Genomic DNA, 135,753 nt, shown 5'->3' with positions numbered 1-135,753 from the left:
ATGCACTCTTTACGATTCTAGTTGGTTCTTAATTTTTTAGCTCAAAATTGAATAAAACTATAGCCCGATTTTTTTTAGGTCCGGCTCTTATATTATCTAGCCACAAAAAATTATGGCCCTTTACCACTCCTAAGCAGGCCCCGTGCTCCCAATTAGCAAATTGTGTCGAACCGTCTCCATAGTATGCTCCCGTAGCAGGAGGTGATGGCGGTGCTGGCGGATTGTTGTTGTGACATGGGCAGTTGCAATATGGAATAGTGCATAGATACTTCGATGGCCTGGGACCTTTGTTCTCATCTTCCTCCTTTTCGTTGTTGCCACTGCTTACTTCCATTTCTAAATCGAAGATACGATTCTGCAGGTACTCAATATATTCCTGATGTGGATGAATAGACGCTGGATCGACCCATCTAACAAACCCGCACCCGTCCGTATCTGCAGAAGACTAAAACATGTAACTGGGGTAAAGAATAGGAACGGAGTGCGATACATGTAACAAATGAAGATTAGTTAGACGTACCCATGCTCGTGGACATTTGAAGAAACGACGGTCTCCATCCTCTCCCTCGGTCATCATCTGCACTACACAATCCTCACCATGCATACATTTTGGCCAATCCTCTTTGCGGTTATCGTATCCTCTCAGAGGTTTTGTGGTACTGAAGTCACTTTTGCTCTCTACTGGAAACTCATACACTGGTTCTGGATAAATTTCGGGACCAACAGAACCCTCCCACACAAATCGGCGGTCCCTTTCGTACCCCCTTTCCTCTCTCAGCACCAAAACCCTTTCTACTTGACGACCCCCAGACATTACTACTCAAGCAAGGCGGTCCTACGGAAGCGAGTATCAAAGCATCCGCCACTGGGGATATATATAGGCGGTCATGACACCGCGACCTTGACTTAACGGGTACCCGTCACAGTGCTAGTGCACCCACGATCAAAGGGTACATGTAGTTAGCTATGAAACCAGCACTGAGGTTGTGGTGCTGTGGTTCTAATTGCTTAAGTAGGCATGTGTGCTCCACAATTTTTCTGACCTCCCAGAAATCCTGCCACTTTCCCTTAGAAGCATACACCCTGAATGAGCATTCGCTTCGCACACAACGCACGTCATATGCTCTCGAACTGCTCTTGACTACTTTGAACTGTCTTTGCAAAGATAGGGTGGACCACCGTTTTACAGCTTTCTTCATATTGTCACTGTTGCCATACACTGAACCGATATATACCTCATTTTTCTTGTACTCCTAAGGGACTGCTTCACCTTCATTTACACTTAATTTTGAAAAATTATATCCGGACCAGTTCTGTGGGACATGATAATCATCTTCATCATCATCCGAGGAGTCGTCATCCATTGCATGGTTATGTTGTTCACCCTCTCTTTGAAACTCTTCAACTATCTCGGGAATGTGTTCCCCCTCATCAGCCTCACCAGTTGCTTGGCGAGGATCGTGTGAAGCATTTATACAATCTTCAACAATCTCGAGTTCAGCACCTTCTTCATGAGGTCCATGCATCGTCTCCGGATCTTCCGATACTATATTTCCCTAGCCTCCATGTTCTCCACCCGCTTCAATACTAAACCTAACTTTCTCGAAAGCTTGAACAAACAATGCAAGCGGTAACTCTCGGCTAGTACTTATATTAACATAGTTTCTCCAATTTTGCGTCCCTTCAAGCGGCAATAGCTCCCAAAAGACTGGTTCCCTTCGACTGACCATTGCCATGACCGAGATCTCATGTTCATCTCGATTAAGCCCGAAAGCTTTAAATAGCCAATTGGATATTGAAATCCAAGTCCTTTATCTTGCTCTGGGTAATTTTTTTGTGATCGAGCTAAACTCTATCAAATCTACCCCTTTATGACCATATCTAACTTCTCCTGACCCATAGAATACTTGAAAATACAAATCATCTGACATGCCTGCCAAAATTTGCGCCAGTGAATCTTTCTATTATTTTGTAAAGTCAAATTCAGACCACAGTATAAATATTAACAATATTTTCTACCCACATTTCAATTAAATAAGTAATGTATGTGAGCCGCTGATATTACTGTGCTGACCATTCAAATCCAAAATCAATATAATTTTAAAACAGGTATCTCAATTTTTAAAACATGTACCATTCAAATAAGTAATGTGTGTAATTAATTTTTAATATGTACCTTAAGTTTTTTCTTTGAATTTTTGTAACAGACTAATAGTCCTACTATTTGTACCTAAAATAATATAACTTACTAATAGTTCTAGCAAACTAATATTCTAAGTTCAACTCATTAATATTTAAACTAATAATCATATTTAAATTAATAATATCTAAACTAATAATTCAGCTCACTAATATTTAAACTAATAATCCTATTTCAACTAATAATCGTATTTAAACTACTTATATCTAAACTAATAATTCAACTCACTAATATTTAAACTAATAATCGTACCGGAGGGGGCAAGCGGCGGCGTGCGGGCAGCGGCCCACACCTACCGCGCAGCGGCCGGGGGCGGGGGCGGGGACGAGCGGCGGCACGCGGGCGGCGGCGCACGGGGGAAGGGCTAGCGCCGTCGAGGCAGCTGAGCGCGCGGGGGAGGGGGCTCTGGCCGGACCGCGACCGGTTTTTAAGGGGGGCACTTACCGCCGGATGGTCCGGCGGTAAGTGACCCGCTATCGCCATTTGAACCGGCGGGGCGCTTACCGCCGGACCATTCGGCGGTAGGCCTCACCTACCGCCGCTTCATCCGGCGGTAAGTCACAGGCCCATGTCGGCCCATTTACCGCCGGCGATACGGTGTCCGACAGTGGGCCCAAGCACCTACTGCCGGTTCATCCGGTGGTAACTTCATTCCGTTAGATCAACCGGCAGCAAGATGACAAATTTGCAAAAAAAAATAATCAGCATATATTTTTGAAAATTCGAAAAAATTAAAAAAACAACCGACAACACGTGACACACCTGGGCCGGCTCTTCTGCTGCCGCACGCACGTTGACGTGCGGTTTTTTCTTTTTTATATTAAAAAAATTAAAATTTCAAAAATATATGTCTGTTTTGGAAAATTTCAAAAATATACCCCGGTCGCCCTATGGGGGGCGACAGGGCTCAAATGTAATTTTTTTCTTCTTCAAATTTACAACAAAGTCCCTGGAGAAAAAAAAAAGAGGGGGCTGTCGCCCCCCCAACGGGCGACAGGCCCCTGTCGCCCACCCCAGGGGCGACCGACGAGTGGGCCCAGCCTACAGGCGCCAGGGGGCCTGTCGCCCCTCCCGCGGGCGACTGGGGGGCCTGTCGCCCCCCCCCCCCCCCCCCCCCCCCGAGGGCGACCGGGTCAGCCCTCCCTATATAAGGCCTCCCCCTCATTCCCTCCTCATTTGACCTCAAAAAATCCACCAAAAATCCGGAAAAAAGAGAGGGGTAAGGAGAAGGGAAGCGGCGAAGCTCTGCCGAATTCCGCACTTGTGGTCTACCGGTAACTTCCGTATAAATTCATTGATATTGTATAACAATTTAATATAATTAGTGGATTAGCTGAATTAGATTTAGTGCTTTAGAACACTAGTTTAGTATTACAATTTGAGTACTATTACAGACTTTTTCAAATAAAATAATTATACATTAGAATAGAATTATGACAGTACCTTATTGATATTGCAGTATAAGACAATACAATTATGACAGTACCTATATTTTCACGCATCGGTTTGGTATACGATATGTGCATTGCTTAAATCATTGTTTTTTTATTTGACGCACCACACAATAGTGCCAATGTCTTCGTCGGGATCAACCTACATTCCGTGGAGCAAGTGTAAAGCCACTGTACCTGAAGGAATTGATGTGCCAATGTGCTTCTGCGGTTCGTTATGCAAGTTCATGCAATCTGAAGTTTTAGGAGATGACTACGGCATGAGGTTCTTTATGTGTGAGAACTACGAATATGATCCACCTAAGCGATACAGCAAAGACCGGGCCAAGGTAGCAGGAGAACATACGCTATTTTTCTCTGTGACCTAACATTGAGTTATGATTCTAACTTGTGTTGGACAAAGACTCCTCCGCCTCTTTGTGATTTTATGCAGTGGTTCGACACCGTGCAGTCGCAGCAGGCAAAGGACATTGTGGAACAAAAAGCAAGGTGGGCTGCAGAACGTTGGCGCCGAATGAAGCACGAGGAACATCAAGAGGAGAAGCGCAAGAAAGAGGAAGAAGAGATCCGCAAGAGGATGGAGGAGGTGGATCGTAAGGCGGCGGCCGAACGTGAAGCTGACAGGGAGAGAAAGCGAGAGAGGGCACGCCGTGTTAGGTTTGTTCTGTTATGCTGCAATATCAATAAGGTACTGTCATAATTCTATTCTAATATATAATTATTTTATTTGAAAAAGTCTGTAATAGTACTCAAATTGTAATACTAAACCAGTGTTCTAAAGCACCAAATCTAATTCAGCTAATCCACTAATTAAATTAAATTGTTATACAATATCAATGGATTCATACGGAAGTTACCTGTAGATCAGGAGTACGCAATTCGGCAGAGCTTCGCCGCTTTTCTTCTCCTCACCCCTCTCTTTTTTCCTGAATTTTTAGGTTCAAATGACAAAGGGAATGGCGGTCAGGGCTTAAATAGAGGGGAAGGCCCCTGTCGCCCCCCCCCCCCCCCCCAACGGGCGACAGGCCCCCTCTTTTTTTTTCTCCAGGGACTTTGTTGCAAATTTGAAGAAGAAAAAATTATATTTGAGCCCTATCGCCCCCCATAGGGCGACCGGGGTATATTTTTGAAATTTTCCAAAACGGACATATATTTTTGAGATTTTAATTTTTTTTAAATATAAAAAAGAAAAAAGCGCCGTTGACGTTGTTGCTCGCTCGCTCCATTTTGTTTTTGCCGTCCACGAGAAGAGCAAGGTTGGTGGGAGCGGGTCGGGCCGAGCAGAGCGGAGCGCGAAGCTGCGGCCCATTTTAGTGGCCGGGGCCTCCAGCTGGAACGAATGGATCTATTTGGGCCCATCAGTTAGTTTCCCCGCGACACTGTATGATATGGGCCTTTCCGGGCTTCGTTTCTCGTCCACCACACCGGCTCGCGCACTTCTGGCAGCAGTGTAGGCACGGAACATGTCCACATGCATGGGCGTGACGCAGCCGTTGCGTCTCGCCGTCTCCTCAAGGACGGTTGCACAGACCACCGCTCCGATGAATCTACAGATTCCTGCCTGCTGCCTCGGTTGGGGAATAAATAAAGGCAGCCGGGAACCGTCAACCACTTGCCCCCAGCCTACCACCTGGCCGGCGCATCACCTGCATGCACGCTGTATGGCCGGACCGGCACTAGTAAAGTGGCCCTCCTCCTAGTGGATGCGAGCATGCAGAGATCCCTGCCGGCCCGCCCGGCCGACATAGATTCTTACACCGCATTAGCAGATGGATACCCGGCCAGCCCCGGCACGACCGATGGAAGAGGAGGATCAAGGAGGGGACGCCATGGAGGGCCACTACTACAGAGCGTGAGGACACGGAGCACTGACTGATGCGACGACGATGATGACTACCGTTCGGTCGATCGAGCGTGCGCGCACTACGTGCTGGGCTGGCTGATCACTGGCTGCTCCATTCAGACCAAGCATCAGGGGCGCATCCATCTCCAGCGAGGCGATTGGGCCGGGAAGCCGGAAAGGTAGCTAGCAGGGTGTGCCCCAGCTCGATTTACACAGACAAAACTGTTGGAAATATGTCCTAGAGGCAATCATAGAGATAATCATATTTCTTTATATTCATGATTAATGAAGTGTTTCTTGAATATCCATGAAAGACAACTTGTATTGATTGACAATTATGTGAATTGTCTGTGAGAATCTTTACTTGTATGATTATTCTAAAGCTGTTTCTAGTCGGAGTTCATGTGAGGACACACATGGATATTAGACTAGCACATGTATTAGTTGATGACTATGTTTCACAAGTCATGGATATGTAGATGTCAAACTAATAATGTGGGCTCATGTGGGACATGAGTCTGAACTGACCCAACACGAGATGATAACTTCTCATTACACAATATGTACGCTGTGTTTTAAGACCTGAGATCGTCGTATGTACTCAAGATGTGAACCGACTTACTTAGGAGCCATCAAACGCTGCACCGTAACAGGGTAGTCATAAATGTGGCTTTCGGATCTGTCAAGAAGCATGCTGTGAGACATAGTCGGTCAAGATGAGATTTGCCCCTCTCTACAAGAGAGATATCTCTGGCCCCTCGAGTGATTCGGATCAGGAAATGCATGGCCATGCTGGGGTTAAGAGTTAACAAAGTATTCCGAATCACAGGATCGAGAAAAGAGTGGTCGGCTTTAAACTAGACCAAATATCGTGAGGCAAAGGAAACAGCATGTATATGATATTGTGGCGGCTCGTCTGATATGATCTTTATGTGCGTATAGGAGTTGACATGTCTTGCTAGAGGCCACTGTCTACTATTGGGCCGAGTAAGAGTACTCGGGCCATGTCTATTCGCATATGAGCCCATAGGGTCACACACTTAAGGGAAAGAAGCCTGATAAGGATGAGATCCGAATTAGACTGGGCTTAGGTGCACTAATAGGCGTTTTCGGCCCAAAAAGGGGCGGCCAAGGTGGGGCCCAAGGCAGTCCACCTAAAGGGCTATATAAACAGGGGGCGCCTAAAAACCCTAAAACTTCTACGATTCACGGGTACTGTTCACATGAACAGTACCCCTCCTTCGCGCCCAAGCCCTAAGTCGCCTTCGCGGACCTAGCAGTCCGGATCGCGACGCTTCTTCCCGTACGTGTGGATACCTTGGAGGTGCCGCATCTGCTGCACAAGGACGAGCTGCACGTGAGGAGGTTCTCGCAACTGCACTGCCGGCTTCCATCTGTTCGACTACATCGACGCGCGACAGAAGTTCCGCATCCGCGCGTCTAGTGGTAATCCCGTGATCTATAACTGCAGTAATTCTGGTTTATGCAGTAGAAAATTTTTAATTTTGCTATCCCATATTCCCACAAAACTGTGCCTGATGAATCTGCGAATCTATCTGTGTGATTAGCTAGTTCGCATTGACCTTTTTTCAAGGCTGTGAAGAATCTGTGACCGCCCACCTATGGCAATGGTCGCTTTTAGCCACATCAAAAGGCTCAGCAGATTCATCAGGCACGCAAATGGCAGCCAGCAGACCTGTAGCGCGCACTCACTCCGCTGCGTGCGTCTGCCGGCGACGAGAGGGAAGAATCTCCGGTGCATATGCCCTAACAGAAAGGGCAGCACGGCAATTGGCACCAGTGCAAGTGTTGCACAGGGAAGAGGTCATTCACCGGATCATCAGGATCAGATTCAGGAGGCCCGGCCTTGTCATTCAGGAGATACTAGGAGAAGATAGCTAGCGCGCACCCGGCCGGCTTTTCGATCGCTGCCGCCGGCCGGCCGGTCATCGAGGCGCCCCTCCGCACCGGCCGCTCACCACCATTATTATTGCCTCCAAGTAGGCAGGGGGGGACATGTATTTCTACCGCACGAGCCATGACGAGAGAGAGGCCGAGGCAACCCGGCCCCCCTACGTATTACGCTTGGAAGAAAAGGAGGCGAGGCACGGGCGGCGCCCGGGGTTGCGTTCCAAGGACCTGGGAGAGTGGGAGCAGGTGGGGAGGTGCGCGAGGCTAGCTGCCGGGTGCCGGACTGCCGGCGGCCTACAGCGCAGGCGCGGTGGGGGACGGCCGGCCGGCCGGCGATAGGACCTAGCGAAAAAGTTTGGGTTTGGATGGCCGGCCGGCCGGCGATAGGACCTCAGTGAAAAAGTTTGGGTTTGGATACTGTAGCATGTTTCGTTGTTATTTGAAAAATAATATTCAATCATAGATTAATTAATATCATTAGATTTATCTCGTATGAATCAGTTAAACTGTGTAATTAATTATTTTTTAACTATATTTAATACTCCATGCATGTATTCAAAAACTTGATTTGATAGGTACTGTGCAAATAAATTTGGGAACTAAACCCTGCCTTAGAGAGAGAGAGCGCACCGACCCATCCCGGCGGCAGATGCACGCACGCACGCGCGCATGTGCCGGGTTGTCCTTGGGTTCGGCTCGGCTAGGAGCTAGCTCGGCGGGGCGCTTTTGCAATGTGCTGGGCCGCATGTGCTGCTCTAGCTACCGCTATGGCTAGCTGCTGCATGCTCGTCGGTCGCGCCGGCAAGGCCGGGGACGGTGGTGCTCCATCGGCTGCCGCCGTCCACTCCTTTTCCGGTCGCGTCGCGGCCTGCTAGCTGCTAGGGGCCTCGGCGCGAGCCTTTTTGCTTTGTTTAGTCCAACTCGCGCCGGCTCAGCTCAAGCAGCCGGCGTGCCGTCCCGTCCGAGAAACGGGTCCGTAGTCGTCCCGCGAGCCCGATCGACGTGCCGCCGGCGTTACTGTTGGGAGCAAGTCGCCGTCCGAGCAATCATATCCTCCGCCGGCGCCGGCGCCGGCGCAGGGCATGATTGCGCGCGCCCACTGGCACCGGCGCGAGCGGTCTGGGCAGGCGAAGCGAACGCGCGGCCGCCTTTTGCCATGACGGGGCATGCAGGCCTCATGATGGCACGGCGCCCCTGGCCGCCGCCGGCCAGTAACGTCAAGGCGCCGCTGCTGCTAGTCTGATTGTGATTGTAACCGTCCATGTCCATGCCTCCGATCCATGGACTCCGCCCGGGCGCTACAACGGATGCACTCCCTTCCCCGTCCGCTTGTGCTTGGACGCGAGGCATGGACGTACATGTCGCGCGGCGCAGCCAGTGCAACCGTCCCATAACCCAGATCCCTCGATCCAGGGTAATGCTCCCGTAGCATTATTATTAAAGGTGGAATTCATCCCAATGGCAGCTTGCGTCAAAATTGTTGGCCCTCCAATTACTACTTAGCCCCCCAATGATCAAATCCTCCTGCTCCGCCCCTGCCTCGATCGATGTGCATGCACACGCCTCGAATCGCAGCGGCGAGCGGGCGGTAGATCGGCCTGCCTGCAGTGTGCAGGCAGACATTCGGGAGGATCGGAGATCGATCGAGTGGCCGAGACGACGATTGACTGACCCGGTGCCCAGGGATCGTTCGATCAATCACAGTCACGGACGGCGACCAGCTAGCTCATCGTGTCCCACGACACACCACAACGTCCAGCTGCTACTAGCTCTTGGTGGTGCTCGCATTTGAGGGGGGCGTCATCATCCACGAATCGGTACGGTCAGACGGGGCATGTGCCTGCCCCTGTGCCCCGGCGTTAAAAATCCCCGCTTCGTCAGCCTTCACGTACGCCTCCATCCGCTGCCGCTTATCCCCATTCCAGTTCAGATCCCATCTATCTACGATTGTTTATTGAGCAATCATTAGCCTTGACTGAATGCTAGAGTAGTATGCTACCCACTACAGCTCTGATGCTCGAATCGCTTGCCGCGTGGTTACCAACTCATCCACTGATCCTTAAATGTGTAGTACGCTGCCAAATTGTTTGGAAACATTGTCCGGGCAACTGGCGTGGTTGAATAGCTCCAAGAATCAAGCCGTGTGTTCCTACCAGGATGAACAGCAGAACAGGGCAAGAACGAAGAGAGAGGTTGCGTGAGCAAGCCGATGGACAGATTGTTTTTCCCCCACAGTGAAAGGGGAAATCCGCGGAATATTCCCGCCGCCTTTCCACCGCCACGAATAACCTCGTCGCCTCTCTCTCTTGCCGAGTGACTCTTCGTAGGTCCGCCTGTGCTCTGCGCCAGAGGTCGGAGCGGCGGAGCCCGTTCCCCTGGCACTGGCAGGACACGTCGACCTGTCATCTCGCCGGCGACACGCAGCGCCCAAGTTCGCATGCCGCTCGCTGCCCCCAGCAAGCCAAACTTTTGTGCACGGCCACCAAAAGCAGAACGGATTCCCAGTAGGCAGCCGATCCTGTCCTTTATTCAGGCCTAGCAGAGCTGTAGCCTGTAGGGCATGGTCCTGGAGTCGGAGTGAGTGAGGGGCCTCCAAACTCCAAAGCATCCAAAAGCTCCGTGCCGAAAGCAACTCGATGGAACAAAGCGATCGCGGTGTAGTATAACATAAGCCTGTGTTTAGTTGCGCGAAAAGTTTCCAAAATTTTTCACTGACGCACATCACATCGAATTTTACGATACATACATAGAGTATTAAATGTAGTTAAAAAATATAACTAATTGTACAGTTTGGTTGTAAATGACGAGACGAATTTTTTGAGACTAATTACTCAATGATTGGACAATAATTACCAAATAAAGCCGAAACATGCTACAGCAACTTTTTGCGAACTAAACACACTCATAGTTGCGAACTTTTCGCGAACTAAACACACTCATAGTAGGTAGGAGGCCACCGCAACCAAATCAGGGCATCATGTGCCTGTCAAGTTCCACGAAACCGTACGCAAACAAAACCAAGCAAGATTTCATTCATTACCAGCCGAGGCCAAGTTAACTGATGAGCCCGATTGTTGAAGAACACGGGCAGTTCAGTGTTTTATCCCCCTCGAGGTTGCCTATAGGATGGTTAGTCATCAAAACCAAACAACACAAAAATTGACACTACAATACCCTATACAAGCACTGAAGCAAGCAACAGAGAAGCAGATCGCATACACCCTTTGGCAACTCAAAGCGCACCCCCAAGTCGGCAAATTATCGTGTATCACTCTCACCAAACCTACCACTAAAAATATTCACACGGCTCCTGTCGTCAATGGCAAACAACAGCGACGAGGGCTAGAGGAAAACATCCGGACGCGTCCCTTTGGCCTTCCAATGCTGCTCGATGTCGTAAGCGATCCTCTTGGCATCGACCGATGTCCCCATCAGTCCACGCCGGGTGAATCCAACCGAGTATAGGCCATTCTCACCCTTCCACCCGTTTGGAAATGCTTTTCTTGGCAAGCCATCTTTTTCAGAAAATAACTCTCGGTCCTGCCCATTTTGAAAACAAAACACCATTTAGACATCAGGATCACAGTAACTTACCAACTTATTTCCTACTAGATAAATTGACAAGTGATTGCTATGGACAATCTTAAAAAGGTAGCATCGTGTCTGTCATTTTAAGAGCAATTACAGCATTTCCATTTCATGGTCAGATTTAGCTTGTACTTTCACGTGGGCAAAAAGGTGCTACTACAATGTGACATTCTCCACAATAAACTGCAAAAGTGTCATTGTAAAACAGTTAGGTACCTTCAGCCAGAAGGGGACATTGCTCTTGTAGCCAGTTGCAAGCACAATGGCATCAAAACCCTCCAACTGACCGTCTGCAAATTCTACATCTCTTCCTGATATCTGTCTTATGGCAGGTCGTACCTGCACAGTTCAATCAATGGGGGAAAAATATGTCAGGACTAAATCAAGACAGAGATTGATCGACGGATTCCACCGAACAATTGTACTTCGGTGGCGTGAAATACAGACCTTGATATCACCAGATTTGATCTTTGCAAATGTGCCGACGTCAAGGACCGGGGTCTTCCCTGAGAGTGACTTGAGCTCAAGAGGACCAGAGGCTGGCCGCTTTAGCCCGAGCCGAGCAGTATCCCCAAGGATGGTCCGTGCTATGCACAGTAGAATACGGTCCACAACGTGGACTGGGAGCCACTTGAGCAGCCACATCGACAGACCGAAGGTGGAGCGACCCAGCATCTCCCCGGGCAAGATGTGTACCTGCCAATGATGAACACAATCTTAGCAAGGGTTCACAAAAGGCAATGCAACATCTGGACTAATGATTGGATCATACAATTAATCAGAATAAATCTTATTTTTCTCCAAACGTTACTTTCTGCATGCTACAAGGAGCAACATGTCACAGGATCAAACTTTTTTTTTTGAAATAGGGACCAACTGTTTTTTTTTTGGGAACATGGACCCTGGACCAAACTTATTCCCTTATCTCCAACATAGTATAGTATATTAGTATGTAAGCCCAGCTTGCAACTATTTTAATTACACTATGCTCTTTCAAAGCTGAAAGAGCTGTGAGAAAGGAATGCACCTAGTTGTGAAAGTAAGGTTCTCAAGCTATTTTGTTAATGGTTCTTTTAAAGGGACAGACTTATGCTATGCTCTCGTGGTGCTGAAGTGGGCCCATGGCTAATGCTTGCAAATCATAGTTTTTTCATCAAGTATTGACAAGAAAGCTCTTTGCACTACACTTGGTGCAACAAAACTATTAGCAGAGACTAATCAAAGAACCAAAAGAGCATGGACGTGAAGAATGAACACATATGGTTAGAGCAGCTGCAAGTACACATGCATGGAAATGAATCCCAAGAAAGAACTAAAGGATGAACAGCAGCCACAGGAGCCTTCCGTCTCCAGAATCTCTCCCTTTCCTAAGTGACAACTACCCTGGACTACCATGACTTAATCCTAATCATTCTGGAAATGAAAGAACAAAGTTGGTCATGAAAGATCCTGCTTTTGGTGCAACCTAATGATTTTTTTAGGACATTAGGCCTTCCTTTCATGAGCTAGAGAAAAGCTCATTCAAGTCACTGACAACTTCCACAGGCTAAACCAGCACTTAAACAGCCAAAAATAGTAAGCAGCGGGCAACTCCTATTATTACAGTTCTTCCACTTTCTAGACTAAAGAGTAGGAAACAGATCTAAGTCACAAAACATAGTTTACAGTATAAGTAAGAATGCTTAACAACACAGGCAAAGAAAACAAATTGAGAAGAAGAGAAGTCACGTACAGCATCTCTTACTACAATATGGGGCTCTGCATTGTGATTGCACAGGTCTAAGCACACCTCCATGCCTGAATTTCCACAACCGACGACGAGAACACGCTTCCCTGTGAATACACTGCCACTTTTATATGCACTGGTGTGCATAACTGTTCCTGGAAACTCTTGTAGGCCATCAATATCTGGCTGCACAACTTCAGCGTTCTCACCAGTCGCAACAATAAGCCACCGGGATGCATACTCGACCTCCTCTTCCATTGTGCCAGAAGTTCGAGTGCTCACACGCCATAGCAGAAGCTGCTCATCATACTCTGCATGCACCACCGTGCGATTGTACATAGGACTTATGCCGAAACGTGCAGCATAGCTCTCCAAGTAGGCTACAAACTGCTGCTTCGAGGGATAGATAGGGTAGTCGGCAGGGAAAGGCATGAGAGGAAGCTCACAGAATTTCCGGGGAAGATGAAGGCTGAGACGATCGTATGTCTTCAGCTGCCAGAGGGAAGCTATGCAGTTGGAGCGCTCAAGAATAAGGCTACCAATCCCCTTCTCCTTGAGACATGCAGCAACGGCAAGGCCTGATGGTCCCGCACCCACGATAATTGGCCCTGAAACCCAGAAACATGTGGATCGCTCCGATCGAGCAACAACAGCTTCCACGCTCCTTTCCTTGCAGCAGTTCTCAGCGGGTTGGTGATGATTTTGGTTTTGGCTGAAACATTGGAAGATAGGATCATGGGCTCTCTTGCCCTCACTTTCGCTCCACGGGTCCATTCAAACGTAGGTACGTAGAAGGTACGCTTCAATGGAGTTTTTTTGTCGATCTAGCTAGCAAGAAATGGCTGTGTTGGCTTCAAACTTCATGGTGATACGAATAACTAGCCAATTTTGCTGTGTATGATGGCATAGACAAGAGAGAAGGATGGAAGAAGCGATATGTTGTATGTATCTTAGGAAGACTGAAGGCCAATGTGAACATTTATAAGACTCCAGGTTGTTTTGAATAGGTTGGGGCCTGGAGCAATCTAGTGGGACTCATTTTTGTTTGCGTTAGAAGATACTAAGAAAAATATTAGGAATAGACATGAGGCTCAGAAGGTGGCTGTCTTCAAGAGTTCTAGGCACAGCCTTGAATGCATGCCATAGCTAAGCTAGCTATGTGCCCTATATACCCCCCATGTAATTAGTATCATATTTTGATTTAGATCAAGTACGCCCATAAAAAATAATATAGAAAGGTGAGTCATTGAGGATCACTTAGCGACTCAGTGGACGTGTGGCAAGGAGAACATGCATAGGACATCAGACCCTAGTGACATAGGTTAATCACAGAACTGTACATGAGGTGTGTAGCCCTCAAGAAGCAGATAGATCATCATGGGATGATACTTAATTCATCACAAGAGGAGTTAAGTGCATAGTTAATATTAAACAGTAAAAGCGAAGTTTGCTAAAGTAAGATGTCTAAAAAGGATAGAAGTTAATAGATTAGTAAAAGCAACTGCCATTGATGACTTCGCGTGTGATGATTTATTCTGCCCTATCTAATGCCCAGTAATGACTGCATGAATGATTCTCAGGCACCCAAAGTTATGCAAGTTACTATGTTCTGAAATGTGAGTCCTTTTCCTGAAGGTAAGCTAACAGAATCCACAAAGCTGTTCGCCTGCAAACGATATCCTAGAAGCATCCACAAACCATAAGCATTGGTCGTCCTAATAAAAACATAAGCATTGGTCAGCATCCACAATTGTAGCTGCATCAGTGTCTAGTACCATAACAATCTCTAGCAAAGAATAATATTAAAGACGATTCTTTGAATTGAGACACTAAATGGCAGGGCCTACATAAATCAGAAATTTCAGCATTGTTGAACTTTTTGCAATGATTGTAGGCAACACCGGCGAGACCAAGGTAACCCACGAGCAGCGAAAGCACGCTCAGCCAATCCTCACTCGACAGCACCGTCCTTGCTTAGGAAAAAAGCCCTGGCCTGAACCTTTGGGTAGGCTCCGCAGGATCAACAACCATAGCTGTGACCATCATCTTGTTTCCAACACTTGCCAGCCGTCAGTAATTCATGTTGAACACACTATCGTGGCACTGCACCAGACAAATGACCCCTACAAACCACCTGACCAAGTGTTGTACCTAATTTCATTTTTGCATTCAGAAGACCCCTCAAAATAGTGCTGTTGCCACATCTCCCCTTGGTAGGGCCCAACAATTCGAAATGTCAACTCCAAACAAACAAGAATATACAGAATTGGCCCTGCCCTCAACTAGGATACCATGTTCTACTCAAACTAACCAAAATTTGTCCAGAAAAGAAAGAATCTAAATGCAATGATGCAGGGTTGAATACTTGGATAATGTTTCAAATTCAGGAGAAGTAGATTGTTCTCACTATCTTACTACCTTAACCAACTGCTAAGTTGTTTTCCACAACCTGCTGCGGAACAGCCAGGTCTGTACTTGGGGTAGAGATGTAAACAAGGAGACATATGAGGCACTATATACTTTTATTTTTTAAGTAGGGAAGTAAGGTAATATTGTCATGTGCTAACCCGGTAAGCTGCAAGGGTAAGAAAAGTATTTGCTTTAGCTAGCCATACAGGTAGATCACAGCTAAAAGGGCAAGAAGAGTTCCTACACACGGGGCCAGGTGTGCGGCAGGACTAGAACTAATGCGGCAAATCTGGTGTGGTGTGCTCTGTGCAGCAAAGTAGCAATAGAAAAATCAGTTGCCATTCACCTAACTTCCTGCATTCTCCACCGATACCATTTTCTATGGTGCTAGTGCGTTAACAAGACATGCATAGAATACATACACAATAGAGCTCGCACAAAAACCAGTTTTCTCCCTGGGAGACTAACGCCCATTTGCTGTGGGGCTGGGGCACCAAGAAATGGGAAACCCAACAAGTAGCTTCCTCAGTGGGTGCAAGCAAATTGTGGCCTTTTATGCCCTAGACAAGAGGAGCAGACTGCCCTGGCGCCAATCAGACTGAAATCACTCCTGCACACACTCAAGGCCGTCTCCAGAATTTGGAGGCCCTCGGCGATGGCGTGGCGTGGCGAGCCGGCGACGGAGCGGCGACGGCGTCGCGCCGTCGCCGGCGACGGTGCGGCCGATGATGGTGCGTCGGCAGCGCGGCGACTGGAGACGGCACCTCAACCACGGCACGGATGGGCGTCGGCCGTCGAGCAACGAGCGACGTGGTTATGGTACGGTGTCAATGTTCATGTCGGTCGGTTGAATGAAGCCAATGGAGGCGGCAACGGTGTCTTCGCGTGGAAGTAGGGGTAGTAAAGGGCCTTATTTTTTTGTCTAGATAATCTAAGTGCCGGACTTTAAAAGAGCTGGACTCCAATCTTATTCTATTTTGAGATAAAAAATTAAGGGCCAAGTAGAATTGTGAAGAGACCATTAGGGCCATAACCCATTACTACCCCTACGTGGAAGGAACCGGCAATAGACCACTATTGCTTTATTTCCCTCTAGTCCCAGCAGATATAGACTGTTGCTGCTCTAATCTGCTATCTGCTATGAACCTTGACAGAACAATTTGGGGGCCCTCTAATTCTGGAGGCCCTCTGCGATCGCTCATCTCGCACATGGCCTTCAACGGGCCTGCACACACTCACCACATGCTACAAGGATCCATCTTCCAATGATGGAGGATCCTATGACTCCTGATACATAGCTTATGCCTGCCATTCTCCAGTATACTCGCTCCAGGATTCCTACTGGATTCCTCTTCAGCCACCCCACTACCGTACATTGCGATCTCTTGCACCATCGTTTATGTGGATTCTTGCAGTAGCAGCAGTCTTAGAATGCTTTGCCTTTATATATTTATTATTCTTTTTTGAAGAGGACAACGGTGGGCAAGCTGCCAGCCTGAACAATATATTATAAGGTGCGCGGCAAACACAAATTATATCAGCAACTGCTAGCGCAACACAATATAAGAGGATCCAACGATTACACCCGAAGGTTGCAGGGTCGATGCAACAAATAAAGAAGGTACAGAAAGGGGAACACATCTCCCAAATGAAACAAAGACTAAGACTTGCACAAGCCGAAGGTAACCCACCAATCTTTATCGAGCACCGCGACCAAGCAACATACTTGCCGGCTTTGCAAAAGTCAATATGCTACCACATCGTTGCCGCCCTCCATCATCCAACGAGGGGAGGAAGCCCCGAAGGAATGAGGGACCGCCGAAACGAAAAGGGGACTAATGACGGAGGAAGAACACGGATCCAAGCTTCACTAGAAACACGGATCCAAGCTTCACCAGAAACACGGATCTAACTTCAAGCAAATAGCAGCACCTTTCATAGCACATCCGGGTCTCCCGTCTACCACCATCCAACGCCCAACAAGAGAAGGAAGCCTCGAAGGAGGGAAGGCCGGCAACAAAGAGCGCACCCAGCATAGAGGCACCTCCCGTCACCCATGATTTGATGAGACCACCAACAAGGAGAGCGGTGACGAAATAGAGGCACCAGAAGTGGGCACAAATTGAACCATAGGTGAAACCAACAATAGCACAAATCAAGGACCATGGTCAAAGGGACAAGAAGGCCCTGAAGTGCAGGATGAACCCACATGCTTGCCAGACGGCAGGCTGAGCAAAGGTCAGGACCTCCCACGCACCAGGCGTGACGCTTTCGCTGTCGAACCGTCGTAAAAGACAAGCAGTTGCAATTGCAAGGCAGCGAGCGGAGCCAAGGCCAGCAAGAAATTTACCGAATCTACAAGCAAAGGTAGGGCACCTCCCACGCACCGAGCGTGGCACTTTCGTTGTGCAACAATGATGAATCTCTAACAGATGCCAATGGCCTGAAGCAGGATCAGCAAGCTCAACACTGGAGCCCATAGAATCCGCCCCGCCCGTACCCCTGGACGACCAGGGCTACTCACCCATGGATCGTTGTAGGCCAATGCAGAGCAGTGGTAGGGTTTTGCCAACAAAGTGGACACACGCCCGGCGAGCCGACAAAGAACTAACAAGCTGCATCTAGGATAAAAGCTCCTACGATGTGTTGAGGAAGCAGCCTCAACGTCGGAGTCCACACGATCCACCCTCCGCATCCTAGGGTGACAATGGGCTACTCACCCTTGGATCACCACCAACAGATGCAGAGCAGAGACAAGACCTCGCTGACGAGGTGGAGGAATATCCGGTGAGCCGACATTGAACGAGCAGACCACATCGAGAAGGAGGCTCCGGTGAAGTGGTCATGGTCCTCGCAACACCACACCCGCTGAGGCCGAACCCGGCCGTTGTTGGCCCTAGATCCGCGGGGGGATGGGTGGCAAGGCAGGGGCATCAACCATGGTGGCGGTAAGGGGAGGCCCCACCTAGATCTAGGGGAGAAGGAAATGAGGGTCCCATTCGCCGCTAGCAAGCAGCCAGCCAAGCCATCAAAAACAGCAAGCAACTGCTAGGGGAGCAGACCTACCGCAGCCGCAGCCGCGCGGGGGAGCAAGCCCACCGCCACCCCCATCAAGTAACCTCGTGGAGGGTTGCACCAACATCAACGAGGAGCAGGGAAGGGGTAGGCGCCCGGTGGCCGTGGACCGGGGGTGGAGGGTGGATCTAGGCGCTGTCGACCACCATGGATGGCCGCAACTCCCGGGCGGAGCTCGGTGATGCTCTAGCAGTGGGGGACTGAAGGGGAGTGGTGTGGCGGGGAAGGCGGAGAGGCCCCACTGCGGCCATCCTGGCACTCGAACGAACTTCTGGTGTAGTGCTCCGACGGCGGCGAGGGGTAGGAAGGATGCGCAGGAAGGCTTGGGGCGGTGGTGGCGGCGCTACTCCACCCGAGCCGGACGCGGGGGGTCAGGGGGAAGTCAATCCTTTTTCTTTATAGTTTGGTCCAATGTACCTTTGAGGTAAGAGTGTGATGTCCTTTCACAAGCCATGAATCATCTCACATCGACAAGTATATCCATCCAATAAGAAGTCAAGGTTGAAACAACAAAAGAGTCATGGTGCAAGTAGTGGTAAGGACCAGATTGTTTTTCATTTCTTTTATATAAAGATGAGAATTTGGGAATATCCTAGTCAAGTATGAAAGCAGGATGAGAAATTTCCCATGAGCCTATCACCTTTAGCCGATTTTCCCCTTCTGTCACCGGTATTACGACCTATATATACAGTCCTTATGAATGGATGAGATACTGTTGCTAAATTTTTGGGTTTATCCATTCATCCTGCATTCACATGCACAAGTAATGAACAAGAAACGTGTCCCATGCTCATTGTTGGCCTATCCCTGCATCCATTGCATTCTGTACTTAAACATTGATTTTTTTTTTGACTGTCAACGGAGGGGGAGAGGATCCCCCACCTGATATATATTAATTTTGGTGGCCCATAACGGCCGGATGGTGAAAGTGTTTACATCAAGTCGGGTTTACATTGCCAAAGAAAACAGATTACACCATTGATCAATGACGGCGCGATCATCACGCGGCAACCGGCAAGTCCACATTTGGGCAATAGTCTTGCAGATTTGCAAGGTTTGGTGTAGATTCAGCGTCTCATTTCGGAAGACAATGCCGTTCCGTCGCTTCCACAATTGCCAGCAGCACAGCAGCGTGAAGGTATCAAAGTGTGCGGCCGGAATGCCAGGCGGCCTCGGTAGGCAATGAAGCTCCTTGGTTGCAAACTCTGATGGCAGCTGGAAGCCAATGGAGCGCCAGAACATGCTTGCAAACTGACAGTGAAAGATTAAGTGTGAAGCCGTTTCAGGTGCCTGTCCACACAGGTCGCAAATGTCATCCACCAGGACGTGGCGCCGTAGGAGGTTGGTTTTGCACTGGATTCGGTCACGCTGAAGGAGCCAGGCAAAGAATTGGACTCTTGGGGGGGCACTGCACTTCCAGAATGTGGTTACCGGCCCGGCACTTGGAGCTTGCATAGACTTGAGCAGAGCATACAGTGCAGAGGTTTGTAGTGCCCCATCGGCGTCGGCGAAAGGCGAATGGCGTGTGTCACTGGAGGCAGTTAGTGCGAGCCCAGAGGTGATGCCGCTCACAGCATTCAGTTCTGAAGCAGCCAGTGGTGTGAGTCGGGGGGCGAGAGAAGCTTGCAGGCCTCCGGTGACCGCATCGTGTACAGAGAGCTTGTCATCCTTGCAGTGACTCATCAATGCCCCCAAAATTTTCAGAGAAATTCTCATCTCCGCACCACACATCGTGCCAGAAAGATGTTGATCGGCCGTCCCCCACAGTGACCGTGGTGATAACTTGGTAAAGGGGAAGCAGCATTTTCAGAGTGTCCCAGTGTGCTCCCTGAATGCCGCCTTCAAGGTTGGCAAGGCAGACATTCCGACGGACCCACCTTGCCCAAGATGTGAGTTGACTACCGTAGAGCTTGTGGAGGAGTTTCAGCAACAGGCATGTATTCTGAGTAGCAAGATCCTTGATCCCCAACCCGCCTTGATCACACGGAAGGCAGACATTGTCCCAGGCAACAAGGCAACTCGAACCACTGGCATTGTCATCTCCCGTCCACAGGAAGCTGTGGCGGCGCTTGTCGATTTGGGCGATCACCCCTGGGGGAATGGGCATGGCGCACATGACATACGAGAGCTGCCCACCCAGGACAGTGTTGATGAGCACGGTTCTGCCCATGGGATTCAGGAGTGCGGCTTGCCATCCAGCCAGGTAACAGTCAGCCTTGCATATATATGGATCAAACGCAGATAGGCGTAGCTTGTCACATGAGAGCGGCAGTCCCAGGTAAGTTTGGGGGAAAGTCCCGCGATTGCACCCAAGAGCCGAGATGCAGGCGGGGATGTCCTCTTCATCCATGTGCATGGGTACTGCCGTACTCTTGTGATAGTTGATATGCAACCCAGTCGCTACCGAGAATTGATCCAACAGAGATCGTAGCCGCTCCACATCGATCAGATCCCCTTTCATGAGAATGAGGGTGTCATCCGCGTATTGTAACACAGGGCAGGTTGTAGAGTGGTCAAGCGGATTACGGACAGTGTTGTCATACTTGATCAGCGCTTGTAGCACATCTGCCACAAGCAGGAACAGATAGGGTGACATTGGATCGCCCTGTCGGAGGCCTCTTTTGCATGTGAACCACGGGCCCGGGCAACCATTCACCAAGACGGCTGTGTGTGAGGTATCAAGCAGTCGACGCACCCAAGAGCACCACCGAGCATCAAAACCCCGTGCTTCCATCACTGCCATGAGACAGCTCCAGTTGACCGTATCGAACGCCTTTGCAAAATCCAACTTTAAGACCAAAGTAGGAGTCTTCCGCTTGTGGCAGACTTGCAGCAACTCTGCGGCATACACAAAATTCTCAGCAATTGTGCGGCCTTTCAGGAAGCCAGTTTGATCTAAGTCAATGAGCCCAGAGATCTCCCGTTGCAGCCGTGTGGTAAGAAGTTTGGCACCAATCTTCACACTGCAATTCTGAAGACAAATAGGCCTGAACGCATCCACAGAGGTAGCACCGGGCTTCTTGGGCAGTAGCACCATGTAGGATCTGTTAATTCTTTTCAGATCTACCGAACCATCAAAGAACCCCTGCAGAAACTGCATCACCTCGCCCTTAATTGTCCCCCAGGCGGCCTTGTAGAAACTCGGCCCAAACCCGTCGGGTCCGGGCGCACTGCTGCTGTTCATCGAGCGGATTGCCTGCAGAGCTTCTGATTCAGTGAAATCCGCAGTCAGCTGCGGAGTTGCAAAGCGCCGGTCATGGTAGAGGGAGCAGAGGTCGAAGCTGAAAGTGCTGAATCCATCCTGGCCAAGCAGCTTCCTGTAGTGAGATGTGAGCGCGGCTATTTTCCCTTCATGTGCCGTGACCCGAGTGCCATCCACTTCCACAACCTTGATCTTGTTCGTGCGCATGCGTTGAGTGGCATGAGCATGAAAGAACTGAGTGTTAGAGTCACCTTCACATAGAGCTTTTTGCTTCCCCCGCTGCTTCCAATAAGCAGCACGTTCCTTCACCGCTTGGGCGAGCGCAGCATGACACCGGTCCCGTACATCGGATTCCTGCGTGGACAAGTGACGAGATTCTTCCAAGAAGTCGAATAACATGATAAGAAACTTGCAGTTTGGTATGATAGTAGGGGGCGCCCTCATACGCCGAGCCCAAACCTTTGCCGCAGCACGGGTTGTCTTGAGGCACGCAGCAAGGCGGCCGGCAGCATCAGTATGCGTGGGAGCCGTGAGCCAAGCAGGGAGCACCTCAGGGAGGAAAGCCGGGTTGCGTAACCAAGCGTTTTCAAAACGGAAAAGGGAAGCTTCTGGAACGTTGCTAGCGATGGAGAGGAGCAGGGGTGCATGATCGATGTAGGACGGACAAGGGTTGTGAGGGTTGTGTTCGGGTAGGCGTTGCATTGTGCCGGGTTGACAAAAGCACGGTCAAGGCGAGCCATGACCGGACAGGTGCGTTTGTTGCTCCAAGTGTACAGGCGATCAAGGAGTGGGAGCTCCATTACTCCGAGGCGCTCGATGGTTTCATTGAAAAGTTTGCAGAGACTGGGGTTTAAATTGCCAGTGTTTTTCTCAGAGGCACACCGAATGAGATTGAAGTCCCCGACCAAGATCCACGGGCCAGAGATGTGGGGTTGCAGCTCGAGCAGGTCCTCCAGGAAGAGCCGAGAGTCCCGATGGTTGGAAGGGGCATACACATTGGTTAAGGTGAGGTGGTGGTCGGAGGCAGTGGAGGAGAGAGTGGTTGTTAAGGTGTGGCGCCTGGAAATGAACCCTTCCAGGGAGAAGGCATTCGAGTTCCAGGCCGTGAGTATGCCCCCCTTGTGCCAGCAGCACTGATGTACTGGAGCGTGGTTGCGAAGTGCGAGGGCAGGAAACTATGTGCTTGAAACTGATCTATGTGGCGGAGCTTTGTTTCTTGGAGACAGATTAAAGCCGGCGCAGCAGAGACGAGCGCATCCTTAACAATTGCACATTTATCCGGGTCGCCTAACCCACGCACATTCCACGACACCACACAGATTTTCTTAAAGCGGTTACTCATAAGCAAAAACAGACACCGACACGGACACACGAACAGACGGTAGAACGAAGCTACCACACGGACAACACACGGACCGACCCCGAGCACCCTGGATCAGTAGCAACAGCAAAGCCAACAACGACAAAGGGTCGTGGAACAACAAAGCTAGCAGCAGAAGATAACAAGGGGAACAACCAACAACCGAGCTGCCAAGAACCCGACGAACAACAACTGGCAGACTGCAACACTCGCCGTCGGGGTTGGAGAGGATGGAGATGATCATTCCGGGATGCTCTGCACCTTCGGCTTGTCGCCAAGCCCGGCAGCAGCCACCATCTTGCGCAGATCAGCAGCGGAAATCGGGAGCTTAGAGCGCTTGAGCAGGTTCTTCTTTTCCACAGTCTGCTTCAGCTTAGTCGAGCAAGGAACCAGAGCATTCTGAAGCGCCTTGAGCTGGACGGCCTTGTCAGTGGAGTCGACAAATCTCCCCGCAGCCTTCTCGGCAAGGCGGCTACTCTGACGCGGGGCCTTGGGAGCACTGAGCAGTAGGCCAACCCGCGGACGACGGCTGCGGCGGACCGGGCGCGTGCCAGAAGCAGGCTGGGCAGTAGGGGAGGTGGGAGGAGCATCTGGGGCTTCTTCATCGGAGCGGTTGGCGACCGGGGACTGCACAGCACGCTTGCAAGCTGAGAGTATGGCGGTAAGCTGGAGGAGGTTGGCTGCGTGGGAGGCAAGGTGTGCTGGGCTGGTTGGCGGGCTAGGCGCAAGATGGGTGACCGGCGCAGGCCCAAAGGCAGGTGCATCAGCGGCGGGTGGGGGGTGTGTTTTGCGGCTGCGGCTCTGCGGCTGGGCCCAGGAACAAAGGCTCAGCAGGATGATTGGGCCCAGGAGCATTTGGTGGGGGTGGGCCGAAGAACGGAATGTGTTCCCCAGCATGGTTAAGCTGCTGTTGACGAGGCCAAATGCGGATGGGGAGGATCTGAGCAATGCTCCCACCCAGGTTGCCGCGCGCAGCATCAACATATAGCTCAGAGGGAATATCAAGGCGGTTATGGACGGCAACAACCAAGCGCAGCGGCGAGAAATCATACCCAGAGAGGCAGGCCGGATCGATCTCGACGACCTTGGCAAAGCCGCTAACGGAGCGCGTGATGTGGTCAACCACCCAATGTTCAGGCGGGTAGTCAACCACAGCCAGATAGGCAAGCCACTCCGGCTCCCGGAAGAACCGGTTGGAGGTTTCTTGCGGTCGTTCGAGCTCCAAGGTGGCGCCGGCATGGGTGAAAGGGCTGAGCTCACGAACAGCCTCCCGGTCCGCCGCCGATGTGAAGCGCAGCAGCATGGCGCCGCGCGAGGACGGCAGTAACTCCACAGGCACCGTGGGAGCCACGGAGGCCAGGGCAGCCCGGAGGAAGAGGGCAACGCTGGCGCCGGCCTCGGCAGGCGTGACATACGCAAAGGCAAGGCGAGCGGCCACATCCTCGTGCCCCTGGGGGAGCCACACATCCAGCGAGTGGATGCGTCCGTCCCAGTAGGCAGGATCCTCCGGATCAGTGTCGATGTCGCCGCACTCCACCGTCACCTCACTGTCAGAGGCAGAGTCGGACTCCGACGAGGGGGCACCAACACCGCCAGAGCTCGCAGGCGAAGTGCTGGCAGCACGAACCGGCGACGCGGAGGACGGCGGGGAGCGTCTCCCGGGGGAAGAAGGCGCCGAGGGTGTGTGGAACACCGGCTCCAACAGCTCCTTCCCACACGGGGAAACCACATGAAGATCGACAGCCCTAGGGAAGACAGCGGCCCCACAGGTCGGTGGAGTGCCATTGGCGGTGGGAGCAGGCGAAGCCGAGCCCCCCGGCACCGCCTTCCGGGGGAAGGTGGTGCCATGCTGCAGGGAGCCGACCGCAGCTGCGAGTCCCCGTGGGAGCTCGAAGTCCGGCGCCGCCGTGCTGGAGGAGGAGATCATCCTGAGCGGGTCGAAGGCCGCGGAGTCAGAGCCGGGGTGATCTGGGGTAGGTGGCGGAGGGGCCGTGGTTGGCGGGGGGGGGGGGGAGGTGGTAGGGCGTGGCGAGAAGGGCACATCGTGCACAGGGGCACGCTGCCCAGGGTTGGGGACGTTTGGGGCGGCATGGGGGCGGCGCGGCATCGGCGTCAGGACGCGGGCGATCGGCATCTTGCACTCGTGAGCGCGTTGGCCGCTCCCGCGGCAGTTGCGGTAGCGGACGGGATCCCGGCAGGCGCTCACCTGGTGGTCACGCGCAAGGCAGCGGAAGCAGGCAGAGGTGGAAGTGATGGGCGGGGGGCGCTTGGTTAGGGTTTGGGGGGGTTTTGCTGGGGAGAGGATGGCGAGCTTGTAGGGGCCGGCGGGTTGGTGGGGTGCATTGAGTGGGGACTGTGGGGGGGAGTTACTTCCACAGCTGGCGAGTCCAATCGAGGTCTTGTCGGTATGGCGCGGGCACGAATTCGGCCGGGGAGACATGACCGGTGCACAGGGTGGACAAGAAGGGGAGCCAGGTGAATCCACGGAGATCTTCGCAGTTGAAAGCGCAGCGTCTTGAGCCACGGGCCGCAAAAAGTTGTTGCTACCAGAGTGTGCCGCAGTGACTGCACTGTCCCGCAGCTGGCAGGTGGTTGAAGGCGTGTTTGCGGAAGGAGAAGCAGCGTCGTCTCGCATCAGGCGAGCAGCTCGAACAGCGCTAGCCATGGTGGCATGAAGGTAGAGAATGGAAGAACCCAGACACAGCGAACCCCGAACAGCAAGAACGTTAGCAATGTTCTGATTCGAGACAGTGAACTGGAACACTCTAGGACGCAAACGACACACACGCAGGCGACCCGGACTAACTGTGAGCAAATAGTTAAGCATGTTCGTGATGAAAGCAAGGTTGTAGTGGTTGTCTCTCGAACCAGGAGTGGCCCAGAGAGAAGCTGGAGGCGAAGAGAGCATAGGAACAATGGCACCTGGTACGACGGTTGCATGGAAGTCGCGGAGGAGGCGATCTTGGAAGGTGCACCCCGGGTGGCTTGCGGCTCCAACCTGCAGCGGTGCGCCGACGCGGTGCCGGGCTTCAAGACTAGACCGAGCTCGCGGCGCAGGTGTAGGGCTGGCGCAGCGAGGGAGAGGCGGGGCGGGTGGAGGTGGTGGGTGGCTGGCGGCGGTGTTGGTGGGTGGCGGGTGGATGGTGGCGGCGTTGCCGGAGGTGGGAGGGGGGGAATGGGCGCCGGCGGCGGGCGAGCCATGAGGGACGGCCGTATCGCCCCCGTCGCCCGCGGGGCGGTCGCGAGGAGCGTCCATGAGAGCCTCCCGTATAACATGCCGTACTTAAACATTGATAGCACAAGGCGGGGGCTAGATTAATAGAGGTGAGGCATTTCGGAGCTGACGAGCAGAATGGCTCAATCCAGATGTTGGACCCAGCCAGCCTTTATCCAACTGAGGGGCAAAACAGTATTACGGCATTGCTGGGTAAGGGTAAAAGAAGTTGAAAACAAATAAAGGACCAAAATGCCAGCATAGTCAAAGTGGCAATGTTTGGAATGGCATTTTAACATGTGACAATATTTGGATGGCAAAATTGCAAATATGAATCATTGGAGTGGTAAATTTCAAATTTTCTCATATATACATAGTTTCTCTCCAGAAAATACCACTGTACTAAACAAAAAGGATAACATAGCATTATGGCCTTATGGGTCGATGTCTCTTTGTCGTTTTCCATTTTAAAGTGTAGAGCATTGTGCTCTGTTTTGTGCTAAAAAATATGAAAAATAAAATACTGATCATTCAGTATAGGCACCTCAAGAATAAAAAGCAGGCCTATCAAAGCATGACAATCAGTGATGAGAAAGTTAGAGCTCAGAACAGTAAAGCTCAAATATATCTACAATTTTCTTCAAGAAAATAGCCAGATGAAGAAGAATCCTCATTTTAACTTGTTCTTTTATCAGGGAAGGAGTATGCAACCATATTTTATAATCCATTACAATGGTGTCAAAATAGAGCACTAGGAAAAGTGAAAGTTTTGGGGTATCCTACTGTAAACTACGTAAAAGGGGCCAGAACCACTAACAAGGCACAACGAATTTCCTATTCAATGCATTTGCTTGTTGGGTTCTGATAATTGATTATACTAATAGCAAAGGTGCATGGTCATGTAGCTTGAAATATACAACTGTACTTTTAAAGCTTGAGAATCTATCCTGTGAAGTAGTCTATTTAAAGTAAAATAACTTCAAGATGAACACGAGGCACTTTCCAGCCTTTTTTGCCACTGTTGACTTTCTTAGCAAAAAAGTGAATCCTTATTATAGAATGTTACATAAAGAAGAGGTTAACTCTTCAGATATTATTTGACTGAATCTATAGAAACAGCTACAGGGTATAATAGGAAATTAATTAAGCAAAAGAATGCAGATTTCATAATAAGTCCATCTATAATGCTTTAAACTATAGTAAAGATTAAAGACCCTCGTTTATTATGCACTGTTCATCTGACAATGATTGCATGTGGTAACAAACTAGCAAATATACTTGTTTCTTAGAACAGTAGGGGAGGAAACTCCTGATAAATACATTAAATATATACTTATTTTAAGTACTGCAATTTGATCCTCATTTTAACTCTATTGCCCAACCATGTATGGTTGACAACGAGTAATAGAATGGAGTCATTATGAGAAGTAACAGAAGGTAATCTGTATTTAACACACAGCAAAATCTACTTTGTAGAGGGGCATTTAATATGCATAGATGCGTGGTTAACACGCAAGATCCATTATGGCTATAACCTTAAATAGTTTTGGAACAACAATCACAGCTCTGCATGAATGGTTTTTTTGAAAACTTACAGCGTAACTTTCTGAAAGCAAGTTTTAAGTCGGTTACTTTTAGTTAGCTGGGCTTGTCCTTCTACATTGTAAAACTTCTTAGTGGAGCAAAACTCCCGGACATAAAGAATACAATCATAATTCACAAAGAATCCTGAAGAAAAAAAAAACTTTAGTGATACTGCCAGTGTGCATATGCCAGATATATACTAAGGTAATAGAACATAATTACTACGGAATAGCAAAGCACTTAATGTTCATTCATGGATAGTTTAGGTCATGTTGAGGGGACAATGCAAACTAACTGGACATGCAAAAAGAATAGACAGAGCAAGAAAGGCTGATGAAGTCTACCTGGTAGGAGCTAGGGTTCCCACGCGAGAGAGGTGCAGCGAGGAGGAAGGAGATGGCGCAGAACAGGAGAGGTGGCGGCTAGAGCTTCCAATGAAGCCGGCAACAAATTGATTGTTGCAGCTTAATTCCCAATGATCAAGTGTTCACAATTATATGTCTCTAGGACTCCTTCTCTAAACAATAAAGCCTGATAAAAGCCTGATAATTTCTATGGGCCCTGGGCCTTCTACTGAACGTGGCCTAGCCACTGGTGCGACGCCTGGCATAGGTAATGCCGGTCATAACACTACCTCTCTAAAAAAATAAAAATATCATGAAGCAAGTATAGAAACTAACCAAATTCCTTGTATATATATTAATCAAATTGCACTTCTGAGGGCAATATTATTGTGCATGCGTGAGCTAATACATAAGAAAAATAATATGGGCATACCTGCTGGGCCATCATTGAAAAAGTATGGCAGGAAAGGTAAAGAACCACATTCCACATTGCATACGGCTCCTCTTTTCCTTTATGGAAAAGGAGAATACGACAAATAAGCATTTCAGATTTACCAATGTGATTATGGCTCAAAATAGTGTCCTTGTAGCTATCATGTGACTAAAAAATTGCTTCAGTGCAATCTTATTATTCCAAGTGTTGAAGACTCTAGCATGCTCCATCAGTTTATCGTAATAACTGCTATTAGAAAATTGGAAGTAACTTTCCATTCAAAATTATATTCCATGGAGGGTGACAAGAAGGAATGATTGTTCAGAGTGTGTTCAAGTGTGGCGCATTTATAGATTTCAATCAATAATAGGTGCACTTTGTGGGAGGCAAAGGTAGAACTTGGCTAGTCTGGCCTTGTTGTGTTCCTCTGAATATAATTCCACTATGGTGGTATATAGATAGCATAAAGACTAAAGATAAAACGAACCACATTATAGGACAGTGTCAAACCTCAAAGCATGAAGTCATGTATCAGAAGCACAGAAACTTCATGAGCTTGAAAGCACACTCGCCAAAGATGCAAGGCATTACGTCATGTCACTTGTCACACAGCAACCTCACTTGGCAGAGTTATTTCAACATAACAAGTCCGTTTAAATCCTCGACGCGATAAGTCTGAGAGTTGGCATCAATAGCTTAGGTAAATTGTACTCTCGAAAAATAGTTACCAGAAACTATAAGATTTCAACAATCTGAATTGTTAGAATATATTAGGCAACTCCGGATATGGTTAGTTTAGGATTGATTGCAATCCCGAGATAACCTTCCTTATCTCTAGGAGAGGCTACTTGCCCTCCAAGCCATGTACTCTATATATTCGCCCTAGAGGCTCAATGCAATACATCGACCATATTATACGCATTCTACTTTTCTACATGGTATCACGAGTTAGGGTTTCGACCTAGGCTTCCGCTTCCGCAGCCGCCGCCGCCACGCGCAGCCCCCAGGGAGATCGATCTCCACCGGGGGCAGCGCCCTCCTAGGATGCCCGGCGGATCCCTCTGATCTGTTGTGCCTGTCGTCGTCAAGCAGCAGAGGGACTCACCTCCCATGGTCGCCTGGATCTCGTCGGGCTGGCTCCACCGTCCCCGTCGCCCCTCCCGCGCATCTGGCCTAGTGCCGCCCCTCTCCTCCTGTGCCGCCACAACAGCTGCCTCGGGCGCGGTCGCGCAGCAGCGGAGGAAGCCTGTGGCGGCGTTGTGCTGCCGCGCGACCGGGGGGCATGAGGTCGAGCCACGTTGTCGCGCCGTCTTCATACGTACGCCACTCACGACGAGATCCACCGGTGGACGGGTCTCTGCGGGGATTCCTCGCTACGCCCGTCCACCACGCCCTTGCGCCGCTCCATCGTCGTCGCCGGCGGGTTGCAGCGCCGTGGGGGCCTCCGCCCTCCCCTCACCGGCCCTGTGCTCGGTGCCGTCGCCGAACAGAGGCGCCGCTCGGATTGCACCTGCAGGCTCCTTCTCTCTCCGCCCATCGGATTGGGTCTCTGTAGGCTCCTCTCTCCGCCCTTTCTTTTTTTTCCGTGCACATGGCTCACCATGCTCGGGAAGAGATAAGGGAGGGGAGGAAACAGTATGTGCACCCGAGATTGTACCCGCGGTCCTCTGCTGCTGTTCTTTTTCTCCCGATCAGAGATCAGGTTTGCGTCGCCCTGCCGTTCGTCGCCGTTCATCGTTGACACTCCCGAATGACGAGGTTGACGCTGCGCCCACCAGGCTGCAGAGATGACGTTCGTGATCAAGTCACCCTACCGGTGTCGTCGCCTTTTCAGGCGGTGGCGCCACTCGCCGCCGGTCTTCGTCAAGCAGGCGCTCGATCCATCTCCGCGCCTCCAGCCGTTCTCACGCGGACATCGCTGCCGATGTTCCTGAAGGAAGACGTCATCGCCACCCCTAATCTGAGCGCGACACTTGCTGCAACCTGCGTCGTCGCCACCCCTGTCCTGAGCGTGACCTAAGTCGCAAACCGCGCCATCTACCATCGTCATCCGCCGCACCGTCCTGCTGTTGTCTTTGGCAAGAAGCTGCTGAGTTTGTGAACTCGAGCACCTCAACGACGCTTCGACCCGCGCCTCCTCCATGGCTTCGACCACGTCCACCTCGACTTCGGCTACTACGGCACTAAAGGGCTATCATCTGCATGAGTCTCCAGTCAAAGCTTTTGCACCGGCGTTCCGACTGCAGGGGGATACGTCTCCATTGTTCTCCAGTTTGACCGTTCGTGTTGCTACCGTTACGACTGCGGGGGGATGTTAGAGTATATTAGGCAACTCCGGATATGGTTAGTTTAGGATTAATTGTAATCCCGGGATAACCTTCCTTATCTCTAGGAGAGGCTACTTGACTTCCAAGCCATGTAATCTATATATTCGCCCTAGAGGCTCAATGCAATACATCGACCACATTATACGCATCCTACTTTCCTACATGAATTCTGAAGACAGCAGAGATGGCTTTCAGATAATGCATAACAGACTATTGGTAATACTGTAATTAATATACACGAACGACGATGCTCTACTGTACGAAGTGAAAATTGTTATGAAATTCTTTCCACATTTCACGCTGACTACAATCCTCCTGTACATTAGCTGAATAAGAAATACTCCCTCCGTCCCAAAAAACAAGTCATTCTGGATTTAAAATTTGTCCCAAAAAATAAGTCATCTTACCCTATTTAGAAAGTGCATATGTATGCAAGAATTAATTAATGCCAAATATGGGAAGTAAATAGGGGCAAACATGGTTATTTTACCTTTTTGTTAATTTGTCTTAGAATTTCTAGAATGACTTGTTTTATGGGACGGATGGAGTAAACGTCTAGAGTACAGTAAGCCTAATGTGAGAAAGGGGGGAAGTGCAGAAAGTGAATTTGCTTATGACTTTTCCCCGGAAATTGTAAGGTTGCGAACATATCACTAGTAGAAGTGTGGCAAGAGCATGTGGTACAACTAATCAGTATCCAGTAGCGAGAGGAACTGCAAGTGAAGAGTCAGTAAGTTTCAGCAGTCAGCAGGCTTGTGAGAGGCAGGAGTTCCTTAGTTATGTACAACTAGGGACCTTCATGTATGAGTATGGCGCATGTGGCATATCCTTGAGGAATTACAGCACCGCAAGTCCTTCCCGATTGGTAGATGCAATGGCCCAGTTTGAATATAATTCCCATCACCACACCATGCATGCACCAAGTTCCACCTTCTGGAAGCGAATCTACCACAACTACCATAAATTACTCTTGACTATTCAACATGGGGCAGCTTCCAGCGTAAGAAGGTCCCCGCACTACAATCTACCCCAATCCGATCCGGCCGCCGGCGGACCATTTCAGACCTAAATGTTCTCACGACCCCAGCAACCGGCCCGCTCGGAATTCCAGTCGAATCGTGCCCGAAAATCACCCATGGCGACAACTAACAACAGAAAAAGGCTTCAAGGTTCCAGTGCCTCACCTCTCCGCGCCAGGATTGGAGAATTCCCCGGAACCCTAGACTCGGGGGCCCGATCGCGGGCGCGCGCAACCCCACCGCGAGTGCCGGGATCCCGGGGCCCTCCGAGCGCGCGAGGCCTCCGTCGGGCTCGAGCGCCATCGCAATCGGACCCCCGAAACTCGACGGCGCCGGAGAGAGTTTCGGGGACGGTGAGCTGAGACGAGTGACGCTAGTACTGGCGAGGCGGAGGAACCGCGCGCGAATTTGCCCGACTTCGTCGCCTCCTCCCGCACAAAGTCCTGACTCCTGAGCGGCTGAGCCCGAGGGATATTGGGCCGACGGTCGTCTGATTGGGCTCTCCGAGTCAGGCTACGGCCCGTGGGCTGCATGTGCATTATACCCATACATTTTCTCATCAACGGGACAAAAACGCCTTGGTTTTCTCTGCAAGATTTTGCACGTAGGACTTGAAATTTAGACCTGTTTGGATCAAAGGATTTTCAAAGGAAAAGTGGAGGAAATCAAAACGGAGGAAAGGAAGAAGAGGAGGGCGTTTGGAGCAAAGGAAGCGAGCTATCCCTTTCCTCCGGAATACTGTAGTCACAGCACGATTTCGCAGGACTGAAAACATCCACTCCTACATCTACTACTCCGTCGCGTAAGCCCGAGGGCCGAGGCTGCTGGGCGCTTTACCCGTCTGCTTAGCGAGATTAGATGGACCTATATAAGCAGTTAAGCTTAATCCACCTTGGCATAAAGACGGAGAGCTTGGCCCGTCCTTGGCGTACGCACCTGCCTAGTATCCTAGGCTGTATGCTCCCGTTCGCTTCCAAAGCATCGTCTTCCTCTATGACCTTGAAAAGAATGCTAGCTTTAATCGTTTGTTCAAGTTAATTTGTTATCATCTAAACAAATTCTGTATTTTTATATGAGCACAATATTTCATATTCTATGATTTCCATATAATTGATTCCTGCGATCCAAACAGACTAAACTTTCTATTCCTGTATGTATTTTAGAATCCTATAGGTTTTCACTTTTGGCTCTACTTTTTTTTTTGAACGGACGGCAAGAGATTTGTCGAATTTTTATTAGAAGAGAAAAAAACTAGAGAGCAAAGAGCCCCCTCTAACAAAACAACAACCAACCACCCAAAGAAAAAAACAGACGGTGGTGCTCTGAGCAACTCTCTGCACCAAAGGACAAAACAACAGAATAAAAAACCCTGAGGGCAAACAACCAAGCAACAAACCAACTAACCAGGGATGTTGGGAAAAGGAAAAACTAAACTGAACTGCTGGAAGTCTTCTTTGGCTACAAAAGCCACTTCCTCTACTGACTTCGAGACGTGATTGAAAGTTCTTCGATCTGTTGCGTTCTTTCCAAATATTCCACAAAAAATAGATAATAATGCCATCGAACAAAGGTTTGTTATGCTTGTCGAATCTAGCTCTGCATTTTTTCGACCACCCCTTCAATGTGGTCGACGCCGTGCTTGGTGGTAAACTCTCAACTCCTAGCTATCTTATGAGTCTATCCCAGCTTGCTCTCATGAAAATGCAGTCTTTGCATAGATGTGTCCGCGTTTCTGGTTCGCTATTGCATAGCTTGCATAACGTGTCTTGCGGCCAACCCCTTTTCGCCAAATTATCAGCTGTCAAGATATTTTTCTGGAGTAGGAGCCAGGCGAAAAAACGGCATTTCGATTCGGTTTTGGCCTTCCAAATTGGGTGGAACAATGACGTTCTGGTGCGGCCAATGAACTGAATACGATATGCACTCTTTGTTGTGTATTCTCCATTAGGTGTCGATCGCCAAATGATCTCACCAAACTGAATACTTTTGGCTCTATCTTGTTCCTGCGTTTTTCTCGGTTCCTCTATTTTGAATTCCTTTGATCCAAATAGACCCTTAGCTTGCAAAGCGCCTGAGCTGGCAAAAACCGCACTGTGTTGAAGGCTTGAAGCGGCTGCGAGGGGGGACCTTTGGGCCGCGCCGCATTATGTCGTAGTACTTGGAGATGGCCACGCTGAATTCATCATTCATGGTGCGTCGCCATGTCGACCCAATAAAACTTTGAGCTAGACCGTACCCAAGCACGATCCATGGCCCATCCATCATAAATGGTCGTTGAACTGGAGTTTTATATCTCGTCGCCAGCCGTTAGTTCCTCGTACGATTTATGTGCGCATCCACAAAGTTCGTGGCAGCAACGTGTTCCATATTGCCGTGCTACATACTCAAAACATCGCGACATGCTCTCCTGACCTGTGCCACGACCGTGCGAAGATTCTAAGCACAGTTGGCTTTCTTGGTCCCGCGCTATGTTAGACGGGCCCGAGGGAAAAGATAACAGCAGCAGTAGAACGAAACTCCGAGCCGATCGAGTCCCCTCGACGGCCCGATTGATCGCCCGGTACGCGGTACGGGGGCCATCCTATATACAGTCACGGTACTTACGTGACGCCGCAACAACACACGTACACGTACGGAAGCGGCCGTGTACGATTCCCAAGTCCTGCAGCGTGGTACAGGCTACTACAGGTTACTGACCGCAGAGAGAGTACGTGCCGAGTAACGGCGGCATACGGCCGGGAGGAGCGGCGATGCTGTATGAATACGGAGGTTCCCGTTACGATGCTGCATAGACTACGAAGGATCGGAGTAGCGTACGTAGTAGGAGTACTGTGCAACGGAGTACAGACAGACGGGACCGGGCATTCACTCACACTTTACGCTCGCAGCCGTACCGGTACCGGGGGGCGGCTACTAGCTGTAGGCACGGAGGGGAGGCGGCCCCCCCGCGTGCTAACCGTACCGGATAAATCAGTGTCGTGTCCCTTAAAACCAGGTCGCTGCGATGCGCTCGTGTACTGTGCGTACTTGTGTGTCTGCTGCGGCACACCCGCAGGTCCGTAGTGCAGCATCCCCTCTCTTCTCTTTTAACCAAAGGTGGCTCGGTACATTACATCTGCTCCTCCAGCTTTTTCCCCTAGTGCAGTACATGTAGATGTACATTCTGAAATTCCAACTCAGAAATGACAAAGAGTTATAATTTTGCTGTGTCAAGCAGCATAGGCATACTGTTATCACATCTTTTTTTTTCTCGCATTCCGAAGTCCACCACGGACTTGGCAACTTTGTTTGAACTTCAGCTCTTCCGCACGCATGGCTCCGGCCGGCACAGGGTCGCCCCCCCCCCCCCCCCCCCCCCCGTACGATCTTGTACCGAAGAAAAATCAGCCGGCCGGGCAACTCAGCAGCCAGCACCACAAGAACCGTGCGCTGCGGCATCATCCATCACCAAATCCCCCCGACGAAGCTTCCTCGCTGCCTTATCACGGTCCCTCCGGCGCCAGTTCATCGCCCTCGAAGCCAACAGATGCGCGCCGGCCTGTGCCGCGGCCGGAGTCGCGAGCGGCGGGCACGAGCTGGTAGTGGTAGTAGCGCAGCAGCATCCGCAGTTGTTGCGGAGGCGCGACGAGGGAGCTAGGACACGCAGGGGGCGGTGGTTCGGGCTCGATCAGTGCGTGTCACGACGTACGCGCGCGGTACAACTCGTGCTCACGATCCATCCCAGCAGGGAAAAGACAAAGCACCCGTTCGTACAGCTAGGCTTCTAATAAATTCGACACGCGTAGCTAGCTTAGCTTAGCTTACCTAATCCGTGGATTCTTTCTAATCTCTATAGCACTCCGCTGCTTCTAGCCAGCTGCCCTGTTTTGATTTCTCTTGTTTCCCTTTCTTTTCTCTCTCATGCCAGTATGTACGGGACGACGCCGAGCCGCCGAGGCCTCGAGGGAGGGTGATGGTCTGATGGATCGGAGGACGCGAGGAGCCCCCCTCCTGCTTCTACGCATCGATCGCCATGTGTTTGTTGGGCGCTGAAGCGGAGCGAGCTCGGTGCCCGGCTTCGTCGCGCGGCCACGGGCGGATCGAGGGGGAAGTTTCGCCCGGGGCCGCCGCAGCGCCGCGGGCTCTGCACCTCTCTGCTCGATCGCGATCGGCCTGCCGCGGAGGAATCTTTGTTGGGGGCCGGGGCGTTCTCGTTGGCGCTTGCTGAAACATGCATCCGCACGCCCACAAATTCCGAGGCAGTTTTTTAAGTTAGTAACTCTATCATCAACGGAGGTCTAAAAGTGTTTAGGGCTTGTTCCCACCGCCGTAGACACGCGTGCTACTACTATAATCCCAATCACTAAACCTAACAAGGCGAAGCAGCAGTCAGCCTGTCACAGACCGTCGATGCCGCGCGTGATGCTTCCATCTAGCCCTCCAGCCGCGTGATCCATCTCACATCCCATCACGTGCGACGGTGTTGGTACGGTTACTTGTCAAGATGCATTTAAACTTTTTCTTTTGGCTGCATCGTGTTCCTAGCTTGTTGTGCGCTTGTCGCAGAGGAGGAAAAATGGTAAGGTTATGACTACAAACATTGACTATTCGTGATTTTGTCACTCAATGAATGGTACTGTGGAATCATCTGCCTGTAAAATGTGGGTCTAATGAGGAGGGATCGCCGTCGCAGCAGTGCATGGGCACTGTGCCGCGCGGGTATACTAGATCGAGCTAGCTTCCCTGTGCACGACGACGAGGCCGCATGCGGCCGCGGCGGGTTGCGCGCCTTTGGAGGCCCTGCCTCACGGCCGGAGCCGAGCGTCGACAAGACGCGACCGCGCCGCGCCGTCGGGATACCCGGGGCGCGGCCGGGGCCAAAAACATCCCGTCCGACAGGTCGCCAAAAGGGTGGTGTTGGTGCACGGGCCATGCTCCGAGACGTCACTCATGCCGCCGTCCTCCGGCGGCCTTTTCCCCCGCACGGAAACACACAGAACACACAGCACAGGACGCGTCACGTTTTCATACCCCGATCTCCCGATCTCAGCGGGGCGTGGCCGGCGAATCGCCGGCTTTGGACGGCCACCACAGGAGCCCAGAAGTTAACCACCGGCTGGCGGCTGATGATGGCGCACCTGATAATACTGCTACCCTCCCTGTGCGCTGCGACGTCGCGACATGGAGTGGAGGTGCATGGGGACGGAACCTACTACGTGGCTAGCTACGTGACGCCTGCTGCTCCGTCGTCGGCGAACGGGCGCTCGGGGTCGGAGCTGCAGGGCGCTGATTAGCGCGCGGCGGGCGGCGACAAGACGCGACGGGGTTTGGCAACATTCTGGTGCGCGTCACGTCCCCGTCGATGGATCGATCGATCGGCAGCGCCCGGACGGGACGGGCCCTGGCCGGCCGCTGGCCTCTCTCTGCTCGCTCCAGGCCGCGCCGTGGCGCCGTGCGCGCGGCGAGAATCGCGAGCGCGCCGGCGGATCGATCCGTCAGCGGGGTCGGATCAAGTGGCCCTGGCATGGCATGGCACCGGCACTAAGCGGGCGCGGACAAGCGCATGGAAGCCCATCCAATCTACAGTTCCCCGTCCGTCCGCCCCGACTGCCAGTGCCAGCGACTTTGAAAGGCTGCTAATGGCGCTGAGCTGAGTGACAGGCCGCAGCGCGGCGCGCGCCTGCCCGGCCGAATCAAGCGGGCGCGCCGGGCGCCCTGCAGGCCGCCCGCAGCCGATGGCGACGGGCAAAAATCCCAACCGCGTCGAAGCAGTCTCACGTATGATGGATTTGGATGGCTGAACATTCGAATTATCCGTATTCATATCACTTAAAATGTCAATATGGATATCCGTATTCGTATTCGATTTTATTATGAATGTCAAATGGACGCATCCGAATCCGACTTTGAGAATTTTTCTCTATCCGATTTCATATTCGTATTCGAGGAATATCCGATCACATCCATATTCGTCCGTATCCGCAAAGAAAAAGTGACTAGTGAGACAATTTTAAACTTATCTTTATACATAATTACTTAATGATGCACACTATTTAAATTATTTAGAAAGCTATATAACTAATAATATATTTATTAAAATTAGTAATGATATAAAAATTAACTTCAACTATTTAATATATTTATTTCATGATTAAAACTATTTTATACAAGTCAACTTAATTATTTATTTAATGATAAATCTTTTTATATATCTTAATTATTAAGTATTTAAAGATTTATTTATTTTACATTTAAAATTAGTATTATATATTTAATATAAAAGCTATACATAAATAATTATACTCTTTTTTATTAGCTATCTTTTAATCCTTTACTCTCTACTTACAATGATTTTGATCTATGCAAAATTGTTGACAAAATAAACTGATATTCGTGATAGCTCTATGTTTCAAATCGAGAAGGTATCCGGATCCGAACTATCCGTTTTGTATCCGGATCCGATGAGATCTACATTCGCATTCGTATTTGGATTAAAATGTAGTAAAAGGTGACATTCGAATCCGATTTCATCCGTATCCGATCCGAATCCATCCCTACCCTAGCCTCACGCCGGCGGACGGCCGCTTGGTTGTTGGTGCGTTGCGGTTCCGGTTCGCCAACCATCGCGCGCAGACGGGAGTGGTGGCCACCAACCGCGCCAACCGACGCGGGGCGGCGGGGGCGCACATGGCTGCTCCGACTCTGCTCCGAGCAGGGTCTTTGCCGAAACGAAGCGGACCAGCAGCAACGTTCGCAGAGCGAGCACGCACGCAATAGAAATCCACATACAGACTATCATATTTCCGGTAACGCCTGCGGCATACGCCCAAGGTTTTTTTTCCCGACCGGTTAACCCAAACCGCCGGCAACCGGTCCGGTAAACCGGAACCGGTTGGACCGGTAACCGGTGGAAACCGGTTGAATTCAAATACAAATTCAAAAGCTCCCGTGCAACCAGTTTACCGGCCGGTTTGACCGGTTTGAATTCAAATCCAAATTTAAAAGCTCCCGTGAAACCGGTTTACCGACCGGTTTGACTGTTTTACCGGCCGGTTTGACTGGTGGGCCTTAATGGACCGGCCCATTTTTTTTCTTTTTCTTTTTTGATTTAACTTCAAATCCCCGCAAACTATATTAAATGAATGATTTTTTGAGAAAATTTGACACCATTAGATTCGTCGCACCTTGAAGTATTTTAAGGATTTTTTTGGGATTTTTCCATTTTTTAGAATTCAAATTTAAATTTTGAATTTGGGCCGGTTTCTAACCGCCCGATACCGGAACCGGTCCGGGCCGGTAAGACCGGTAACCGCGGTAACCAGACCGGTTCCGGCCGGTTTTTTTAACCCTGCATACGCCTGGGTCTCTCTCGGGATGATGAAGTTGCCAGCTTGACACTTCTTGCTAGGTTTGGTTGTTTGTCTGCCGGCTACTCCTCCAAGTGTTTTTTTTCTATATCTGCGTTGAAGCATAGTGAGAAGAAGGTATGTTCTAAGTTGTCAAGAAATGAATTTAGTACGCTTCGTTGCCAATGATACCACATGCGTTGTGTTTGGTTAGGGCTGGAAAAAAATTCGCGAAAACTTTTTGCACCTTTGACCACTAATTTAAAGTATTAAATAAAGTTTAATTATAAAACCACCTGCAGGACCCCCGGTAAATTTGCGAGACTAATCTAATGAGGCATTTGACCGCACGATTAGAGGATGGTTACTATAGTATTACTGTAGCAAATTATGAATTAATTACCTTCATTAGATTCATTTCGAAAAGTTACACTCATCCGTAAAAAGATTTCGCAAATAAATTTCGTTTAGTACTCCCATTCATCTTTTTGTGAAAAAAATTTCGTCGTGTAAACCAAACACGCCCTTTGTTTATTCAGGAGATGGAGAAAGCGGGGGGCGGCGATGGACTAATAAAACCGAGTCAAACGCCGGAAGGATTTGTGGACCGTGGTGTTTGTCAGGAAACAGTTCTTTTTGTCAGAGCCGACCTACGATGAGATGGTACAGACCAGAGCATTGCTACATATCTAATCAAAGCAAATCCATGCTTCTCAGAACGTGATGAGCATTCACAGAATGCACCAAGCTGCAAAGTTCATCTTCTTCTTTGGCCGCGCAGTTCATCATGCACAAATGGAGAAGTATGTACATGGTAACAAGCCCAAAGCTCACAAGAACATCAACCGAACAAAGAAAGATTACCATCAAGGACAGAGACTGCAGAACAGAGCCGAATCAAGCAGTGGTTAGCAGGCCAAGGACGACAGAGCCGAATGCACGTACGCGCAGAAGAGAGCACACGCACAATTCCTGTGGCATTGCTTCGGTTTGACAAGGTTAATTCCTATCAACATCGCATCGGCGCCGGCGGCCGGCCCGATCGCTGCTGGGGGCACGACACGAGCTCACGGGAAGATCGCCTCCCGCACGTCGGCGAACGCCGCGAGGATCGCCGGGTAGTGGCGCGGCGAGTTGAGCACGAGGTACGTCTCCAGCAGCCGCTCCGCGCTGTGCTCCCCCTCGCCGCCGCCGCCGCCCGCCGGCCACTCGGCGATCATCTCCTTCATCGACTTGCGGAAGTCCTCGTACGGGTCGGCCGACCGCTTCACCACCGCGAACCCGCCGTCCGTCGCGGCCGACGCGGTCGAGCCCCGCGGCAGCTCGAAGCTGTACCGGCAGCTCTGGGACGCGCCGCGCCGCGCGGAGGCCTGGGGCGCGCGGCACGGGCCCGACACGGAGGCGCGCGCCCTGGTGCTCTTGCGCGGGCAGTTGTAGAAGTCGGACGAGTCGGAGGAGAAGCTCCGCGACGAGAAGAGGTTCCTCGAGTCCTCGTCGTACTCGTCGTCGGAGGACGAGCTGCTGACGAGCCGGCGGGACGAGTGCGTCGACAGCCGCTGCGACGAGCTGCCGGCCCGCTCCTTCCACCGCGCCACGGGCGGCAGCGGCGGCAGGTGCGCCACGAAGGGCGAGGACGGCGGGCACTTGCGGCCCTCCCACTCGCCGGCCTCGTTGTGCAGCCCCGCGGCGCGCCGCTCCGGCTTCCTGTCCGCGGCGTCGAGCGTCGGGAGCGGGAGGATGGACGGGTCGGCCGCGTCGACGGAGCGCCGCCCCGCGCAGTCGATGGTGATGTGGACCAGCGGCGCGGGGCGCGGCACGGAGAGGGACAGCCGGCGGTCGGCGATCCCGCCCCCGGGCTTCTTGCCGCCGATGCGGGAGTAGAACGGGAATGCCACCGGCGGCGGCTTCGCTTCGCCCTCGTTCTCATTCTCGCGGCGCTTCCTGCCGCCGCCGCCCGCGTGGCGGGAGAACACCGAGAGGATCGCCGCGAGGCGGTGCTTCAGCTTCTTGCGCCCGGTGCCGCCGCCCGCGCCGGAGCCCTCCTCCATCGCCTCACGAAGGTGCATGTTGCTCTGCTCGCTCGGCTGCTCACGCGCGTGCGCTCTCGCTTCGTGCCTGAGCGTGTGCGAAGAGAGGGCGGGCGCGGGAGTTGCAGTTGGTCTATCGCCTTCGTGCCGGGCTAATGCGGCCTCGCGCACGGCTTTAACCTCCCGCGGCGCGAGCTAGGAACAAAAAAACTGCCAGGTCCGGCCGCGCCCCAGGGTTGTGGACTTGTGGTGTGGCCGTGCGGTGCCGGTTGGGGGAGTGGGCTCGGGTCGTGGAAGCTGGCTCGCTCCCTCTCCCTCTCCCTCTGCACGTAACGCGGTAGTGGGAGGCGGAGACGGCCCCGTTCCGGGTCGGCCGTACGGCGGCGGCGGGGGCGACGTCGTGCGCGGGCGCGGCCGGATGCCGTATTCGCTGTATCCCAGATGCGTTCGCTTGCCTTCCATGGATCTTAGCTTGCGAACAAGGGATGCGTACAAGATTGGTTCGTGCCGTGCCGGTGTCGCCCTTGTTGGTTAGCCGTTCGGCGTCGCACGGTGTGCGGCTCACTGGCTCGTGAGCGCCGCGCTGCGTGCACGTGGAACGCCGGGTGTTCCCGCCGGGAGCCAGTGGAAAGTAACGGCTCCTTTTGTGAAAACAGCCGCAGCTTTGTGAACTGTGATCGTGGGCTGGGGACAAAACCAAACACGGTTGCGAGGCGGGCGGTGTTGGGTCGCACGCAGCAGCACAGTTCGGGGAAAGTGAACTAGGGTGGTAGAACGATCAGTTGGTTGGTCTACATGCTTTCCGTGCGATCAACTGCTCCTTTTTCCTGCAAGGCTGCAACTGCCCCCAGTTACTGTGCATGACCGCACGCACTGGAGCCGGCGAGTACCGGCCATTGACCGCGCACCGCAACTCTACACCACGGCCTCGGCACAAAACCGTCTACTTTCTAGTTTCTACAACTATACTGAAGCGTTGAACAGATCCTTGCCGAGCGTAAACAACGCCTTGTTTGCATGCAGTTCAGTTCCTCCATGGCGTCAGTACGCGCTGATTGCATTGTTTAGCGGCTGATGCGTGCTCCAGCTGTGGTTAGGCAGCTGAGCTGTTCTCTTGGATTATACAAGCACCTATCACCTAGACGGCGCACGGCTTTTTAAGACCCCGAATGAGGACAAACAGGTGTTTTCTTTAGAGGAAGACACGGGTGTCAGAACTAACAACTATAGTAGTAAAACAGAGGACAGATGGACTACTGCAGCCTATGGAATCATCACGATCAACAAAATTACAGCGAAGCTGGCCTGTGATGACATGGCCAGCATTCTGTCCCCAGGCAGACCTGTACCGGGCCACCGGCTCCCTGCTCATTTCTGTTACAGATAAACAAGTCACTGTAGGATAGAATAAGGGATCCCAATAATGTGGCGCTGTCAATACATTCTGTACACCATGAAGCCACATCGCTTAACAGGTCAAGCCCCTGCGTCTCCTGCCATTTGTACGCTGCAGGGTCCAAGGGAGCACACAAGTAACGAACAAAAAAGTGAGATTCCCGCTGATGATTAGCTGACACCAGGGTTTATTAATCCACATCATACACAAGCCTATTAATATAATCAGGAGGGAACAAAGGGAAAACGTTTGGTATTGTACGTGTACACAATAGAAAACCCAGGATCAGCCGATTTTAGCGCCTTCTCTGCATTCCCAGAGTGTTGATTGGGAAATCATGTACAGGGGCCATATTGGACAATCAACAGCTCGAAAGGCAGGGTTAGTTGGTGCCAAGGCCTGATTGAAGAGGTGCCGACTGCTGATGCATCAATGAACCACAGAGCTCTATATGCCGTTTCGGTTGCTTCGGTTCTGTTTGTTGTCATTGCATCTCAATGCTTGAGCCAATAATTCCTAAGCTGAGACATGTGCAGCAGTATCTCATCGCGGCCCTGGTTGGTCACACTGCTCGTCATGATCCAGGGAGGTGCCGCCTCAAAGTATTCACGGATCAGACTCTGGAAGGTTTCCACGTTTTCTTCCGGTCTCCTCCCGCCGTTTTTCTTCTTCTTGCGTTTATCACATTTTGTGAACACCAGTGTCATGGGGACCTGAACAGATTGAGTATAAACACATTAAAAATGAACAGTGCCAGATTTATTGCTCAACCTCCTCTAAATTCCTCACATGGAAAAACAGTAATGCTTGATTGATGCAGAAATGATGGCAAGCGCATTGCTACTTTGAGAATACATCAAAGGGAATGAATACGCGGAACAATGTTGCAATCTTGGATCTTGCCTGTTATTACATGTACACAAGTCCATTCCATTATTGTATGTCCGAAAAGGTATATGTTGGTGTCCCCAGGACCAAGGCTCATGCCAACATAGGTCATTGTCCAAGGAGGATAATTTTGCACTAAATTGGAGCAAAACAGAAATGTGGGTTGGCGAAATAATGGTTCGTGGATCAGTGGATGGAAGGCAGCAAGGACAGAAAAGCTTAAAGAGGGGGACGGGGGGGGGGGGCGCTGTAGATTGATATTGACTGGGTGGGTAGGGCATGCGGTCCAGGGTTTGAGAGTTCAGGCCTGGTTGGTGGCTCAGTGCAGGCACAGGCACAAAGAATGGAACTAGATCTATGTCCGGGACAGGGCAAGGAAAAAAAGGGCATGAATCTAATACTTTTCTGGACCTTTATAGTACAGTGTACTAGCATATATGTCGGACTTGTTGCCAAAGCCTTTTTACTGTGTACTAGCCTTATAAATTTCAAAAATGAGGCAAGGGATTCAGAGTTAAGCTGCACTCTGCAGACTTGGTTGGGTCTTGCAACAGGTAGCACAAGACAAAATACAAACAGCAGGCTACATCATAAGCCCAGTGGCAAAATGCAGAAACAGAGAGCCCGTTGCAGTTATGCCCTAAATTACTGAATAATTTCATAATAACAAAAAATCTTAGGACTTGCTACACTATACTTGTGTGACCTAACAAGTCGGTGACAAATTTTCTTTTGCTTAGTCCAGAATGGAAACATGCCTTCTGACCAACGCCTCAAGAAAAGGATTGATTGTTGCTGCGTAAAGTCTACTACAGTGTTGCAGTTTGTTCTATCAGAACATAACGAAGACTCAAGTGTACCGGCACACATCTTGAATTGTGATGGATAAATAAATCACTAAATCAAAGTAAACTTTGACTAAGAAGAACAGATAGCATCCATACACATTTGCATGTGTAAAGTTAAAATGACTGCAATTGAATCTGGTTCAGCTTATTGCTAGAAATCACCCATGCATCAGAATTTCAACTTGACAAACTGGTGTATTTTAACCAGACTAAATTTTTATCAGCAGCTTATTTTCTATTGCCGAGATCAACTAGATTATCTCCTAACAATATCAAAGAGCAGTCCCAATGCATATGGATGAAAGAATGGTGGCATAATTACTTCATGAATTGGGGGGGGGGGGGGGGGCAGTCGTTTGAGAAGTATGCTTACCTTGTTCTGACCAAGCCAACTAGCATAGTCAAGATCAATCTTCTTGGCAGGTATACTTGCATCTATAAGGAGAAAAACAGATACCAAAGTCTCCCTACTGAGAAAATAATTTCGAGTAAATTCATCCCAATTAGTACGAGCTTCCTGCGGTGCAGAAGCATATCTGTTCAATAAGAGATCTTGTTAATGTGAGAAGATGGAGAATGTCACCTAAATAAAATGCTCCAACTCATGGGGTGCATAGTTATTTTCTATAGTTATAAATTCATTTCTCGCTGTTACACATATAACAAAGGGCAGCTATTTTGATTAACTTGCACAAAGAAAAATCTAGTATCACATAGCGAATTAGTGCTTTTCACATTTCACATATAGATCAAAGTAAAGTAAAATTATTAGGCATAAACATTTTCAGTTAATACTGTGAGTCTGTAAAACAAACTTCTAAACTTGCAAACGGAATTTAGATGATTTAGTGTTTGACAGTTTTCACATATAGATTGAAGTATCAAACCATATCACCTTCATGCAAATACTAACAATTCTTTCAGGGGTAAAACCAGGCCAGGTGCTCGTTGCTGCAGCATCCCACTGGCATGTGTACCTCAAGCAAACACTCATGTGTATTTATGCCTAAAAGGAGTTAGGTGGTCAATTTAAGCACATCAGCACCTATCATGAAACAGAGGCACAAAGTACCCTATCTTACTAGATTCTTGGATGGACTGCGCATTGGCCTTCGTTGCCAGGTTCATTCCAATAATATTTGCAGTAGCAAGCCATGGAATAGTACTTGTGGATTAAACATGTAAGACCATATACTATCTATCTCATTCCTACATGAATAATATTTTCAATCGTAAGGGAATGTAAATACATTCATCTACATGATTACAGGGGGAAAAAAGAATCTACTAGTAAAACTGAAAGTGTGCCAATCAGTAGTTTACCCATAACCAGGCAAGTCAACAAGATACCAGCTGTCATTTACTATGAAATGATTGATACATTGGGTCTTCCCTGCAATTAGAGAACCAATAAAATTAATCAATCTTTTTTTTTACAGATACTGCTGTTAGCTTTATTAGAGTCCTGCTGTACAGCTGCAGTATGTCCCCAAAGTGTTAAACTGTAGGTGCCCAGATGAGAACCAGAAGACTAGGTAGTGAATTTGCAGAGATATTTTCTAGAGATAAAAGTGGTGCCAAAGCACAATTACATGGATTTTAGAGATAATTATTATCCCTAACCAGACAGTTCTATACTCTCACATGGGAAGATAGCTCTTATAAGTAAGAAGTTGGGGGAAAAGGAGTCTCTAAGTTCTAGCTTCAATGTGATAATCGCTCTTAATAGGACTTAAACGTGTGGACAACAGACTACCTGGTTGACCAGACCTTCTAATTTCCAATAGATCAACATTTTAGATTGAAAACAAAGCAAATCATATTTAGAGTTTTAGACAAAGACATGACAACACATATGAGTGTGTAACCATAGTAAACCAAAGGGAGTCCAACAGGACAAACATAGCCCATAACCAGTTCTACTCGCTAATGGTAATCAGTTGCTGACAGTTTTTTTTAAATGCTGTTCACATACAACTACAAAAATCCTGCAATTATTGAATCGCAGGGACAAAGGGTTATCTCAACTCCACACAAAAGAACTTCGTTCGAACACAACTGCGCCAATTCTCAGATTATTCCCACCTTTTACCAACTTTGACAGTAGCTACAATGCACGAAACCGACTCATTATCCGCTTCAGATTCAACTTCTCACCAAGTAGGACCTATGTTAACCACTAATTACTGAACCTTAACCACGATAACGCTACAGGAAGAACCGAACAAGGCAAATAACCCTGGCAAAGCAAAACCTACCAGGCTTCTTGGAGGTGAGCGCGAGGCGCTTGCGGCGGACGAGCGAGTTGAGCAGCGATGATTTGCCAACGTTGGACCGGCCAACGAGCGCGAACTCCGGACGCCCGTCCCGGGGGCAGTCATCGGGACGCACGCTGCTCTTCACGAAATCCGCGTTGACCACCTGCGCGTCGCCGCGCGCGTACGGGCCCAGCACGATGTTGGATCCCTTGAGGACCCGCGCGCTCACGGCCTCCTGGTTTCCCGCATCCACTGTCGCCCCGGGCGGCACGAAGAGGCGATCGAGCGGGAGCTTGACCTGCACATCCTCGTGGGGCGCCCCCTCGTTGTCTGATTGGTCGACGGTCTCGGCGGCCGCTAGGTGGGAGAGTGCTGAGAAGCGGGGCGAGAGGGAGAGGCGGCGCGGCAAACGCGAGGGACGGAGGAGGGTAGATGTGGAGGTGTGGGTGGAGGGAAGGAGTAGTAGGCGAGGGAGGAGGCGGTGGCGGAGGAGCATGGCCGCCGGCGGCGGTCGGGGTTTTTGGAGGCGGAGAGACGTGTGCGGCGGGGTTTGGGGAGAAAAGTGAAGAGTGGAGTGAATAGCTTGAGAAGTGGATTGGGTGGGACCGGGAGGGAGATGGTGGGACGCGAGCCGGTCCGATCGGATATTTTGAAGACACATGTTCTTGGTGGGTGACTGTATTTTCTTTTGAACTCCCAAATTCCAAATTATAATTTGTTTTGAGTAAAAGTCATCTGTTTAAAAAATCAAAACAATCTATAATTTAAAACGCAGAAAATATATTATTAACTACAAGTCTGCAATTTTTCCGTTGAAAACCTTGCAACTCAGCTAAAAACACTTGCACTCTAAAATATTTTGTATGCTTAGAGTTGTAACATACCCTATCAATTCCAAATTATACGTGTATAGATTTTTAAAGCTACATATATTTTATAATGTATCTACACATAGCCTATATCGAGATGCACTCAAAAGTCAAAATTTATATATCCGGTAAATATGAAATGACATAATTTAGGATGGAGGGAGTATTGCACATTATGGCAGATAAAAATTCCTATGTTTGTCACAACATGTATATCAGTAGTTCCTAAAATATTTGTATCGGGTGTTAAAATAACTTTTTGAAAACAGTGAACAACAATTATTATTAAGATTATAAACATGATTAGTGTACAACAGTTGTATAAATATTTTCGCATGACAAAGATCTCTCAACATTGAGTTTACAACAATTGTATATTGTAAGAGAAATTGTTGACCAGGTCTCCTAATCCAACAACGACTTCTGGAAGTTATATCAAAGCATAGAAAATACCATTTGACGGAAGTTATATCAAAGCATAAAATGACTATTTTATGGAAGTTTTGCATGAAATTTAGTCATTTATGCGTCGTGTATCAACTTAGGAAGGAAAAAAAAACAGTCTCCACAGGCCAGGGTCAGTGAGGCTATTTGATTTTTTACCAAAGCATGGGTGCACCAGCTTACTGAAAAACCAGAACCCACCGGCACAACACCACAATTACATACTGTCCTCTTGGGGGAAAAATAAAGCATGGGTACACCAGCTTACTGAAAAACCAGAACCCACCAGCACAACACCACAATTACATACTGTCCTCTTGGGGGGGAAATAAAGCATGCCCGGGTGGCATAGTTAGTCATAATGAAGCCAAGAAGGTACATAGGTTCCGCAAAGAAACACTTGGAGCAACACACAACTACTTAAAGTGCTTACAGAGAATTGAGTATAATTATGTTTCTCAAGCAAGTTGAAAGCTCCAAGATCTGATAAAAACACTTATTTCTTGAAACAAAGTGAGCATAATTCTTCATATTACAAGAATTTCCTCAACGGTCTTCCTGCATCCTCATCTTGCATTTGCTGCAACATAGAAAGTTTTACATGTAAAAAGAAAGTAGAGCTTCATTTAATTTCATCGGTAATCATAAATGATGTCAATATGTAATAAAAACAGGTGAAATTTACTTGAATATATACTTTTGTGAAATCTTTGTTTACTAGCATAACCATGTCATGACTATGTTGCAGGTATGTCATATTAGTGTTGTAACGGTGTAAAAATGTTAAACACAACAGCTCAATGATATCCAAGTTCAAAACAAATAAAACTTAATGAGCTTATTCCTAGGCAAGACCAGAAGTAAACATGAATGCACTGCTGTCCCCCAACTCTGCTGTAGGTTATTTTCAGCTTCTAATTCATGATTTTAGTGCAGCTTTATTTTGAACCTAAACATGTAGTATATAATGGTGTGCAATGGAATAAGAATGAAGTAAAATAGTTAATTCCATAAACAGAATAAGCCGTAAGCCTTCTTTCCAGCGGCACCAACAGGGTTTTTTTTTTTTGGGGGGGGGGGGAGGTATATCCCATCACCACACCCATTAACTCAACTTATGGTGAGCTATTGGCGAAAAACCGAGCTAGTATCAAGAGAAACAGTAAAAATGTTGACAGTTGAACAAAATTAGTGCATTGATCATTTTTACAAGCATAGAAAATACAAGGTTCAGCAAGAACCATATACTAAGAATTCACAAGCTAAGGGATTTGGTAATGTTTGGGCAAAACACTCCCAGTGTTACAATGCTCTCGCCCATTCCATGGGTAGTGCTGCACATGGTTGTTTTCTTGAAGATAATGAAATGATGACACTGAGATGCATTTTCGAAAAAAAAAATCCAAATCCTGGCTGAAATAGAAACTGTTTCATGTTCCAACTAATGAACAAGATGGGCTGAAGCACAGCAAGGAGCCAAGGACAGAACAGCATGCTTAGAAAAACTATCTGAGGATTAAAGTATGAAAGGAAATCAACCTTATACGGTTATACAGTTATACTAGCTGAGCTATCTTATAAGACAATTTATAATACTGATGCTGAAACATGAAACCAAGAAGAAAGACTTTCCTATTCTCTATATCCTGGTGACCAATAGACATCCACTTCTCTTTCTGACTTAAGAACAATAGATTTTCTCTAAAAGTTTAAGGACGAGTTGAAATACATATAAAAATTGAAAGAAACCTTTTCTATCATCAGGAAGGTCCAGGGCTTTGACTAAGACGCTAAGCCAGGGAAGTAGTGAACTGTCAAATATATCAGAAGCAATGACTCAATATTTCTAAATGCAGGAATTCCCAATTTCATTCGATAAAAATGTTATGGTTCTAACTTCTAAGCATTTCCAACAGTTCCCAATCTCCCTTCCCCATCCTTGTTTTTTTTTGAAAACGAAAGAAAAAATCATCTCCAATAGTTCCCTATCCAAGTTCCCCCATCTACCAACAATTGGCAAACCGGGCTCTCTTGTGCGTAAAAATACGCACGCCTCCGTCATTCCCCATCCGCTCGCTTTCCCGTCACCATCTTCTTCCTGCGCCCTTCTCCCCCTTCACGCCACGCCTCCTTCCCTTTGGCGCCATTAACTTGGAGCACGACGCCGACGTCGAGTACAGGTATGCCGAAGGAAACGTTGTTTGATTAATTGTTTCTTTCCTCGCCTGCCTTGAACTACCCTCTCGTGACAGCTCGCCGCCGGCAGTTCCTCCACCAAATCCACCACAATCCCCCCAAAATTCACTCCCAAAATCAAATCAACCTATAGATCCAGAACCTCAATATTCCTGGCCACCGTTTTTCTTCAATTTTGTCTTCGGAAAGGCCTCCCACAATTGTGCCTGGCCATGGCGACGTGAGGGACCTGCAGCCCCCATCAGCGCCAGCGGCATTGAGGGTCGACGCCGCCGGTAGCCAGCTCTCCTGCAGCATCTCTTCGCTGTCGTCGCCATCCCCTTCCATCCCTTGCCTGGAATCTTGGGTGGCCAGTGCAGCCGTGCGGGGAGCTGAGCATGGCAGGGATGGCCACATCTGCTTATGCCGCCGGAGCTTTGCCTTGCACCACGCCACCAACGCCTGCAAGAAGCTGCCCCCTGATTTCGTCGTTTCATCCTTTGCCGGCGCTGTCACCCCCCTGCCTCTCTGGATTGGGGTCCTCTTGGTCTGGAAGTTTGTTGTCATCGATTTTGCCGCGACAGAGGCGATCGCGGGAGCAAACGGGGCCACAATTTTTCATTTTTGGGAGGAATAATAGAGAACTCTTGGAGATGGACTTTTTTTTTTTTTGCCTCATAACTATTTGGGGAGTTCGCAAACAACAAGTTTTAGGGGGAAAATATAAGAAACTGTTGGAGATGCTCTAAGAACCCGAAAGTGTAACCCTACCATGTTTAATGTTTTCGCCTTCTAAAGCAACAAACGAATAACAATATTGTTTACAATATTTTCGCCTTCTAAGCAACAAACAAATAACAATATTTTGGATAGGCTCAACTCTCAAACTGATGTGCGAACCATTTTCACTGCACGAGGGATCCACTTTCGCAATAACTTTGGATGAGAGAACAAACGGGGGAAATTAATTCCACCGCAATGAATGGGCGTTGCCTCCGGCACCATCCCGATCTGAATCTAAGAGCCACCCTAACAGCAAACATGAAGAGGATTCACGGTACGGGACGGGAGGCGTGCGTACGAATTCGCGAACGATGCCCTTGTAGACGAGGATGGGGACGGCGAGGCCGAAGAGGCCGACGACGGCGAGGCTGCGGCGCGTCCAGCGGAAGTTGAACTCGAGGTTCTCGCGGCCGGCGTTCCACTCCTCGATCCACCGGTTCTTGTGCACCTCCATGCCGCCACCCATCTTCTTCCTTTCCTCGGTTCCTCCCTAGCTCTGCTCGTCGGCGACGGATGGAGAGCCCTATGCCGCGGCGGCGAATTTGGTGGGGGATGGTGCGAGTGCGACCTTGCAATGCAAGGGACCCCCCCCCCCCCCCCCCCCCCCGCCCTTTCTTGATGTCCACTCGAGCGTCTTTGTTCGGATTCTTACAGATAGACCCCCGAGTGTACGTTATCTTCTACTTTCACTAGGTCACTGTATGTAGTGTCTGTCTGGTTCTAAAATGAGTCCTTTCTTGCAATGTTTTATGTACTGAGAAATTGCGAGGAGCACCTCAACAATGTAAATAATTACACTTTCCGTCGCACTTATTTGTGTACTCTCTGTGTTTCTCTAGTCTCCACCTATCTCCACCACTCTCCATTTCTGCAGCCCACCCCTTCCTCTCTCCCTGGCGGAGATGGCATCTGGGGCGGCGGAGAAGGGGAAGGCCTGGCGGATAGCTCGGAGTCGGCGGCGGAGAGCGCGGCGCGGGGGCGCGGGAGTGGACCACGTGGGCGATGAAGAAGGCCAAGGTGGTGGCCCACTACGGCTTCATCCCCTTCGTCATCCTCGTCGGCATGAACTCCGAGCCCAAGCCCCGCCTCGCCCAGCTCCTCTCCCCCATCTAGGCCTCCTCGGTCGCCCCAATCCCGTTCGATTCCTGCAATTCACCACCACTCTCCATTTCTGCGCCCACCCCTTCCTCTCTCCCTGGCGGAGATGGCATCTGGGGCGGCGGAGAAGGGGAAGGCCCTGGCGGATAGCTCGGAGTCGGCGGCGGAGAGCGCGGCGCGGCGGGCGCGGGAGTGGACCACGTGGGCGATGAAGAAGGCCAAGGTGGTGGCCCACTACGGCTTCATCCCCTTCGTCATCCTCGTCGGCATGAACTCCGAGCCCAAGCCCCGCCTCGCCCAGCTCCTCTCCCCCATCTAGGCCTCCTCGGTCGCCCCAATCCCGTTCGATTCCTGCAATTCAGTACTGCATTTCTTGCTACTTGCGTACTTTTACAATTTTTTCTTTACGTTTGATATAATTCTATCTTAATTAAGTTGTATCACTGAGTTTATGATAAAGGAGTTCCGAGTCCAAATCATGGAAATTGCTGTGGACAATCTCCATACTCCCATGGTCAGTTTGTGACTATATTGATCCATTGGAGCTTTAGATATCTCTACACTAAGAATGTTGATGGTTAAACTAAATGCACACGAAATGCCGGTGCCCAGGCATTCGTATTGTTGCGAGAATCAGAAAATTTTCCTCACCTATATTCTTTATACACCTTACATTTTGCAGCCCAGTATAGTACAGATTGTCGCCCATCTACTGGTTTCGTGGTGACATTGCAATGAGTTTAATTATGCAAAAGCCAAGCACAGAACTTGGCTTCTCATTGGAAGTTGTCAATTGTCAGGTTGGCCTCGTCCTCAGGACTGCAAGGCTTAGAATTCAGCTCTGTTTGCAAATCTTTTTACTTTTCGTTTTGAGATTGAATTGGTCCATGTGAAATTCCTATATCTCGAGCATGCCTTTATTATAGCTCGAACAGTCGAACTGCAGGATCTCTTCAGTTTCTATCCGTTCTCAAATCGGTTGGTTCTTTTCGCTGTGTATCTTTGTATTGTCAGTTCAGGTGGATCAAACTTGACTGTTTAGTCTATAGCAGCAGGCCAGGAATGTCGTTTGAGTAAGCCAAATGGTTTCTAAAAGAGATTGACCACTAAACTAATGGACATAAGACTTCGAATTCTCAAAACATTTAGGTGAAATTGTTCTTAAGAAGGGGAACATGAACACAGGAAAAAGGCTACATAGAGCCCAGGACTTGTTGGAGGTTGAGTATGTCCGGAGCAGTACCAGACTGAAAGCAAATATTCAGAAGTTCAGAACTGAACTCCTTCCTTCCCCTCGGCTCTCCCTCCTCCTCTATCTCCCATGCTGTACTTCTAGAGCTACTTCTGCATTCATCCACCTCCAGCCCTGTTAGGCTGAGCCAATCAGCCGGTTGGAGCTGGCTGAAAGTACTGTAGCAATAGGACTTTTACGAGGGGAGATGCGCCGAGGGAAGTTGAGCCAATCAGCGACCGCTGACACTGCACTGAGCACCATGCGGATCATATGCAACGGAAGCAATAGCTACTGCACACCCAAGAGAACAACCCCAAATCCATGGGCGACGGGTGAAAAATCACAAGCACTGAGGCACGGTTACGCCCGGCAGCAGAGCTCTCCGAGTCACCGGACGCGAACAAGCAGCATCCCTGTGGCGCGACGTGCCAAAGCCGGCGGTCGGCAGACGCACGGCGTGTTAGGCGGTTAACCTATGCGCGCGTCGGCATCGTCCCAAACGCGCACGCGCCGTCCGGCCCCGCCCGTTTCCTTTCTTGTGCAGCCGAGTGCGCCGGCGCGGCGGCCGGTGGCTCGGCGCTTCCCGCGCCCGCATCTGGAGCGAGCGACCAACCAGCGAGCGCCATCCACGCGCCCCTCGCCTTCTTTTATACCGCCCGCCTCCTCCCGTCCTCCGCTCCACCCGCCCGCCCAACACCCCCATTGCCGTTGCCTCCGTCCGAAACAGCCGCGGCCGACGCGCGCGCGCGCTGGCCTGACCCCGACCCCCCGCGCATGCGGCGGGACGCCGTCGCCGCCGCGCCCACGGCGGCCGGCGCCTCGCCGCCGATCGCCGCCGCCGTGCTCCCGACGGGCGCGGTGGTCATCGACGTCGTGGGGGCGCCGCCGCTGGCGGAGCCCCCTGGGGTGGGGTGCCGGATCTGCCAACTCGGATCCGAGGACGGCGGCGGGTCGGCGGCGCCAGGGTCCGAGGTGATCCGGCTCGGCTGTTGCTGCAAGGACGAGCTCGGCGCCGCGCACCGGCAATGCGCCGAGGCGTGGTTCAGGATCAAGGGCGACAGGTAGGTATCTCTCGCTCTCTCCTTTTCCGGCCCCGTGTTGCCTGCTTGCTCCGACATGTATGATTCGATTAGATTACGTAATGCGGGATATGTGTTTGTTGTAATTCCCCGGTGATGTCCTGGCAGTTGCGCGTGGTAATGATCTGCAGGTTTGTTGTAATCCCCCTTGTTCTGAAATGTTCTAGGATCATAGCGATTTTCTGAGGAAAAGCTCCATACTTCATATGTGTCCGCTGGGATAAAGCTTGACATAACAAGTTCGACCATGAATTAAACAATGCTGCTATCTTACTCTAGTAATACTGACATGCCTTACATGCTATCAAGTTGTCTGCCATTTTTACCGTCCGAGCTGATTCAGGTTGGAATCGACATGGAGCTCGTATTCTAAAAATGTTTAGTGCCCAAATGCATATCTCAAGCAAACGCAAGGTCGGCATCCTTTGTTTTGGGGAAAGGGTCGATGGCAGAGATAAAGCAAAGAACTATTCGTGCCCAGATGCTGGACTTCTTCTTTTCAGCATTTCTGTCGGTGATCTGTGACTGTCTGTCTATCTTAAGCTTTTGCCTTTTTGTCACCCTCGCGTGAGTTGCTTTAACATCGGGGTTTCCGACATTGTTACAGAGCCAACGATTTAGTCTGGTTTTAAGGTTTACTTTCTACTAGTTAGCAACTAGCAGCACTTACCTTTGTTTATAATCTTTTTTACTTTAACAACAATCTCATGTTAGTTTGCTGCACGACCTCTGGCACTTGTGTCAAATAACTATGAATTTAAAGCCTTCATTTACTATGCAGGCGCTGCGAAATATGTGGTTCAGATGCCAAAAACATTACCGGGTTGGAAGTTAAAAAATTCATGGAGCAATGGCATGGCCGAAGAATGGCAAACATCCAAACAACAGAGAGGGAAAACCATTGTTGGAGACAGCAGCCCTCCTGTAATTTTCTGTTAGCAAGCTTACTGATTATTTTTATGCTACCCTGGTTTCTCCGTGTAAATTTGTTCTGATTTTTGCGGCCACTATTGGGTCATGTGGATTCACAGCTTGTCAACCTGGCTACCATCCAAAGGATGGATCGTGTAGATATTTGTAGGCAGAACCACAGCACAGATCCTGAAAAATATATATTTCAAAATTTTCCATATGATACCTTTTCTATTTGATTATTTTTCCTGGATGCTTAACCAACTCAAGACTACTTTGACTTGGACGCTTGAGGGCATGAACTTATAAACTAAAATTAAGTGCAGGATTATGGTTACTGAGAGAATACTTTTGGTAGTACCATACTCTCATTTTAAGGGAGTAGTCCCGTGCTGCAGAGGGACTCTCCCTCGGTAAGGTGTGGGCTCAACTGTACTACTCAGGCTCATACATCAGCAGGTGAGTTCCCGTGCAGTACTGCAAAGTACTCATCCCATTCTGAAAGCGTGGCACAAGTCGACGCCCGTAGACTCATCCCATTTGGAAAGCATGGCACAGTTGACACGCATGCCAGTGTAATCAAGCGCAAGCATCCACAGGGTGCGCTGAGTTTTAGCGCACCAAACGTCCTATCACCAACGATGTTTACAACAACATAGCCTTTTTTTTCCAAACAAATTGTAGTAGACTAATAAAATCCGAAAGAAATAAGTTCAAGGTTCAGGCACATTGATAGCTAGTCTCCAAGCGCTCCTATCCAAAGCTATATCTTTAGAGATATTCCAATCCTTAAGGTCTCTCTTAACCGAGTCATCCCACGTCAGTTTAGATCTACCTCTACCCCTCTTTACATTATCTACCCGCTCAAGAACCCCATTACGCACCGGCGCCTCAGGAGTGTCCAAACCATTTCAGCCGATGCTGGGTAAGTTTCTCCTCAATTGGTGCCACCCCGACCCTATCCCGAATAACTTCGTTCCGGACTCTATCCCTCCTTGTGTGCCCGCAAAACCACCGCATCTCTGCTACACTCAGTTGCTGGACATGTCGCCTTTTTGTAGGCCAACATTTAGCACCGTATAACATCGCCGGACGAATTGTTGTCCTATAGAATTTGGCTTTTAGCTTTTGTGGCACCCTCTTGTCACAAAGGATGCCAGAAGCTTGCCGCCATTTCAACCAGCCAGCTGAAATTCTATGCCTAACATCTTCATCAATGTCGCCATCCTTTTGTAGCAGCGATCCTAAATACCGAAAAGTATCATTCTGGACCACCACTTGCCCATCTAGACTAACGCCCCCCTCATGTCTAGTCGCGCTGAAATTGCACATCATGTACTCGGTCTTGGTCATACTAAGTCTGAACCCTTTCGACTCTAACGTGCGTCTCCACAGCTCTAACTTCCTATTAACCCCTGCCCTACTCTCGTCAACTAGCACCACATCATCAGCAAAGAGCATACACCAAGGGATCTCACCTTGTATATCCCTTGTGACCTCATACATCACTAAAGCAAATAAATAAGGGCTCAATGCTGACCCCTGGTGTAGGTCTATGTTAACATGAAAGTCAGTGGTGTTGTCATCACATGTCCGGACAAACGTCGTCGCATCCTTGTACATATCCTTAATGAGGGTAATGTACTTAATTGGGACTTTGTGCTTCTCCAAGGCCCACCACATGACATTTATCGGTACTTTGTCATATGTCTTCTCAAAGTCAATGAAGACCATGTGCAAGTCCTTCTTCTGCTCCCTATATCTCTCCATCAATTGTTGTATTAAGAAAATCGCCTCCATGGTTGACTTTCCAGGCATGAACCCAAATTGGTTTTGGGTCACACTTGTCACTCTTCTTAGGCGATGCTCGATAACCCTCTCACAAATCTTCATCGTATGGCTCATCATCTTAATCCCACGGTAGTTAGTACAACTTTGAACATCGCCCTTGTTTTTGAAGATAGGTACTAATATACTTCTCATCCATTCTTCCGTCATCTTGTTTGACCGAAAAATGAGATTAAAAAGCTTAGTTAACCTTACTATTGCTCTATCTCCTAGGCATCTCCACACCTCAATGGGGATACCATCAGAGCCCATCGCTTTACCTCCCTTCATTCTCTTCAAAGCATCCCCGATCTCTACCTCCTGAATTCTCCTCACAAAACATCTGTTGGTATCGTCAAAAGAGTCATCTAACTCAAGGGTAGGGCCCTCACTCTCCCCATTAAACAACTTGTCGAAGTACTCTCTCCATCTATCCATGATCTCATCCTTCACTAGCAGTCGATCTGTCCTATCCTTAATGCATTTGATTTGGTTGATGTCCCTTGTCTTCCGCTCGCGGATCCTAGCCATCCTATAAATGTCCTTCTCCCCTTCTTTCGTGCCTAGCCGCTGATACAGGTCATCATACGCCTGATCCTTTGCTACACTCACAGCTCGCTTTGTAACCCTCTTCGCTAATTTGTAGCCCTCGATGTTGGCTGCACTATTGTCAAGGTGGAGGCGCTTGAAACACTCATTCTTCTCCTTAATAGCCCTTTGCATCTCGTCGTTCCACCACCAGGTGTCTTTCCCCTCCTGTTTGCCTCCTCTACTCACGCCAAACACCTCTGAGGCCACCTTCCGAATACATGTTGCCATCTTTAGCCACATGTCATCTGCATCTTCTCCTTCTTCCCAAGACCCCTCACCTAGCATTCTTTCCTTAAACGCTTGTGCTGCTTCCCCTCTAAGCTTCCACCACTTTGTTCTCGCAATCTTGGCACGTTTGTCCCGGTGGACACGTACCCGAAGACGAAAGTCCGCCACCACAAGCTTGTGTTGAGGGACAACACACTCCCCATGTATCACCTTACAATCTAAGCAATCACGTCTATCCTCCCTCCTAGCAAGGATAAAGTCGATCTGGCTCGAGTGTTGTCCACTACGAAACGTCACAAGATGGGATTCCCTCTTCTTAAACATGGTATTGGCTATTAACAAGTCGTAGGCTAATGCAAAGTTCAACACATCCTCCCCCTCTTGACTCCTGCTACCATACCCCAAACCCCCGTGCACTCGCTTGAACCCTACATTAGTCGCACCCACATGGCCGTTGAGATATCCTCCTATGAAGAGTTTCACGCTGGTAGGCACGGTACTAACCATGCTATCTAGATCTTCCCAGAACTGCATCTTGGTGCTCTCACTAAGGCCTACCTGAGGGGCATAGGCACTGATCACATTCAAAACCGAATCTCCAACTACCAACCGGATTAGGATAATCCGGTCACCTTACCTTCTAACCTCTACGACTCCATCCTTAAGTCTCCTATCAATCAAGATGCCTACACCATTCCTACCCAGAGTTGCTTCCGTGTACCAAAGCTTGAAGCCAGTATCCTCAACCTCCTTCGCCTTCTGGCCCTTCCATTTAGTTTCCTGAACGCATAGAATATTTATACGCCTCCTAATTGCTGCATCAACTAGCTCTCGCAACTTACCAGTTAGGGACCCTACGTTCCAGCTACCTATACGAATCCTAGTTGGCTCGGCTAGCTTCCTTACCCTTCGCACCCGTCGAGGGAAGTGCAAAGACCCTTGCTCATTTTTCACTACACCCGGGCGTAGATGTAGCGCGCCATTTGGGTGACGACCCGACACTTGCTCACTTATCATCGTACTCAGGTCACGATACGACGCGCCATTGGGGGATGGCGACCCAGCCCTTGCCCATTTATCACCACACCCGGGTTTCGATGTAGCGCGTCGCTAAGAGGGTTACGCCCCCCCCAACGAGTTTCTTGTGGATTTCAAATCCATTAGAGTGGCTATTTTTTATGCTAATTTGCCAAAACCTAACGCAACCCTCCTTCTTTACCCGGGTTTGGGACCGGCTATGTTGAGACGACTCAGGAGAGAGAGTCTTCCAGTCAGCATAGGCGGAGTTCTATCACCAACGATGTTTAATTTGGGTTTTTTTTTATTCTGGCTGGAGAATCGTTTTGGAAGGCCTCGGTATTTAAGATTTGATTTCAAATGAACTGTGATGCGTCTAGAGGTTAGGCTTGAGAGCGATCAATGATTGGATCAGAATTACGTAATTGAATTTGAATCTAATTCAAACCCAAATCTGGGAAGCAAAACTCCTAGAAACAAAAATACACATGAGTTCTTTAATTAAGAATCTTTTAATTAAATTAGTAAAGGTCTTAATTTGGGCCGGAATCTGTTCACTTAAGTGGGAGCAAACTATATTTGCTTTAAGTTATAGAAAGATCAAAACTTTAGTTAATTTTGCCACCCTTGTAAATGAGCTAAAATGCTAAATACGGAGTGCTACAATTTGTTCCATATTTATAAAAAAATTATTTCATCCTTATAGATAGACGAAATTCTTGCATGATACATCATACTTGAAGCGTCACAAAAATAGAAGCCAGTTAAGGCCCTGTTTAGATCTCAAAACGCAAAATGCAAAATTTTGTAAATCGCTTCCATGGTATACTAAATGTAGTCGAAAAATAAATCGCATTACACAAATGGATTGTAAATCGCGAGACGAATCTAATGAGCCTAATTAGGATGTGATTAGATACTAAATTGCTATAGTAAACATACTCTAATGATGGATTAATTAGGCTCATTAGATTCGTCTCGTAGTTTACAAACGAGATCTGTAATTAGTTTTATGATTAGTCTACATTTAATACTTCAAATGTTGAAGATTCCCTTCCAAAAATGCAAAATGATCTAAACAAGCCGAGTTACTTAGTGATTCTTTGTTTCCTAGGCAGATGATATAATCCAACTTAAGCATGCTGGATTATATAATTCAGATTATAATATAAAATTGACATACCTCAACCAGCTTAAATGCGATAAATTATGTAATTGAGATTATAATCTAAATAAGCGTGTCTTAAGCAGATTTTGGAAAAAATATCTTGAGAAGATTATATTTTATAGTGTTTGTTGTCCATGAGTATATATAATTTAGAGGACAAATAATCTGAAACAAACGTGCCTTAATTCATGTTGACGTACTAACTCAACTGGCTTCTAATTATCCGTTACGACAGATAAATGTCAACACATATAGATATAAAAGTTCCTAGAATATTTGTAAATTATTTATTTGACAAAATGACCAACAATTAGTCAAATTACACACATGATTAGTGTACAGCAGTTTTATAAATAGATTTGCATTTAAAAGATTTCCCAACATTGAGTTTGAAGCAATTGTATATTGTAAGAGAAATTATTGACATATATTTAAAAACGTCTCCAAACCCTAAAAAGGAAGCTTAGAGCATAGGAGTCTCAAAGCACAGAAAAGACATTTTTATGGAAATTTTGCATTACAAAAAATACCGTGCTCCATGGGCGAGGGTCAGTGAGGCTATTTGATTTTTACCAAAACACGGGTGCACCAGCTTACTGAAAAAACTGAACCCACCATCACAGCTACACAGTTGCATACTCCTCTTGGGGGGTTGGGCATTGATAATGTATGCCCATGGCCATAAAGAAGCCAAGAAGGTACACAGGTTCCTCAAAGAAACAGCTGGAGCGAAGCACAACAACTTAAAGTGGTGACAGAGAACTGAGTATAATTATGTTTCTCATGTTGACACTGCCAAGATCTGGCAAAAACACTTATTTCTTAAGCAAAATGAGCATGGTTCTCCAGGTTACAGGAACTTCCTCAACGGTCTTCCCGCATCCTCATCTTGCATGTGCTGCAATATAGAAACTTTAAAAAGTAAGAAGGAAGCAGAGCTTCATTTAATTTCATTGGTTATCATAAATGATGTTAATATGTTACCCAAACAGGTACAATTTACTTCAAAATATAGTCATGTGGTAATCTTTGTTTACTAGCATAATCATGTTGTGAATATGTTGCAGATATGAAATTTTAGTGCCACGATGGTGTAAAAATGTTAAATACAAACAGCTCACTCATAACAAGCTATCCAAGTCAAAACAAATGACTTAATGAGTATATTCCTAAGCAAAACCAGAAGTGAGCATGAATGCACTATTTTTTAGCAGAATTATTTTGAACTTAAACACGAAGTAGCCAAGTAGGTTATAATGATGTGCAATGGAATAAGATGATGTAAAATAGTTAATTCCAGAAACAGAAATCGCCGTAGGACTTCTTCCATGGGTACCAACAGGGATGGTGGGGCTATATCCCATCACCGTCACATTAACTCAAATTGTGGTTCGTTGACAAGCCTTGGCGAAAATCAAGTGTTGCATTCCCTTATACCCATTATAACCAAATTAGAAACAAGAGAAACAGAATATGTTGACAGTCGAGCAGGGGCGGAGCTAGAGGAAAAATAGAGGGGGTACAGCACATCATAGCATATGTATGATATTCAAGCAAATATGGTGAAAATTTAGAGGTGATAAGTGATTGTGGATTTTTTTTCTGGGTGCGGCCACACCCAGGAGTTACAACTTACAAGTTACAACATAGCTCCGCCCCTGCAGTTGAGCAAAATCTGTGCAAGGGTCATTTTTACAGGCATAGCAAATACAAGGTTCAGTAAGAATCATATACTAAGAATTCACAAGCTAAGGGATTTGGGATACATTTGGGTCATGTTTAGCCCAAACATTCCCAGTGTTACAATGCTCTCAGCCATTCAACGTATAGTGCTGCGCATGGTTGTTTTCTCAAAGATACTGAAAAGATGGCACTGAGATGCATTTTGGAAAAAAATAATTCCAAATCCTGGTTGAAATAGAAATCATTTCACGTTCCAATTAATGAACAACATAGGCTGAAGCACAGAAATAACAGAACATGCTCTAGAAAAACGATCTGAGGGTTAAGTGCGAAAGGAAATTGATCTTATGCGGTTATACTAGCTGAGCTATGAGCTATCTAAGAATATAATTTACAATACTGATGCTGAAACGTGAAACCAACAAGAAAGATTTTCCTATTCTCTGGATCCAGGTGACAAGTAGACATCCACTTTTCTTTCAGACCTAAGTGTAAAAGATTTTCTCTAAATCTTGAAAGATGAGAATTTGAAATAGATATAAAAATGAAAAGAAAACTTTTTTATCATCAAGAAGGTGGCTTGGCTATGCCAGTGAACTGTCTAATATATCATAAGCAACAGTTCAATACTTTTTAAATGCAGGAATTCACAATTTCATTCGATACAAATGTTATGGTTCTAACTTAACCGGGCAGTGCAAACTGTAACGCTACCATGTTTTCGCCTTCTAAGCAACAGGCTAATACCAATATCTGGATGGACTCAGCTCTCAAACTGATGTTCGAACCATTGTCACTGCACCAGGGATCCACTTTCGCAATTAACTTTGGATGAAAGAACAAACGGGGGGAATTAATCATTCCACCGCAACGAATGGGCGTTGCCTTCGGCCCCAGCCAGATCTGAATCTAAGAGAACCACCTAAAAGCACACAGGAAGAGAATTCATGGGAGGGGAAGGGAGGTGTGCGTACGAATTCGCGAACGATGCCCTTGTAGACGAGGATGGGGACGGCGAGGCCGAATAGGCCGACGACGGCGAGGCTGCGGCGCGTCCAGCGGAAGTTGAACTCGAGGTTCTCGCGGCCGGCGTTCCACTCCTCGATCCACCGGTTCTTGTGCACTTCCATCCCGCCACCCATCTTCTCCTTCCCCTCGCTGGCTCTGTCGTCGGCGACGGATGGAGAGCCCTATGCTGCGGCGGCGAATTTGGTGGTGCGAGGGCGACCGAATGCAAGGGACCACACCTCGAGCGTCTTTGTTGGGGTTTTTACAGATAGACCCCGGAGTGTTGCGTTATCTTTTACCTTCACTTAGCAAGCCACTCTAGAGCTAAATGAGCCCTTTCTTGCAATGTTTATGTTACTAAAAGGACGAAAACAGACTATGGAATGGTTAGTCTCCGATTTTGGAAATTACCAGGAGCATCTCAACAAATGTAAGTAATCACACCGTCGTTGTCGCAACTCATCCGTCTCCGTTTTCTATCTGCAATGGCCCCGTTTGGTCTTCCTTAAAGATCCTTCAAAACACTTTAACCGTTAATTAGGAATATTAAATAAAGTTAATTTACAATACTAACTCCAAAACCATGTATTAGGAATTTACAATACCAACTCCAGAACCCTGCACTAAGAATTCTGAAAAATCTAGTAAGATCTTTGATCGTATGATTAAAGGATGGTTACTGTAGCCAATCATTAATTAATTACTATCATTATATTCGTCGCAAAAAATTACATCCATCTGTGAAGAGATTTCGTAAAAAAACTTTATTTAGTATTTCATGCATACATCTTTCTCGATTTGCGTGTTTTGAAGAAAACCAAACACGGCCGATCTCCAACCCGTCCCTTTCTCTCTCCCTCTCTTCTTCTCAACTGGTGGAGGTGGAGATGTACGGAGTGCCCTTACGTGCTTGGCGCCAAGCAAGATGAAGCTATATCCCTAACTGCTGCTAGTGTTCCTAACACCGACCTAGCACATGTGCTGAGCCAATTTCGGCTCAACAGCTACGGGTTGGGCTGTTACAACATCGACGGATCGACGGTTCCTTATGTGGGCTCGATCCGAAACTCTAATGCTGTCATGACAGTTGCTTCGCAAAACTAAGATGTGATTCAAATTCACGTGTCGCTTGTGATTTGCTGAGAGTGCAATGAAATTTTCCCCAAACCTTTAGCTGCTTATGCTAAAAGCAACTCACACCCGTCCGATGCAATGACGATCTATTCAATATGGATGCCACTGCCAGCTACCTGACGATCGATCTGACATGGAACGTCCATGGCAAATTGACAATCAGCTCACTCCATCCCCCGGCCTGCACTGGCGGCGTTCGTGGAGAGGAGCTGTCGAGTCTTGACTCGCCGCCATCGTCTCCGATCTCCCTCACCCTCACGCGCGGACGCACCAGCAGCACACTCTTTCCTTCCGCCATATGCGTGCATGCAACACCGCAGGAACCTGAGGAAAGGCGGCCACCATCGGCCAATGTCAGATGTCACCGTCCTAGGTTGAAGCTCTCCAGAATGGCGCCTCAGCTAGACGACAGAAGCCTCAGATAGACTGATCACTCCCTAGCCCCAGAACGCCATCGTCCCGTATGGGCGTATGGCGACTTGCATGATTCGTCCAAGGAGCGGCGACAGCTACCTCGTACTTGTATATTCTTGTAGGCTGATTGATGGATCTGTTTACTTTTGGCTGTATATACACTCGTGTTTGCTCATGATTGTACGAATTAATTGATGATGAGTTGATAAACGCCGCATAGATGTAACAGTTCTGTTGATAAGATCTCGGGGACAATGATGCCATAGCTACCCCCTCGTAATCTTGTGGTTTCATTTGGAAGATGATATGGTCGGCTTGTTTTTTTATGTGTGACGGTTTCAACTTTCAAGGGGAGGAGCCATTTATATCCTTTAGGCCAGTCTCAAATTGCAAAGTCCAAACGATGTAAGCGATGGATAAATGGTTCTAGCACGCGCTGATCCAGCACCACCCGATTGACAAACCCACTTGGGAGTTGGGACAGGTGCACGCACGTACTGACGTCACGCGCACCCCTTTAAAACCCCCTCCCCCCGGCCGCATCGGTCCGTCCCATTTATTTCACGGCGAGCAGAAAAGCGCGCGCGAGATAGACGACGGCAAGGGACAGGCCACGCAGCAGCGCGCGCGCGCGCCGTCCGCCTCTCGTGTCATCTCGTGCACCCCACGCGCGCGCTCCGGCGGGCAGGTCTCGGTCGGATGGACTCCTCCGGCGGCGACCCGTACAGGTCTCACCTGGCCGGCGACGGCGAGAAGGACACCGTGTGGCGCCACGGCGCGCCGCCCACGTACGACGCCGTGAACGCCCTCTTCGAGGCCGAGCGCACGCAGGTCCGCCGCGCGCCGTCGTCTGGCCTCTCTTCTCCACATCCATTTCTTCCGCCTGCGCGGCGGTGCATCATCGGTTGCTCTCTCGTTCGTTGGCATCGCGCAGGAGTGGCCGGCGGGCTCGCTGGAGGAGGTGGTGCAGAACGCGGTGAAGACGTGGGAGATGGAGCTGTCGCACAAGGCGCGGCTGTCGGACTTCAAGTCGGTGAGCCCGGGGCGGTTCACCCTGTCCGTGAACGGCGGCCGCGCGCGGGGCGGGGAGGAGACGCTGGCCGCGGGCAGCTACAACGCGCTGCTGGCCGGCAGCCCGCTGCTGGCGGCCGCGGGCGCGTACGACGCCGCGGCCGAGACGTTCGCGTCCTCGCACGACCTGTTCCGCGCCGCGTTCCCGCGCGGGTTCGCGTGGGAGGTGCTCAGGGTCTACTCCGGCCCGCCGGTGATCGCCTTCAAGTTCCGGCACTGGGGGCACAAGGAGGGGCCGTACAAGGGACGCGCCGCCACCGGCGAGAAGGTCGAGTTCCTCGGCGTCGCCGTCCTCAAGGTTGCCACTAGCTGTTTCCTTTGCCCCGCCTCATCAGTTACTGCTACTGCAAGAAACGTATACGTGGCAATCGGCAGTCCGGATCACGTGTTTTGGTAGAAAAAAAATCCCCGTTTTCTCGAGCGATCTCCTTTACCCCCTTACTTTATGGCTATGGATATGATAGTGATCATAATCAAACTGATAATATCCGATACTAATAGAAAAGTAATTACTACATAGGCTGATTCTTATCTCTTCTTTACTGGCACCAGAATTCAAGCAAAGGATTAAAAGCCAAAATTGACAGTGTCAGTTGCCGCCTGTCGCTAACCTGCTGCTACTGTGCGCGTAGGTGGACGAGCAGCTGCGGGCGGAGGACGTGGAGGTGTACTACGACCCGGGCGAGCTTTTCGGTGGCCTCCTCAAGGGCCCCAAAGTGGCTTCGTCCGAGGAGGATCGCGGCGAGGTGGCGCTCGCCGAGAGGCTCGGGGAGGCCGCTACCTTGTCGGCGTCAGGTGCTGACCCGCCACCGGGAGACTGCCCATTTCTCAGCTCCGGGAAGCCGGAGTGATTGGGAAACCAAGATGGTTGGCCTGGCGAATAAAAACGTGTCCAGCTTCCGTGACCCTCACCGTGGTACTGTACTGCATTGATTGCTGCTTCGTGATAAGAAGAAATTTCAAATTTGGAGACCTCCCTGGGAGGAAGAACAGTCCTGAAAGTGAAGTTCATCGTATACTATTCGTTCAACAGAAAAGGAGAAGTTAATCGTGTGGTGTTAGTGGTAGTGTTTGTTGGTTGCTTTTTTTTTCTTGCTGGAAGGCGTCGCCTTGGCTTAGTTGAATACCAGCAATAATATCAGCTTTTGTTGAAACGATTGCTTGTCTGCCGGCTTAAAGTTGTGGAAAGTGAAATGCAATCCCCAGTGATTCGGGAAGAAAAAAGTGGCCCAGCTGAAAGAGTTCCATCCAAGGTGTCACCAAGACAGCAATGTTCACCACTTCGACGATCCGTTTGGGTTGTGACGCAAGACGTCTCAGCTTGTTAGAGCATCTCCAAGAGGACCTAAAATACATCCCAAAAATAGGCAAAATCATCTAAAACGTACTTTCAAGTTTCAAAAATGAAAGATTTGGCCAATCTATGATTCGTCCATTAATTTATTGTCAGAAAAGTTGACATTCAAAATTGTTTTGGAAAACCCGTAGAAAAATGACAAATTCGGATGCATATGCACTAGAGTAAATACATCTATGGATAAACTATGCACGTGCTGAGTTTCAAAAATTTGAAACTCTAATGTACTCCCTCCGTCCCAAAATAAATACAATTCTAGAATCAAACATGCAAACCAATGCTATGTGTAAAATTATCAAAATATCTTTTATCTTTTGTGATGAGTGGATGAGGTGTTAGTTGTTGCGGCCGTGCGTGCGGTTGGTGCGGCCGTGCATGAGGTTGGTGCCGCTCTCTGGTGGTCGTCCGCGGTGGGTTGTCTGGCGATCGTGCGCGGCTGCGGCCTTCATTGATCTTTGGATCTCGGGGGGATTGGGGTGGAGGCGAAAGCCTGGGCCTGTTTGCGGGTCAATGACAGCGACGCCCGCGGGCGTCGTATGCCTTGTTGAAGGCATCATTTTTGCCCCTCTCCCCCCTCCTCTCTGGTGTGCTTTCTGGGTGAAAGCCTTGACCTTTTTGATCGGACGACGATGGCGCCTGTGGCGTCGCTCCCTCCCTGGAGGCATCGTTGGAAGCTCGGCTGGTAGTGGTCGTCTATTCTCCTCGGAGAATGTCCGCATCTGCACCTACCTTCGCTCACTTTGTCTACTTCGTCGGGGTTGTTGTAATCGTCGCCTGGCGGATGCTTTGCCACCTTTCTCTACTCGGGCGGATGCTTTGCCGCCATCGTCGCTTTGGTTTTGAGCGGATGCTTTGCCGCTTTGATAGGTTGGGTGGATGCTTTGCCACCTTATTGTGTTGTCGATCCTTGCACCCATGGTGTTGTAGCATCTTTTAGCAGGTTTAGTTGTAGTCATGTCTAGGTTTGCAGGTTCTCCTTTGTATCCCCCGTCTTTCTTGCTGTTCTTTGTTGTTTGGGTCGTCTGCCACTGTGGTGTTTTCTCCTTAATAGCCTCTGCCTATTAAGAATTGTAATGGTCGTATTGCTTTCCTTTTAATGAAATACGTGCTCAGGCACGTTCGCGAAAAAAGGTGTTAGTTGTTTTTTGTAAAAATCTTTCGGGAATTGCCTTGTTATTTGTTATAGGTATGTCAAAGTTAGCAATTTTTGTGGGACAAATTTTAAACTATATAATTGAAATTGTTTTAGGACGGAGAGAGTACCCCCTCTGTCCTGAAATGTAAGGCATTCCAATATTTTTGAAGAGTCAAAGTTTTTCAAGTTTGACTAATTTTTTATAGAGAATTATAAAAATTTATGGCACCAAACAGATATATTATAAAAATATATATAATGGAGAATTCAATAGTACATATTTGATATCATAAATGTTATTATTTTATTGTATAAATTTGGTCAAACATTAAAAATTTTGACTCTCCAACAATGTTGGAATGTCTTATATTTGAGGACGGAAGGAGTATGCTTTTAGATAAATTCAGAATGGAGAATACTGGGCCGGCACGGACTTAAATTATTACAGGGCCTGACGTCCTCACTCGTCGGGGCGTGGGCTGTAGGCCTGTCAACGTTCGGCTGGGCCAGCCCAACCTGAGAAAAACGCCCGAGAAAAACGATGGGGGACAAAGCAGGATAAAACCACCTCGTCGGCGGCGGCGTATCTGCCGCTACCCGCTCCGGTTTGTTGGCTAGCTGCTGGCCTGCTGCCAGCGTGCTGCGTGCGCGACCACCTACCGATGCATCCGCCACCGCCCCCACTCCTGCTCCGCGCCCGCTTTTCAGTTCCCCACCACAGCTCCGAAGTCTCATCCCTCAGCCCGCGGCGCCCGCCTCCGCTTCTAGTCCAGAAGCGTCTACAGGGGGAGGCCGTCGGCCGATGACCGTCTGATCTGCTGTCGCCATGGGATGCGCCGGATCCACTCCAAAGACTGACGGTCTATTCTTCTGCCTAGTCTCTCTCTCTCTCTCTCGGCTCCTTGCTGTTTCCGTTCCCTTGTTTTTTTGTGGTTCAGATTGGGATCTTGGGTAATCTGGTTCCTGAACCGAATTATAGAATACAAGGGTAGCTAGTTTGTTAGTAGGGTCCTTGGTTTTTGTATAATCTGGTAGCAGATTGGGAACTCGAAGTAGCTATGCCTGCTGCTATCGATGGTTAACTGAGCTGCAGGGAAGAGCCGCGATCAGCTTATCTGTGGTACAGCTTCTTGTGATGGAGGGAGTTCGCATTCAACAGGTGTGGAGAGAGACATTGTTATTACGACATGGCAATTGAAAGGAGGTTCTATTCTCTTTTTGGGGGCAAAAGTTGGATTATACAGTTGATGGGGAGAGGAGGATATGACTGATCTTCGTGAGAGGAAGTGGAACTGACAGTTTATTCTTCGTACGACAGACGCACTTCTGTAGCTCTGCTCATGCCTAGCAAAATCAAAAGATGTGACACTATGAATCTCTAACTGAAATGATGCTTTATTCCCGTGGTTGGGGGAAAGACATTCCACTGGTTAAGCGAAATTGCTTTCTACAGGGTAGCAGAACCAAAAGTATAAATATAAAACTATGAAAGGAAAATTGAAGCGATGGTTTAATCTATTCATAGGAGGAAAGCCATTAGTTGATTTAGCGGGTTTGCTTTCTGTTAGATAGTTTTGTTCGGTTGCAGCTACCTTATCCAGCAGGCGCAGATCAGATAGGAGCAAGATGACAATATCAGATGGAAGGCATTCTTGCCTGTGCAGTTATCTTTCCTTGTTTGTTTAATTCTAGGCATGCTGTTAAACCAAGGTGCACGATTTGACTCTTTCACTTTGTCCTGGCCCATCCTTATTGTACTAGTTTAAACTACTTTAAAATGTTCATCAAGCTGTGACAATTCTGTAGGCCTCCATAAAATCACTGCAAGCGTTGATAGTGAGGTCAATTTTGTATCTTCTCTTGCTCAGCGTGTGACGAATTTGTGCGGTATAAAAGTAGTGTTTTCACAATCAGGGTTGTAAACTACTCCCCCCAAGTGACAAAAATAATGAAATTTTGGAAAGGATGGAGTCAAACATTTATCAGTTTGCTAGCATTTAATTTTCAATGTTGACTTGGCATTCGGATTTGTGGAAAAAAAGCATTTTCATGATATTATAACTTTATAAGTTCTATAAATAAATATACTAAAATTGGAACAGATGTTAAAAGAATATCCAAATGTCACCCCTTTTCTTTACTAGAGACACTAGTGGGTTTATTTTTAAACTAATCTAAGTATTTCATCAGCATGGTCGGAACTTTGTTTAGAGATAACATAATGTCATATTATTTGTCAATGCTTGGAAGTAGAATGTTATTTTTCACCTTTTGTTGATGGCATTAGCTTGGTGGAATGTGCAATCTGATTTGGTTTATTGGCATAATGCTTTACTTACATAATGCTTTACTTATTTACTGTGAACCATACATGCTGCTGATATACTACTCAGTTATTAATGCCCAACATCCCAACTCTCTCTGTTTGTCTCAGATAATGGTAAGAAGCTGAAAAAACCAAAGCCTTGGAAGCACACCCAAGCAATAACTCCAGCGCAACTCAGACAGATGCGTGATGAATTTTGGGACACTGCCCCTCACTATGGTGGACAGAAAGGTACATTGTGTATTTACTGATGGCAAGTCCAGTTTACTACTGTTGACGTTTATTAATGAATCTGTGATGCATTTATACTGTTTGGTGGACCACTCGTTTTCTTTGCCTCCTGAGATGAAGGCCCAGTCTGTTTCAATTGGCTTTGCTAAATAAATGTTTGCAGCGCATTACTTTGAATTCACATCCAGATAATGTTGATTCAGTTGGTCAGTCCTCTAGTTGGTGTTAAGTTTGACATATCAACTGTTGCCTTAAGAGGAAAAAAAGTGGATTACGTACCATAACATAAGTCATAACTGATCTTGTAACAAGAGTAATTGCAAGATAGAAATGGACATCTCCTATTTCACCACTCACCAAGGGAATGAACAATTTTTTGAGGGTTTGAATTTTATGACAAATATATTCCTAAACTAGTCCTTTATTTTTCGCTTGGTTATGTGGAAACGGTTGGAGTAGATGCTTGTGAATTTACATAGTGTATTGCCTTATACACATAATGACATAAATGTTTATGTTTCGTGGTGATACTCAATAAATATGATAAATACAACCAAAGAGTTAGCATTAATGACGGTGTTTTTTAGCTCAAAGTTAACCTTTCTTTTTCTTCCAGAAATTTGGGATGCACTTAGAGCTGCTGCAGATTCTGATTTGGCACTTGCACAGACCATAGTGGATAGCGCTGGCATCATCGTATCAAGTTCCGACATGACACTTTGCTATGACGAAAGAGGTATTTTGTATATGACCTTTCCTATTTCTTGTTCTACATATCATCATTTTGTGTGATATAGTGTTCCAAATTATTAATGTCCTTGTTCACTATAATGCAGGTGCCAAATATGAACTTCCGAAGTATGTTCTAAGCGAACCGACAAACTTGATCAGGGATGGTTAAATTCGTATAGAATATAAATGATCCAATGTATATTATGTAAATCTCATTTAACTGATACGAACCCTGACCTGATTGGGACCTTCAAATAAAGTTACAATGTACCGGAAGTCCGATTTCAGCTGTCCTCCTACTTCTAGTCCCTTGTCCTGGATTGTAGCGCATTAAACTCTCGTACGGTCATGCCTTAGAGAAGCAATAACCATAAATCTCCGCACACTACAACTAGTTTTCTCAGACCAGTCAACAGTCTGAAGGACATTTCAAGATTGTGTGGTTTTGCCTATTACCAATCCCCTTCACTGATGCTTGTTGGAGAACCATCTTTCCTTTGGCCTTAAGTGGTGTCTCTCCTCAGAGTTTCTGCGCCAGAAACTTTTGTTAAAGCATCGGCGGCTGGCATTGGTGCATGCATCCATCACCTGTGGCACTTGTAAATGGTGCTGGCAATTTTGGATGAAAGTCAGTTGCCGCTGGATATTTTTCTTCTGTTTTAGTTGAGCCATCACCTGCATGGATACTCTTGCACCTAACCAGATCTTTTTTTGACACTTTAGCCTGAAGTACTGAGTACTGTAGTTCACTGTCTGTTGTTTGGTACCCTTGACTCGCTGCCCGTGCAATTCTTAGGGAGGCTCAATCATCTGCTGCTCCTCGTTGCAATGACTTGTACCGAGTACTGACAGATCGACGTGTCTCTCTCACTCACTGTTGTAATGCAGAGGATTTTCCTGCATCAGTACAAGGGACGCATCTGGCATTCATGATTGCTGCTAGCTGATGCTGGGTTCTTCATTCACGGGCATCAGTATTCCCCTTGCTTTGCAGTTGGGGAGGGGGAGAAACAGGAGGAAGACATGGGGCTTTTATTTGGATTTGGAAGCAGGCCAGGTGATGAGCAACTGGGACCTTCGGCGTGCGTGCCAGATCTGAGATCCAGGTTCGCCTCGAGGTTTTTTCAGGCCGATCACATGAGCTCAGCTTTTGTGGGCTGGCGGGTTGGATTACGCTGTTGAAGCTCGGTAGTGTGATCCGTAGGACCGTAGCAGTATACAGATGAGATCCGGGGGCCGCTAGACCTGAGCCTAGGATACTTCATGTAACTACCGTACAAGTCAGTCCCGTTTCAGAGTTTTTCTAGCTTCATTTCGCTTAACAAAGACTGAAAAAGTTCAGCTAAAATAACCGAGCAGATTCAGAAGCCCGATGGATTCATCTTTTGTTTAGTAGTGCTGCCAGAATCAGATTCCACGACGCGCATATGAACAAGTTGGTACTCACAATCTCGACAGAGAAAACCCCCACATATCGTACGGTACTGTAAAAAGATGCCCAGCGGCTCCTGACACGGCCATTTCAAATGTGCTGCCCGCCCGTGTGCCTGCCCAATGCCCAGGGCTTGTTCCGACTCCTCCGTGAGTTCATGGTTCAGCTGCAGCCTTGCAGAGAACAGTACGTGCAAATCAGGTCAGATAGACAAAGCCGCCGCAAAGGGCAAAAGCGGCGGCCAGGCGGGGCAGGAAGAACAAAAGGCATCGGCACCGGCGAGTGGCGACGGGGAGAGTGAACTCAAGCCTGTCCTGCGGCTGCAAAGCTACTTTTGTCCGGGCCAGATGCATGTGCACGGAGATGGGAGAAGCGCTTGTGCGGCGGCACACGCGATGCAGGATGGTCCGGCATCGAGAGCTGTTTGATTGGAGCTCTGGTTCCCAAGTTCCTGCTCAACAGCTAGTTTATGCCGCGACGGGATTAGGCAAGATTCTGCCTACGGCTGGCTATGGCTGCTCCGGTTTATCCTAGTGGCATTAGCCATTAGCCCACAACTTATCCACATGCTGATCATAGCTTGGTATAGAAGCTAGTGCAATTGTTTTACTATTGGGATACCCCTAACTTTTCATCACAGCTACTAGTGCACTGCTAGTATGAAATGAAAAACGCAGCTGCTACTACTAGTAGTAGTAGTGCACAAGAAGTACATCAAGTGGGGTGTGTCTATCCTCCAGCAAAGCTTGCTGGGATAAAGGAGATTCGTTTAGCATACTTAATTGTGATGGGGGTGGTGGTTAGGATTTGATAGGGAAAATGTAGTGAGCTCCGGGGATTGAGTGACCTACAAGGCTTTGGATTCGACTGGCCCCCATGCTATGCCTTTTTGCTCAATTTATTTTGTAATACTAGTAGGCATTAGGCAGAGCTAAATTATTCTACGGCACATGAACGTGCCAGAGCTATGGCAGCAGCATCGTTACTACAGTCGTGTACGCGGAAGCCTCGCCGAGCAGTGTGACTATTTTGTCGCTATAACTGCATGCCGAATCTGAGCAATCTGAATCTGACCATTCGAGAATAGAGACCACTGTTGCTCTGGTATTGCTCAAGAAGCTCGACGCATAGTTGCTTTCTTTAGCACCATACTATATACTGCAGTTCTGCTTTACTGTTTACATAGAAAAATAATGCGGAATTGCCTTCTCCCGGCCTTGATCATGGAACTATGGAAGTGCCATCGAAGGCGGCACTCGGCAAGGCTGTGGGCAGCGCATGTGTGCCCTCGCTTTCAGCGCTTCCTTGCCTGGCGCAGCGCCGGCAACAAACCGTCGATTGGCCGTCTCCGTCGACTGACGCTGCAGCAGCAATCTGGAGTAATGATTTGAGCGCTGCCCCTGGACCATAGCGGGCGCTTCGTCGCCGGCGACGTGCGCGGGGGCGGGGCAAGAGATTCCTCCTGTGATCCGGCCGAGTAGCCGTCCCCGATGATGGCCGGACCGGCCAAACACGGGAACGAGCGGCGCGTCGTCCTGCCCGCTCAGGTCCCCTCCTCCCCCTCGCTCGTCTATCGGTCTATCCTAGCACGGTACAGTAGTACTCTACCCGTAGTCATCCACCGGGGCAGGGCAATTCAAACGCGCACACGCACGCGCAGACACCCAAAAACATTGGCAAGCCGCAGCCGTGGGCACGGGCTCAGCGCGATACCCACTCTCCAGTTCCAAGGACATATTTTATAAAAAACGGTAAAATAGCATAAAACGATCATTTTTACTAGAATTCGTTTGAATATCAAATTTTGCATTCACTTTTAGATGTTTGAAAGTACAAAGTACGATTTTGCATTAATTACTACTGTTAGGTGAGGTGTTTTCTTTTACAGACAGAACGGCTGCTTTGTGCGCGCGAACGGTGCGTGCAGCGCCTCAACGCGCCGCGGCACGTTCGCAGCCTAGCTCATGGTCTTGTTTAGTTGTATAATTCAAAATTTCAAAAATATCACATTAAAAAAACTTTACATATATAGAGTATTAAATCTAGATAAAATAAAAATGAATTGTATAATTTACTTGTAAATTGCGAGACGAATCTAATGAGACTAATTAGACTATGATTAAATACTAAATTACTACAGCAAATATGTGCTAATGACGAATTAGTTAGTTTTAATAAATTTATAATCAATCTATATTTAATATTTTAAATATGCAAAAATTTTACGACCGCAACTAAACCAGAGGCAGGTAGAGGGTAGGGGGCTGCGGGCGGGAGCTAATCATCGCCGTTCAAATTTCACGGGAAACAAGCAGTCGTCAGAGCGTACCGCGGGTAATTTACTCCACTGACCGCCTGACCGGTGACCACTGGAGCGTACCAGTCCGCCGCAACGGCACATTCTGGCCCATCTCGTCACCGGCCGGCGTCGTCAGCTTCCGGGGTGGACGACGCCGGCAAGGCAACTGCACAACAGCATAGTACTACCAGTCTACCGCTCCCACTAGTCCCTCACTCCAACAGCAAGCTGGTGCTGGTGGCGCAACAGTGTAACGCTCCCAGCCGCTCGTGCCGAGCCGGGGGCCAACTCGCCGAGTGCCCGTAGCGCCGTGCCGCCGCCAGCCACGCGCGGGCCCCACCGAGGCCGCCGAGCCATGGGCTCGTGGCGAATCCACGCCCCCGTGGCCGCGCGCCATGCCTCTTCCGAACGGAAGTGGAGTCTGGACTCTGGACTGATCCCCTCCCAGGCTCCCACCCCCAGGAGGACGAGGACCCCGCGGGCGCGAGCTCCGAAAGCACCGCCCGCTCCCACACCCGGCACGAGGCCGAGGCCGCTCACTCGCCACCCACCCAGTCACCCAACTGACCCGCCCCGCCCCCTCCCTCCCTCCCCGACCTCCGTCGCTCTTCCCGTGAAACCCTCCAGGATCCAACGAAAAAGGCGAAATCTCCGAACCACACCGCCATAATCACGCGCGCCAGCCGCGGCCGGCGCCCCTCAAAATGGCCTAGCGGAGGGCGGCCGTCTCGTCCCGTCTTCCTCTCTCTCTCTCTCTCTCTCGCGCGCGCGCGCGCGCGCGCCATCAGCGTCGGCGCGGCGTAGCTTGGAGGATACGCGCCCCGCAATGCCGGCGCCCGATCGTGCCGCGGCGGGGGGCGGGGCCGGGGGCCACCTCCGCGGCCACGCCCACCTCGCCAGCTGCGTCCACCTGCGCCACCACCACGGGCACGCGCACGGGGGAGCGGCAGGCGGGGGCGCGTCGTCGTCGGGGCGGAGGCGGAGCCCCGCGTCCGCGGCGCTGATGCGCGACCTCCTCGCGCTGCAGCGCTCGCGATCGCTGCGGGACCCGTCCACGCGCCGCTCCGTCGAGTCCTCCAGGGTGGCGGCCGACCCCGACGCCGACACCGACGACGGCGACGATCTCCCCGCCAAGTCCCGCCGCAGCGCCGGCGCCAGCACCACCACCGGGGCGCTCAAGACGCTCCTCGACCAGCTCGCCGAGAACCATCACCCCCACTCGAAACCCGGCCGGCGCCCGCCCCGCCGCTTCAAACGCCGGGCCGGCCGCCGCGCCACCGCCATCAGCAAGCTTCCCGACCGCGCCGCCGCTCTCTCCGTTAACTCCAGCTCCCAGGAGGCCGTCTGCGGCAATAATTACCTGTTCCACGGCGGCGAGGACGACAACGACGACTATGACGGGGAGGAGCTGCGGCACCATGTGTCGCAGGACTCGCGGAACGTGTGCGGCATTCCATGGAACTGGTCGCGCCTCCACCACCGCGGCAAGTCCATCCTCGACATGGCCGGCCGCAGCCTCTCGTGCGGCCTCTCCGACTCGAAATCGACGGCGGGGCGAAAATCTGAAGCTGCCGCGGCCTCCGGCGGCCGCGTCAGTGCCTCGCGTCCCCTTTTCCCTGTTAAGTCCGAGAGGCTCGCCTCCTCGACGAGCTCGGACTCCGACGCGTTGCCCTTGCTTGTCGAGGCGGCCACCTCCGGCGCACGCAACCGCATTGGCGGCATTTCTGGCAGCTACTCTGGGGAGCTTGGGATTTTCTCTAACCAGACCAGCGAGATGGATTCGGACCTGCTGTCTGAGTCTCAGTCAGGGCAGAAGTCACTGGCCTCGCAGCACGGCCGTGGGCGTCACCGGAGCCTCACGCAGAAATTTGCACCGAAGACGTTCAAGGACGTTGTTGGGCAGAGCTTGGTGGTGCAGGCGCTGTCCAACGCCATTCTGAGGAGGAAGATTGGGTTGGTGTATGTGTTCTATGGACCTCATGGTACAGGCAAGACTTCATGTGCGCGTGTCTTCGCCAAAGCGCTCAATTGCCTCTCCCCTGAGCACCCCAGGCCCTGCGACTCGTGCACGTCATGCATCGCTCACAATCTTGGCAAGAGCAGGAGCCTGATGGAAATTGGGCCTGTTGGCAACATTGACATGGATGGCATTGTGGACGTCCTCGATAATGCTATGCTTTCACCAGCACCTTCACACTACAGGGTGTTTATATTTGATGACTGTGATACGTTGCCAGCTGACACTTGGAGTGTTATCTCTAAAGTTGTGGACCGGGCACCCCGTCATGTTGTGTTTATCCTTGTCAGTCCAAGCCTTGAACTTCCTCATATCATCCTGTCGAGATGCCAGAAGTTCTTTTTTCCAAAGTTAAGGGAGTGTGACATTGTCAATACATTGCAATGGATTTGCACCAGCGAGAGTCTAGATGTTGATAAGGATGCACTGAAGCTAATTGCATCTCGTTCTGATGGGTCTTTGAGGGATGCCGAGATGACTCTTGATCAGCTCAGTTTGCTGGGACAGAGGATTTCCTTGTCTCTTGTCCAAGAACTGGTAAGATATCTCACAAGCATCACGATATCTTCTATGTTTTTTAGCAACATTAATCTGAAGTTTCTATAGCCGAAAATAAATCTCTAGAGAATTTTATGGTCAGGATCTTGATAACTTTGAGCGCTGCTGAAATGTGTCACATAATTAAATAGGTAGAAGTAGTGTGCGAATCCATTTCCCCATATAATCTAGCATTCAAACCCCTATAGGCAGGTGCAGATTGCAAGTGCTACTGTCTCACTGATGTATTCTTATTTGTGCTGAAGCTGAACTTAAGGAAGTAACCAATTTAATATCCCTGTAACTGATCACAACTTTTTCGCATAGTGCTTTTCATCTTCAGGTCTACTCTGCAACAACAGTAAGTTTTAGTTTTCCCTGTTTGTTTTACAGGTTGGTCTGGTGTCTGATGATAAACTAGTTGATTTGCTGGATCTGGCACTATCTGCCGACACCGTAAACACCGTGAAGACACTAAGAGACATCACGGAAACCGGTGTTGAGCCTTTAGCACTGATGTCTCAACTTGCCACAATAATTACTGACGTTCTTGCTGGTTCCTATGCGTTTACACGAGAAAGGCCCAGGAGAAAGTTCTTCAAACGTCCTACTTGTAAGCAATTATTTTTTTTTGACAATTGGGTAGTTCAAAAAACATTTTCTTTCGTCCAGCCTCTCTGTTCTATTACGGTAAATATTCTGCATTGGCGTGATCAAGGTTTTTTATCAAAAATTTCAGTGTCAAAAGAAGATATGGAAAAACTACGCCAGGCCTTGAAAACACTATCTGAAGCTGAAAAGCAGTTGAGGGTCTCTAGTGACAAGACAACCTGGCTTACAGCTGCTCTGCTTCAGCTTGCTCCTGATAAACAGTACCTGTTGCCAAGTTCATCAACTAGTACAAGTTTGAACCATGGTGTGTTGGTTGGTTCGTTTCCTGATAGGGATATGGCGAGGACCTCAGCAATCGAGCATAAAGGTAACATGGCAGGCACCTCTTATGGGGATAGGAGAACTGTTGAACACACAGAAAATGGCCATATGTTGTCGACCAGTTCTGTCAGAGCAAACGGGGTAACTAAACACAGAAAAACCGAAAATGAAATGATCTGGCAAGCTGTGCTTGAGAGTATCCAGTCAGATACATTGAGAAAAATGATGGCTAAAGAGGCAAGGCTAAGCTCTGTCAGCCTAGGCACGGGTAAGGTTCTCAGTCTGATGTCCATATCAAAATTCGCAATGGTTACATTGTGGCATGAGTTCACCACATGTTCTTCCCCAAGAATAAGTTTCCTTTATAGCCAGATGAGTATATAGATCTAATGCTTAAATCAGAGGAAAAACTCATTTAGAAGTAATTTGTAAACAGTATAGTCAGACAATTCGGCCAGTTTTTGCTTGCCTTGTTATCTGTGGGTGGGTGGTTCTAGTAATTATTGGCACTTCTCTGAAAATAGATGCAGCACTCGTGGATGATTTTCATCCAGGCTCAGTGATTACAGCATTTGCACTGAACAAAGCTTCGACTATCTATTATTGGGTTGATGACATTCTTTTGAAATTTAGGAGTATAGGCATTATAACTTTGTTGAAAGTAGTAATGTATCTAGCGAGCTAAGCTCGTCAGCTAAGCTCCTTGCACATGTATTCTAAACTCTAAACTGTAATACCTCTGATACTGGTTAATTATTATTCTCAAACTCAAATCTGTACACCTTCATATGGTCTTTTGCTTGGGTACATGATGTAATGTGTTGATAGACTACCATTCAAGCAGATCTTTTTCTAACATCATCTTATCTTCTTCCAACAGCACCGACTGTGCAGCTGATATTTAGCTCTCGTGTCAATAAGTCCAAAGCTGAAAACTACGGAGCTCAGATTCTGCAGGCATTCGAGTCTGTTCTTCGTTCTGCTATAATACTTGAAATCCGATATGAATCAAAGAACGATGCAAGAGCAAGCCATGCTCCATCAATGTTTCCTTACCCTGAGAATGACTCTTCCAACACAACAGTGAGGAGGTCCTTCACTAAACATAGTCCACTCTCTTCTGGAGGTGAGAATCTAAGTAGGAGGCTTAAAAAGGATAGTGTTGTGAAGGGAGCTAGCTCTAGTAAGACTAGATGGATGCAATCTGACCCCCACATACTAACAGAGGGTGAAATAATTGAAGTTGGGCCCTCTCACATGCATTGGCATGCGCAAAGAAATAACGGTGTTCTTGACATAAATGAAAGAAGAAAGGAGAATGCATGGGAGGAAGAAACTTCATCATCACTGAACCAAGAGAGCATGACTAATCGAAAAGGAAGTGGCAATACGCAGCGTCGACAGAACAGCATAGTAAAAGGAAAGGTATCTCTTGCTCATGTTATTGGGAGGGCTGAAGCTTGTTCTCAACGAGGAGGCTGGTCTAGACGTAAAGCTATATCAATTGCTGAAAAGCTAGAGCAAGAGAATTTGTAAGTGTTGTTATCTTGTGATCAGTACAGTCAAACTTTCTCATATAAAAGGTCATACTTCTGTGTTACCAAAATATGTATGAAAAAAAATACTAGCAACATCCAAAAGCTCATAATAATTTTCCTCAAATCATAAGGACTGTTAAACATGTTGAGTTGTAGCAGACATGTTTGACACATTTGCCTGTTGAGATTTTGCATTTGTACTGCAAGTTTCTCACCGGGAAAGTGTTTGTGTCCAGGAGATTGGAGCCTAAATCAAGGAGTCTACTATGCTGGAGAACTTCAAGAACTCGACGAAAGGTAATCTTTCATATTTCTATTTTGTTATATTCTGTTGATACTCACTTTAATATTAGCTTGTATCATCAATTTTCTTCACACCACTCGTTTGTATATTATTTGGTAAAACTTAGACAATTCATTTTGCGTGAATCATTATTTGTGGCGGTACAGCAGCGATGGTTAATCTTAGATGCCTTTTTCACTAGATGGTACCTAAACTCTGGATAGTTAGTAGTCTCCTTTCAGCAGAACTTGTATGGATCTGATTGTTATCGTTAATTTGGTCAATTCTTGAGTCTAAATGACTCTTTAATGAAATATATCTTTTCTCGTGCAAGTTTTCCACAAATAAATTGACGTCTGGCATTCTTGCGTAAGTTTGCATCTCAATGATATGGCTGCAGAGCATAAATGAGTGCAGACTAGCAGATGTTTATGCTCCTTTGGTAATGGCAATAGTATAGATGGTATTCACCAAAATGGTGGCTAGATTATATTAGTTCTCTAATTTTTGTGTGGCTACAGAGTTTAGAGTACTAATCTTACTAGGTTTTATAGGCATACGATGATATCAATTAGTGGTCAAAGTTATGTTGTGGGGAACCTGGCACTTTCCAAGACAGTAGTGTCGTGTGGCAGGAAGGGGTATATGCCTTCACTAATTGCCAGCAGGGCATGCGAATGGTGCTTAGCTTAAAATGCAGTTCTGCACGAGATTTTTCCCTCTCTAGCTTATCCAATCATTTCTCTGCAGCTCTCTTCAATTAAGGTCAGAAATAGAAGGTCAAGAACTATATCAAGGCTCATCTTGTGTGGAAGATGCATTACTACCAGATCTCCGAGATAGAAGACTTGAATCTTAGATTTTACAAGTTGTTAACTTAGCATGCATAATTATTCAGTCTGTACCTTGTAGGCTGTAGCCGTCAGTTTGTAGATTCATTTTCTCTCTCTATTATGTATATTTCTTGACATGTAAAGAATTATGATAGGAATCATAGCAAATTCTTATGTCGAAATGCTCTGTAATTTTTAAATGTCAATCAGAATAAAAACATGTATTTCGGAGCCTCTCTAATAAATGTCTTGGCCTCATTCTTCGTTCAACTACGGGCTTCATCTCCAGTTATACGCATAGGAAAAGCAAACTCCCACGGTCATAGAGGGTTCAGTTCGGACATGGCAGATCACAGTGCCAGCTTTGGGTTCTGCAGCGTTTTTCTTATCTCTTTAACAGGACCTGAGGAGATCGAGCTTGAAGGCCCGCAGCCGCGACCAGGGTTCAACTTCCCGGACGGGAGCCGTCGCGGTTTCCGCGGTTCCCGTTTCTCGTCCCGACTCAAAAACGAGAGACCGATCGGGAAACGCCGGAAACTGGTCGGAAACGCCGGAAACCGCCCGGTTTCCCGTTCCCGGACTTCACCGGGAAATTACTTCCCGACGGGAAGTTAAACCCTGGCCGCGACACCTGATTCTGAAACGCCAAGCTCAAGAGGGCCTTTTTGTTCCTTTGAGATTACAGGGACATTTGACTATGACAGTGTCTTCCTTTTTTTTTGAAAAGATATTTTTTATTTGAGATGGAATTTCAGATACAACATCCGGCACTGAATTCACAAATTCTCATAGCATAACTAATACACCTGCATCTCTGTTCAGAGATGACTGTCAATATGCCATTGTCATTGGAGTGAGCTAATGCAGCACATATCCAAAATAATAAATTGAACGCCTTTTGAGTTTTGAAGTCATACTGGAGGCAGGTGCTTCATACATGATCAGACAAAACTTCACGTCCTCCATTGATGTTATGCTCGTCAACATCTTGAATAAGTTTTACAGCGACCTTATGCTGATGCACCGGAACTGTTCAAGGGGAGGAAACCTCACATTACTGTTATGCCTGTCAAAACTATCTCCTTCACATTCTTCTCTGTTGGATGGATATAACCAATAACCGGAGCATAAATTTATTATTGGGGGTAGATAACATGATGAACGGGGCTCATACATATCCTATAAAGCAACATGTCACATTATTCAGTGTAAATTTCCAGATAGGTAAGCAATTGTGCATGAAATGTCCATGTCAGGCGAGCGAAAGCAAAAGAAAGGTGGCAGCAAATGCAGATACTATGAGCCAAGTTATTGAAAATTGAAAACATACGTAAGCCTAGCCAACATAAGTTTATAGGTTAAAAATTGAGTAATGTCGACACCAACCTGATGAACAATAAGATTCATTTGTTCATAGCAGTCGATAGATAAAAGTTCCAAAAAATGGAACAAGAGGACATAAAGGCAACACGAGCTGGCAAAGGAATCATCCTGGCACACAACCAAAACTAGCATAAGAACCAACTGCATTGCTCCAATGGAGCAAGTAGCAAGTAAATAGTTATCCAGTTTATCCAACCATAGCCTGATTGGTACTAGAAATATTTGAGATGAACATTAAAAATGATAAGCCAAATGTCCATACCCAAAGTTGACAATTGACACAGGAATCCAAAACTTAAACCCTGCAATATCCATGACAAAGTGAAATGTACTACAATATCAGTTATTTCTGTTCAGGTAGTTCAAACTGCATTCAGGCAGAAGGATTACCATATAGAAGTGTAGGAAGCGCATCATTCTGATATTTAGATGGCAGCTCTGATAATTTCCCTAACCATAAGTTGTTCCAAGCAAAAACTACAGCAATAACACAAGGACCAAGCACGATCTGGTTCAGTATGACCTAAAATAGTGAAATCAACAATAGTCATAAGAAAAGAATATTTTGTGAGTAAAATGCTTAAATGACCCAACACATGAGGTCACAGTGGAGGAGGCAAACACACCTTAACTGACAAATTTACAAATGACTGCTTGGGCATACACCGATCAAGAAACTGATACCATGCATAGGATCCTGGGCCATAAAGAAGGAATCCATAAGAAGCCAAACGAAATCCACGAAGCCAATCATGATTCAGCAATATGTCTGGTATGAGTTCCTGAAATGAGCACCTAAACAGATATCAGAAATCACAATGTGACAAATGCCAATGCACAATACACCAGCTAAAAATTTGCCAAAGTAGAGCAAGATGACGCTTGCAGTCTTGCACTACACAATGTACAGAGTTGAGGATTGCACAATTTAATCTGCATCTCTAAGGCAAGATAAAATACTGGGGTAGAATTTTGGTCAGGTGCCATCTGTTTTTTTTTTCTTGAAATGAACCAGGCAGGCAGGAGAGCTGCCGATTATTATATTAAAAAGAAGATAGACCTAGAGTGGGCAAACAACAACACTACAACAGCAACCCCACCCATACAACTCAAACTCACCGCGACTCCGTCCACACGCTGCACCCTCCAAACACACCACACCCACTAGGCCGCTAATTCAAAACTCTAGACCATAGCCAACAAGGGCACCACCACACAAGGCCTCCTGTCCGGTTTCAGGTGCCATCTGTTATAGTCTCGGTTATTCAGATAGCCATACGAAGCGAAGCATAATAAGTTTACACAATTTTTTTAAATGGAAATTTATAGAATTTGAGGTCGCTTTCACACACTTTATATTTCACATCACAACGAAGCACACTCCCGTTCTTAGCTTCCAAACCGGTTAAGAATTCAAGACATAAGTGAGATGCAGTATAACCGGTGTGGACCTTGCTGTCGGGATCGGTGCCGCGTCTTCGGCGGTCGACGATGCGGCCGCGGACCTGCGCGATGGTGTCCCCGGTGAAGGTGAGAGAGGCGGCAGTGAGCGCCTGCCTGAAGGGGAACTCTACGGGCCAGCCGCTGCTCCGGCCGATGGACTCCGAGGACGACGACGAGCGCGGCTCCCGCGGGGCACCGCGGCGTCGGCCGCGGGGGTCGGTGTTGCGGCGGCCGCGGCGGCGGGAGTCCGACTTGCGGCGGAGAGATGGTAGGTTCCACCACCACTCCCCGCCGCTCCCGATGGCCTTCATGTTCGCGGCGCGGCGGCGGCGGCGGCGGCGGCGGCGGGGTGAGAGGGTGCTGAGCTCTCGAGGCCAGCGACAGAGCGCGGCCGCTTTGGTGGATGCGGAGTTAGAGGAGGGGAGGCTCCGAATCCTTCGGAGGTTAGTGTCCCTGGCAGTGGGCTGGGATATCAACGTGGGCTCTTTTCAAGTGTCGCATTCTTAACCATTGCTGGGCTCCAAGTTGGATGGGCTTTCCACGGCAAGGCGCCAGTCAGAAGGCCCGATAACTGGCCGGAATTGTTTCTTTTTCTCAGCCCTCTCAAGCAATTAGAAGGTCAGTATAAACCCACAGGATACAAGATGTGAAAGCGAGTATTGTACTCCACAGTATAAACGTGTAAATACACCCCAAATGTCTTGTACACTGTCAATTTTCAATGGATCAGGCTTCAATTTGTGTGCTAATTTGAAATCTTCTATTGTTGATGTTTAAAATAAGGTATTTGCAGTAGTTCAGACTTTCAGGCCGAGTCACAGTCAGCACTCAGCAGACCATTGTCCCGTGCTAGCTATCCTCCATCTTGATCAGCTTTGGATCTGAGAAGGGAATAGCCACAGATTGCGCTGAAGCTGCTGCGTAAACTATTCACTCAAGCAGGCATGCAGGCTGCATTCTGCTGGATTGCCGATCAGCTTACCATACACCAGAATCATTTCCCAGTTTCCTTTTCTATTGCAGACACCAGATGTTCCCGCGTTCCCATCCAGGCTCTCTGGCAGGCCATGAAGCATCACTAAACCACCACCCTCTCTTCCCCGGATAAACATAAACTAACCGGTCGTTGAGCCGTGATGCCTTGCCGCCTCGTGATCGAACAGGCTTGAACAGGTCCGGGGCGATGAGAACATCCGAGGGAACTAAAAGAAACTCAGCAACCGAGCGCGGATCGCGACGCCATAACCGAACAGATTAGCCCTAGAACAACGGCGTCAGAGCAGGATCTGATGAGCAACCACGTACGATTTGGGCGTGGCTTGCCTCAAGATGCAGGCAGGCGCAGGTGGGCCTGCCAGCCCACTAGGCCCGCCCTGCGAAAACGTGTTAGCAGGCCTCTGCAGGCGACCGCATTTTGGAGGCGGGCTGAAGTGGGATGGGCCTGCAAAACCTGCTGGGCTCAAGCGGAAAGCCCACGACCACCTGCAGGTATCCTGCGAGGCCTGTGAGAGCGCATCCAAGAAACCTTATCCCCTTCTGCCTCCACACGACGGCGCGACGGCGCCGACCCTCCACTCCGCCGCGCTCCTCCACGCAACGGCGCCACCCCACCCCTCCACTCCGCCTCGCTCCTCCACTCAACGGCGCCGCCCATTCACTCCGCCTCGCTCCTCCACGCAACGGCCCTGCACCTCCAGTCCGCCTCCGCCTGCGCGCTGGATCCGGCGAGCCGCGTGTCCTCGACCTCGACCTCGTCCTCGCCGCCGTCGCGACCTGCCTCCTCCTCTTCCCCGTTGCGAGGGCCTCTCCTCCTCTTCGCCGGGCCTCTCCTCGCCGGGCCCCTCCTGTTCATCAGAGCATCGAGGGTCGTCTCCGGCTGCTGTAGGTACACGAGTTGTCGATCCCATCTAATCCGAACTTGTTGATTAGCTGCTCTTTGTTTCATTCCCTCTACTGCCACGATTATATTCAGGCGTATATGTGTATCTGCCTCAACTTGTTGACTGGACACTAGTATCCTCGATATGTTGCTACTCCGGATCTTGCATGCTACTGCCACTAGCTAGCTCGCATCCAAGACCAAGAAATGCCATGTTATATGTGCTGTTTATTTCAATGTAGCTAGCTAGAGTACGTAGTCATCAGGTACTGAGAGGTTGATCTGAATGTTTGGTACTACTGAGAGGTTTACTTGTATGATGTACTTAGCTCTAGGAATTGTTGCATTGCAGAGGTAGTTGACAGCCCTCCTTTTTGGAGCATGGCTGTATGATAAATTATCATTGCTAGTGTAATGTTGTCTTAGTGTCATGGAATTCTCAACTACTTGAGTTTCTTCTTTTAGTGGATTACTAGAAAGATGGCGCGCCATTGCCGAGCTTGAGGGCCCCCTTCCTCGATCTTTATATTTGAAGTGATCTCTGGTGACCTGATTTTGGTAGAAGATGAACCAATTATGCAGCTGAACTGTAACTTACATTTTCCAAATTGAGTTAAAAGTTATGTATACAAAAAAGGAAAAAATTGCAATATTAGGACTGCAAACACTGACCACTCGTGAATTTGCCACTCCCAGTGAATGACACGGTAGGACCATCTGTGCCTATGAAATGTGGGGCCAATGGCAAAACTGCAAAGGCCAATGTTTGCGGTCCCATTTTTGCAAATTTCTCACAAAAAAGAACTCATCTTTGCAGCTGATTTTTTTTTTATGATACAAACTAAATATCTACAGCAGCTGTCATCACTCAGACGGATTGCTCCTGCTGCTATGGAATTTGAAAGGAAACAAGTTTGGATTGTTTTAGCCTCCAACCTGCTCAACAAAGTCTTTCTCTGATAAAAGCTTAAGATCCAAACAAACCAAATGCCTTGTGCTGGCCTGAGGCGGCCCGGCGGCACATGGTGGCCGTTCGATAGCTCGATCCAACAGACATTTTTTCTTGGGTGACGTGGCACGTTCTGGTGCCAGGGATAGAGAGGGGCGCGGCTTTGGCGAAACAGGATGGGCCCGCGGTGGGCTAAGCGGCGGGCTGGGGCGGCGGCTCCATGCGCACGTGTATATATGTCAAATATATATGGGAATATATATGCTTATATATATATGTATATATATGTATGTATCTGTGCACGGAATATATATATGCATATTTATGTATGTGTACACGTATATATGTATATATGTATATATGTGTATGTATCTGTGCACACAAAAAAAATATAGTGAGTAAATGAAAATTGTAAGTACCGTAGTTTCAATGAATAAAATGATTACATTAGACAAAAAGCTAAAGAAGTATATGTATCGCGCCACCTTCTTCCCCACCGCCGGCCGCCCTCGATTCGTCGTTTCCGGTGAGGCCCCCTTCAATTCCTTGCGCAGGGAGCTTCCCTGTCCTCTCCTCGACCGATTCCGGTCCTCACCCGGTCGATTCCTCTTCCGCAGGTCCTCCACGGCGGAGCTTCATCGCCACCGTCGCCTGACATCGTCGCCCCGTCTCCTCGCCGGCGCTCCCCACGTTGCGCTTGGCCGGTGAGCTTCGCCACACCCTTGGGCAGCTGGTGTGCGCGCGCGCCCGCCCTCCACTCCCCTCCTGGCCGCCTACCCCCGCCGGCCGCCGCGCCGAGCCGCCGCGGCGCGATGCCGCGGGCGTGTGCGCGGCGCCACAGGCCGCGCTCGCGCGCCGGGTCAGGGCAGCCGGCCGGACACAAACGAGGGCGGCGAGGCAGGGCCGGGCAAGCGGCAGAGCAGGGGCGGCGGCAAAGACAGGGGGCGGGCGGTGGCGGAGCAAGGTCTACGCGGCGTAGACGGGAGCGGAGGCGTCAGGAGACAGGGGGCGGGCGGCCGAGCAGACGATTTGGATGAAGAGGCGGCCCAATCAGACGGTCGCTGTTTTTTCGGGTGACGTGGCACGATGATGTTTCAGAGAATGGCCCTCGCGCGGATGCCGTTTCGTGTTTTAGAGATTATGCTGTAATAATTGTTGCAGCTTCTTTGATCTATGTAGCTGGCACTAAAAGAGAATAGACACAATATGCTTCTTCTAAACTTTAGAATGCCAACTTCATTGTTATTGGGTTGAACGGTGATCACAGCCTGATGCCAGTTGGTTCAGTAAATTTGCCATTTTATCCTGCTGATTATTCCTTGATTGAATTCTCTGTTGTTTCCATGCAATTTATTGTGTACTTTTTGTATGACATGCATTTCTCCAGTTCAGTCTATATGAAGGTGTCATATTGTCACATCTGTTGTTGAAGTAGATGGACACTTTTTGTGTGCAGCTAGAGGAAAGTTAGATAAATTTCAGGGATTAAAATTCTTCAAGGTCCACCATCTCTAGTAACTCCAATAAGAGCAGTTTTGCAGTCCTTTGCAGTTATGTGTGTCTTTATAACGTAAAGTTATAGTTTCTTTAATTAGTACCCTAAAGAAAAAAGCAGGATGCTGTGTTATTTGATAGCAGTATTAAACTTTAGGAACATTATGTTCATCGTTATTGGGTGAACCGTTGGTCCTGTCCATGTGTTGGACAATTCCATGTCAATTGGTTCAGTAAATGATGACACATTCTTTTCACAATTTGTTAGCTATGGTGTGAGCCCATATTTAGTTGTGCCCATCCATACGAAGGCACATATTATTGTTCAGTTTCTGATGTCTTTTATACTGCTCAGGCTAAGTCGCGCCACTCAAATGGACAGGGATGCTGGCCCGTCAAGTCTGCTAGATTCATTCTTGATCTTCTAAAGAATGCTGAGAGCAATGCTGAGGTCTGCAATTATACTTTGCCCTATCATATCTATCTTTGATTACTAATGTTATTAGCTAATTGTGAATTTCCCTGCTGTAGGTCAAAGGTCTTGATGTCGATACCCTGTATGTGTCGCACATTCAAGTAAACCAAGCTCAGAAGCAGCGGCACAGGACCTACCGTGCCCATGGACGCATCAACCGTAAGTTTATCTGAAGTTGAAGTTTGTTCCGTTTATTTTGTTTTGCTACTGCATGAATGTTTCGCATGTTGCATCTTAACACGTTTAACCACCTGTTGCAGCTTACATGTCCTCCCCGTGCCACATTGAGCTGATCTTGTCAGAGAAAGAAGAGCCAGTGAAGAAAGAGGTTTGTGGTTCTCTGTACACTGTTTGCGTCCATCTATCCAACAAATCTGATACTGTTGTGCTAATTTGGCTGATCTGTTTGTTCTTCAGGCGGAGTCTCAGATTGCGACCAGGAAGGCTTAAACAAGGGAGCACTGCGGTGTTAGAGTGGATTGTAGGTCGTCGTTGCCTAAGTGAAAATTTTGGCTGGTTATTTGTCGCCTCCTTTATCAGTGTACTGCTAGCTCGTACTGTCACCTTGATCAGTGTCTGTACTGCCTATACAATTCGAAGCTATGAATGAAGTTTGTGGATTATTTCCATATTTATATTGATCAGGCCCACAGCAGCTATTTAGCTCGCAGGTGCCTGCAGGCGTCTGCAAGCCTGCTTCATTTTGGCCACAAAACCCGGCAGGAGGTTGCTGGTTGCCGACATGGGCTGTGTTTAGTTCCCCCAATTCCTCCAAACTTTCCATCACATCGAAACATTAAATATAACAAATGACTCATACATGGAGTACTAAATGTAGGTAAATAAAAAAACTAATTGTATAGTTTTGATGTACGTTGCGAGACGAATCTTTGGAGCCTAGTTAGCCTATTGTAGGATAATATTTACCACATACAAACGAAAAGTGGTACAGTGTTTTTCGCAAACACTTTTCGCATCCTTTTCGCAATTAAACACAGCCATGCATTAGCGGGCTTCTGCAGAGTGATTAGTTAGTGCTGGCAGGTGATGCGGGAGGCCCTGCAGGCGTCTGCAGACAGGCCCGCCTGCATCTTGAGGCTTGCCTGGTGCGCGTTGGGACAGAACAAACGCCGCGGCGGTGTCTGTTTCCGCGCAGTGCGGCGCTACGCCGTTCCCCATGGGAGGATTACGACCGCAGTTGGAACTGTCAAACGCGAAGCTGCTAAGGAATATCTCTGACATGACGTCCTGCGATCCAGCCCCTCCCTCGGTTCCCAGCATCAGGAGGTTAATTTGACCCAGGATATCATAATCTATCTAGACGAGGTAGTAATCGGCTTGTTAAACTTCTGGAGAAATTAATGGCAGCTGCTGCTGTGGTAGCGAAGTGGTTGTCTGTTCCCCAAGCAACGGAAAACGACCAGTCCTGTCCTGTCCGATCCTGAATTACCACGATCTCACACGCACCTGTCTCTTAGCTTGGCGTCTCCGCAGAAATATCCGACGCCTCTAGATTTTTTTTTAACAGGCGGCGAACTGAATTCTTCGGCGTGTGAGCTGCCATGCGCGTCTCAGTTGCAGGCACTGTTGCAGCGCGTGGGCTTGACAGCGAGCTGAAGAAAGCTGATGGTTTCTTTCGCCCCCCCAGAAAACCACGCCCCCCTCTGCTGCAATCCCTCACCAACCACCCCCAACGCATAATGCGTATGCTAATATGCTAGTACTAGTAGATTACTGATTCCTCTCGTCGTCTGATTCCCGATCAGAGGAAGCAACTAACTGCTGACAGATGAGAGGGGATGGTCGATGAAGACACGGGAAAAAAGTTGGGGAGACGTCGCCGTCACACGCTCGCCTTCCCAAGCTGTCCGGGCTGTCTCTCCTCTTAGTTTAACCGTTTTTAGTTGTGTACGTGTAAAAATTTTGTAAAGAAATTTTGTTAATTTGAAGTATTAAATGAAGTCTATTTACAAATTTTTTTGTATAGATAGGTTGTAAATCGCGAGACAAATCTAATGATGTTAATTAATCCATGATTGATCTATAATTAACGGATGGTTATTGTAGCATCACTGTTGGAAATCATAGATTAAGTAGCTCATTAGATTCGTCTCGCGATTTACAGCACATCCATGAAAAAGTTTTATAAATAGACTTCATTTAGTACTCCATGCATGTGTCAAAACATTCGATATGATTTTTTTTTGTATTTACGGGTTTAAACAGGGCCTAAGCTCCCCGTCTCGAAGCCGAGCAATGGTAGCCTGCGTGCGCGCCCACGTAGGGGTGGTAATGGGCCATGGCCCTAATGGCATCTTCACAACCCAATAAGGTCCTTAAAATTTTTAGTTCAAAAATACATATGTTTAAAGCCCGGCCCTTTTAGAGCCCGATCCTTAGATTTTCTAGTTCAAAATGTTGGGCCCTTTACCACCCCTACGCCCACGACCCCACGTCGTCCCCCGCCAATCACACCGCACGAACTGCGAGCGCGCGCGCGTGACAGCGTCACCGCGACGTCGTCGCTTCGTGGTAATAGTTTAGCGAGCTCACTTCCGCACCGCAACCGCCGTTTCTTTATATCCCGCGGGTCGGGTGCGTCTGCCTCGAGGCAGCTGGTGACATCGGATTTCGGATCAGGCCAAGAACTGCTCCAACAGCTAGGAAGCTAGCCCGGCCGCCGCCCGGCGTCTCGGCTCGGCTCCGTTCGGATCCGGATCGATCGCATCGCGCCATGGATGGCGAGTGGAGCGACGGGGCGGCGGCGGCGTCGCCGACGGTGTCCGGCGGCGAGGGCAAGGTTGGGCCGCGTGGTGTTCCGGCGGACGATTGCCCGGGGTTGTCGCCGCCGGTGTCACCACCAGCGCCGTCGACGGCGGCGCCAGCTGCGAGCGGGAGGCGGCGGTCGGCGAACAAGCGGGTGGTGACCGTGCCGCTGGCCGACGTGAGCGGCCCGCGGCCCAAGGACGTCGGCGAGGGCAACACGCCGACGGACTCGTGGGCGTGGCGGAAGTACGGCCAGAAGCCCATCAAGGGCTCCCCTTTCCCGAGGTACGCGACACGAGAGCTCTGATCAACCACATCCATCCTTTCTTGATCTCCTGCGTTCTTCGAGTTCTTGCGCACGCCGCACGTTTTGATCTGGGTTATGGGGCGGCGCTGCAGGGCCTACTACAGGTGCAGCAGCAACAAGGGGTGCCCGGCGAGGAAGCAGGTGGAGCGAAACCGGGCCGAGCCTGACATGGTGATCGTCACCTACTCCTTCGAGCACAACCACTCCGACGTGGTGCCGAGGGCGCAGCAGAACCGCCCGGCACCGAAGCCAAAGCCAAAGCCGGCCCCGCCGGAGCCGGCCGAGTCTCTGTCATCCGGCAGCCACGAAGTCGCCGCCACGGCCTGCGCCGGCGCGGTTGCGACGGCCGAGGGCGGCGGGGCGGCGGCGGCCGTCGAGGTGCACGACGACTTTCGGTGGCTCTACGACGGCGTGTCCGTCACCTCGTCGACGTCGCCCTCCGACGTCGACGCGGCGGATGAGATGCTGTACGGGACGATGTTCTTCGGCGCCGCACCACCCGCGCCCCTCCCCAACGAGTTCGGCGACGTCGCCGGGCTGTTCGACGGAGAAGGAGGGGGCGAGGAGGACGCGATGTTCGCGGGGCTCGGCGAGCTCCCCGAGTGCGCCATGGTGTTCCGGCGGCACGCCGGCGGCGGGCTGCCGATGAGGGGCGGGGTGAAAGTCGAGCAGCCGGAGGAGAGCACGGCCATGTCGTGATGCGGCCCGGCATGACACTCGGGGCCGGCCCGGGCTCCAATAAAACCAGACAAACTCATGTAGAGCTTCTTCCTCTTGATCTATCTACTTTTGGCTCCTTGCTCTCTCCCCTTTTGTCACCTAGTTTTTTCTTGCATCTTTCTTTTGATTGGTTCTCGTACACATATATACTAGCACATAGAAAATTTTTAAGCATTTGCCATTGATTGATCATAGTTGATTTGGTGTGGTGGTGAGTGAGGGCACTGAGAAGGACACACAGATCTTTTCTTTGGGGCCATAGTTCGGTTGAACCATCTTCTTTCTATGCAAGATTGGGTACGTTCAGCACACACGTACAAATGAGAGAGAATAAAACATTGCTTCGATCAAACAAACTCTTCTGCCTAGCTAGGTCACTGTCGTGCTGCGCAAATGGATAACATTGAATTCTTCGTGACAGCAGGGGTCCAGAAAAGAAAATCGTCTCGCCAATTTCGTGTCAGACGCAAGTTCTCTGAAAGTCTTCAGGGACATTACCAGTTAGTTCCCCATCCCGACCGAGTTGCAAGCACATTTCCCTTCCGGAAACGAGTTGCATGTTGCCGTGCTGCCCAGGCAGGCAGGCAGCGACCACGCCACGGCGGTGTGAACTGCCCGCCTACCGTCGTCTCGCGCCTGCCGACTGCCGTGTTCGTTGCCACCGGCGAGCCTAGCTAGCTAGTAGCTCGTACTGTGCTGCTGACAGCAACGCGGCGATACTTAACGGTTGACTCGATCTTCCCTTTTCCGCCAATGTGCACGCACGTCGGCGACTCGCGCGGCCGTCCCCGTCGCCTAGCGCGCCACTTGATCCGAGATGGCTTTGACCGAGAGCGGCCGCGACCGCGACACGCATGATGCGCGGCGCGCGATGCAAGTTGCTTCGCCGGGAAGGAGTGCCCAGCAACACGAGGGAGTTAACAATTCCCGCGAGTAAACGCCTCGCAGGCAATCAGGCTGATGCCCCCCTTTTCTAGTTTGTGGATCACATGCATAGGAAACCTGGTAGTAGTATCTTTCTCACATGCAGGTTGCTATGTGCCGTACAGACTATATAGATGCTGCAACGGGCACCTACACCTACCACACGCCTACACCCTTTTCTCGTCTTCAATCATAGACTAATTAGGCTTAAAAGATTCATCTCGTCATTTACAGTTGAATTGTGTAATTAATTATTTTTTTAACTGCATTTAATGCTCCATGCAACATTAATTGCCAAATAACAATGAAAGTGCTACAGTACCCAAATCCAAAAAAATTCAGGAACTAAACATAGCCTAACAAAAATGTTCAAAGTTGTGGCGGGAGTTAGCAAGAAAGTAAATTTATAAAATTTGGACACATGCATGAAGTACTAAATGAAGTCTATTTATAAAGTTTTTTGCACGGATGGGCTCTAAATCGCGAGACGAATCTAATGAGCCTATTTAATTCATGATTTGCAACAATGATGCTACAATAACCATTTGCTAATTATAGATAAATTATGTTCATTAGATTCGTCTCGCGATTTACAATCCATTCCTGCAAAAAGTTTTGTAAATAGACTTTATTTAGTACTCCGAAATAGTAAGATTCGGTGTCCAAAAAAATTGGCCAAAAGAACTAAACAAGGCTGAGTGAGCACTTGTTAACAAGCAGGTAGTATATGTCTAGTATCTAGGCAAACGCAGGAAATTAGTCCCAGGAAGAAGCAGATCCCACACGCACGCAGGTCAGCACCACAGGCAACACACAGCAGAATCTGAAGCTGAATCTCGGGGCGATTCTCCACATGCAGGATTGCATTTGTTTCAACTTCCACTCAGATCTCTCTCAGACATGTAGGCATGTGCAGATCAAGGGAAAACAGCATCAGATCATCGGATTCTGCGCAGGCGGATCGCAGGGCAATTCTCCTTTGGCACGCGCACGCATGCTGAAGCGATCTGAACTTCTGAATCCTCGTGCCTTTGTGCCAAAGACGAACTGCCCCGTAATCCACAGCCCGGCGCGTTCACCTCACCCCCTCGGCCGGCCGGCGGCGGTCATACACGAACACGATGCTAGCTCGTAGACAGGCTCTCGTCTCCGGCTTGCTGCCGTCTCGACCCGCCGGCCCAGGCGGCACCTTATATATACGCCGCGAAATCGAACTGGCCTCGGGGATTGAAGCGGATCCGGGGCGGCATATGCTCGGGGACGAAGACTATTCCGGGGGAGCTTCCTTGCCTGATGGCGATCTGGAGATCTCACGCCGGATTTTCCCCGGCCGAAGCCCGAATGTGCTGCCGGAATGGTCCTGTCCCTGCTGTCCCCGGCCGGCGCGGCCTAGCTCTATCGCCCCCAAAAGCGAGAGGGCACCGAGCTCCTCTTTCTCCTCGACCGACGTGAGTGTGTGACTGCCCCCGGCTGCGGCTTCGGTTCAGATGTTTCGTGGTGCCCTTCATTTTTGTGGCGCTCTGCAACCGTTAGCTGATCGGATATTCAGAGCACAACAACCGGCAGGCGGCAGCCATGGTAACTGACTAACTTCATGGCGCATGCAGGGTTCGGAGGAAGTGGTCAAGCGGCTAGGCGGTCCAACAGGAAGGATCAGTTTTCATGCGCATACCCCGACGCGATCCTTGCAGTTACTAGCGCGCGGCTGGTGACGGGCGAGGCCGTGGCCGCGAGGGCACATTCCGCCGGATCCGGATCTTCTTCCCTGTCTGAGAATGGCGAGCTTTCTAGCCTTTGGGCCTGACCGCAACACGCCATTAGCTTTTTTTTTAATTCCAGCAGCAAAATTTAGTCTAGATAATCTAAATACCAGGTCCAAAATAACCAACTTTTATCTTATATAATTTTAAAATAAAAATATATAAGAACCATATTGAATAGTGAAGAGGTCACTAGAGTCATGATCTATTACCACCACTGCTAGTAGGTGTCTGTCTAAGTCCAACATATTTCCATGTGAAGTATGTACTCCCTCCATCCAAATATGATAGATATATTTCCATATGGCACAATCACCAAAGACACTAAGTGTGTTTATCAATCTCATAAATGCAACATAGACTTTTTGTTGGTCCTCCAATGTTTTAACTAGAAACTCATCGTTTCTAGTGCTATTTATTGCCACAATCCATACCAATAGCAAATATAGCTATTATTTTTGAACATTTGAAGTTTGGAAATCTATCTATCATACTTGAATGGAGGGAGTATTTAGGCCCTGTTTGTTTCAAGGGACTTATTCAAAAGTCCCAGAGACTTATGGGACTAAAAAAACAAACATGTGAGACTTTTTAGGGACTAAAAATCCTTTACAGTGTAAAATAAAAAAGACTCTCAAGAGGAGTTTATTGGCACTTTTTTTTGCTTGATTCCTGCCTACCCCTCCCCGCCGGGCCCACATATCCCTCGCGACGCGCGCCCAGTCCCACTCCCACCTGTGACCAGGGTTTACCTTTTCGTTTTTTTTTCCGAATCCCGCCGTTTGCCGGAAACGAAATTTCGGCCGAAATTTCGCCGAATTTCGCTAATTCCGAACGGAAAGAGAATTCAAATTCAAAAAACGAAATTTCGGTGAATTCCGACCGAAATTTCGGTGATTTCGGCCGAAATTTCGGTGATTTCGACCGGAAAATGATGTCCGTTGTGATTTTCGTACTGTTCCCGAGGTCAAATGAAAAACTTTTGAATACCAACTTTGTTCAGTTTTTCGAGATCTACAACTTTTGTTTCAAGAACTTTTTCATTTGAGCAATGGTTTGAAAGTTATTTAATTATTTCAAAAACTACCAATTAAAAGTCTTGTCATTTCATGTGACAACTTTCATTTTCTCTCTTAGGCCTCAACTGGACTTTTATTATTCTTGTTATGGCGGATATTCCTATAAATTTTTAGGGACATTAGTTGATCCAATTGAAAGTTGTTTTAAATCCAGGACAAACATGATTTGAATTGGTTATCAATTCATGTGACAGTGTTTGAATTTTTTGTTTGATTCAATTTGTATAGAGAATTGTTAAAGCATTCTGAAAGGTGTGTTTTCCGGCAGTTTTCCAACGGAAAGTTTTTCCCTGCTCTATAGATGGTGACAATTCTCTTGTGGCCTAAGATTTTGGTCACATGCATGCTGTGGATGCAAGAATTTGACCTTCTCTTCTTATCCTCGGGACTGGAATGGCGTCGGAGGAAATTCACTGGAATCAAGGTTACAGTCACCGACCTACTATTGCAATGCAAAGCTTTCTTCCACGAAGTGGGGGCAGATCAAAGGCCACAACTGACTTAATCTGCAGTTGCCAATGGAGAAGAATTGCCAATGGAATTTAACACGTATCAGCAATGGCCACAACTTCAAAAAAAAAACTCCCAAGTCTCCACAGTTACCGGCTACAAAGCTAGAAGAAGAGCCAGATCGAGGGCCTGGTTAAGAATAATAGACTACAGCAGACAGAGGGCTTTAGCTGCCATCTCATTCGATCTCACCGCTACATACAAAAGAAAAGAGCTGCTAGATGATAATATAAAAGCAGATGCAAAAGGCAAAAGCGAAGCAAGATTGACGACGAGCCTAATTGGACAGCACGAGGAAACCAGATCTACTAGTCTACTGATGAGAGTATAGTCCACCCGGGCCGGCCGATGGATCATCATCCTAGTTGTAGGTATGCATATGAAATTGAATAGGTACCTCACCAATATCATGATAAACCAAAGTCTAGTTGAAGTCGAGGGGAGAAAACAAATTTTTGCACATGAAATGACGAGTCATTCAAATTACGGTTTCAAATGTTAATTTTAGCCTAGCAAATGATCTTAGATTTGAGTGTGTTCTAGTCCTATTTGCTTAGAAAAACACCTAGTTTTTTATCATATTTTTTACATATTTTTTTACAAATTTTTTTGAATTTTTGAATTTTGAAACGAAATTTACCGAAATTTACCGAAATTCCACTTCCCGGTAACTACCGAAAACGAAAAAAATACCGAAATTTCGCCGAAATTTCACCGAAATTTTGAACCCTGCCTGTGACCCGCGCATGCAGCCGGTGTGCTGTGCAGCGCATGCATGCAGGCGCATGGCATGGAGGGCAGTGCGTGTATTGCAATCTAGGGGTACTATGGTATTTTTAGAGCTTCATTTAATGACTAAAAGTCTCTCTAAGTTCCTTAACCAAACAGAATGAGACTAAAAGTTTAAGACTAGAGATTTTTTTAAGCTCTAGGACTTTTTCTATCCAAACAGAGCCTTAGTAGTACTCACAGGATGTTTGGGTCAAAATACTAATACCTAAAAATGCTAAAATTTAGTACTAATCTATCCAAATAGAAGTGCTAATAAAGATGGCTAAACTTTAGCCAAAACTAAAAAAACTTTAGAATGGATATAAATGCTAATAGATGCTAAAGTTTAATACTCAACTTTAGCTCCTCTAAACAGACCCTCGGTGAGAATCAAGACGTCACGCAGCTGAATAAATATATGAGAAGAGGTTTTATGATGGCCGGTGAGCACCTTGATTATTGGAGAGATTAAGTTAAACGGTTGTGCAAAACTCGGAAAAACCTTGGCTTGCGTACTACTAAATACTAATAGGCTTAGCTAGGGTACGAAGAAAATCACATTTACCAAACAAGGTAAGGAAGAGAGACGATCTACATTCAAATTCACAACACTAGCGACTAGCGAGAGCACGAGATTTAGCGTTTTCTTTTCTGTCAAAAGTCAGAAAACTTGCCGTTTTAGCATATTTATGTGGCGAAAGGGCCTATAGCCTAATGGTTACAAGAGATTCAGTAGCATCTGAGGTCCTGGGTTCGACTCTCTGGAGAATATTCTGAGATTTAACACGTTGTGTATTTAGTGGTGGGCGACGTTCCCATCGACAGCGAGACGTCTGTGGTGACTTCATCAATCTCGAGAATTTGCCAGCTCAGTCTTCGAAGATATTCATAGAGGTAGGGTTTGCGTATGCGTGTTCATAGGGGTGTAAGTGTCTGAGTAGTATGGTGTAATCTAAAAAAAGCATATTTATGTGATATATAGCGAGCATATGCTACAGACTGCATTCCACGAATATCCACGAAGATCTAGTAAAATCATTGGAAAAAGGAGAAACACACTAGCTGCAACTGACCATAAAGCCAGCAGTCTCAAGCGTTGCAAGTAAAAACTAACCAGAACGGCCGAATGAGAATTCGCCCAACCGGATGATGCCGATTTCATTCCGTCGCCCGCCCGGCTATAAAAGCAGACGGCGAAACCTAGGACGAGCAGGGAGCAAGCAGCACTCCACCAAAGGTGAATCAGAAGTGTGATCGGATCGGGTCGCCTGCATTACTGGGCGAGTCTTCCTTGGCAGTGTTCGCGTCTGCAGCGCTACAGCTGCAGCTGCAGAGCGGTCGATCGGCCGGCCCCTGCCAAAGGAGAATTGCCCAGCCATGCAGCTCTGCGGCCTCAAACTAGCGTGCCCGTTCTCGAGCTACTGTGCCTGCTGCGTTGCGTGATCTTGTTCGTTCCCGTTTCTGTCAATCTTCCATTTCTTTCTTTCTTCTTTATGAAAAAATGCCAGTAAAATAGAAATGCTGCTTCTATTTTTTATCCATGTGCAAGCATGGGTTTGGACACACGCAGCCCAAGGGTCAACACCGTTTCCAGCCCAGGAAGGCCCATGAGGCTTCTCTCCTCCTCCGTCTCGTCGGCTCCGCCGCGCCGCGTTCAACAAAAGGTCTCCAGTCCAGCTCGCTCTGAGGCTGGCAAGAGGCCCCACCGGCCAGCTCCCCGTGGGTCCGGTCGCGTCCCCCGCCCATGCCCTGACCTGCCTGGCCTTCCTGAAAAGGCGCGCAAAAGATGGACTTTTTGGTCACGTCCAGCACGCATGCACCGAGCCGTTGCGGCACTGGTAGTCTGGTACGTGGTACCCGACCCAAATAAAGCGACCATTTCAAACGGACACGACCGGACACGGGACGCCATCGCACCAAGCCAAGCTCAAGCTGGCGTCCATGCCGTCCAAGCCCAAATCCCCCATCGCTTCCAATTCTTTTCCGCAATTCTAGCTGCTAGCAGCGCACCCTGCCGAACCAAGCCCACAAGATCGCGTGCGCTACTTGTTGTATCCTGAGAAATGGAAGGGGACGACATCTTGGCGGCCATGGATTCCCTGTGGTTCCACTCCAGCGTCCTCCTCCAGCCGCCTTCCAAGCACAAGCAGGGAGACTGCGCCGAGGAGCTGCAGTCCAGGCAGCAGCAGGATTCGGCAGAGGCGACCAGCGCAAGCTCCGGCCAGGCTCCCAACGGCGTCAAGGAGGCAGCGGCGGTGGCAATGGAGCGCAGAGCGGCTGCGAGGTGCGGCGGGGACAGGGAGTGGGATGAGCGCATGGTGGCCTGGCACAAGGAGCTGCGGCGGCGGTCGCGCGTCGCCGCGGCGGCCCGGTGCTCGCGGGCGCGGATGCCGCCACCCGGGGAAGGCGTGGCCATGAAGGCGCACCTCAGGTCCTGGGCTCACGCTGTCGCGTGCTCCGTCAGATAAGCACCCTCGATCCAGAAACTTTGCTTTGCAGTGCTCGCGCTTGTCTGTCGAATGCAACACCCATTCTTTGCTGCATCTCTGAATAAGTGAATAAACGCATCTGTTCATGGTTGTCTGCTTGCGGAGCATTGTGACTCCTGCTGCTCACCTTTCCAGTTTGATCGCATGAAGCTGAGATAGCGAGTTTCATAGAATCCCAAGTATCTGCATGTGTCCATGCTTCATACTAAATCATTATTGTAAGAGAAGCAAGTGCCACATTTTTGTGTACAGTTGTTTCTCGTCTGCTGGGATCTGAACTCTGCAGGCAATGGACTAACTGAGCTATCGCTAACAGAGGATTTACAGGTATAGGATGTGGAATCGAGGGCGGGAGAGCTGCCGCTATACAGGCTACAGCTCTCCTGTGAATGATTAGGCTATACAAGTATACATGATGTAAATTGGGGGTTAAGTATCGGCTGCAGTACTGCAGGAATCTCCCATTGCAGTGTTCTCACTCCTTGCTGGACACTGCCTCTGGAAGTTTGAACGTGGGGGGCTTGTCTGCGCCTTTCCTCGAGTACTCTCGCCACCTCCTCGCCGCAGCAGCCGCTCGCTTGGCTCTCTCCTTTGCCTCCTCCTCTGTTTAATGTGTTAGCAGGAATGTTAAGAAGGCATATGTGAAGGATAGAAAATACTAAAAGCACATAATGTGCTAGTTTTTACCGTTCTTCTGGTATCTTGTTGGTGCTCCCCAGATATCACTCCATGAGCCGCCCTTACTGGAATCATCTTGGCTCATCCGCCTTCTCACCTTTTCCTGCAAGACGCAGACAAGTTCAGAACAATGTGCAAGCAGTCCACATGTGAGTAGTGAGAAATTTCTGATCCTGGAAATTTTGTTAATAGCACTTTCATGTGTATCAAACAGAGAAATTTACCAGGACTTTAGCTTGTCTTTTCTCCCAGCGTGAACTTGCCTGACAACAAGGAATCAAACATAATAGAACATGTTAACACGATGTGAGACATATGTACGTTGTTTTCTAACTCTGAAATTAAGTTTATTTCATCTTCAGGAGGTGGGTGCATTTGCGACAAAAACCATGACAATGTTTAGGATCCGCAACATACTACAACAACTGTTGCAGAAAAGAGGATGGTCCATTTGTAAACAAAAGTTATATGAATTAGAGATTACCATCCGGAACACATCAATTGAACCTCCCATCCCAGCAAGCATCAATCCAACCTGATAAAATAGGGGAGAAAATCATATGCTAGTACAAGGTAGGATAACATCCCTAGTTGGTTTGAAGTTTGAACATAAAAGGTTGGTTCTATCATTAACTAGCAAAATTCACAATAATAATCTTACAAACATGTTCATGCCATCGAAATTATCAGGAAGAAATTCTTACATTTACTCTCTCTACTCTGCGCATTTCATCCTCAAGGAGCGAAAGTTGTGCAGCTGAAGTCCAATGAATGCAGTCAACTGGACTGAACATAAGTGGAAGTTTATCAGAACAATATCAGTATTCAGGATTTCAGACCAACAGAAAAATTATTTTCCCCACTTTGCATTTTTTTTTGTTTCGACGAATTTTTGCACCAAATTTCAAGCGAGGATGCTTGGATAATTGATAGATTAACAAACAAAACGCAAAGTAAAAAAGGACATTGGCATTCACACCAACTCTCGATAGCTTCTTGAATCAGTTCTATGTCGCCTGACTGGTCATAAACTCTTGCCCGTCCAAAATCTTCTTCAATTTGAAAGACCTTAGAACACACATTAGCACAGTTCTTGCATCCTGCAGGAATGTGGGCAGAACATAATTAAAAGCTTCTTAAATTGATTCCAAATAAAATTTCTGTTCAGGGCAAAGTCATCAATACCTATGCAGCTAAACTCATCGACAAACACGTGATCCCGGGGTGCGCTGTCATCCAAGAAAGGATTGGTTGCAGTAGCAGCGTATCCATGAATCTCATCATACACTGCCCGTTGGATGGGATCGGTAAGCACCTGGTTTTCACTTATCATATTAACATCACAGATAAAATGCAGTACGGCTCTATAGATAACATGTTTAGAAAATGGCAGGAGTTAGGATTGTACCGTGTAAACCTCGTTGATAAACATGCAGAAATTTGTCACATCAGGGTCATTCCCACTAAGATCAGGATGGCATGACTTCATGCAATTGTAGTACGCTTTCTTGATCTGCTTAGGTGTTGCATCTGGCATCTGAAAACATGAAGAGTAATTTCTAAGTGTGTTATAGTACTGCCAATGATGCAACAAACACTCCAATTTATGTTTTTGAGAGGAACCATGGCAAGTGCTATGCCTTTTTCATTATACAGAACAATTTTGGTTTCACAGTAAAAAGAAAAAGGACTGATTATGTTCTTTTTTAAAAAATAAGACTGATTATGTTCCACTACTGCCAAACTAGACAATTCAAAAGAGTGGAAAAAAAATGCAAAACGAATGCTTCGAAGATGAAGCACCTACCACGCCAAGAACAGCGTAATAATCTTCTGCGACGCCACCATCCGAGCTGCGGGACTCCGCCGCCACCGCTTCCACCACCAAGCCCCTTCTTCCCCGCGTCCTCCGACACCGGTGCCGGTCTCTTCTTCTTGCCCCGGCCAACCCCGTGATGGCATATCGCTGTGAGCTGCCGGAGCAGGGGACCGCCGTTGAGGCCGTATGGAACTTGGTGACGGAGTCCGCGAGCAGCGGTGGGGAAAGGAGAGGAGCCATAAGATGAGACGGCAGCGTGTATCTGATCTGGCTCCGGCAAGAGGGAGGGAGGAGAAGGAAGGCGGTGTGGATCCGGAATCCGGTGGCCGGTGGGCGGTGGGGTTCGCCTGCTCTGTTTTCCGGTCCGTTTTCTTGGCGCCTGAGTTTGTTTTGGTTTTTCTCCGCCACTCCTCTCCCGCGATTTTTCTCCGCCGTTTCGCAATATCCTCCTCGCGGATGACCATATTTTGCGCTGGATCCCTTAACCTTTCTTCAAAACATAGCCTACAGCGACACCTTTTCTTATAGGATTCCCTGCTTTTGTAGAAAGCATATAGGTTTGATATATCAAACACTGACATGTCCCACTAACTTGCAAACACTGAAGCATGTGGGAGACTTAGATGAGAATCTCTTGTTACTAGCAGAAACGGAAAAATTCTTATGATGGTATATCCGATGATTTTCTTTCTGTGATGCCTTTGTAAATTGTAACATCAACGGTAATTATATTTTCCAATGGTGGTACAACCATCCAGGCACCCTCTACTAATTTGAATTGCTTACAAAGTGACACCATACACACTGAAGATGAAAGCATGTTAACGTTGTCTCTTGCTTCAAGCTATAGATAGCTACCACGTCCCAAGTTAGTACTCCTCGAGCACCTAACTATTCTCCCTCAGAATCATTTGGACAAAAAAATGAAAAATATGTCACGTTGAATGCAAGGCAAGGAACGAAAAACTTCTGAAGTCACCATCACCTAACATTTGTCGCTTTGTCAAATGCAATGGATGAATATCGAAAAATGCATGACTTTCTTCAGCTCGTTGATAAAATTGGACCTACAAGGGGCAGTGTGCATATTTTCTTGCACAAAATTGTGGAGTGGAAGAGGGTTGAGGTGAGCCGCAGTGAAGAGATAGTAGCTACTCGTCCGAGTCATTTTTGAGATTGAGAATGACATGGATCGTCGGGAATATTGCCGGTGACAATAGAATCTCGACGTTGTTATGGTTGCCTTGCATCCTCAGTGCCTCCACCTTTGAAATTTATCTTCCGGAGCGGGCCCACATTTATCGGGTAAAAAATCCTCGGATGATGTGGGAGGGTACAAAGAGCAACTGAGATCACTCATGTATGGGTAAATGGAAACAACGAAATGCATATCTGGTTTGCAGGGAAGCTTGCGCAGTCACTGCTTATCTGTCTTGTTTACGTTTTTCGTTGTGAGTTTTGCAACTGTGCCCAGCAGCTGAAGTTGGTCCTTTACCTGATCATGGGGAGCACATGAACTGCTAAAGAAGTAGATACGCCCTGCCCTTCAATTTTCGCTGTACCGCGTATGCTGTTTCACTCCCCGGATGCATTTTCAGTTTCTTTCTGTTTAACTGAAGTTTCTGCAATATTTTGAAATGGACAAACAAAAAGCCTCTTCCGACGGTTACAGGTCAAAGAGAGACGGCGTGGGCTTGACACCCTGGTGATGCTCATCCTCTGGAATATTTGGAAAGAACGCAATGCTCGCCTCTTCGATAATCTCTCCTCCAATGTTCTTGAGGTCCGGGAGCGGATCAAGGTTGACATCAAGCTTTGGGTTGACGCTGGGGCCACACGCCTTGGTTGTTTGAAAGGCGAGTAGTCCACAGATTGTTTTGCCTTGCAGGGCATGTGTGACTTTGTTTCCCATTTGCACCAGTGGTGCTCTTGACTGTTTGTGTGGGCTCCCTAGCTCCGCGTTGTTGTAAACTTTCTTCTTCTTAATACAATGATGCGCAGCTCTCCTGCGTATTCGAGAAAAAAAAAAGAAGCTTCATGTACCCAGATTTTTCCACTGAAAAAGACGGCTAAGATGATATGCACCAACAGTAGGCTAAATCCCAATGTCAGCTACTGCTAATCTCGGCTTATATTCTATAAACTCGCAGGAATACTCCATGAATTTTTCCTGGAAGAACCCATGTTAGCAATACTCCAAGAAGTCAAAGGATGCCGCCATGGATTCTTCCCTCTAGACAATTTTTTTTCTTCTATCTAGACAACATGAGAACTACTATGGCACTAAACAACTAGGTTATTGACATTTATCCGACTATCTGAGTTTTGCTAATTTTTCACTTCCTGCCAAACGAAATCGGCTTCAGTTTTTGTCAGAAGACTTGCTGGTGGCATTGTCACGTCAGCCAAGCAATTCGACATCTCCAGGACATCTCATGTCATCATCATGCTTCCTCCAGTGTAGATGGTACCTCTGTTTCTTCCGGTGAACCAGAGCCAGAGCCAGCCTCCTCCGATGCATCAGCAAGTGCCTCAAGCATGTTCAGAACATCATTTGCATCGTCCAAATAGTAAATAGCCTTGCTTGGTTTCTGGCCTACTGTGCAGGCATATAACGAGGTTTGGGGATCAACCATGTTCCTCCTCATGATATCAGCAATTTTTTCAAACATATCCTCATCTGATCTATCGTCACCAATGCAGAGAACAAAATCTGCTTGCCTTTCCTTCTCCATGAGAGTTGAAAGAATCTTCTCTGCAACAAATCCTTTGCTGACAGCCTACAGTTCAACAAGTTTGGATTTAAACGAGGGTAGCAAGTAACTGAATTGCTGCTAAAGATAAATCATTTTCAACACGAAAACAGACTAGGATTTGATGACCAAGTTTCATAGCAAATACAACTAGGTTATGGAAGCTAAGCATATGAAAATTCAAATTTCTTATTCTCCTTGGCATAACATATCATCAGAGGAAAATATTCGATGCTATTAATACGGCCGGTATGTCATAGACTAGAAATCATAGTAGATTACATTGAGTTTGACACCATCATCAGGTAAATAGAATAAACACTAATGAACTACTTTTGGATATTACATAATACTATGCAAAGTATATTAATGGTGTTTGGAGATATCAAATACCTGAGGTTTAACTTCTACGATATGTTGGCCGCTCTTTACAGAGACTGGCTCATTGGCAAGGACACTTTCCAAGTGATCTAACATTTCTTTTGCTTGTGAAGATCCAAAATCAGGGCCAGCATCTTGGTGGTGCCAAACCAAAGCACTCTCTTTGGTTTCAATATATGATCCATCAGTTGCCTCTGTATACAGTTTCATTACCGGCTCGGCCATATGCATCCATTCAAATTCTGAGCTCTGATTTTGTGTTTGCCACTGTTCATCTCTGGTCCATCTGCAGACATAAGCAACTGTTGAGGTATGTCCCAAACTTCCTACAGAAAAACCAATGTTTGCCCAACCTCACAAATATCCAAAAAGAATTACACAGAACCATCAAAGAATAGTAGAACACAGAAGTTTCAGAGTTTGTTCAACAGTTTACAAGCAAGCATTTCCTATATGCAGGATGCAGAGTTGGGAGTGTTTATCCATTTGCAGCCTAGTTTATCTCCCAGCCGGCGTAAACGGACCCGTTTATTGCCAATAGCCCAACTATCAATCAGAACTTTCAGTGTGCTCCTGCTTGATTGAGCCATCAAAGACATATCGCATATAAAATACTCCAACTAAACAATGGTGATATGTTAAGGTTTTTCAGTCATGTTGAAGTGTTGTATGATAAAATATCGATCCATGGGGGTTGATATATAAACGTTTCTTGATGCATCAGCATCGTGCATATAATGCAAGTGAGTTTCTTGTCTTTCTAGTATTTTTGTATGAAAATGTTGTCAGCAACATGTGCATGAACCATCTATACCACAATGCTGTTTGCCTGTTTCATCTAAAGGGTTTTCGCCATAGTAATAATGAAAAGTGGAAAAATAATCCTTCTTCACTTTCTTTTAAGAGAGTTGGATTCATTCACCTTAACAGTTGGAAAATGAATACCAGGTGTATCCTAAGACAAAAGGGCAATGAAAGACACTAAAGAACTGTAATAGAGTAATGAAAAACCAGGTAATGGCTATACCTCATAAAGTAGCCATGTTCAGCAGCAATGCCAAGCTCTGGGCAAGAGTAAAACCATTTTTCAAGGCTATCCCTTCCTCTTCCACTTACAATGAAAACAACATTCTTCTTATCAGCACACAGAGTATTCATCATGCTAACAATAGTTTCATTTGGAGTCTTGTCTATTGTAGTTTGTGGTACTAGAGTTCCATCATAGTCCAGTAGTATGACCCGGCTCTTTGACTTCTTGTAATCAGCAACAATAGAATCCACTGTAAGCTTTTTGAAATTCCGGTCAAGGGCAACGACCCTAAATCCAAATCCTAGTCCAATACCCCAGCATCTTCTCCTAAAATGGTCCCTACAGCTTCTCTCGAAGTCATGAATAAAGCTCTTAGACCAATAGGCAACATCGTGTGAGCTGACATACCGATAGTGCTTCTCATGCCGCAGTTGCTTCTCATTATCAGATGAAGCGATGGACTCGTGCATTGCCTCTGCTGTTGACTCAATGTTCCAGGGGTTTACCCGAATTGCTCCACTCAGTGATGGTGAGCAACCAATGAATTCTGAGACAACTAGCATACTCTTGCCCCTTGGTCTATCACCCCCAGACCCATCCAAACCTGGAATTCCCTGCCTACACACGATGTATTCATAAGGTGTAAGGTTCATCCCGTCCCTGACTGCGGTGACAACAACACACTCGGCAATGGTGTAATAAGCCATCCTCTTGACACTTGACAGTGCCCTATTGACAAGCACGACAGGACTATATCCAGGCCGTCCAAACTGGTCATTGATCCTCTTGCAACTCTGTTCAATCTTGGCCTGCAGCTCTTCCAGTTCTTTCCTGCTGCCGCCTTTTGGGTTCGCAATCTGCACCAACACTGCTCGGCCCTGCCATTTCGGGTGCGCCTTGAGCATCTGTTCAAATGCAAGAATCTTGAGATCAATGCCCTTGAATATGTCCATATCATCCACACCAAGCAAGACAGTCTTCCGGCTGAATTGGTTCCGGAGCTCTGCGACCTTCCGCTCGAGGTCAGGTTGCTGGAGCAGTGACTGCAGGTGCTCCATGTTTATCCCAACAGGCATGATCTTTATCCCCACCGTGCGTCCAAAGTAATCGAGGCCAATGTATCCCCTCTTGGATTGGTAGTCGATCCCAAGCATGCGGCTGCAGCAGGAGAGGAAATGGCGGGCGTAATCGAAGGTGTGGAAGCCAATCAGATCGCAGTTGAGCAGCGATTTAAGGATCTCGTCGCGGACGGGGAGAGAGCGGTAGAGCTCCGACGAAGGGAAGGGGCTGTGCAGGAAGAAGCCGATGCGGAGGCGGTTGAATCGGCGGCGCAGGAAGGACGGGAGGGCGAGGAGGTGGTAGTCGTGGATCCAGACGTAGTCGTCCTCGGGGTTGAGGACCTCGATGACGCGCTGGGAGAAGAGCTTGTTGGCGAGGACGTAGGCCTCCCAGTGGGAGCGGTCGAAGCGGCCGCCGTGGTCGGCGGAGTAGGGGAGCATGTAGTGGATGAGCGGCCAGAGCGTCTGCTTGCAGAAGCCGTGGTAGAAGCGGTCGCAGAGGTCCTTGGGGAGGAAGGCCGGGATGCAGCGGAAGCGGTCGAGGAGCGCCTGCGCGACGTCGTCCTGGTCGGCGGGCGGCACGTCGGCGTGGAGGGAGCCGACGTAGAGGACCTCCATGTCCATGTCGTCGGGGAGGCCGTCGCGGAGGTGGAAGAGGAGCGAGTCCTCGTCCCAGCTGAAGCTCCAGCCGCGGCCGTCCGGCCGGCGCTCCCCGCGCACGGGGAGCGTGTTGGCGACGACGATGAGGCGGTCGCCGGCGAGCGAGGACTGCGCGTCGGAGGCGACGCTGCCCGCGCGGTCCTCGTCGAGGTCCGCGAACGTCCCGGGCGTCGTGCTGGTCCGCTGCATCCGCCTGGCCCGCGGCGGACGGCCCCCGCCCCCGCCCCCGCCGCCCGTTCCCCCTCCGCCGCCGCAGTAGTCGAGGGCGGAGAGGTTGCCGTTAGCGAGATCGAGCAGGTTGGTGTAGGATCGCGAGAACATGGCGGGCGATCGGACGGATTCCAGCGGCCCCGGTTCCGCCTCGATCGAATTGCTCAAATCGATTCAGATTTCAGAGGGAGGGAGGGAGAGCCGCGGAAGCTGGGCTCTGCCGCTGCCGTGTGAAATGAAATCTCCCCTGCATGGCTCCATGGACGCATGCAAGGACGCCGTGTGCTGCTGTGGCCGGGGCGAGGGCGCCTGACGCGGACAAAACCGATGCGGCTGGGGCGCCAGCTATGTTGGAGCAGGGCCAGGGCCGCTCACGGGGATCCCGGTCTGCGCCGGTGGGCTACGCGACGCCTGCTTGGCGCTTTGGCGCACAGCGGCGCCCGCGTCGGCTCTGCGGCCATGAATGCGTGCGGGTGCGGGTAGCACTAGCACACCGAGGAGGAGGCGAGTACCGGGGCAAAATGGCAATGGGTCCTTTGGAGGAAAATCAAAATAGTATGCTTTTTCGGCTCTTTTTCTGCTAAAAAGATGCCATTTCTGCACGCTGATCCTGCTAGTTTGGTTTATTGGGTTTTTCTAGTTGTTCGCAAATGGCAGGTGGGGCCTACAGAAGAAGGCAGACTGGTCCTGGACACAACCGATAGCGCAAGGCAAACTGGCAAGAGCCATCTGTCCGTGGGCCGGGTCCAACTTGGCAGTGCGTGGGCCGTCCCCCATCTCGAAAACGTTTGTCCGCATCCGTGATCCAACTGAACATGCAGGTGGTGTTCCATCAGACCATCACTGACGCACTATTTGTGCAGCTGCCATGCTGTCTGCAGGAAACAAATATCAGGAACGAGATGTTACCATGATTTATCTTCAAGCGTGATAGCAGGAATAACAGCGGAGAAGATCATGGCCTAGGAAAACAGTGTTGACATTTTGTCCTGCCCGTTATGTTTAGCAATAAAATTTTCCTTCCGGTACGGTTATCACAACAGGGTTACTGAGATACTCCTTCAATAAAAATATTTTAGTCTGGCATATAAGTAATTTGCTGAGTCCGCAACATAATTGAGGTTCTTAAGAAAAGAAAATTGACTGAAATGGTTTCTAGTATAGGAACCATGCGTATGCAAGAACAAGGAAAGAAAAATGGGACGTCTATTCGTCGCCCTCAGAGGCCGCCCCCGGCCCCCTCTTCTACGGCCACCGGCTATTGGAAGCCCCGGCAATTCGAAACCCTAAAGGTTCGCCGCCGCCCACCACCACCCCGGCCGCCGGCGACCTCGCCGGCGGCCGCTCCCCCCACCTCCCACCCCGGCCGACCTTCCCCCACCTCCCACCCCTCACTGGCGCGCTCGTCTCCGCGAGGAAGATGAACAGTGGCGGCGCTTCTTCTTCCTTCTCTTTCTTCTGCACAGGAGTGCTCGCACCCGCGCGCGCGATGAATAGACACGGCGAGAAAAAGGGGATGATAGGAAAGGAGAGAGAAGACAAGGGATTAGATGATGATTTATATTGAAGAAACTACAAACTAGGAGATAGTTATTTGTGTATTATTTACAGGACATGATAAGTATATCACTATCTGATAATGTGTTGGTTGGGATTGTCCTAATATTTTCTGGGGTAGCAGTGCACATTAATTTGATCTGATGAATAAAGGTTTGTCGCCAGAGCCCTTTTTAGTGATTTAAGTCACATAAATAGGTGTTGTCAGAGACTCAGAGGCACATGCTCATGGCAATCAGTTTTTTTTTTTGCGACTTCTCATGGCAATCAGTTGTTGTCTATTCCATTCCATTCTCCACGTCAAGCTCATTTGGACCCAAATGAAAGCGTAATTGAAGGACAAGACATTTGTTTGAGGAGCAATTACCATTTCCTAATAAAAAAATAAAGAGGTGAAGTAAGGCATGTTTGTAGGTCGTTGGATGACCTCCAAAACACATGACATGTCATCTACTGGCATGATTGGAATGGAGCCTTGGACGACGATCGAGACAACAACGATCAGCACATGCTAGCTAGCTCCATGGGTGAATATGACGGTGATATATGGACTCTAGTGCCTTGTGCCAAGGCAATCCCAAAAGTTAGTCGTTTTTGCAGAAGAGGACAAGGTGCCTCATACCTCGGGAACGTCATATTCACCCAAGGCTGATGATCAATAGAGTCCTAGAAAAAGTAACCATGGCGGGGAACTATGTTGCATAATTCTACTAGTGTCCACCTCGATCTTTTTTTTGTTGCAATTGAGTAAAAATGTATACTTTATTGGAGGCAAAGGTAAATATAGACATTTTACATTGTTATGTATGTTTCTATATGTAGTTTGTATGTGTTAAAACAATATTCATATAAACTTCATTGAAGTTATAAAATACTTAACTCAGAATAAAATTAAAAATCTTACATTCTGGAATGCAGGTATTCTTATGTACCAACAATAGCTAGTATGTACCCTCGACCATCATAAATATAAATATATACTACACCAACAAACTTTAACATACAATATATAAAAAATATAATATTTTTAGATAGAAAGAGTTACATATTATAAAAATATGTTTTGTGATAAATATTAATAACAATTTCATAGGCTATCACTCCATATAATTTATATTATTGATGATTGCAAAGCATTTTATTTATGACTAAGGGTCTATTTGGATCCAAAGTGCTAATAGATGAAAGTGTTAAATTTTAGCACGAGCTCATCCAAACGAAAAATGCTAAGGAAATCAACTAAACTTTAGTCAAGATTTAAAAACTTTAGTATATATGTGTGTGCTAATATATACTAAAGTTTAACACTAAGATTTTAGTTAGACCTTAGCTGTAGCCAATTGCACCTTTTGGGATTGAGAGGGACCTTTGCAACTTTGCTGAATACGTTTTTTTTTAGAATGAACAGAAAACTTGTATGCCCGTCCAACCTGATCCCCCGCTCCGCGTACACGTGTTAAATTAGGGTCGACACGATCCAAGTCCAAGGAGGGGTCGACTCCATCCCTTGCACGCCGCCTTCGCGCACATCAGCAGGAAACCGAACAGGCCATGTGTTGCCTGAGCCCTTCTACGCCTTCCGTCTCGGCGACCTCGTCGCGGCGGGGTCAGATCGTCGCCTCAGAGTGGCCGCCGGATCCGTCTGACGGCTCGAACCCGCAGCCCGAAGGCCCGCCGCCTTCGCCAGCCCCGCCGCCCCAGGCCGTCGACACCGACGACGAGGAATTCGGCGGCGGGCCGGCCAAACGCGCTCGCCCGGAGTCCGGCTGCGGGGATGGGGTTTGCACCGCGGATCGGCCGGCCGGGGACGGCAGGGACCGAATCAGCGATCTCCCGGACGCCGTCCTGCTGTCCGTCCTCTCCTTCCTCCCCCTCCGCGACGCCGGGCGGACGGCGGTTCTCTCGTCGCGGTGGCGCGGCCTGTTCGATCAATCCCTCCTCGACTTCAACGCGTGCCAGCCGTTCCCCCCGGAGGAAGGCCGCGGCTGCGACTGGTTCATCCGCGCGATCACGGACATCCTCGCCGCCCGGCCGCGCATCCGCATCCGGAGCTTCCGCTTCGTCATGTACGGGAGGGGCTTCGACGGCCGCCTGGACGTCGTCGACGGCTGGCTCTGCGCCCTCGCGCGTCACGGCCTGAGAGAACTGGATGTCGACATGTTCTACGCGGGCCCCAGGCAGACTCTCCCGGAATCCCTCCTCAAGCTCGCCTCCCTCGAAACCCTCAAAGTGTTCAACTGCAGATTTCCCAATGCCGGATCGGCGCCGGCGCCGCTTCTCCCCGCCCTCAAGATACTTGACCTATCCAACGTGGACGTGCCTGAAGAATCCCTGCAGGCCATTCTGTCCTACGGCACCTCCCTGGAGTCTGTGAAGCTCAAGAACGTCACCGGAGTGGACAAGATTTGCCTTCGGTCCAAGAGCCTGACGCGCCTCTACGGTGACTTCGGCGACTTTAAAGAGCTCGTCGTTGAGGACGCCCCAAACCTCGAAGAATTGGTGGGTATCTGTTTGCCGAGCGGGAACGCGAAGGTGAAGATCGTTTTTGCGCCCAAGCTGGAGTTGCTGGGGTATCTGGGGATCAGCGTCCGCCCACTCGTGCTGCATGACACTGTGTTTGATGTAATGCCCTTTCCCCTTCTGCTGGTTGCAGCTCTGAACATTTTGGATGATATTGCTCTGAAATGGTTCTGACTACTGAATTCTGCTATATGTTCTGCATATTACAGGGAGGGATCGTGCAGCTCAGGACACTGATGCACAGCGTCAAGACATTGGCCATCCAAGTGCCCTTCTCCGAAAAGGGATACACCGTCTTCGTTTCTCAATTGCTCAAATGTTTCCCCTGTCTCGAGGCGCTCCACGTGGAGGTAATATTATGGTTGCACTTAACTGCTTACCGGCCTCTGATTTGTGATGTCTCTGGCTAACCCTGATTATGTGTTCGTCACACTTCATCTGGGCAGCCTAATAAGCATTCTATCTCCCGGCGGTTTAATGTTGAAGAATGGGGGGACACTGAAAATTCTATTCAGTGCATTGAGCATTCCATCAGCAGAGTGGTCTTCGAGTGTTTTGGAGGGGAAGACTGCCAGTGGGGGTTTCTGACCTTTCTGCTATCCATGGCAAGAGCTCTGAAGCTTGTCGAGGTCTACTGTTGGACGGGCAAAGATTGGGCCAGTGACCAGTTAGAGCTACTGGATCCTAAAAAAAGAGCCTCCCCGGATGCCGAAATCCAGTTTTTCACAATTTGTAAGCCAATCAGTGACCTTTACTTGTGCCACTGCTGCACTCAGCGATGCCAGAAGAAAAACAGAGTTGCTCTGATATAAGCTATTCAAGCTTCACATGCTGAATTCTGATGATAATTTGAAGCAGCAAAAGAATAAGATGTTGTTACTGTCCCGATCTTGCTTGCAATTTCAGGTGTTGACTGAAGGTTTCTAATTCCGTCCAGGGTGCACAAGTTGTGATATTTACGTTTGAAGTATAAGGAGCTGTTTATTTAGTTGGCGACAGGAGAACAATTTGTGTAGGTTGCAGACTAGCAAGTAGCAGGGTAGTTTTCTTGTTGCCCTGGTGGTCTGGTTTGTATCAATTAGCTAGTAAGATAGCCTGGTTGAGCGTGTAGGAGTATGAATGAAAATTTGAAAAGATAGCTTGTAGTCTTGTACATAGGGGGAACATCTAGTTTTCAATATCCATGAAATTGCTGTCAGTTGCATGAGCAGTATTTAGCTTTGAGCACCAGGCACTTTCAGTTTGTACATCATTGATTCTGGTCAACTTTCATTTGGTTCGTCCATGTCCATATATGGTCTTTGTTTGATATTTCAGTAACTGCCATCTTCTCAGCAGTCAGCGGTCGATTGTCTGTTCGTGGATTACAAAACAATTCTCTGAAAGAATAGGATGACTGTCGGCATCAAGTCGAGCTCCAATGGCACACTGAGATCATATAAACAGTTTTTTTACACCATCTTTTTTTTGGGTGGGTGGGGGGGGGGGGGGGCATGTCCTTTGTTTTTTCAGTCACTTTACTACTGCTAATTTGTAACAACATACTCCCTCCGTCCCAAAAAGACAAGTCACTCTATGATTCAAAATCTGTTTCAAAAAAGTCATCCTACCATATTTAAAAAGTATATGTGCATGCAAGAATCAATTAGTGCCAAATAAGTAAACATGGTCATTTTACCTTCTTGTTAAGTTGTCCTAGAATTTCTAGAATGACTTGTTTTTTTAGGACGGAGGGACTATCTCGTCTCCCTCTACTTTCGATGACGAGCTCTCCCTCTCCCTGCACGCCATGCTCTCGAAGTGCACTGCGCTGGAGCGCCTGAGGATATATGGCATATTGGCATGTGCAGATATGACTGCGGCCATGTCCATGTCCAGTCTAAGTCTCAAGATCTTGTAGTGAAGGAAACTTCGATGAGCTTCTTCACCGAATACGCTCCCAAGCTGGAGCGGCGTGTTGGTTGTCCTGTTGGCATATTTCTTTCTTCCTGGTTACGTCACTAAGCTGATACTGTCTCACTGTTATGTGCTGACTGCCGACAAACTTGCCATCAGAAACTGCCCATGTGTGTATGTGACCAGGAAAATGAAACAGCGCGGCATCTGTGCTGAACTACTGCTACGCCAAAGAAGTTTGGACGAAGGAGTGGACTGGGCTTCCGTTCACTGTGCCAGATCAAGTGGAGCGTGGAGGTTTCGTTTGAAGCATGGTGGCCAAGGAAGCCCATGTGAGGTCGGCTGCTGAGGAGGAACACTGCTGCTATTCTCATGTATACTGTATCTATGGCAATTGTGGGAAAAGAGGATCAGGCAGGAGGGTCTTCGAACAAAATTGTCTGCTGCCTGGGCAGGTTCTAGGATTGATCAAGGAAGAAGTTGCTCTGCGACAGGTAGCTTGTAGTTGTGGTACACCAGATTTCTGATTTATTCCCCGTTGATTTTAGATGTACGTCTGAGTGTGAAATTCTACGCAAGATTTCATTTTCTTCCTTCTTAAATGACATAGCACTATTGCAGTGCTCCTGCTTTTCTTTTAAAAAATGTAGCACTGGATCAGTAAACATTTTTCTGTTCAGTGCATTTCTTGAACATTGTAGTATGAAAGTTCTGCTATGGAAAGGAAAACCCTGGGCTAGAGCTTCTCCAGATGCTGAGTTCTCTTTTCTGTTCCAGGTCGCAAGCTGTTCCTTAGCCACTGCTGCTGCCAGGTATGCCAGAAGTATAGCGTTGCTCAGGTGCTCTGATATAAGCTTTCCATTCAGAATCCACAGGCTGAAACGTGAGCTGCATAACTGAATAACTGGTGGTGGTGTTGCTGCATCGATTCCCTTGCAATTTCTAATGTTGAGTTGGATTTTGTTGGATTTTGCCGATGCCACTCTGGGTTGCATGAGCCGTGGTGTCTCTGCCTGGTTTCTCATCATGAACGTAATTAGCGTACCAACAGGAGTACAATATCTGCAGGGTGTAGATTAGCAGTCCTAGTCTTCCTGTTGTTCTCGTCGGATGTACAGCAACTTGACAGTTGCCTACTAGAATATTCATACAATGATTTAGCATGCTAGAATTTATTGATACTATGGGAGAGAGTGGAACTCGAAAAGCGAACCGTGGAATTTTGCTGTGTTGCATTTTGCTCAGTGCCTGATTGCTATTGCTCACTGTGCTGCGTTCAGTCATCGCTCTGACTCGGCGTTCAGCCATTTTGTTCAGGAGTGCATTCACATCCAGAAATTCTGACTTTTCCTTTGATTACTCGAAGGCTTTCTTGAACCCTCGAAATCTTCTAGTGCGGCCGCGTCGGCGTCCGGTCTCCGAGCCTGAAGATCCTGAGCAACGACGGCTATTTCGATGAGCTCTTCGTCGAGGACGCTCCCAGCCCGGGGAAAATTTTCTCCGCGAAAAAATTCCGAGAAATCCGATAATCACGTTTATTGGTGGTGACCGGTTTTATAAAAATTCTCGGTAATTTTGAATTCGTACTTAACCCCTTACCCTCTAAGCTACATATCTTCTAATTTCTAAGCATTGTGATGTCTTGTTTTGTATATTAGATTGTTTCGATATCATCTAGAATATTTTGTGTAAGATTTGAGGAATTTTTTTATAAATTTTGTCCGAAAGAGAAACGGCAAATCCAATAAATTTTTGAGAAATCCGATAAATAAGTTTATTGGCCATCTCTGATTTTTTACCAGTAAAGTTAACCCACCCAGCCTCGAGTTACAAGGAGCCCGCTTCAGGGTCGCGCACGCACTTTCGAAAAAAAAAACATTCTACTAGCACCACCCGTTGTTTCATCGATATGGCATTTGCAGTTCCATGAGAATTAACGGTGATTGCATTGCACGCGCAGAGAGATCAGATTCTGGTGATGACCTTGATGCCAAGAGCCCAAGACTGAAGACGCTTGCCGTCGAACTGATGAACAGAAGCGTGGGGGTACATCAATTGGTTCATGCAGATGCTCGAGCTGTTCCCTCGCCTAGAGACGCTCTGCATAAGGGTAAGATGATCTTTGCAGTCTGAATTTGCACCCATGATCAAAGAAGACTTAACAGAGTCAAGGGCAGCGCTTGGATCCGTACCTTGCAATTGCATTGTCAAACAGCTACAGAAAGTGGTGTTTGAGGTTTGCAGAGGTCGCGAATGGCAGAGGGAGATGGCCAAGTTCCTCCACCGGAGGAGCAGGTTCCTGAAAACAATGGAATTCCACTGCATGGATGACATCTGCACTTCATTTGTTAGGTCGGGTCCCGAGCCAAAAAATGGTAAATATATTTGATTACGAATCCAATTATATAAAATTTGCACTATAAAAAAAATCAATAGTCAAATTATTGATCAAATATTGCAAAGTTTGAATCATGATGTGCGTGTGCACTTTATAAAAATAGAAGGAAGGAGTATTTAATAAAGCCTATGTATCTAAATGGTCAAAACGATTAATAATTTAAAACAAAGGGAGTATATGAATAGAGTTGATAGGCAGGGATTGATGGCTGTTTCTAGCTACCGTTTGCTAGAACTTCAGAACCATTAGAGCACATTTGTACGGGGAGAATCGATCGGCAAGTTCTACAAGTTTTGGATTTTTAGATTGTTCCTACTTCAATGGGTTAATTAGATATGTCACTAGCAAATTTCCTATATTCGTAAATGGTGACGCCGTAAATTTTTTCATCATCGTGAGTAGGTCAACTTGAATGGATATCCAACACCCCCCCCCCCCCCCCCCCCCCCCCCCCGCGCGCAAGGTAACATATTTTTCTTTTTTTTCCCCCAGAAGCAGCCGCTCCAGCAGGCAGCGAGAGCGCAGCAAACCTAAATATCACACGTCGTCACCGGCCGGGGATGGCGGCGGACGTCGGCACGGACCTCCCCTGCGACCGCCTCAGCGACCTCCCGGACGCCATCCTAGTCTCCATCCTCTCCCTCCTCCGGCTCGACGAGGCTGCGAGGTGCACCGTCCTCGCCCCCCGATGGCGCCGCCTATTCTCCTCCACCCTCCTGCTCAACTTCAACGCCAACATGCCGGACCGCCTCGACACAATCGGCACCGTCAACTCCATCCTCGCCGCGCACCCGACCGCGCCGGTCCGCTCCTTCCGCGCCAGCTGGCGCTTCATCCCCCCTGGCAAGGACCTATCCAGCGGCGGCTGGCTCCAGGAGCTCGCGCGCCGCGGCGTCGAGGAGCTCTTCCTCGACTTCGACTTCCACGGCTGGCATCATAGGATCCCGGACTCCCTCTTCGACTGCTCCTCCCTGAAGCGCCTCCGCGCGAGCGCCTGCACTTTCCCGGACGTCCCCAAGGCCGGGTTCGGCGCCGCGCCCGCCCCGCCCCTGGCACGCCTGACCGAGATCGAGCTTGATTGGGTCGTCATCTCCGATGCCTTCGTGAACTTCTTGCTCTCGCAGTGCACGGCACTGGAGCGCCTGAGTATGTATGGAACGAGCAACTGCGGCCTCGTCCATGTTCGATCTCCAAGCCTCAAGATCCTGAAGAGCGAAGGCGACTTCGATAAGCTCTTCATCGAGTACGCTCCCAATCTGGAGTGGCTGCTCGGTGAGTACATGCACCTGAAAGGAGAATGGTCGAAAGGGGTGTGCCTCAAGATTGCGCATGCGCCGAAGCTGAAGTTCATGGGCTACCTCAGCATGAACTTACATAAGTTTGAGATTGGGGAAACAATGTTCACGGTGAGCTTACTCTAGCAGACCAGCACAACCCACTGATGTGCAATCAGAAATTAGCTATTCGATATGCAGTTTTCATCTGAATCAACCATGTCATGTACGCAGGAGCACCAAATTATTGTGAAGACATTGATGCCGAGCCTAAAGACACTTGCAATCGAAGTAAGCTACACATATGAGGGGTACATTGATTGGATCATCCAACTGCTCAACCTGTTCCCTTGCCTAGAGGCGCTCTACATCAGGGTAAGTTGATCTGGCTACTGCATTGTGTGTTATTGTACCTGCTCCTTGGTCTTCCATTGATCAACCTCGATGGCCAAAATTTGTTCATGTTCTTCAGTCAGATACTTGGTCCAGGATCCAAGCTGCTGCATCGGAGTCGTGGGACGTGTTGAGACACAACCCCTGCGTCCATAACCACCTCGAGAAAGTGGTGTTCGAGGCTTATAGGGGGCAAGAGTGGCAGCAGGAGATGGCCAAGTTCCTTCACGGGAGAAGCAGGGTCCTCAAAGCCGTGGAGTTCCACTGCATGCGTGAAAGTGGTGGTGGCACCAAGGATCATACAAAGCCACCGAGTGTAGAATGGGTCAGGAAGCAGCAGGAGCTCCTCTGCCTTGACAGACGCGCATCTAAGGATGCTCGCTTCCTCTTCTTCAGAGGTAAGCTGCCAGGCAATCATTGGGATAATTGTCACCATGATTGGTACAAGAGAAAGTACTATGATGAAATCTACGAGGTCTGAGTTGAACAAATCACGATTCGGGATTAGAGTTAATGCTTGATGTTAATGGTTCTGATTGTTCCTGTGCTTTTTGGTAGGGGATTGATTGGTGTTTCTAAGTTGTTATGTAGCCTGAAAGTTCACGTACTAATATGTTAGTTTTCTATGTAGTTCATCTTATCAGCTGCTAATTTCTGTTATGTTGGCAATGGTGGATGCTTCTTCAGGATAAATTGGATACTTATATTTTGTTCTAGTTCATGTATTTTTTTTTTGTTACTAGGACTTGGGAAAACGTTGATATGGTCTTCAAGACCATCAGTGAAGCAATGCTATCAGCTGCCACAAGGTTTAAGTCGCACAAATCTTGCTTTGTAAACTGTTCACCACAGTGCTGACCATGAGGCTCACTCCTTTTGCTGACAAGCTCATAAGTACAACACAGACTGCCTTCGTCCCTGGGAGGTACATTCTGGATGGGGTCATCATTCTCCCCGAAGTGTTGCATGAAGTCATGAACTAAGAGTGAGGAAAAAGAGAGGTATGATTTTGAAATGGGGTTTCATGATAGAGGTGTTAAGAAAAACTTCCCAGAAAAATGGATAGAATGGATGAAACTAGACCTGATCGCGGGACACCCGACCCGATAAACCCAACCCAACCCGCCCGAAAAAACCCGACCCGACCCGACCAAGTGACGGGTCGGGTACGGGCCAAAATATTTGACCCGAAAAAAAAACCCGATTCAACCCGAAAATTACATACAAAATTGCGGGTCAACCCGACCCAACCCAAATCCGACCTGACCCGACCATGTCATGGGCCGGGCATGGGCTAATATTTTTTGACCCGAAACTCAAAGTGATCCAACCCGAACCCAACCCGACCCGACAGATGAAACAAATAATTGAGAGAGGAAGAGTGGGCATCAATATTAATGGAAAACCCAGTGAATATTTTAGAACATTCAAGGGGCTCCGGTAGGGGGACCCCCTCTCGCCCCTTCTTTTCAATCTGGTCTGTGCTGCATTAGCCTCAATGCTAGAGGAGCTGGAGAAATCCAAGGGCTGATACCGGACTTGATTGATGGGGGGTTGACACATTTGCAGTATGCTGAAGATACTGTGATCTTTATGGATTTGAACACACAATCAATTTATCAATACAAAAATCTTGCTATACTATTTTGAAAACATGTCAGGCCTGAAAATAAATTACCAGAAAATCTAGGTATATGTTATTGGGGCTACTGAGGATGACCAAAAGAGGGTGGCAGATTTGTTTAACTGCAATGTTGGGACTTTCCTATGAAAACCTGTGAATTATGGTGAGTGATCGCCATCTGTTTGCTGCTAATCTGCCATTCTTACATCAAAAAGTGGAGAAGAAACTACCTACTTGGCAGAGTGCTACTCTTTCTGTGTGTGTGTGTGTGTGGGGGGGGGGGGGGTAAGACGGTTTTGATTGAAGCTTGTCTAAGTGCTATCCCAAATTATTCAATGGGAGTATACCTCTTACCTGAGGAATCACACCATAAGATGGATACTGCACGTTTTAAATTTTTCTGGCATGGGCCAAACTTGAAGAGGAAGTATCATAGGGCCAGTTGGGACCTCTTAATGAGGCCAAAGAATGCAGGGGGGATGGGATTTACAAACACCATAGTGATGAATAAATGCCTGTTAGCGAAATGAATCTTTAAGATAGAAAATGGAGTGGATACTATGTGCTGCAATCTGTACAGGAAAAAATACTTAAAAAGCAAAAGCTTGTTTAGCTGCAAAAATACAATTGGGAGCTCTAAGATGTCTTGAGTAATCATCGAAAAGCATGAAATTTACCAAAACTTGCAACATTCTGAAAGGGGCCGGGCCGATCCAGGCGATGTGCTGGTCGAGTACGTACAACTTTTTCTTTCAAACCTTATTATGCTGCACGCAGAGCATCTCCAAGAGTTTGCTAAACTGATTTGTCATTTTTGATTTTTTGCAAAAATGAAATTTTTTTTGCCTCCAACAGTTTTGCATTTGACTTGGCATTTTTTGGCAAGTTGTCAAATACGGGTCTCCAACGCGCAAATATGCGCGCTCAGAGCATCTCCAGCAGTTTGTCATATTTTACTTGACATATCTTGTGTTTTGCCAACTTCTAAAAGATATACCAAGTAAAAAAAGAACTTATCTCCAACAGTTTGACATAATTCACCAGATCTAACTTACATCAGGAATTCTGAGAGAGAAATAAAATTATATTTATGCCCTTCCACCTCTTAAAAACTTAAATCAGTAACCCTTCTCTGTTATTTATTTTTTTCACCCTCCCACCTGACTAGAAACCACGATGACAACCGCGTGCCGTGCGCGTATATTTGCGCGCTGGAGGCTGGTTTTTCCCAAATTGCCAAAAATTACCAAGTCTTTTGTCAAACTGTTGGAGGAGTATTTTTAATATTTTTGCCAAAAATCAAAGATGACAATTCCATTTTCCAAACGGCTAGAGATGCTCTCACATCCGCCGCGCATTCACCATCTTTCTTCTTCCCGCGTGTCCCACGCAGCCAGGTCCAGTCCGTGTGTCCCAGGTAGCCAGGCTGCGTGCGGTGCGTGCCCGCGTGTCCAGGCCGCCGGTCGCCGCGCCTGCCGCGGTACGGCCTCGGCAATCGAGCAGCAGCAATATGAACCTTTATGGAGAATTAAATCTAAACGAAATAAAAAACACATTACACAATTTGTCTGTAAATCGCGAGACGAATCTAATGAACCTAATTAAGTCGTAATTAGACTCTAAATTGCTATAGTAATACTACAGTAAACAACCTTGTTTACCTCTGATGATGATGAATTACTTAGGCTCATTAAATTCGTCTCGCGATTTACAGACGAGTTCTGTATTTTATTTTGTAATTAGTCTATATTTAGTACTTCAAATGTAGAAAGATGCCCTTTCAAAAATTTTACATAGCACAACTAAACAAGACCGAAGAATAAAAATGCAATTTCGTTTCTCTTCCAGGATTCTTGATGCAAGAAGGATAGAGAGAAGATTTTAGATCTAGGCTTACTTGTTTAGTGAAAAGTGCAGGGTTCCAGATGCGAATGAGTTTTTCTTTTTGCCAAGTCTAAAATAAAAAACTATTGGAGAGAAGCTGTCTTTTTTACTTGGTATATATTTTTGGGAGTTGGCAAATCACAAAATTTGCCAAGTAAAATTTGGCAAACTCTTGAAAATGCTCGTAAGATCATATTACTATATAGATAATTAATCTCAAATGGAAAATACATGCTCTGGTAGGTTCAATGCACATTGAGTGGACAATATTACATGATTTGATATATAAATACATAGGCCAGATAAATTGACTGAAACTCTGCCGGACACAGAGGCAGGCAGAGCAGCAAAGTAACACAGCACGCATGGAGGCCGGGTCACCTTCCTCTGGAAAGATCGGTTATAGCCGTGGTTGGACATGACATGGCATGCTGCATTTCATCCTGCAGGAGGGGCTCCACGCTGATCATCAGCAAGGTATCAGGTTGCAAGTCTGTTGGGAGCGCTGCATCCCTCTGGAGGTACTGCATGACAAGGCGCATCCGAGGCCTGGCGTTCGGCGACGGGTGACAGCACAGCAGGCCAAGCTTCAGGACCAGCTCTATCTCCTCCTCCACATAGTCGTCACCCAGTCTCGGGTCGATGGCGTCGGTAATGGAGCCACGCCGCCATGCCGCAAGCACCCAGTCCGCCAGGGCAACAGGCTCTCCATCGGCCCGGATTATTGGCCGCCTTGCACAGGCGACCTCCATCATCAGGACGCCGAATGCGAACACGTCGGTTGCTTTGGTTGCCTTGCCAAGCCTTGCCACCTCTGGGGCGATGTAACCCCACGTCCCTGCCATGTGTGTCGTGTGAGCGTCAGCTCCATGAGCATGGGACCTTGCAAGGCCGAAATCACCCAACCTCGCATTCATCTCGCCGTCGAGTAGAACATTGCTTGTTTTGATGTCCCTGTGGATGACGACCTGCTCCCAGTGCTCATGGAGATAGAAAAGACCTGATGCGACGCCTTCGATGATGCGGAACCTTTGAGCCCAGCATAGACGATTATTGGTGGCGCTGTGATCTTGATTATGCAAGTAACAGTCCAGGCTTCCATTGGGCATATAGTCATACACCAAGAGAAGCTGTTGCTTGTGGCGACAATAACCAAGCAGTTGAACAAGATTGCGGTGGCCGAGATGACCAAGGATGACTATCTCGGCCAGGAATTCCTTCATCCCTTGCTTTGACCCCGGTGACACGCGCTTAATTGCAACTGCCTGCTTGGAGACGGGCAGCACTCCCTTGTAAACACTCCCAAAGCCTCCTCTGCCGAGAAGCACCTCGTCCTTGAATCCACTGGTGGCAACCAATAGATCTTTGTGGGTGAATGATGGAGGCCCATACTCCCTTTCCCACTCGAGTTCAGTTTTTCTTGCTTGCAATCGCCTCTTCATATGGACCTTAACAAGAAGAGCACAAACAACTACGGCGACTGTAACAGTTGGTAAGAGAACTATGCATAGTATTGTCTTGTAATTGTAATTGCTCGGCCGACCCTCAATTTTCTGCGCAAGGCCTAGGATGGTTTTGTAGTCGAGCTGTGCAGCTTCTCCGTCCAGCTTGAAGCTCCAGCCAATGATGTAATGCTTGCAGTTAAGGATGCCATTCGCTGAGGAAAACCCGGCATACATGGTGCTCGTCGCTGCCAAAACGGAGGAAAGATTGTATGCCACCGAGAGCAGTGGCCTCTTGGGCTTGGGGGACCTCAAGTAGTAAGGCGCTATGGTGACGTTCACCCTGGTATGCTTGCTGTCGTATTCCACCCACACCTGCATCGGTTTTCTACTGACAAGGCTCAAAGGATGAAACTCGCCATCAGTGGTGTAGTAACCTGCAGTGCGGGAGGCCATGGAAACCAGGCTATTGACGTCGATCCCGATGTGGTTGCCGTCGATGTCACTGAATTCCGTGTTGAGTATGGTATCAAGCTCGATAGCAAGGAGGCGATTTGATGGGTTACCATTATTATTGGAATTGAGAAGGCCCATGAACTGGCCAGGCAAGGCGCTAGAAAAATCCTTGGTGGAAGAAAGCACAAAGGCAAGACCATGGCTACTCAAGTCTTGATATGGCCCGATGATGACGAAGACAAAGGTTGTGGAGAAGGATGGAGCAGAGGAGCTACTTGGAACGACGGCACTTGTGAAGTTGAGAGGGTAAGTGTAGAAAGCATGACCTTTGAACTGCGCCTGCCCGCTGGTTAGGCGCAAGAGGCCGTCGATGACTGAAGCTTCACCGTCCATGGTGAGGTCGTTACCAAAGAAACCATCGTAGATGAACTGGCCATCACCAATGGCGGCGCCAGTACCAGATACAGACAGCAGGAGAAGCACGAGGATCGGGAGCGGACACTGCAGGTGCAGGAAGCTAAGATGATGCATCTTCAGCTTCAGGCATAGGCTTCGAACGGATCGTGTGACAAGCCTACAGAGTCAGTGGTGAAGAGCACATCCAGGTCTTAAGTTTCTTGGCTTCACCACGGATTGATCAGTCCAGCAAAATTATTCTAGGTCCACTCAGTTTAATGTAGCAGGCCGGCCGGAGACCGGCATCAGGTCAACCTTTAATTTACCATTTTTTAATTTGCAGCAGTCTTTAATTACTTGACAGCTCCGGTTACCAAACTTCGCCCCAAAATACAGTCTGGTGCTCTCGACTAGTCTGCTCTGTCAAAATCAAACGTGGGTGCGTTGACTGACTTTCTGCACTTCCTGAATTGTGCCCCACAAATGATCGCATCATCAAACATGGAGGCAAGCAAACCCAATCTGCCAGCTGTCACATAGGGGATGAAACGACTACCCACATTAATGGCCCAGTGCTCGTACGCAACAGAAGTTTGGAATGCAATAGCAACCCGTACTCAACTTTGTGTTCCTACAACACTGAACATTCCCCGGATCAAAGATTGGTGGACTCGCTTATGTGCAGCAAACAGCCAACAACTTGACCAGCATCTGCAAGCTATCATCTACACTGCTTGGAACCTTTGGAAGGAGCGCTGCCGGAGCGTGTTTGACAACAAGGCACAAAGGCCGTCACAACTAGTAGAGGTCATCACACAGGACCTTCATGATTTTCGTTTAGCACGGGCGACTAGTTGATTTCCTGTAACTACTGTCAGTTAGCTTCTTTATTTTCTGGTTTTTGTAACCTCTTGTACATATCTTGCTCCCTACTATAATGCATAAGCAGAGCACCTGCTATTTTCCTAAAAAAAAAAGATATTTCCCAATCTATTTCAGATCTAGTTACCTGGGTGTATGAGAAAACAAAAATTTTCTCGACTGCTTCGATGTGCAAAGAATTAATGTTCCTCGATCTAATCAATAGATGGCTGATTGGGGTATGGGATGCCCCACTTCCCAAAAAAAATTAAGATCTTTCTTTGGCAAGTGTACAACGATAAAATCCAATCAGCTGACCAATTTCGGAAAAGGAACTGGCCGGGAGAAATATCCTATAAAGGTTTGCGGTCTGGATGAAACAATTGATCATATCATCTTCGGGTGTACGCTTGCTCAGATTGTCTGGTGTGTGTGTGCAGAGATCTGCGGGGGGGCATAGAGCCCCCACAAGCGTTCATGAGTGGCAGGTGTTGGGATCTCTGCTTTGTAGATGTTCAGACAGGGAGCATAAACAGTAAGAAAGGTGGCAATGAAAGTGAGTGTCGAACTCTCCAATAATGATCAGAAAATTCAACCCTCTACACTGTGGAGAGAGGGGGCTATTTATACCCCTAGCCCTTGGCCAGGTTTTCCTAAATTGCCCCCTCCCAACTCATTTACAGCCCATTCTCAGCCGGTTCCGGGCTAAAATTACAAGGTGAGAGGTTTACAAGTCCGATCTTCTCACGTATTCGGAAAGTGTACAACTCCGACTTTCTTACATATTCACGTTTTACTCACACGTCTTCAGTCGACGAAGGTTACAATAACCTTCGGGTACCTCCGGGAGTTTGGGCCATGAAGGTTCCATCAACGATCGACCAGCCGCCATCGTTCCCGGCCGCGGGCTCCTTGCTCGAAGGCCTTGATCTTCGAGTTTATGCTTCCGGGTGGCCGTTCGTCACCTTCGGCGCGGAGGAGGCGGTACCCTTCGACCGAAGGCCTTGGTATTTGCGCTTGCGCTTCTGGGCAGCCATCTGTTACCTTCGGCCTTCAGAAGGTGATATCCTTCGGCCCGAAGATCATGGTCTTTGAGCTTGCGCTTCTTAGTGTTCATCTGAAACCTTCGGGTACACTTGACTCCATTTTGTTGTGGCCCTGCAAACAGGTTAGGGAGCATTTCCGAGGGTGGGGGCTTGACCCGAAGGTCCAATCCCCAACAGTAGCCTCTCGAGGGCGAGGTCCGAAGCCGACGGTCCGAACCCTTGTTAATGAAGAAGATTGCGTGTAACCTTCGGGGAGCTCCCGAGGAAAAACATCTCCCGAACCGTCGGCTGCAACAGTCGGTTTTTGTTGTGTACGTGTCGTTGTCTGATTGCGCCGCTTGGGCTGCCGTCTCCTCGGTTTTACCGCTGGAACTATTCCTTTTCACCGCCTATATAAGCGGAGGAGGGGGGGTAAAACCTGTGCCCTCTCGAGTCTTTGCTATCCTTCGTCGCTTTTTGCTATAAAGTGTTTTGTCCGAAGGTTCTTGTTTCGTGAGCGGTGAAGCTGCTTGTTTTCCTCGGTGTAAGTGACTGTGGCTCATGGCTCGCACTAAACAGACAGCGAGGTTGATCGAAGGTTCGTTTGGGTATTTGTTTATAATTTGACTTTGTTTTTTATTTATTTTTGTAGTTATGGCATTCATTAAGAGGGCGGTTCTCCGTACAGACTCTGGTCCAGCTTCCGAAGGAGAGGCGGGTGGTTCGCAGCCTTCTCAGCAGTAGCAGTCCAGCGAGAGCCTTTCGGCTGTTTCTGCGGACGTGTCGGAACTAATGGCTCCGGAGAAACGTAAGACTTTGCTTTTCGAGCCATCTGTCATATCTCAGAGCATGATAGACTTCTACGTTACGAAGTGCTATTTCGCCGAGGGGGTTTGTCGCCCTCCGAGGGCAGAATTGATCCTGTACCGGAGACCGGCGAGGTTGTGGTCCTTAAGGATTTTTTTACAGCGGGACTTAGACTTCCGATGGATCCAATTGTGACGAAGCTTTTGGAGCCATTCAATGCGAAGCTACACCATTTCACTCCGAACGGGATTGTTACATTGTCCAAATTTCTGTGGGTAGTGCGGAGCTTCGGAGGGGAGGTGTCTGTGGATGCGTTTTGCAGGCTTTTTCAGCTGCACTGCCAGCCTCGTAAGGTCTATGTAGATGATAATGCCGAGCTTAGCGAGGTTCAGAACGGCTGATGCACCTTCGTTCCTCGTAAGCCGAACAAAAGGACTGGCCTGTTGAAGGTTATGCTCTCGACAGCTTACAAGAACAAGTGGGAGGGGAACTGGTTGGGATACTGGTTTTACGCGAAGATTGGCTTCTCCGATCCCGAAGGTTCTAGCGAGGAGAAGTATCTTCTTGCTTCGGACATTGAGATGTTCGATCACGTTTATCAGCCTGCCTTCAACAAATGTGGGCCAGGTTTCAAGTCGTGTCTGGAAGCTTTCATGACTGCTTGCCAAGTTTGTGGTGGCAGGGATGCTGTCGAGGAATTTCTGGCTGCCAAGGTTTGGCCACTGGCTGCTGGCTGGTCTCCGTTGAGGTTCGAGTGCAAGCGTTTTGTTGGTTTGAAGTACGATGTGATTTCTCCAGTTTTTGGGCTTCAGAGACCCGAAGGTGCCAGCGACGAAGTTATTGTTGATGAGCTAAAGCGTCGGGCTGCGGAGATACTGGGGTCATGGAACAAAAAGGAGTACCGTTTTTTGGTGGAGGTGTGCGGAGGGAACCTTCGGTTGAACCGGTGCCTAGCTGAGATGGGCCTCGCTTACGAGCTTCGGCCGGTTCCGGCTAACGCCATTCCAAGGATGACGCCGCCAGGGAACGTAGGTTCGGAGGTTCCTGAGGCGAAGTCCAGAGGTAAGGCTAAGGCAGAGGAGGCGGGAAGCTCCGGGGCTATCGATACGCGGGGGCGTGGTTGTGGACGGAAACCCTCGAGCACGAAGGTTTCAGTTGCGCGGGCTGAGAGCGCCAAGAGAAAGGCGCAAGATGAGGAGGTTTCTTCGGGCGACAGCGGTACGCCCTTATTTATGGAAGAGCTCATGGGGACGGTGGGCGGGGAGATTGTAGTTCCCGAAGGGAGGCTTTTTAGATCCAGTTATGATCTTAGCGATGAGTACGGGACCATGCTTTTCGGTTCCGGCCGTCGGGTTGAGGTGACGAAAGCGTTGATTAATCTTCATTGTTCATCCGAAGGTACGACGAAATGCCGGAGGATTCAGAACCTCGTCAAGACTGGGGCCAAGCCTGCGGACCTTCTGAAGCCACCCGTGCCGAAGGGGGCTGCCTCGACGGCCGATGTCCTGAAGGACTCTGCTCCGGCGCCGAAGGACGCGCAGCCTGTTCTTGCGGTGAACATCGAGGAGGGGGAGATCCTGGTAGGTGAGACGCTGATGACGCTCAGAGGTGGAGAGGCTCGTGGAGGTTCCTCTGCTCCACCTTCGGACAAAGAGGTGGAGGCTTTGGAGGGGATGACCTTCGACGAGTCTGGTAAGTTTCACCTACTTGGCTTTTCCTGATTTCCTAGGTCGTTCGCCGCTTCCGAGGGGTTTTTACTTATGATATTTTCTGCAGCTGTATCGGCGTCGATGCAGCAGCTCTTGGCCGTGATGCACGGGCCTGGCGCGACTGGATTCTCCCTCCCGAGAAAGGTGTGGTCTTGTTTTATTTTTGTCTCTTGATCAATTTTTAGTGTTCCCGAAGGTGATTTTGTTTTTGATTCAGGTTTTAATGCGGCGGTGGCTGAAGCGTCTACCTCCGACGCTGCTTTCATTATTGCTGAGCTGAGCAAGAAGCTTGCCCACGCCAGCCGTGCTTTGATGCAGAAGGCCAAAGCAGACGCGGACCTTCGGGTGGCGAGTGCCACCGAGAGACTGAGTTTGGCTGACAAGCTCCGGCGGGCTGAGGCGGAAATTCTCGTTTTGAAGGACGAGAACCAGCAACAGAAGACCAGGTGTTCGAGGCTGGAGTCTGCTACTTCGGATAACGAGAAGGTTCTTGAGAGCCTTCGGAGGACCGTTGAGGGGGATGCGAACGAGAAGGCTGCCCTCAAGAATAGGATCACTGAGCTGGAGTGGGTTTAGGCGAAAGTGACTGAGCTTGAGCGGGTCTTACCCGAGGTCGCCAGACGGGCCGAAGGGGTGTACCAAGAGTACAAGAAGGCTCTTGCTGCCCTTGGAGCGGAGCCTTTGCCTTTGCCTGAGCCGGTCGAAGGTCCCCAAGTTTTCTTCCTGCTTTTGGATTGGTTGCTGTCGGAGTTCGAGGGCCTCGGTGAAGTGATGAGTATTGCAAATGACAACGCGGCCTCTGTCTCCTTCGAGGGGCTTGTTGGAAATCTTCTTCATGCCGGCGCAGTTGACCTTGCCCGACTCGATGATTTTCAGTATGTACCCTACGAAGGCTTGGTAGCGGAGGTGGGAAGAATTCAAGAGGTGAAGGCTGCGTTTTTTGAGCGGTTCTGGGAACCTTCTGGCAAAGTTGCCGTTCAGACTCTGGCTGCCGCAGCTGCTGGGGTAGGGTTGGTTCCAGCAACCTTTTTTTGTTTTTTCTTTTGTTTTGCTATTAATTGATTTTGTCTCTTTGGTGTAGGAGGCGACTCCTGATCGGCCTTCGGGGATCGTCGGGACGCCCGAGGACAGCAGGACTCCTTCGGGACTCGACGGGAACGTATCGCCGAGGGCTCAGGTCTAAAGATTAGCTTGTGGGGATTTGTTTTGAGGACTTGGAATTTTTTGTAAATATTCACATACTGCAGGATGCAAACACTGCTAGGGTATTGATGAGCTGGGTGGCTTTCAGCCTTGCTCATCCTGGATGCAGCGTTGCAGAGTACTTATGCTGGTCCGGTCGTGATTCGTTGTAATTTTTGTTTTGTTGTCGGAACGCTACCTTCGCGAAGCTTTTCAAAGTGTATAATATTCTTTCTCGGCCTATTATTGCACCTTTCGGGTTGCCTTTCTGTGCGTATCCTTCGATTTGTCCTTCTGGATGCAACCTTCGAGATGTTTTGTTCTCACCCTTCGAGGTGCTCTGAAATGTGCATCCTTCGAGATGCTTTGTTCTGTGCATCCTTCGAGATGCTTTGTTGTGTGCGTTCTTCAAGATGATTTGTTCGCATCCTACGGGGTGTTCTGATATGTGCATCCTTCGAGATGCTTTGGTGTGTGCATCCTTCGAGATGCTTTGATGATTGCATCCCTCGAGATGCTTTGTTCTCATCCTTCGGGATGTTCTGATATGTGCATCCTTCGAGGTGCTTTGTTACACTTTGTTAGTGGTGTTACGCTTCCTGTATTCTTCGGCTTCGTTAGGACCCGAGGAGTCAAGTGCGGGAGGAATTTTAAGAAAAACGTCTCCCCCCTTTCTCGCACTTGATTCGTTGGTGTCCCTATTTCGTGGGTTGGGGGTTTGTGCTTTTTGTGCGTTAGTGCTTTGCTGGTCGTGTCCTTCGGTTAACAAGTTGTTGCCATAAGAGGCAATGCGCGCAAATTTTGTTCTTGGAAAAATGTCTCCCCCTTGCGCGACGTTGTCTCATAGGATTGTCGAATGATGGATGCCGAGGGTTCGGAAAGGAAAAACGTCTCCCCCCCTTTCTGGCATCCGTCTTTCGATTCTTTCGAGTTGCTTTTTTTTGCCTTAGGTTTTTCGTTCGGACCATTTGTAAGGTCGAAGCCCCTTGGCGTTTCTGCACTTATTGTGCGTTTGCTTTTTTGCCGAAGATTTTTTGGTTCGGACCATTTGTATGGTCGAAGCCCCTTGGCGTTTCTGCACTTATTGTGCGTTTGCTTTTTTGCCGAAGGTTTTTTGGTTCGGACCATTTGTAAGGTCGAAGCCCCTTGGCGTTTCTGCACTTATTGTGCGTTTTCTTTTTTGCCGAAGGTTTTTTGGTTCGGACCATTTGTAAGGTCGAAGCCCCTTGGCGTTTCTACACTTATTGTGCGTTTGCTTTTTTGCCGAAGGTTTTTTGGTTCGGACCATTTGTAAGGTCGAAGCCCCTTGGCGTTTCTGCACTTATTGTGCGTTTGCTTTTTTGCCGAAGGTTTTTTTGGTTCGGACCATTTGTAAGGTCGAAGCCCCTTGGCGTCTCTGCACTTATTGTGCGTTTTGCTTTTTTGCCGAAGGTTTTTTGGTTCGGACCATTTGTAAGGTCGAAGCCCCTTGGCGTTTCTGCGCTTATTGTGCGTTTTGATAAGTATGCAAAGTTTGCGGCTTCTGCCTACTTTGCTAACTTACTATTTTTGTGCAGTATGTAGATGCTTGCCGAAGCTTGCCTTTCGGGCTGCTTCGGCGGAGGTGACACTTGGTTTGGGGAAAATTCATTGTATTGAGATAGTTTACACTGGGTCCGCCTCATCAAAAACCTCACATCCTGTGCGGAGTTTCCCCTTGTGAGGAAAAGAGTATGGCCCATTTACATTGTATGAAATAACTGAAAATAAATGCGAAGGTTCGCGATCGCTTATAGCTTCGCGATGCGTCCTTTTTACAAACTTAAATGTAGTATTTTTTTAGGCTGTCGGCGTTCCAAGGATGCTGCAGCTCATTGCCTTCGGCGTCGGACAAGTGACATGACCCTGGCCTGTTGCTTTTGATTACAAGGAATGGTCATTCCCACTTGGGTTGTAGTTTGCCGGAGGTTTCGGCATTTGGCTTCCTTTTTAAGACCCAGTCTCCGACTGCGATGTCCTTTTTCACTATTTTCTTGTCTCTCCACTTCGTTGTTTCTTGTTGATATTTTTCTAGATTTTCCGAAGCTTGCAGGATGTCTAGCTCTATGAGGTCTTTCTCCTCAGAGGGTGTGCCCTCGACTTGATGAGTCACCCTTAGGTTTCGATTCTTAAGATCTTCTGGTGTCATTGCTTCGGCACCATATAGTAGCCTGAATGGAGTGAACTTTGTGGTTCTTGATTCTGATGTGTTGTGGGACCAGATGACCTTCGGGAGTTCATCTACCCACTTGCCCTTTTTCTGATCGAACAAGCACTTCTTAATGCTGCCGAAGACGATGCCGTTGGCCCTTTCGACAGCCCCGTTGGATTGTGGGTGGTACACCGAAGCAAAGATTACCTTCGTGCCAAGACTGTAACAAAATTCTCTGAAGAGCTGTGAATCGAACTGTTTTCCGTTATCGACGGTGATCTCCCTTGGGACCCCGAACCTGCAGACGATGTTCTGCCAAAAGAATTTTCTGATTGTTTCCGATGTGATGTTGATGAGTGGTTTGGCTTCGATCCATTTTGTAAAGTACACAACAACAACTGCTGCGTACTTGTAATTGCCCTGAGCTGTGGGTAGGGGGCCCACTAGATCAATTCCCCATCTTTGAAGAGGCCAGGTGGGGGGTATCAGCTGAATTGGCTCCGAAGGATTCGTGGACTTCGGGCCCATCATTTGGCATGTTTTGACTATGTGTTGAGCATCCTTCAGGGCTGTTGGCCAGAAGAATCCTTGCCTGAAGGCTTTGGAGACAAGTTATCTGAAGCCAATGTGAGATCCGCAAGTCCCGGAGTGAATTTCCTTGAGGAGCTCGATTCCTTCGGTTGTTGAGATGCACTTTAACCATGGGCTGGTTACACCTGACTTGAATAATTCTCCTTCGGAGATAGCGTAGCCCCTCGCTCTTTGGAACATTTTCTTTTCCTCTTTCTCATTTGGCAGCTCAATGTTTCCCCGAAGGTACTCCATTATAGGTGTTCTCCAATCTTCGGCTGAGATGACTGAGATTTGTTTTTCTTTCTTCGGCTTAACCGAAGGTTCTGTGATTTCTTCGAAAAATACATCTGGTGGTAATTGCTCTTTTCCTGATGCTGCCTTTGCCAGTTTGTCTGCTTCGTCGTTCATGTGCCTCGGGATATGAACGATGTCGAAGCCTTTGAAATATTTCTCCATGGATCTAACTTCATCAAGGTACTGGATAAGCTCGGGTTTTCTTGCCTCTGAGTCCTTTTCGATGTGATCTCTGACAACCTTCGAGTCTGTTTTGACTATGAAGTTTTGGTGGCCAAGGGCTTTCATTTTGCGAAGTCCCAGGAGCAAGGCTTCGTACTCGGTTGTGTACTGTTGTTTGTTGATGATTCTAATTTGCCGAAGGTAAGTCGTGCTGCGTATCTTGTTTTTGCTCCCGAAGGAGACTCTATGATTGCAGCAATGCCCGCTCCGTCGTTACACCAGGCCCCATCGCAGTGCACGATCCAAGTTTCAGTCGAAGATTCCTCCTTGAATGTTGGGGATGTCCAATCGGCAATGAAATCTGCTAATACTTGTGATTTAATGGCTGTTCTTCTTTCGAATTCTATATAGAACTCCGATAGCTCTGAAGCCCATTTTGCAATTCTGACTGAGGCCTCTCTGTTGCTGAACAAGTCATGCAAGGGTTGATCTATTACCACGATTATCTTGTGAGCTTCGAAATAATATCGAAGCTTCCGGGCAGACATGACTACTGCATATGCGATTTTTTCTAGCTCTGAGTACAGAAGCTTCGAGCCTGTGAGAGCTTCGGATACGAAATAAACATGTAGTTGCTTCTTTTTTCCTTCGCTCTCTCTCTCTCTCTCGAGCACGAGCGCTGCGCGGACGACAGAGTAGGATGCTGCGATGTATAGGAGCAACACATCCTTCGGGTCAGGTGAGGTCATTTTGACCATGTTCTGTAGGTGGTTTTTGAGCGCCTTGAGGGCTTCGCTTTGCTCAGGGCCCCACTCAAATTTGTTTGCGTTGTGAAGGACCTTGAAGAATGGTAGGCTTCGATCTGCAGAGCGTGGGATGAATCTGTTTAGGGCTGCAATCCGCCCTGTAAGTTTCTGTACGTCCCTGATGGACTTGGGCTCCTCCATGTTCCAAAGAGCTTTTACTTTGTCAGGGTTTGCTTCGATGCCTTTGGTGGACACAAGGCATCCTAGCACCTTTCCTTTGTGAACTCCAAAAATGCACTTGTTTGGGTTCAAGGACAGTCCTGCTTTTCTTAAGCTTGCGAAGGTTTTGGCCAGGTCTGCCACGTGATTGCTTCTTATTGAACTGGTTACAACAATGTCATCAACGTAAGCCAGGACATTCCTTCTAAGTTGATGCTCTAAGACTACAGAAGACATTCTTGAAAAAGACTGTCCTGCATTCTTTAGTCCTTCGGGCATCCTCACGAAGTAGTAGGTGCCGAAGGGGGTTATGAAACTTGTTTTTTTTCGTCCTCTTTCCTCATCCAGATCTGATGGTATCCGGAGAAACAGTCCAGTAGAGACATCAGTTGTCTGTTTGCCGCATCATCGACGACTCTGTCGATTCTTGGCAATGGGAAATCATCCTTCGGACAGGCTTTATTGAGGTCAGTGAAGTCAATGCACATGCGCCATTTGTCATTCTTCTTTTTGACCGGCATAGTATTTGCCAGCCATGTTGGGTACTTGACTTCTCTAATGACATTTGCATCTAGCAGTCTCTGGACTTCGGCCTTGACTGCTGCGACTTTTTCATCTGCCATTTTGCGAAGCTTCTGCTTCTTCGGCTTGATGTTTGGGTTGGTGTCCAGGCGATGCTCGATGATGTCTCTGCTGACTCCCCGAAGGTCGTTGGTGGACCATGCAAAAACATCTTGGTTCTTGCGGAGAAACTCGAGAAGTTCTTTCTCCTCTTCAGGCTCTAGGGTTGCATTGATAGTCACCGTTTTGTCTGGGAGGTGTTCATCGAGGGGGACCTTCTTGACTTCACAGTCTTCTTCGAAGGTTGCTTTCTCGCTGTCCCCTTTGTGCTTTTCGACTGTAACTGGCTTGGATTCAGTCCGAAGATTGTGCACATTTTTCTGTCCTGGGGTGTATCCCCGTTCAATGTCCCGCGCAAGTTGCTGGTCCCCGCAAATGGTGATGACCCCTGCGGGAGCTGGCATTTTCATGCACAAGTATAGTTGATGGACGATAGCTTCGAACTTGTTAATTGTTCCTCTTCCTAAGATTGTGCGGTATGGGTACGGCATTTCTACCACATCGAAGGTGATGTGCTCTGTTCTTGCGTTGGCCGTATCTCCGAAGGACACGGGGAGTGACAGTTTGCCGATTGCATTCACTCTCTTTCCTCCGAATCCCATTAAAGGGATTTCCGAAGGTTGAAGCAGGCTTCGGTCGATACCCATCTTATCGAAGGTATCGGAGAAGATGATGTCTGCAGAACTGCTGGTGTCAACTAGTATCTTGCCAATCCTCCAGCCCTGAATGTTTGCCTCGATGACAAGAGCGTCTGTGTGTGGGTAGCTGATGAGGTTGACATCTTCTTCAGAGAAGGTGATCGGAGAGTGTGACCACTGGGTTCTCTTGGTTGGACCTTCGGAGACGATGCAATGGACTTGCCTGAAGTAGTCCCTGCATTGCCTCTTGTTTTCGAAGTCCAGGGTAGAACCTCCGGAGATGGGCATGATCATGCCGAAGGATGGTAGTGCCGCGGGTTGGCTATTTGTGGTTTGGTTTTCTTGTTTTAGTGGGTGAGCTGGGGAGGGCGGTAGCTGCTCCTGAGTGGGTTGAGCTTGGGCTGTGGGTTGGATGGTTTGCGTTGTAGGGTTTGGCTGCGGCTGCCAGCTGTGATTGTAGTTGTAGTTAAACATGGGTGGGCGGTATGCTTGTGTAAATGGTTGAGGTGGAACGAACGAAGGCTGTGTGTACTGTATTTGTTGAGGTTGTTG

General features: G+C 48.5%; 19 protein-coding genes and 1 non-coding gene across 24 annotated transcripts; 11 read left to right on the top strand and 9 right to left on the bottom strand.

Annotated features, from left to right (window-relative positions):
• Positions 1 to 10,409: 10,409 nt before the first annotated feature.
• Positions 10,410 to 13,963, bottom strand: LOC120671990 (indole-3-pyruvate monooxygenase YUCCA2-like). The gene is made up of 4 exons (XM_039952273.1): positions 12,726 to 13,963; positions 11,441 to 11,689; positions 11,210 to 11,332; positions 10,410 to 10,945 (listed from the first exon to the last, which is right to left on the bottom strand). The coding sequence occupies exons 1-4, from the start codon at positions 13,491 to 13,493 to the stop codon at positions 10,748 to 10,750; spliced, it is 1,338 nt and encodes a 445-aa protein (XP_039808207.1). The 5' UTR covers positions 13,494 to 13,963; the 3' UTR covers positions 10,410 to 10,747.
• A 25,787-nt stretch (positions 13,964 to 39,750) lies between these two features.
• LOC120672071 (transcription repressor OFP8-like) lies at positions 39,751 to 41,276 on the bottom strand. Its single transcript, XM_039952362.1, has one exon. It carries the CDS (start codon positions 41,075 to 41,077, stop codon positions 40,079 to 40,081), a length of 999 nt encoding a protein of 332 aa, XP_039808296.1. The 5' UTR covers positions 41,078 to 41,276; the 3' UTR covers positions 39,751 to 40,078.
• Positions 41,277 to 42,485: 1,209 nt separating this feature from the next.
• LOC120672363 (GTP-binding protein At2g22870-like) lies at positions 42,486 to 47,016 on the bottom strand. The gene is made up of 4 exons (XM_039952717.1): positions 46,429 to 47,016; positions 45,494 to 45,563; positions 44,544 to 44,706; positions 42,486 to 43,147 (listed from the first exon to the last, which is right to left on the bottom strand). Exons 1-4 carry the CDS (start codon positions 46,922 to 46,924, stop codon positions 42,929 to 42,931), a joined length of 948 nt encoding a protein of 315 aa, XP_039808651.1. The 5' UTR covers positions 46,925 to 47,016; the 3' UTR covers positions 42,486 to 42,928.
• Positions 47,017 to 47,879: 863 nt separating this feature from the next.
• Positions 47,880 to 51,304, bottom strand: LOC120673817. Of its 2 annotated transcripts, XR_005674854.1 has the most exons (3): positions 50,998 to 51,292; positions 49,491 to 49,552; positions 47,880 to 48,321 (listed from the first exon to the last, which is right to left on the bottom strand). XR_005674854.1 is itself a non-coding variant. In XM_039954832.1 (2 exons), exons 1-2 carry the CDS (start codon positions 51,163 to 51,165, stop codon positions 48,274 to 48,276), a joined length of 216 nt encoding a protein of 71 aa, XP_039810766.1. In that variant the 5' UTR covers positions 51,166 to 51,304; the 3' UTR covers positions 47,880 to 48,273. The 2 variants fall into 2 exon arrangements, 1 of the variants encoding a protein (XP_039810766.1); XM_039954832.1 differs by lacking the exon at positions 49,491 to 49,552 and having other exon boundaries at positions 50,998 to 51,304.
• A 198-nt stretch (positions 51,305 to 51,502) lies between these two features.
• Positions 51,503 to 52,430, top strand: LOC120675653 (mitochondrial import receptor subunit TOM7-1-like). The gene is made up of 2 exons (XM_039956856.1): positions 51,503 to 51,601; positions 51,904 to 52,430. Exon 2 carries the CDS (start codon positions 51,904 to 51,906, stop codon positions 52,114 to 52,116), a length of 213 nt encoding a protein of 70 aa, XP_039812790.1. The 5' UTR covers positions 51,503 to 51,601; the 3' UTR covers positions 52,117 to 52,430.
• A 144-nt stretch (positions 52,431 to 52,574) lies between these two features.
• Positions 52,575 to 55,242, top strand: LOC120675652. The gene is made up of 2 exons (XM_039956855.1): positions 52,575 to 54,092; positions 54,892 to 55,242. The coding sequence occupies exons 1-2, from the start codon at positions 53,806 to 53,808 to the stop codon at positions 55,103 to 55,105; spliced, it is 501 nt and encodes a 166-aa protein (XP_039812789.1). The 5' UTR covers positions 52,575 to 53,805; the 3' UTR covers positions 55,106 to 55,242.
• Positions 55,243 to 60,326: 5,084 nt separating this feature from the next.
• LOC120674206 lies at positions 60,327 to 62,816 on the bottom strand. Its single transcript, XM_039955345.1, has 2 exons — positions 62,511 to 62,816; positions 60,327 to 60,751 (listed from the first exon to the last, which is right to left on the bottom strand). The coding sequence occupies exons 1-2, from the start codon at positions 62,676 to 62,678 to the stop codon at positions 60,704 to 60,706; spliced, it is 216 nt and encodes a 71-aa protein (XP_039811279.1). The 5' UTR covers positions 62,679 to 62,816; the 3' UTR covers positions 60,327 to 60,703.
• A 1,829-nt stretch (positions 62,817 to 64,645) lies between these two features.
• LOC120676118 (pathogen-related protein-like) lies at positions 64,646 to 66,368 on the top strand. The gene is made up of 3 exons (XM_039957339.1): positions 64,646 to 64,923; positions 65,027 to 65,461; positions 65,796 to 66,368. Exons 1-3 carry the CDS (start codon positions 64,792 to 64,794, stop codon positions 66,012 to 66,014), a joined length of 786 nt encoding a protein of 261 aa, XP_039813273.1. The 5' UTR covers positions 64,646 to 64,791; the 3' UTR covers positions 66,015 to 66,368.
• A 1,876-nt stretch (positions 66,369 to 68,244) lies between these two features.
• LOC120675610 (ubiquitin domain-containing protein 1-like) lies at positions 68,245 to 71,237 on the top strand. Of its 2 annotated transcripts, none has more exons than XM_039956810.1 (4): positions 68,245 to 68,515; positions 70,090 to 70,212; positions 70,829 to 70,948; positions 71,049 to 71,237. In XM_039956810.1, exons 1-4 carry the CDS (start codon positions 68,482 to 68,484, stop codon positions 71,111 to 71,113), a joined length of 342 nt encoding a protein of 113 aa, XP_039812744.1. In that variant the 5' UTR covers positions 68,245 to 68,481; the 3' UTR covers positions 71,114 to 71,237. The 2 variants fall into 2 exon arrangements, with proteins under 2 accessions (XP_039812744.1, XP_039812745.1); XM_039956811.1 differs by having other exon boundaries at positions 68,246 to 68,532.
• Positions 71,238 to 75,263: 4,026 nt separating this feature from the next.
• On the top strand, positions 75,264 to 81,061 carry LOC120672811 (protein STICHEL-like 4). The gene is made up of 6 exons (XM_039953403.1): positions 75,264 to 77,229; positions 77,623 to 77,842; positions 77,969 to 78,430; positions 79,043 to 79,694; positions 79,937 to 79,997; positions 80,734 to 81,061. The coding sequence occupies exons 1-6, from the start codon at positions 75,502 to 75,504 to the stop codon at positions 80,824 to 80,826; spliced, it is 3,216 nt and encodes a 1,071-aa protein (XP_039809337.1). The 5' UTR covers positions 75,264 to 75,501; the 3' UTR covers positions 80,827 to 81,061.
• A 467-nt stretch (positions 81,062 to 81,528) lies between these two features.
• Positions 81,529 to 84,062, bottom strand: LOC120672812 (protein Mpv17-like). 2 transcript variants are annotated; one of them, XM_039953404.1, is made up of 6 exons: positions 83,651 to 84,062; positions 82,826 to 82,981; positions 82,590 to 82,722; positions 82,462 to 82,501; positions 82,203 to 82,307; positions 81,529 to 81,995 (listed from the first exon to the last, which is right to left on the bottom strand). In XM_039953404.1, the coding sequence occupies exons 1-5, from the start codon at positions 83,951 to 83,953 to the stop codon at positions 82,220 to 82,222; spliced, it is 720 nt and encodes a 239-aa protein (XP_039809338.1). In that variant the 5' UTR covers positions 83,954 to 84,062; the 3' UTR covers positions 81,529 to 81,995; positions 82,203 to 82,219. The 2 variants fall into 2 exon arrangements, with proteins under 2 accessions (XP_039809338.1, XP_039809339.1); XM_039953405.1 differs by having other exon boundaries at positions 81,529 to 81,845.
• A 909-nt stretch (positions 84,063 to 84,971) lies between these two features.
• On the top strand, positions 84,972 to 89,076 carry LOC120674956 (lysine-specific demethylase 6B-like). Its single transcript, XM_039956051.1, has 5 exons — positions 84,972 to 85,523; positions 88,320 to 88,415; positions 88,496 to 88,598; positions 88,700 to 88,767; positions 88,857 to 89,076. Exons 1-5 carry the CDS (start codon positions 84,972 to 84,974, stop codon positions 88,887 to 88,889), a joined length of 852 nt encoding a protein of 283 aa, XP_039811985.1. The 3' UTR covers positions 88,890 to 89,076.
• Positions 88,076 to 88,215, top strand: LOC120677116. Its single transcript, XR_005676180.1, has one exon. It is a non-coding gene; the product is annotated as a small nucleolar RNA snoR74 (small nucleolar RNA).
• A 1,813-nt stretch (positions 89,077 to 90,889) lies between the features above and the next one.
• On the top strand, positions 90,890 to 92,426 carry LOC120676395 (probable WRKY transcription factor 65). The gene is made up of 2 exons (XM_039957660.1): positions 90,890 to 91,490; positions 91,605 to 92,426. Exons 1-2 carry the CDS (start codon positions 91,174 to 91,176, stop codon positions 92,209 to 92,211), a joined length of 924 nt encoding a protein of 307 aa, XP_039813594.1. The 5' UTR covers positions 90,890 to 91,173; the 3' UTR covers positions 92,212 to 92,426.
• A 6,049-nt stretch (positions 92,427 to 98,475) lies between these two features.
• LOC120672382 lies at positions 98,476 to 100,187 on the top strand. Its single transcript, XM_039952745.1, has one exon. The coding sequence runs from the start codon at positions 99,340 to 99,342 to the stop codon at positions 99,742 to 99,744; it is 405 nt and encodes a 134-aa protein (XP_039808679.1). The 5' UTR covers positions 98,476 to 99,339; the 3' UTR covers positions 99,745 to 100,187.
• On the bottom strand, positions 99,929 to 102,690 carry LOC120672381 (chaperone protein dnaJ C76, chloroplastic). Of its 2 annotated transcripts, XM_039952744.1 has the most exons (10): positions 102,466 to 102,649; positions 102,251 to 102,429; positions 101,852 to 101,980; positions 101,629 to 101,758; positions 101,423 to 101,543; positions 101,148 to 101,229; positions 100,928 to 100,978; positions 100,668 to 100,706; positions 100,453 to 100,546; positions 99,946 to 100,368 (listed from the first exon to the last, which is right to left on the bottom strand). In XM_039952744.1, the coding sequence occupies exons 1-10, from the start codon at positions 102,500 to 102,502 to the stop codon at positions 100,241 to 100,243; spliced, it is 990 nt and encodes a 329-aa protein (XP_039808678.1). In that variant the 5' UTR covers positions 102,503 to 102,649; the 3' UTR covers positions 99,946 to 100,240. The 2 variants fall into 2 exon arrangements, with proteins under 2 accessions (XP_039808677.1, XP_039808678.1); XM_039952743.1 differs by having other exon boundaries at positions 99,929 to 100,368; positions 102,251 to 102,690.
• A 1,650-nt stretch (positions 102,691 to 104,340) lies between these two features.
• LOC120672380 (probable alpha,alpha-trehalose-phosphate synthase [UDP-forming] 7) lies at positions 104,341 to 108,465 on the bottom strand. The gene is made up of 3 exons (XM_039952741.1): positions 106,424 to 108,465; positions 105,409 to 105,682; positions 104,341 to 105,042 (listed from the first exon to the last, which is right to left on the bottom strand). The coding sequence occupies exons 1-3, from the start codon at positions 108,463 to 108,465 to the stop codon at positions 104,707 to 104,709; spliced, it is 2,652 nt and encodes an 883-aa protein (XP_039808675.1). The 3' UTR covers positions 104,341 to 104,706.
• Positions 108,466 to 111,423: 2,958 nt separating this feature from the next.
• On the top strand, positions 111,424 to 113,711 carry LOC120676390 (F-box/FBD/LRR-repeat protein At1g13570-like). The gene is made up of 3 exons (XM_039957652.1): positions 111,424 to 112,533; positions 112,641 to 112,781; positions 112,878 to 113,711. The coding sequence occupies exons 1-3, from the start codon at positions 111,463 to 111,465 to the stop codon at positions 113,241 to 113,243; spliced, it is 1,578 nt and encodes a 525-aa protein (XP_039813586.1). The 5' UTR covers positions 111,424 to 111,462; the 3' UTR covers positions 113,244 to 113,711.
• A 3,551-nt stretch (positions 113,712 to 117,262) lies between these two features.
• Positions 117,263 to 119,057, top strand: LOC120676250 (F-box/FBD/LRR-repeat protein At1g13570-like). The gene is made up of 3 exons (XM_039957483.1): positions 117,263 to 118,131; positions 118,234 to 118,374; positions 118,472 to 119,057. The coding sequence occupies exons 1-3, from the start codon at positions 117,286 to 117,288 to the stop codon at positions 118,871 to 118,873; spliced, it is 1,389 nt and encodes a 462-aa protein (XP_039813417.1). The 5' UTR covers positions 117,263 to 117,285; the 3' UTR covers positions 118,874 to 119,057.
• Positions 119,058 to 122,079: 3,022 nt separating this feature from the next.
• Positions 122,080 to 124,455, bottom strand: LOC120676263 (L-type lectin-domain containing receptor kinase SIT2-like). The gene has a single exon (XM_039957497.1). It carries the CDS (start codon positions 124,327 to 124,329, stop codon positions 122,278 to 122,280), a length of 2,052 nt encoding a protein of 683 aa, XP_039813431.1. The 5' UTR covers positions 124,330 to 124,455; the 3' UTR covers positions 122,080 to 122,277.
• Between the last annotated feature and the right edge of the window lie 11,298 nt (positions 124,456 to 135,753).

This window comes from Panicum virgatum, chromosome 5N, assembly GCF_016808335.1.
Source record: "Panicum virgatum strain AP13 chromosome 5N, P.virgatum_v5, whole genome shotgun sequence".
NCBI classification, from domain to species: domain Eukaryota; kingdom Viridiplantae; phylum Streptophyta; class Magnoliopsida; order Poales; family Poaceae; genus Panicum; species Panicum virgatum.
Note: the sequence above shows the minus strand (reverse complement) of the source record. Positions and strands in the feature narration are given on the sequence as shown.

Bases quoted from the DNA above. Each gene is read 5' to 3' on its own strand.
- LOC120672812 (XM_039953404.1), bottom strand. From the start codon at position 83,953: ATGAAGGCCATCGGGAGCGGCGGGGAGTGGTGGTGGAACCTACCATCT. The intron at 82,982-83,650 runs GTCCACACCGGT...TGCTCATTTCAG, and splicing joins GCACCGATCCCGACAGCAAG to GAACTCATACCAGACATATT. The intron at 82,502-82,589 runs GTAATCCTTCTG...TGGATATTGCAG, and splicing joins GCTTCCTACACTTCTATATG to GGTTTAAGTTTTGGATTCCT.
- LOC120675652 (XM_039956855.1), top strand. From the start codon at position 53,806: ATGCGGCGGGACGCCGTCGCCGCCGCGCCCACGGCGGCCGGCGCCTCG. The intron at 54,093-54,891 runs GTAGGTATCTCT...TTTACTATGCAG, and splicing joins TTCAGGATCAAGGGCGACAG to GCGCTGCGAAATATGTGGTT.
- LOC120672811 (XM_039953403.1), top strand. From the start codon at position 75,502: ATGCCGGCGCCCGATCGTGCCGCGGCGGGGGGCGGGGCCGGGGGCCAC. The intron at 77,230-77,622 runs GTAAGATATCTC...TTTGTTTTACAG, and splicing joins TGTCTCTTGTCCAAGAACTG to GTTGGTCTGGTGTCTGATGA. The intron at 79,998-80,733 runs GTAATCTTTCAT...ATTTCTCTGCAG, and splicing joins CTTCAAGAACTCGACGAAAG to CTCTCTTCAATTAAGGTCAG.
- LOC120672382 (XM_039952745.1), top strand. From the start codon at position 99,340: ATGGAAGGGGACGACATCTTGGCGGCCATGGATTCCCTGTGGTTCCAC.
- LOC120671990 (XM_039952273.1), bottom strand. From the start codon at position 13,493: ATGGACCCGTGGAGCGAAAGTGAGGGCAAGAGAGCCCATGATCCTATC. The intron at 11,333-11,440 runs GTCTGTATTTCA...TGAACTGTGCAG, and splicing joins TCAAATCTGGTGATATCAAG to GTACGACCTGCCATAAGACA. The intron at 10,946-11,209 runs GTACCTAACTGT...CAAAATGGGCAG, and splicing joins ATGTCCCCTTCTGGCTGAAG to GACCGAGAGTTATTTTCTGA.
- LOC120676263 (XM_039957497.1), bottom strand. From the start codon at position 124,329: ATGCATCATCTTAGCTTCCTGCACCTGCAGTGTCCGCTCCCGATCCTC.
- LOC120674206 (XM_039955345.1), bottom strand. From the start codon at position 62,678: ATGGGTGGCGGGATGGAAGTGCACAAGAACCGGTGGATCGAGGAGTGG. The intron at 60,752-62,510 runs GTACGCACACCT...TCTATATTGCAG, and splicing joins AGGGCATCGTTCGCGAATTC to CACATGCAAGATGAGGATGC.
- LOC120675610 (XM_039956810.1), top strand. From the start codon at position 68,482: ATGGGATGCGCCGGATCCACTCCAAAGACTGACG. The intron at 70,213-70,828 runs GTACATTGTGTA...TTTTTCTTCCAG, and splicing joins TCACTATGGTGGACAGAAAG to AAATTTGGGATGCACTTAGA. The intron at 70,949-71,048 runs GTATTTTGTATA...ACTATAATGCAG, and splicing joins ACTTTGCTATGACGAAAGAG to GTGCCAAATATGAACTTCCG.
- LOC120672363 (XM_039952717.1), bottom strand. From the start codon at position 46,924: ATGCTCCTCCGCCACCGCCTCCTCCCTCGCCTACTACTCCTTCCCTCC. The intron at 45,564-46,428 runs GTAGGTTTTGCT...CTCTAATTGCAG, and splicing joins GCTCACCTCCAAGAAGCCTG to GGAAGACCCAATGTATCAAT. The intron at 44,707-45,493 runs GTAAACTACTGA...CTTATTGAACAG, and splicing joins GTTGACTTGCCTGGTTATGG to ATATGCTTCTGCACCGCAGG.
- LOC120672381 (XM_039952743.1), bottom strand. From the start codon at position 102,502: ATGGCTCCTCTCCTTTCCCCACCGCTGCTCGCGGACTCCGTCACCAAG. The intron at 101,230-101,422 runs GTGTGAATGCCA...ACTTATGTTCAG, and splicing joins CAAGAAGCTATCGAGAGTTG to TCCAGTTGACTGCATTCATT. The intron at 100,979-101,147 runs GTAAGAATTTCT...CTATTTTATCAG, and splicing joins GCAGAGTAGAGAGAGTAAAT to GTTGGATTGATGCTTGCTGG.
- LOC120673817 (XM_039954832.1), bottom strand. From the start codon at position 51,165: ATGGGTGGCGGCATGGAGGTGCACAAGAACCGGTGGATCGAGGAGTGG. The intron at 48,322-50,997 runs GTACGCACGCCT...TCTATGTTGCAG, and splicing joins AGGGCATCGTTCGCGAATTC to CAAATGCAAGATGAGGATGC.
- LOC120676395 (XM_039957660.1), top strand. From the start codon at position 91,174: ATGGATGGCGAGTGGAGCGACGGGGCGGCGGCGGCGTCGCCGACGGTG. The intron at 91,491-91,604 runs GTACGCGACACG...GCGGCGCTGCAG, and splicing joins AAGGGCTCCCCTTTCCCGAG to GGCCTACTACAGGTGCAGCA.
- LOC120676250 (XM_039957483.1), top strand. From the start codon at position 117,286: ATGGCGGCGGACGTCGGCACGGACCTCCCCTGCGACCGCCTCAGCGAC. The intron at 118,132-118,233 runs GTGAGCTTACTC...TCATGTACGCAG, and splicing joins TTGGGGAAACAATGTTCACG to GAGCACCAAATTATTGTGAA. The intron at 118,375-118,471 runs GTAAGTTGATCT...CATGTTCTTCAG, and splicing joins TAGAGGCGCTCTACATCAGG to TCAGATACTTGGTCCAGGAT.
- LOC120676118 (XM_039957339.1), top strand. From the start codon at position 64,792: ATGGACTCCTCCGGCGGCGACCCGTACAGGTCTCACCTGGCCGGCGAC. The intron at 64,924-65,026 runs GTCCGCCGCGCG...GGCATCGCGCAG, and splicing joins TCGAGGCCGAGCGCACGCAG to GAGTGGCCGGCGGGCTCGCT. The intron at 65,462-65,795 runs GTTGCCACTAGC...CTGTGCGCGTAG, and splicing joins TCGGCGTCGCCGTCCTCAAG to GTGGACGAGCAGCTGCGGGC.
- LOC120676390 (XM_039957652.1), top strand. From the start codon at position 111,463: ATGTGTTGCCTGAGCCCTTCTACGCCTTCCGTCTCGGCGACCTCGTCG. The intron at 112,534-112,640 runs GTAATGCCCTTT...TGCATATTACAG, and splicing joins TGCATGACACTGTGTTTGAT to GGAGGGATCGTGCAGCTCAG. The intron at 112,782-112,877 runs GTAATATTATGG...TCATCTGGGCAG, and splicing joins TCGAGGCGCTCCACGTGGAG to CCTAATAAGCATTCTATCTC.
- LOC120674956 (XM_039956051.1), top strand. From the start codon at position 84,972: ATGCAGGCAGGCGCAGGTGGGCCTGCCAGCCCACTAGGCCCGCCCTGC. The intron at 88,599-88,699 runs GTAAGTTTATCT...CACCTGTTGCAG, and splicing joins TGCCCATGGACGCATCAACC to CTTACATGTCCTCCCCGTGC. The intron at 88,768-88,856 runs GTTTGTGGTTCT...TTTGTTCTTCAG, and splicing joins AAGAGCCAGTGAAGAAAGAG to GCGGAGTCTCAGATTGCGAC.
- LOC120672071 (XM_039952362.1), bottom strand. From the start codon at position 41,077: ATGCACCTTCGTGAGGCGATGGAGGAGGGCTCCGGCGCGGGCGGCGGC.
- LOC120672380 (XM_039952741.1), bottom strand. From the start codon at position 108,465: ATGTTCTCGCGATCCTACACCAACCTGCTCGATCTCGCTAACGGCAAC. The intron at 105,683-106,423 runs GTATAGCCATTA...TTATGTCTGCAG, and splicing joins GAACATGGCTACTTTATGAG to ATGGACCAGAGATGAACAGT. The intron at 105,043-105,408 runs GTATTTGATATC...GTTGAACTGTAG, and splicing joins TCGTAGAAGTTAAACCTCAG to GCTGTCAGCAAAGGATTTGT.
- LOC120675653 (XM_039956856.1), top strand. From the start codon at position 51,904: ATGGCATCTGGGGCGGCGGAGAAGGGGAAGGCCCTGGCGGATAGCTCG.